General features: G+C 44.1%; 4 protein-coding genes across 13 annotated transcripts; 2 read left to right on the forward strand and 2 right to left on the reverse strand.

Moving 5' to 3' along the window:
- The first annotated feature begins 5,802 nt into the window (after window positions 1-5,802).
- Window positions 5,803-13,687, forward strand: GPX3 (glutathione peroxidase 3). The gene is made up of 5 exons (XM_079968331.1): window positions 5,803-6,015; window positions 10,439-10,592; window positions 11,530-11,647; window positions 12,071-12,170; window positions 13,055-13,687. The coding sequence occupies exons 1-5, from the start codon at window positions 5,929-5,931 to the stop codon at window positions 13,268-13,270; spliced, it is 675 nt and encodes a 224-aa protein (XP_079824457.1). The 5' UTR covers window positions 5,803-5,928; the 3' UTR covers window positions 13,271-13,687.
- A 2,785-nt stretch (window positions 13,688-16,472) lies between these two features.
- On the reverse strand, window positions 16,473-66,363 carry TNIP1 (TNFAIP3 interacting protein 1). Of its 5 annotated transcripts, none has more exons than XM_079968244.1 (18): window positions 66,223-66,363; window positions 46,290-46,460; window positions 44,925-45,047; window positions 42,690-42,778; window positions 40,927-40,998; window positions 34,009-34,200; window positions 31,650-31,744; window positions 29,003-29,093; window positions 28,354-28,443; window positions 26,958-27,023; window positions 26,066-26,197; window positions 25,295-25,423; window positions 24,980-25,108; window positions 24,536-24,661; window positions 23,376-23,456; window positions 20,740-20,937; window positions 20,174-20,264; window positions 16,473-19,364 (listed from the first exon to the last, which is right to left on the reverse strand). In XM_079968244.1, exons 2-18 carry the CDS (start codon window positions 46,420-46,422, stop codon window positions 19,321-19,323), a joined length of 1,881 nt encoding a protein of 626 aa, XP_079824370.1. In that variant the 5' UTR covers window positions 46,423-46,460; window positions 66,223-66,363; the 3' UTR covers window positions 16,473-19,320. The 5 variants fall into 5 exon arrangements, with proteins under 5 accessions (XP_079824370.1, XP_079824367.1, XP_079824368.1 ...); XM_079968241.1 differs by having other exon boundaries at window positions 33,994-34,200; XM_079968242.1 differs by having other exon boundaries at window positions 46,284-46,460.
- Window positions 66,364-80,687: 14,324 nt separating this feature from the next.
- ANXA6 (annexin A6) lies at window positions 80,688-115,768 on the reverse strand. Of its 2 annotated transcripts, XM_079968236.1 has the most exons (26): window positions 115,610-115,768; window positions 109,070-109,125; window positions 102,438-102,528; window positions 102,121-102,215; window positions 101,463-101,576; window positions 101,159-101,249; window positions 100,516-100,595; window positions 100,378-100,434; window positions 99,301-99,394; window positions 97,905-98,000; window positions 97,269-97,327; window positions 96,226-96,348; window positions 95,127-95,185; window positions 93,908-93,986; window positions 92,655-92,736; window positions 92,151-92,245; window positions 90,952-91,065; window positions 89,927-90,017; window positions 89,570-89,649; window positions 88,089-88,142; window positions 86,598-86,615; window positions 84,714-84,807; window positions 84,113-84,208; window positions 82,548-82,606; window positions 81,813-81,935; window positions 80,688-81,068 (listed from the first exon to the last, which is right to left on the reverse strand). In XM_079968236.1, the coding sequence occupies exons 2-26, from the start codon at window positions 109,085-109,087 to the stop codon at window positions 81,009-81,011; spliced, it is 2,022 nt and encodes a 673-aa protein (XP_079824362.1). In that variant the 5' UTR covers window positions 109,088-109,125; window positions 115,610-115,768; the 3' UTR covers window positions 80,688-81,008. The 2 variants fall into 2 exon arrangements, with proteins under 2 accessions (XP_079824362.1, XP_079824363.1); XM_079968237.1 differs by lacking the exon at window positions 86,598-86,615.
- Window positions 115,769-120,503: 4,735 nt separating this feature from the next.
- On the forward strand, window positions 120,504-139,406 carry LOC307210224 (cationic amino acid transporter 2-like). 5 transcript variants are annotated; one of them, XM_079965792.1, is made up of 12 exons: window positions 120,504-120,656; window positions 124,289-124,664; window positions 126,274-126,429; window positions 127,736-127,904; window positions 128,170-128,300; window positions 128,633-128,855; window positions 130,024-130,160; window positions 134,768-134,870; window positions 135,668-135,810; window positions 136,438-136,604; window positions 137,073-137,181; window positions 138,070-139,406. In XM_079965792.1, the coding sequence occupies exons 1-12, from the start codon at window positions 120,543-120,545 to the stop codon at window positions 138,195-138,197; spliced, it is 1,956 nt and encodes a 651-aa protein (XP_079821918.1). In that variant the 5' UTR covers window positions 120,504-120,542; the 3' UTR covers window positions 138,198-139,406. The 5 variants fall into 5 exon arrangements, with proteins under 5 accessions (XP_079821918.1, XP_079821922.1, XP_079821921.1 ...); XM_079965795.1 differs by lacking the exon at window positions 120,504-120,656 and adding an exon at window positions 122,209-122,710; XM_079965794.1 differs by lacking the exon at window positions 120,504-120,656 and adding an exon at window positions 122,209-122,441.
- The last annotated feature ends 1,361 nt before the right edge of the window (window positions 139,407-140,767 follow it).

Genomic DNA, 140,767 nt, shown 5'->3' on the forward strand with positions numbered 1-140,767 from the left:
ATGCCCTTTGAAACTGCCCTTGAGTCTGGGAGGAGCATCTCAGGCCTTTTCAAGAGGAGCAGAATCTGGGACAGAAAACAGGGACGAAGGGTTCACCCCACTTGGCAACATCCAAATCACCCTCTCTGCCTCTTTCCAGCACATGAAGTTGCCTTCTGTTCCTCTGCATTCAGCTTCCTGGGGTTTGGGAAGGAGGCATGAAGCTCTGACAGGATCCTGCAACCCTCCTGCCTCCTCCCCTAAGTCAGGAAGTGCTTGCCTGGCTTGGGAATGACTTCCCTTCTTCTCTTCCCATGCTTCATTTTGCATATCATAAATCCCTGCATATTTTACATAAACTAAACCATTCAGTATTCCATTATTCCATGATTACATCCATCAAAACTTATTTACACTGTTGAATTTATCTTAATGCTGCCAAGCTTTTCAAGTGTACACAATTTTTTCCAGGCTTCTCTAAACGTATGTTCTTCATTTTATTCTATAGGTTAAGTCTGCAAGCGGCGCATATTCTATCAACTTAAGTTGCCATTCTTCTTTAGTTGGGACCTCACTCGTTTTCCAGTTTTGGGCAAACGAAACACTGGCCGCAGTAGTGGCATACATAAATAACCTTTATTGACACCTGGGAATTTCCATCTGAATTATCCCCAACAAAAAGGCCTCTGTTGGTTTTTGTGTGTGTGTGGGGGAGTACTCTTAAACATTTTTTTCAATTCATTATGGATTATTTCCCAATACTCTTTTACCCTTTTACAGGTCCACCACATATGAAAAAACGTTCCCTCAACCTCCTGCACTTATCTGATTCAGTTTTAAACATCTTAGCAAGCCTACCTGGAGTTAATTACCATCTGTAAATCATTTTCAGGTAGTTCTCCTTCAAATAATAACATGCTGTAAATTTCATATAGCTTTTCCAAAGTTTCACCCCTGAGATTCAAATCTATATTATGCCCTATATCTATTGCCCTGTGTGCCATAGAAGCTTTGAGAAGCTCGTCTTTATTTCCCAATCTAATAACAGAATGTACATTTTAGATAAAAAAATTTCTTTGTTTTGTAGAAGTTAGTTCTTTTTCAAATTGAGAACTTTGGTCCAAAGAACAATTTTTCCTGTCTATTTTAAACATTGCATATAACTGATGATATTGAACCCAGTCCGTAACATGGCTCCTTACACTTTCCATTGATTTCAGTTTAGGTTCCCCCTCTGTAAAGTGCAGCAATTCCCTGTTAGTTGCCCACTGTCTATCCATATTGATTCTCTTAATTGTAATAGCCATAAAGGCGATAGCCATAAGGGTGTTTTCCTTTCCAGCAGATTTTTATATTTCTCCCCTGTTCTGTAATTTTTTTAACTTCATTGGCTCTCAGTTGACATTTTTCACGTTACCTGACTAGAAGAACTACTAAAATAAAATATATATCTTGAGAAGATGGTTTTCTCAAGAGAAAATTTTGATTTCAGTAGTTCATCTCTAGCATATGCTTATCTTTTTGTAATAGCCAAGGTGATTGCTTGAGAAACCTCAATTAAAAACTGAAATTCTTGAAATGAAGATGACTCAAAGACAAAGCAGGGAATGGGTGAAGTCTCATAAATAGGCAGGCTGTTTGACCTGAAAATCATTAATCAATTTGCTGAAAATATTTGGCAGGACTACAGTAGGATTAAACTATGAACCCTTTGAAAGGTACACTTTGTTCCTGAAATGCTCTCTGGTTCCACAGTGCCTGTGTAACTGATCTAGAAAACATCTGCGTAGAGAGCAGGGGAGGCTAACCCTTTCCTGCAAATGGGGCCTTGTCCTGACCACCTCAGTCTGCCCCCAGCAATCCCCATCTGCCTGACTTTTTATTTACAACCAGTCAGGGGGTGGTACGGCCACTCAGGTTCTTCCTCCTCCTCCTTAGTCTTAGTGTTACTTGCAAAGAACTCAGAGGGGGTGGGGGGTGGGGAGGATGAAGATAAATCTAGAATTAGGCCCCATTTGCCTAAATGAGTTTTGCATGTCTTCAAATTCATTGAGGCTCTGCACAACATGGTTATATTTCAGCATTGCTCACAGCATCTACAAGGTGGTTCTCTGCTAACATTGTGGACCTTATCAAAATTCTTGCTTCACTATTTGATCTGTGTATATGCTGTCATTTGAATCGCTGCTCAGAACTCCACCAAACTAAGGCAAGATTGCCTTCCTTGAAAAACACACCCTGAATAAAGTCTCTTGGTAGTTTTCACAAAAGGTGGAAAGAAATATATAATATGCCTGTTGAAAATTGGAATAAAAAGGATCACTGTGTCAATTTTCAACACCTGTTAACTAGCTGTGATCAGTGACAATCTGTAATGAATTAATCTGAAATTTTGGCATACAGTGGTACCTCGGGTTACATACGCTTCCGGTTACAGACTCTGCTAACCCAGAAATAGTACCTCGGGTTAAGAACTTTGCTTCAGGATGAGAACAGAAATCGTGCTCTGGTGGCGCGGCAGCAGCGGGAGGCCGTATTAACTAAAGTGGTGCTTCAGGTTAAGAACAGTCTCAGGTTAAGAATGGACTTACAGAACGAATTAAGTCCTTAACCCAAGGTACCACTGTATTTGGAAACTTGAAAAATTCTTATGGAGACCACACACACACCACCACTTGGCACACCATGGAACACATTCATACCCTCCAGCATCCAGATGAGGCAAATCAGGTTGCTAGTCTTTTTGGTCCCAAGCTCTTGAAAGAGCCAGCTGACTTGCACCAGAAACTGAGACCAAAAAACGGGCTCCTTTTTGTCCAGGTCTCTGGCACAAGCCAGCTGACTCAAGCCAGAATGCTGGACCAAAAAACAGGACATTCTGGGATCCAATCAGAACCCAGAATGGCTTCTGTAATTCTGGGATAATAATAATAATAATAATAATAATAATAATAATAATAATAATAATTTAATATTTATACCCCGCCCACTCTGGGCGGCTTCCATAAAAACCAAAAATACAGTAAAATATCACACGTTAAAAACTTCCCTGAACAGGGCTGCCTTAAGATGTCTTCTGAATGTCAGGTAGTTGTTTATCGTTTTGACATCTGCTGGAAGGGCGTTCCACAGTGCGGGGGCCACTACCGAGAAGGCCCTCTGCCTGGTTCCTGTCTCACTTAAACCAGGACGGTTGAGCGGTAAGTACATTTTGCAATTGTATGCAGGATTTAAGATGCACACATGACGTCCCAAGTTCACCAGCGCTACCAAAGTTGGCAAGCTCAGAATTGCCCCCTCTCTATTCAAGAGAACAAAGCATCCGATGTGGAACTGTGTATCTCCCTCTCAGTCACCAGACTACTATCACCAGTTTCTCCTTCCATTCTACTAAAAATGCACCACCACAATCCCTGGAAACACTTGAGAACATCTTAAGTCACGAGGAAAGGGGTCTGGAAAGAGGCACTCCTTTATGTATTTGGATGCCAATCTTGTGTTCAGGACTTTAAAGGTTAAGCCCCAACACAGCAAACTTATAACCTTTTGATATGCTATTCTCTTATCAAAAGCTACTGGTTGAGTTGCCCCACCAAATTACACTTTGCTGAAATCTAGTCCATCTGCTGTGTCCATTTACTCTGCGATCCACCTCTCTTCCACTGATCCACAGGCCAAGGCAGTGTCTGTTTTTTTCTGGCTAATAATATAGGGGGAAAAAACAAAAAACAAAGAAACACACCATACTGATCAGTGTTTTTTTTTCTTAAAAAAATGTTTAGGGGTACTCTCATTTTCCTACTCATTTTGAAATACTACCCCTCAATGAGGCCAAACTTAGATTCACAAAATGTTTAGGAGTATGCGTCCCCCTGTGTCTCCCCCCCAGAAAAAAAGCACTGATATTGATAATATGCCACCAAAGGTTAAGGTCTCGCTTTTCCTGTGCAGTGTGTGTGTGTGTGTGTGTGTGTGTGTGTGTGTGAGAGAGAGAGAGAGAGAGAGAGAGAGAGAAATAAATAAATAAATAGTAGGCTGCCATTTCTTCCCAAAAGCCTAGTAAATGCTAAGTAGGCTTTGAGAAGGAGCCCTCATGCCTCCTTCCTAATGTTGCTGCTGCTGTCACCCCAGGAGTTGCTTTCGCAGCCCCCATCTGCTGGCCAGCAGAAATTGGGGCACCCCAGGATCAAGACAGAAGCTGTGACTCTGAGAGCCAGAGTGGTGTAGTGGTTAAGAGCAGTGGACTCGTAATCTGGGGAACCGGGTTCGCGTCTCCGCTCCTCCACATGCAGCTGCTGGGTGACCTTGGGCCAGTCACACTTCTCTGAAGTCTCTCAGCCCCACTCACCCCACAGAGTGTTTGTTGTGGGGGAGGAACGGAAAGGAGAACGTTAGCCACTTTGAGACTCCTTAGGGGAGTGATAAAGCGGGATATCAAATCCAAATTCTTCTTCTTCTTCTTCTTCTTCTTCTTCTTCTTCTTTAGACATTATTCTGGGGTTGCCCCAGCCCTACCTATAGGGACTGCTAGAGGGTAAGCCATTCACATTGCTTAAGGCACAGGTTGCCTCAGTAGAACAGTGTACCTTCAACCAGCTTATGTTGGCCCAATGTTCTAATCCTATTAATTCTAATGTTCTAATTCTAATGTTCTAAAACATATTAATTATTTGAACAGGGATAACTTTGCTGCAGCAATCTGAGCTGGATTTTCAAGACTGGACTATTATGTCAAGCTTCAATTAGTGTGGAACCTGGCTGCCCAACTGGCTGACCGAGGTGAAAAGATCATATCGCACCAATTCTATTCCAGTAACATTGGCTGCCTACACGCTCCCGAGCCCAAGTACCTATACTCTCTGCTCAGTCTTTTAGACTGATGTGTCAGCTGTAGAGACTGCTTTCAATTCATAGAGTCATAGAAATGCAGAGTTGGAAGGGACCCTGAAGATCATCGAGTCCAGCCCCTTGCAATGCAGGAATATGCAGCTGACTCATACGGGGATTGAACCTGTAACCTTGGCGTTATCAGCACCAAGCTCTAACCAACTGAGCTTTACCAAGATTGCAAGGCCTTTTCCATCGTGTTCCAGTCCTACCTCAGGCTGCTTCTGGGCAAATGGGCACAACTGCCCTGTCTTTTTCCAAGAAATGTTGCTTTCACATCTCACACTTTTAAGTTCTTGTTTATTTAATATAGACATCCTCAGGCTTTTCTATTTGGTAACCTTTGCAAGGAGCTCACAGCGATCCACAAAATCTATTCATTCATCTTCATTCATACCATTTTGAATCAATCATATTGCAAATAGCAACATTAGGAAGAGAACAGTGTACAAAACCTTCAAAATCATTAGATGAATTGTGAGCAGGGAGGTCAGCCAGAATGAAATTAAATGCAGAAAAGAACACACAAAGATATTAACTGGCCTGTGCATACCTACTCATAAGTAAATTCTACTGAGTTCAAGGCTACTTCCAGATAAGTGAATATAGAATTTTAGCCTAAGAGCTTTATTTATGTGCATCCCAAATTATCCTGGGAGCTGCGGTTTGTGTGTCACAGAGCTACAATTCCCAGCAGATAACAGGGGACATGTTATATTCTTGAATCTTCTCTCTAGTCCAAATTCTGGTCACTGACATTCTCTCTAAGATGGATTTTATGTGAGCTCACCCCTAAGACAGCACATGGCACACCAATCTGTGAGGAATTCTTGAGTGCAGAGCCTACACGGTTAATATTTGCAGGAGCAGCCCACAAGTCCTTGCTGTTCCATGATTGGCCAGAAGCGTTCTGCTTCACCCTATTTATCGCAGCATTTTTGCTGGAAGGTGCTAACGTGTTTGAGTGGCGGAGACAGGGAGACACCTGCGGCAAGCAGTAGCCATCTGGGGGAGGCAAAGGGAGGGTGCTTACCCCCCCTTGTCCCCGTGGCTGCCACAACCATGAGGAGCAGACATAAGGACACGTGGATTTTGCCCTTGCTCTTAGCTGGCTTAATTCAGCCAAATCTGGGACAGGAACAACAGAAGGTAAGATATTGCAGTACCATTCAATGGGTGCTCAAACAGGAAGATAACCTGGGATCTGACAGCTCTTGTATTCTGGTTTGAAACCATGCAATATCAGACAGCAGGGTTTGGGGAGGACGAGCAACAGCTGCCTAGTGATTTATATAACATAATACTCTCTGCACAATCAAGCACCCCTTATGAATCTGCAGCCAGTGGGAACCAACCTGATCTGGCCTGCGTAGGGACCAGAGATTCCATACCACAAAATTATGAGCAGAATGGCAGGTCCCAGTTTATATTCATCTCCTCTCCCACAATGCCTTTGAAATTGTGTATCTAGATCAGGGTACCGTATGTATTTGAGCCTATATTGTTGTGGGCATTGTCAGAGGATAAAGGGAGTGCTTCTTTTAGCCGTGTAAACTCGCTGCTTCTTATCAAGTGGTGAAAGGAATGGAGCGCATTTTATGATCAGCCTGTCCCTGTGGTGTCCCCCATGTGAGCTGGCAGGCTCTGTCTTGCTAAGCTAGTTTCTGAACAGAAATTTCACGTTTTCCAGGATGATTATATCAGTATGATCTTGTGAATTTTGACCTGGATGCTGCTGGGCAAGCGCTTTACACGATAAGACACCTCCACGGAGGCTGACCCTCTCAGCAACTACTAGTTAGACGGCTATATCTGATGTCCAGTATCAGAGGCAGCATGCGTCTGAATGCCAGTTGCTGAGGGACATGAACAAGAGAGTGCTATGGAGGTTCACGTTCCGATTGTGGCATTCCCAAAGGCAGCAGGCTGCCCACCACAAAAACAGAATGCTCGACTAGATGGGCCAGAGGAGCATAAACCTAGGAGCCTGCCTTATACTTAGTTTGACCACGTAGCTCAATATTGTCTACTCTGACTGGCAGCAGATATCCAGAATTTCAGATGCGGTTGTGTGTGTGTATTCCCAACCCGGTCAGATGGATGGGGTACAAATAATAAAATTATTTTAAAAAATATTATTCTACCTGGAGATGCTAGGGATTGAACCAGAGACCTTCTTCATGGTACAGCAGGTGTCCTGCCACGGAGCCATGGTCCTTTGTCCAATCCAGCAGGGTCCTTCTTACATCCTTAGGTTCTTGCCAGGAATGCGATAAATACCCATTTGTCTTATTGTGAAACTCAGAAGATCAACCTCACAGGATAGCTGCGATGATAAATGATACTATGGTTGCAAAGGACCCAGTGCGAATCTCACCCCCCAGCTCCTAACTGATATCTGAATCCCTCCTAGGGCAGGAGGGGAACCCAGAGATATAGTGCTGCAGGTCAGGCGGATCCTCTGTAGCACGGAACTTTAATCTCGAGCAGGGAAAGGGGGAGATGTCTAAAGCACGGGAGATGGATGCGACTTGTGCACCAATGTCATCAGTCCAAAGGACAAGGTTAGGCAAGATAGGATAGGTCCCATGTGACTTGTTTACTCCCAGGGCTATCTGCACAGGCTGGTAGTGTGGCAGAGATGTGAGAGAAGCCTCAGTGACATCTTATTATGAATAAGAAAGCCACATATAATCTGCCTAAAAAAGGGAAGCACAATAGTCACTTTGTTGCTGCTCCATTTAAAGCGGTTTCTGCTCATACCTGCACTGATGCACAAGACCAGTTTGTGTGGGTCACAGAAAGATGGAGGGGCAAAACCAAGTGAAAATATTAAATCACCATTCCTAGTAGAGCACGAGACTCTTAATCTCAGGGTTGTGGGTTCAAGCCCTTTAAGCAAAATATTCCAGCATTGCAGGGGGTTGGACTAGATGACCCTCGGGGTCCCTTCCAACTCCACGATTGTATGTTTCCATTTCTCTCCAGAACAGCAGCTGTGAGGCGGGGTGGGGAGACTTTGGCCTCCAGATGTTGCTGGACTACATCTCCCATCAACCTCGGCCAGCGTGGCCAGTATCAAGGCCAATGGAAGTTGCAGTCCATCAGCAACTGCAGGGCCAATGGAAGTTGCAGTCCATCAGCAACTGCAGGGCCAAAGTTGCCTCATGCCTGCTGTACAAGATGCCCATTGGGGCACATGCCAGGCATACTTGCTAGGAGACAGGCTGCATTGGATTCCGGCAGAGCAAACACATTGGATGGTGCTGCAGAGGTACAAAGACGTCGTCACTTTTATTATGGGAAGGAAAGAGAAGGGCTTCCAAACCTGTTGCCCCCAGTCTCAAATACATCTAGCCTTAGTAGACTGTTCCTGTCCTGTTCCCATTACAGTGGTACCTCGGGTTAAGAACTTTATTCATTCTGGAGGTCTGTTCTTAACCTGAAACTGTTCTTAACCTGAAGCACCACTTTAGCTAATGGGGCCTCCTGCTGCTGCCGTGCTGCCGGAGCACAATTTCTGTTCTCATCCTGTAGCAAAGTTCTTAACCCGAGGTACTATTTCTGGGTTAGCGGAGTCTGTAACCTGAAGCGTATGTAACCTGAAGCGTATGTAACCCGAGGTACCACTGTACAGCAATCTACTGTGCTGACTGATGGGAGTTGCAATCCACAGCATTTGATGGAGAAACAGCTTGCCAAATGCTTACATATACCCCTGCCCTCTCAAGGCTATCTTTAAAAGCCAAGGAAATGACAGTGCTTCTCCAAGCTTTTCATTCCCGTGGTCTGTTTACAACGGTTGAAATGTTTGTCCATCTTTTGTGGGTTCGCTGGCCAGTGCTATTTTTACCCTTGTGCCTTCTACCGCTACTTAATAACTGGTCTCAGAAACTGACTCCTCTTGTTCTGTGCCTTCGCTTAGTATTTTTTGTGTGACGTGCCTTTGGTTTGTTTAGAGCCAAAAGATGTACTCAAGTGTTAATCCCTCTCCACAGTTAACATTCCCCTTCCTATCCCACGGCTGTAATCCGGGATTTGACTTGGAACAAAACTTCGAACGCAAACAAATCTGGGTTGGCCTGCAGTAAAGGGGACCCATCTCTGTCATCCAGCACCTGTCCCTGCAAACTGGAAAAGTAAAACAGCTTTAGCAGTGCTTGATCTGTGGCTTCTGACGCAAATAGATTTCCTCTCTCCTGCCGTGAACCAGAAGTTCAGAGCAAATGATGAAGTGTACCAATCAGAGCCTAGTAACCATGTGTTTCTAGGTGACCATCAAGAGCTAAGTGGGGGCAGTTCTTCAGTCACCAATTATAAACTGCTCTGCCATAGGACGTTGCTTTATATCAGTCCAGACCAGTATTGACTGGCAGGAGTGCCAGCTTGGGTGCCCAGAGCTGTGGCTGTCATACAGAGTACATGGCCCTGGCACTGAAATTTGTGGGTGCCTGGCCCCTTCATGGGAACTTTTGTGGGTGCTCGGGCACCCAGGGCCTCAGGAAGTTGGCAGGTATGACTGGCAGCACAGCTCTCGAGAGTTTCAGGCCAGGATTTTACCCAGCCCTACTCAGAGATGCCAGGAAGTGAGCCCAGGACCTGTAAAGCAGGTGTTCTACCACTAAACTTTAGCTCTTCCCTTCCTCACCACAGAGGATGGAATATATTTTCAGCATCCAGCACCAGAAGGGTGTGCCCACCCTACTGTATTTATTTCATCTTTCATTATACACTTCCTCTAAATACATTCATAGGTTTGTCAATACCTCTGCTTGGAAGATGCTCCTGTGCCTTTTTGCCAGCTCTGAAGAAGAAGGGAGTTCAGCAGGGATGGCTTCTCTTATCACTACATCAGACACACTGGGCATTTGCACCCGAGCCATGCACCCTGCCACCATGCATTCACTGAGCTTGGGAAGGGGCAGACACAGGCAAACTCTCCTCCATGCACAGGGGAAATCTGGGCCAGCCCTGATGTTCCCGAGTCCCTGCAGACAGAGGTGCTGTTGTCAGCCCTGCAGTATTTTGTATCGTAAAGCTGGAAGTCACTGAAGAGCTCACTGCCACCCATTTAGACTGTGTGGGATGACTGGTTCTCATACTACTCTAGAGGTAGGGAATTTTTGGCCACCTCAGCCTGCATTCTCTTCTGGGCAATTTGCCAAAGGTTACATGCCAGAGGAGAGCAGGACAAGAGCCAAAAGTGGGAGGAGCAACCAATATAATCTTTGCACAGTAGGCTGCGTTCTGCACATGCTCACACATCCCTCTCTAGCCAGGCAATCGAGAGTTGTTTTCAGAATTCTGGGGCACAGTTTAGCCAGGCAAGCAAGGCCAGTAAAGTCCCGAAGGCCTGTTAAAAAGACCTGCATGGAACATTTGGCCTGAGGTCCCCCTCCCCTGTTGTGGTCTGATCTCCTTCCATGGTATGGGCACCCAGGTACACTTGTGGAAATGTATATGAGCTGTCAAAGCAGCTCTTAGAAAAGCCCTGGTTCAGATCTGCATTCCAGAGTATCTTCTTTCACCTCCTTATCCTTCTTCAGGTAGAGTCTCTCTTGTTTCCCTCCAGGTGGACTGCTACAACACGAAAGCAGGAACAATCTATGACTATGGGGCTCTCACCATAAACGGTGATGAGTACATCCCTTTCCAGCAGTACTCGGGGAGGATGGTCCTCTTTGTCAATGTGGCCACCTACTGAGGACTCACAATGCAGTACCTTGGTAAGCTTCTTAGCTAGGAAGAGAAGCCTAGCTAGCAGCACCTGCCCTAGTGGTGGATACCTTCAATGGGAGGCACTAGACTTCCAACAATGTCAGAAGCTGAGAAAACCTGTCTCTTAAGCCCAGAAGCATGAAGACTAGCTAAGATTATTTGGTAGGGATGGAAATCATCTGTTCTGTGATACTTTCCTCTTTATTATTGTGTCACATGCAGCAGATGAGATCTGGCCTAAGCACAGGTTCCAAGACTCAACCCAGGCATATCTACACTTAGGCAGATTTGCCTTTCCCTTGGGAGATTCAGGACAGATAAATTACTCCTTCAGGCAGCGCATCGTTAATTTATGCAGTGATTGCCACCAACCTGGATGCTTTAAAAGAGGATCGGGCAAAGAGATGGATGAGGTGGCTATTAGTAGCTACTAGTCATGATGGCGGTGTTCTGTCTTGATGGTCAGCAGCGATACTGCCTTCTGAATACTAGCTGCCAGAGGCATCAGGAGGGGAGAGTGTTATTGTGCATTGGTTCTGCTTGCCCAGTTCTCACGGGCATCTGGTTGGCGACTGTGAGAACAGCATGGTGGACCAAATGGACCATTCTTGGAGGTTCATCTCCACAATGCAATGTTCAGAGATGCCACGCTGCCTCTTGTTGACTTCAGGATGGCTCCGTCACATAAGTATGATTTGAGCCAAGTGTTTTGTTGAGCTAAGTCCTGCAGGTGACTTCTAGAGGGATAGCCGATTGTATTCTTTTGGCACCATAAATGGTAACCATTTTTATTGTGGCATAAGCTTTCACCATCAGAAGTGTGATCCTCAAATGGCAGGTATGTGGGGTACAGGTTGTAGCTGAAATTGCAGTGGAGTGCAGGGACTGTGGCATTTCAATTAGAGTCTGAATTGGGATTTTGCTCTGTTGGTGATTATGTTGCAGAACTGAATGCACTACAGAATGAGCTGCGAAATCATGGACTGGTTGTCCTAGGTTTCCCATGCAATCAATTTGGAAAACAAGAACCTGGCACGAATGCAGAAATCCTTCCAGGACTGAGGTGAGTACACGACTTGATGGTTATGCCAGGTAACTCTACATTCCACAACAGGCTAATTTAGAAAGCCTCTTGTCTTTAATGCTTACAGTTGCTCACTATCTCCTTCTCCTGTGGCTCTACCATGTACCCCAGAGCAGACTCACATGCATGTATTGCTAATTTTCACTTCTCTTCTCCTTCTGGCGAGAAGGTGGGGGCAGGCAACAGACTCTTTAATCTCTAGGGAACTTACCTACACTTCTCTGGAAATAGTGATTGCTTGGGAGCAGGGAATGGAAAGGATATTTACGGCTGGGCAGCAGGGACTGTGCCTAATAGATTCTGAGCAGGGGCCAGGAGGCTGTCCTCTGAACAGAGTAGAAACTTTTCCTTGTTGCAGCCTCTCTGCGAAAGAGCTGGTTAAACTTGCTCCTTCTGTTCCAGATACGTCAGGCCTGGAGGAGGTTTTGTCCCAAATTTCCAGCTCTTTCAGAAAGGAGATGTGAATGGGGATAAAGAACAGAGAATCTACACCTTCTTGAAGGTTTGTATCGGCTCCTTTGAACCTCTACCACCTCTCATCCTGGCTCATGAAGATGTTAAGGGAAATAGCTTGGAGCTAAGGATTCCGCAAACAGAACTACGCTCCAATGATGCTCTCACTGAGAGACAGGGGGGCATTTCTAACCAATTGATTCCTTTCCCCTTGTGCCCCCATTAAATCTGCTCCAGCGGTTGACCACTGTGAGAACAAGGATGCTGAATTGCCTTTGGCCTGATTCAGCAGGGTTCTTATAATCAGGACTGGGGTCTCCTATAAAAGAGCTTAAGAGATGGAGCAGGGGTCCATAAGGGGAAATCAGTGAGACGTGCCTCCCTTTCTCTCCCTCTTCTGCCAGCGTGGGTCTCCAATGGACACAGGTCCCTCCCATAAATAGATCATGGCCCTCCCATTAATGGAAATGTAACTCGGGATCCAAGAAAGTAAGTTCTCTTTAAGCAAATGCCAGGGGTGAGGCTGCCAAGAAAATTATATGTTTTTAGATAGGCAAGCACCTATGTGGAACGTGGCAGAAAGAAAAAAGCAGCTGGGGAGGGGGAGAAATTTTAAGCAGAAAAGCAGCTGGTGAGGAGGGGTTAAGCACCTTCTTCCCTCCTGACTGGTATTCATTTAAGAACAAAACAGGTTGTTGCATCATTATTCACTTGCGGATAGGGCAGTTTGGCCCCTTTTTAGGCTCAAATGTCGCTGTCAGGAAGTACATTTCAGGCTCCTCTCTTCTTGTTCACAGTTGCCTACATCTCCCCTACACCACTAGAGCAATGACGAAAAGCTTGTTTTTATACTTCTTAAAGCACCTTCTCTCAAATGGCCTTCATTTCTAACAACAGAAAAGTAAATAATGCTTTTCTTTCTCTCTCTGGTAGAACTCCTGCCCGCCTCCTTTAGAAAGTTTTGGTGACCCCAAGAAACTTTTTTGGGAACCGCTGAAGGTCCACGATATCAAGTGGAACTTTGAGAAGTTTTTGGTTGGTCCGGACGGGAAGCCTGTGATGAGGTGGGCACACAGGACCAACATCGGCACTGTGAAGAGCGACATCCTGAAATACATGAGAGAGCAGCAGAACCTGTCAATGGGCTAGAGGTCATGTAGATGTAGAGAAATAAGATGGGAGGGGTGGGGAGACCTGTTGCTTTATCCAGAACCAGACATTTTATCCTCAAATCACAGAAAAAGAAACTGAACTTCCTTTGACCAAAACCAAAAGGTTAAGATATACTGTTAAATATGTACTAGTTTATTCAAAATCAGACTGCAACCCTTCCTTGACTGACCTGTTTTCCCAAACACACTTTGGAAGAGAAAGTGGGCCTCAGCTTTCCAGTCCCTCTCTAGGCTTCGCTCCCACCATGTTGTAAGTGGGATCTCTCCCTGCCATCACTCCAACTTTGAGCCCATCGTAGCACATTGGTAGCATTGCAGGGAGGTTGACGAAGAAGACCCTTGGGGTCCCTTCCCAACTCTACAATTCTGTGATCAAAGCTGAGTGCAGTGGTACCTTGGTTCTCTTTTTTTAAATAATAATTTTTATTGATTTTAACATATAAATGATAAAATGTACCACAAAACTTATCACTTATACCATCTTTTTTGACTTCCATCAGCACCTCTGATAATCCACCGTTTTTGTTCACTTCTTATATATTTCTTAACTTTATATTGCCTTTAAGTCTCTTAACAAATTATCCTTTCCCTTATTTATTTTTGTAATACTTCCAATAATACTCCTCACAGAACTTCTTGCAAACCTACAAACGTCGTCTGGTCTTCACAAATACTTTTCAAATAGTCCGTAAATTTACTCCAGTCTTCCGGTACCTTGGTTCTCAAACTTAATCTGTTCCGGAAGTCCATTCCAAAGGCGCGCTTTCCCATAGAAAGTAATGCATGATGGATTCATCTGTTCCAGACTTTTTAAAAACAACCCCTAAAACAGCAATTTAATGTGAATTTTACTATCTAACGAGACCACTGATACATAAAATGAAAGCAATAATCAATTAATATACTATAAAATAAGTAAGACAGTATTGTAGGTGATAAAAATTAAAATTATTATTATTTTTTACCTGCACTGATGCTAGTCATTGTTTGGATGGGGTGCTTTTATCCATTTCCGTAGTCACACAATCAATCAATCAATCAATCAATCAATCAATAGCTGAACTGGGTTCCACACAGTCACAAACCAAATTAACCAAAAAAGCCTCAAAACAAAAATGCAAAATAAATAGCAAACACAAAGCGCCAAACTTAATCCATTCCGGAAGTCTGTTTGACTTCCGAAATGTTCGAAAAGAAAGGCTCTGCTTCTGATTGGTGCAGGTGCCCTGGAAACAATAGCCGACAGACGCATCAGATGTTCAGCTTCCAAAAATTGTTCGAAAACCAGAACACTTACTTCCGGGTTTTCGGCATTTGAGAACCAAGGCATTTAAGAACCAAGGTATCACTGTATATTACAACACACAAAGTAGTCTTTTGTTTTTGATACTACGACATTAAAAGTATGGGATCTCTTTCCCCACTCTTTGTTAACATATTTATATGCAAATATATATTCAGCAGTCTTTAGCCATCAGGCTTTATAAGTCAAACCACACTCACTTCTATCTATAGAACTCAATTATGCCAATTTATGGTGGCATAAGCTTTCACACACTAGTGCTTCCACCAGGGCAGCCAACACGGTGCTCTCTAGTGCTTGTTGGGACTAAAACTTCCATCAGTCCCATCAGGCATGGCTAATGGTCAAGAATGATAGGAGTCATATCCCAACAAGATCTAGAAAACACCATATTGGTTGTCTCTGGTTCACATCACTATCAGGTCTCAGAGATCTTTATTTGCAACCCTTTGCTATAAGAACCCAACTCACACTGCTCCTGTTAGGGATGCTAACAGATGGGATCCACGTTTTGGACAGCTCTGGATAAGGCACAGCCCACCTCCCTGCCACAGCAAACTGAACTGACCCTCCCAGGCCGAGAGGTTATGTTGACTGAAGTTTCTCAAAGATGGCACCGCTTCCTCAGGGTGTGGATGACAAGAGAGAGGGATCTGGAGACAAGATGATGCATCAGTATGAAGGTTGGGTCTGAAAGCTCCCAAAGGGTGGACCTAGCCCAAGGCTGCGAAGGGACAGTGGAGCAGCTCTTCTAGTGCATTCGTGCTGCCCCACAACTCACCTTTGCAGAGATGCAGTCCTTCTGATCAGCCCCACGATCCTAGCCTCTTTTGCTTCCACACCCACCCTGTGTATGAAAAACTGCCTAATAATAATTAAAAAAACAGCAAGCACTCAATTCAACTTGTGAGAGACTCTCCTTTAAGCAAGGGTGCAGATCTGGTGGCAATACAAGATGTGTGTTCCTTGGAGAATTTGGATCCTCTAGCTAGGTTACAGTCTTAACAAAATGGGAGCTTGTCTATACTGCCATTAGCATTCTCACTAAGCCAAGACCCTCCACATCCATCCCAGGCAGCACAGACAGTGCTCAGGGATTATGGGAACTGTGGTTCAGCAGCATTTGGTGGGCCACAGGTTGGGCACCCCAATTTATAGGGTGCCTTTAGAGGGTACGAAAGCCATTCACATAATGATCCTTTATGACAACTCTAAGCTGAGTCAGTATTCTTCCCATATATAGAGAGATGCTTGCTTAAGGCAACCTAATGAGTTTGCTATTTAGGTGAAAATGGAACAGAAGGGGTTTCTGGCTAGAGCTCATCCTTTTTTGCTCTGTGTTATCATACTAAAAACTGCCCCTGTTAAAGAAAAGAAACCAGTTTTCCCACTACAAAACCGTGTGATAGCATTAGAATCTGACATCCTGAATCCATTCTGTATCCAGTTGCCCTGGTTCAGGCAATTTCCCCTTGGTGTTCACTTCATGCAAATATAGATTCAAAGAGAAGATAAAATACACAAGCACACAAGCACACAACACACACACAACTTGGATCTTCTCTTTCACTTTTTGCACTGTGGATCAGGGGTAGCTAACCAGTGGCTGAACTGCAACTCCCATCATCCCTGATCCCATAGCCCATATTGGTTGGTGCTAATGGGTCCAACATCCAGAGGACTACTGGCTCCCCATCTATGCTGTGCAGGGAATTATTTCATACAGATGATGAAGGGAAATACCCAACACCCTGACACTCATCCTCTTTTCATTTATGGCAAGCCAAAAGGCATCTAATAAATAGCACCGGATAGCACAAAGGCATAACACTCCAGGGACTGTAGAACTTCGACATAACACTCCAGGGACTGTAGATCACAGGAGGGGAAATCACACTTTATTAGGAATAGAATAAAATTAATATATATAATTAATATCATTTTGCCAAAACAAAATGTCTCTAACATTTATACAATAGGAAGATCGGCAAGCAAAAATACTAGGTGTTACTATTTAGAGTGATGTGTACAGTAAATTCTAATCAGGCTTTCCTTCACCTCTTTATTTCCTATGACAGAAAGAAAAGGGGGGTTACAAGTGCCCCTGCCATAGCATCTATGTTTGGGGTGGTATGCATTGATCTTGTAATGTAACATTTTGTAAATTGTTATTCTTTCCCTCTGTGAGGACAAGAAAAAAGGACCACCCTTTATGGTTACTTCCCAAGGAAAGAGTTTTCCCTGCAGAGTTTGAGGGCTGACTATTTGTAAACATCCAATTCTAGTTTCAAATGAGCCCAGGCATTAACCATTTGAGCAGAGGCATACTTAAATTCCCGGGCACCCTTGGCAAGGAGCTCTACTGGCACCTCTGAAGCCAGGAGATACCGTGGACCAGAAACTCAAAGGGTTTGCCTTTCACGCTCCACTATTGACTTCCTTTGTGGCCATCAGGGTCAAGTCCACTTTGCTCAGCCTCCCTACCACCACCTCCTCCACTGATCTCTCTGTTTGCCTACCTGCCCTTCTTCCACCCTCCACTAGCTTCCTCTTCTGCTTCCTTCCTTTTCGCTCCTCTTGCAACTCATGTCTTTCTTCTCTCCAAGCTCACACCGGGGGCCTGCCGAGGTGCCCAGAGTAGTCTGTGCACCCCGTCCAGCCACCCAAAGCAGTAGAGTGGTGGCCCAGGGAGTGCGCCGATGGGCAGAGAGCCTGAGTGGAGGGGCACAATTTTGGTGCCACCCTGGGCCTGCACCCTTGGCGAGAGCCAACCTGGCCAACCCCTGGAACACCTCTACATTGGAGTATTCCAGTTATTACAGCAGCATGTAACAAGCCATTTGTACCACCTCTTGCATAGCACACTTTGAAAGAAATCTTTATGACAATTAGGTTAGCTGGATCAGCATTTCAAAACAGCTTTTTTAAAGCAATCTGTGGCTGAAACAAGTGTAGGTTTTACAGAAATGTCAAAATAAAGGGCACCTTTGTTTCCTTAGGGATTATCATGCTGAGGAACAGTGAACAGTGGAAACCTTACTGACCAAAGTCTTTGCAGGTTTTACAGACTCTGATTCAGCCACTTTCTATATGCACTTATTTTCTTTTTCATCCTACCTATTCACCGTATGGTGCACCCTCATGATTAATTTGTCTCTTCAAAAGCAACAACCATCACTTCCCTGTATTTCATCTTTCACTCATTCACATTCTAAGGTCCCTCCCATCTTAAAATGAAGCCTCTCCACTTCCACAAGGATGCTGCTGCTTTGTTGGAGAAACCGGCCTCTGTGCGAGGAGGAGATTGGGGAAGAAACCGTATATCAAGTCAGTGTGCAGAATGCCTATAGAAAGCTGAGCCCCAATTGCATCCAAGCTGTTTCATTATACCATCAATGCTCTTTTAAGAGTAACACAGCTGACCACAACACATGCAATCGGTGGTCACACAGCTGTGATTCCTTCCGACTCATGTAAAACAGTGGTAACATCAGCAGTACCACTTATAGCAAAGTTTTTAAACTTTGATTTTATGCAACACATATTCCTCAAAAGCCTTTGCTGGTCACTATTGCCCTGCACCAGGAGTGCAACTCTTCTTCGTTTTTTTTACTAAACTACCACATTTACAGCACAACCTTATTCTGGAGTGAATCCCACTGGCCTCAAGTGGACTTACGCCAAGGAAAGTGGATTGCAGCCAAAGATTAGCTATTCTTGTTAACACATCCAGTCCATCAGGAATCATTTAAAAACTGCCTTGCTAGATCAGACTGGAAGTCCATCTAGTCCAGCAAGCTGTCTTCAAGAGTTGAGAGAGAGAAGCTGTGCAGCAACACCTGCTAGCCTGTTTGCAGACCACATTTACATTGCGTCTAATGGGTTCGATTTCATACTGTGGGATTGAAAAGAGACAGGAACAGAGTTTCAGGCTCAGGAAAACAATGCAGGAAGCTGCCGATACTAAGAGGAGGGTAAGTTAAGGTATATGTATAAACTGAGTATGTGGCGCAATACACAAACAAATACTAGTTTTAACCATGCTGAACAGCACAACTCAGTGGAAGTATAATGTTTCCTTGGGCTAAACCACTGGACTCGACATGCAAATTTTAAAAAATATATTCAGCATGGGAAAAGTATATTTTACTTCCTATACACTATACAGGGATTGGATTTCTCCTTCTCCCTACCCCCTTGCAAAAATTCAGTGTCTGTAACCTGTCCAGGCATTGGCCACAACAGCTGCTCTGCAAAAGTCATTTTGCACATAGAATGTTTCCGCTGCCACCAAATTCAGACGCCGTAAATGTAAAGCTGTCACATCACAGGGGGAATCAGCTAGATATAGGTTCTGTTGACACAGGGCTGCCGGTGTTTGCCACTGGAATCTGATAGTGGATCCATGGCAGTTGAATCCTTGAGGTCAGAAAGAGTTATTCATCCAAATGCTGAGTGAGTGAGAGGGAGACCCAGGTAGTTATTTCCAGTGGTTTTCCCCATAATACTGGGCCACTGTCACTCCTTGGCAGTATCTTCCATACGTCTTCAGAAATTCCTGCTAAAGCTGCTGTTAGCTCAAGCATCCAAGTGTACATGTATTCCATGTACACAGATAAATGTGAATAGTGTCCAGGAGCACAAGGAGGCTTTTATCTGTACATGCAGACTCACATGCGTATATCACAACTCCATTTTTTATGCTCTTGCACATGCCTACAGAGTTAGGCGGGCCTTTGGTTTTTAGGTAACCCAAGGCCTGTAGGGTCTGAAAGACAAAAACACACAAATATTACAAAAAGTGGCAGACAGGTCTTTGATCAACGATATACTATTATGTTCAGCTCACAGAGATTTGAGCTGAACTGAATCCACCATCCCAATCCTCACCAACAGCAACTGCTGAGAATTCCATAGCCAAATGCCCGGTGGATATTTAAAATCTGGCCGATGACATTTAGTATATTTCAGCCGTATCTGCACAACACACTAAACTGTGGTTTAGTGCAGGGGCCACCAGTTTTTGGCGGGTCATCAGCACAGTTACAAAATGTTGAGGGCTAGGTGAAGGGAGAGCTAGGGAGGCCCAAAGACACACACCTCTGGCTCCTTGAAACACTGAGGCGCAAGTTTTCCATGAACTTGAAGACCAGTTAGATCTCCGTGAATCGCATACATCAGAAACTCATGTGACCTTTCAGGCATGAAAAAGATTTGCACCTTCAAGCATCCCGCCTCCTTTCCTCCTATTTGTTCAGGGCCCGTTTGTGTGTTATGATAGTCAGGCTAAGGCAGCTTGAAACAGTACCCTCACAGCACACAGTGTGGCTGCCGTAGAGTGAACCTCCCCAGTTTTGTGTGGCAATTTGGCATGTCACCACAAAGCTACCAATGTCAGGTGCTGGTGATGGCATGAAGGCGTCCCATGCAATGGAAATGATCCACCATGTGGAGCAGCCAAAGGTTTCTGCACAGTTTTCCTAGCAGATAAGAAGACCCTTCGAGGAGAGGAAGGAAAGGCAGCATTCACAATAGCTCTCAGGAATTTCACCAAAGAAATTTGAACCCCTTCCTTACCCGATTCCTTGGGGAGTTGTTTCCCACCGTCTGGCGCTTGCGCGTTCTGATTTTGTGAAATAACACATGGTGGATACCAGGTATATTCTGGCTAAAGTGAGCAAGACATAAATAAACAAGCATAAACATGGCGCACAGCTAATGCATGCTTCAAAATGGAAACTTTGCTTCTCCATCTGAATGGCGCTACTGTGCAAGTAGGAGGCGGCACTGGCAATAGACTAAGCAGAACCGTTCATTCTGGGGTGAACATGCCCTGAGCTCCTTCGAGAGGAAGAACTTAATATGAATTCTATAACTAAAGAAAGAATCAGGTCATGCAACAAAATTTTAAGCCCAGATTCTGCTGGGCAAAGCCAACAATTTCAGATTTTGGAAATTAGGAGAAGCAGAGCTGCTCGTTCTGGGGATTTGCTTGCACCTGAAGTTTTGCACAGAATCTGGCACAATCCTGAGACTCTGATCTTCATTTATTGTTTAACGAGGCATGGCTTTATACTGATAGCCTCCAGTTCCCAGCTGCCTTTTTTCCACAGCCCTGATGCCTTCTGATTTAGTTAACTCACAGGAGGGAATCGGTGGTAGTTCTGAACCGGAGGACGCTCATTTGGCATTGCCGCTGGTGGGTAACGGATCTGCTGCCACTCCTCGTAACCATGATACATGTGGGGCTGGACTGGAGTGGGGCACTGGAACTGGTACATGGGGCAGACTGGGGCCACCGGTCCTGGCTGCGGCTCTGGATGAAGCCTGTCACCAGAATGCTGTAAGTGAGAAAGAAGGAGGCTGAAAATGATGTGAACACAGATAAGCCATACACAAGGCTAATGATTTACTGCTGGAATATCTGGGCACCTGGAGGCGGAGGCATTATTGTTTTGGTTATCCTGTACTTTTCATCCAGGGACATTTCATCCTGGGCTGACTGAAGGAACACCATGCCCCCTTCACAGTATTTTGATTTCACTGTTGCCAGGAGGAAAAAGTAAGAGTAGGCTGAGAAAAAGGAGTTACCTTTTAAATAAAAGCAGTGGGTAGTAAGAGAAAAATGACTCAGATCTAATCTGGACCTACATGCAGAAGCAGTTTTGATCTCCCTGGATAGGTAAACAGAAAGCCATCTATAGACAAATCTGACACTGTCAATTTAATGGGATATCATGCACTATAGTCTGTGGTCCAGAACCAGTCCTTACCAGCTGGGGTGGATTAAAGAGGTAGATCTCTCTCCCTCCCCTCCCCCCTCTGTGTGTGTGTGTGTGTGTGAGTGAGTGAGTGTGAGAGAGAGAGAGAGAGAGAGAGAGACCTATGACCCTAGTAAAATCATCAACCACAATGGCATTGGTAATTGGTTGCTTTCCCTGAAAGAAAAACACATCATTATGTAAAAAAAATAGGTAATGTCCAGTTTGGGGCTAGAAGTTTCACACCTTTCATCCAATTAGGGTTCAATTTGACTGGAAAACATCCACAATGCATAGAAATAATTTATAGGTGCGCCACAGCAAAGAGGATATCATAAGAAGAGGCCACTTGGCCATCTGGTCCAGCATCCTGCTTTCACAGTGGCCAACCCGATGCTTGTTGGAAACCCATAAGCAGGACCCCAACATAAGAGCGGTCTTCCCTCTGGCAGTTCCCAGAAACTGGTATTTATAAACATTACTGCTTCCAACCATAGAAGCAGAGCATAGCCATCGTGGCTAGTAGCCACTGAAAGCTTAATTCTCCATGAATTTGTCTAATCCTCTTTTTAGGTCATCCAAGTTGGTTATTCAGATTAACTTGGGACAGAATGGACTTGTGGGTGAACACATGCAAAAGTGACCCGATTCATTCATTGATCCCTAGTATGAACTGGCCCTAAGGAAGCTACCAAAAAATTATACAAGTGATTGGAATCTGAGCCACGTGTCAAAGCTGGGTCTCAGAAGAAGAAGAAGAAGAAGAAGAATTTATTATTTATACCCCGCCCACCCGGCTGAGTTTCCCCAGCCACTCTGAGCAGCTCCCAATCAAGTGTTAAAAACTATTCAGCATTAAATATTAAAAACTTCCCTAAGCAGGGCTGTCTTCAGATGGCTTTTAAAAATAGGATAGCTGCTTATTTCCTTGACATCTGATGGGAGGGTGTTCCACAGGGCGGGCACAACTACCGACAGGCCCTCTGTCTGGTACCCTGTAACCTCACTTCTCGCAATGAGGGAACTGCCAGAAGGCCCTCGGTGCTGGATCTCTGTGTCCGGGCTGAACAATGGGGGTGGAGATGCTCCTTCAGGTATACAGGACCGAGGCCGTTTAGGGCTTTAAAGGTCAGCATCAACACTTTGAATTGTGCTCGGAAATGTACTGGGAACCAATGCAGATCTCTCAGGACTGGTGTTATATGGTCCTGGTAGCCACTCCCAGTCACCAGTCTAGCTGCCGCATTCTGGATTAATTGCAGTTTCTGGGTCACCTTCAAAGATAGCCCCACGTAGAGCGCATTGCAGTAGTTCAAGCGGGAGATAACTAGAGCATGCACCACGCTGATGAGACAGTCTGTGGGCAGGTAGGGTCTCAGCTTGTGTACCAGATGGAGCTGGTAGACAGCCGCCTTGGACACAGAATTAACCTGAGCCTCCATGGACAGCTGTGAGTCCACTATGACTCCCAGGCTATGCACCTGATCCTTCAGGGGCATAGTTATCCCATTCAAGACCAGGGAGTCCCCCATACCCACCCGCCCCCTGTCCCCCCAAAACAGGACATCTGTCTTGTCAGGATTCAACCTCAATCTGTTAGCTGCCATCCATCTTCCAACCACCTCCAGGCACTCACACAGGACATTCACTGCCTTCACTGGCTCTGATTTAAAAGAAAGGTAGAGCTGGGTGACATCTGCATACTGATGAACACCCAGCCCAAACCACAATGATTTCTTCCAATGGCTTCATATAGATATTAAAAAGCATGGGGGGGAGGACAGAACCCTGAGGCACCCCACAAGTGAGAGCCCAGGGGTCTGAACAATCCCCCAACACCACTTTCTGGACACGGCCCAGGAGAAAGGAGTGGAACCACTGTATAACAGTGTCCCCAGCTCCCAGCCCCTCTGAACACTCCACCTAGCCCTCAGTTCAACTGGCTGTGACCTAAATTCGGTATTGCCTGAGCAGTCCTATTATCAGCAAAGTGCTTTTCCTAGCATGGCGTTCTGTACCTGTTTGTGCTGCTTGAGCAGCTTCTTGAACTTGTCCTTCTCTTCCTTCTCTTTACGATAGTCCTCTTTAAAAATCTGCATCTGGCAGGGAGAGAGAAGGCCACAGGTAAGCGAGGAGCTAAAGGCTTCCCTGTCAACTGCACGCTGGGAAGGAGGCGAGGCAAATCAAAGGAGACCATATACAAACATTCTGCTCAAATCTGCTAGAGCAGCTGAGCTCCATCCCAATCTAGGTGCCCTCGTGGAGCACAAAAGGCGGCACATAACACAGTTCTTTGGCTCTAGACCTCTGTGTGGATATAAGGAGAGGTTGCCCCAGCATACTCTTACAAAGTTCCAGTGAGGTCACATGACTGAAGGAAGTAAGAGGCCATACTAGATTTCAATGGACATGCTAGACAGCAAGAACCACTTCTGGCTGAGGGAGCAACTACCCAATCTTACTTGAACACACCTTGTCTTTGTTTACTGGCATGCCTCTTCCTCCTCTTCTTCCAAAACAAATGACACAATTATCTCTTTTCCCTTAAGGATAAAACAGGCAGCAGATGTGAGCAACCTGTGGAGCAGGGATGGAGAACCTGTGGCTCTCCATGACACCACTGGACTCCCATCAGCCCCTGCCAGCATGATCAGTGGGTAGGGATGACGGGTGCTGTGGCTCAGCAACACCTAGAGGGCCACAGGTTCCCCAGCCCTGCTATAGGAGTGAAGTGACTGAACTGTGGCTTGTGAACTGCATCCAGATTCTGAAGAACTTCCAGAAGGTGCCTTCGCTTTCTAAGTGAGATTTTGCCTCTTTGTTCTCCTGGCTACCCTTTGAGAGAAGGCGGACAGTCTTAGTGCAGCAATGCAGGATATAGCAAGGGATCCCCTGAAGATCATGGCTAGGCCTAGGAGAAGGCAACGGGAAGCAGGCTGATAAAGACAGGGGAGAGAGAGAAGTGGAAGTGCCTAAATTGGACACTGATGTGGGGGGAGGGAACATGGGAGATGAAACTAATGGTGGATAGAAAGGGTATGTAGTAGTCTTTTGGATTTTGGAAAGCACAGGGCAGCTGGATCAGTCAGCAGGCTGGGATTTCAGAGTGGCCTAATTGTCATCCCCTTCACTGCACAGCTTCCTTTTTGAAACCAGAATGTGCTTTCTGGGTTCCTACCTGGCTGTTGGTGAGCACCAACTGCTTCTGAAGCTTCTCCAGCTGCTGCTTCAGCTCCTCCTTCTCCTCATTCATTCTTTCTCTGTCGCTCCGCTCCCGCTGAAAGTCCTCCTCAAAAATCTTCACCTGGCAGGGAACAAGAAGCAGTGAAGTCCTTGGTTCACAGAGATACAATCCCAATGTATGGCAAGCGCCAAGTGTCCTAACGCTGATGTCAGGAAAAGGCAATGGGCACAACCGTGTTTTGAGCCCAACTTCAAAGACGTTAACAACAACAACAACACAACAACAACATTGTACCCTGCCCATCTGACTGCGTTGCCCCAGCCTGGGAGGCACAAGCTTAGGAGGCAAAAGGGACACTGTGTTTTCTGGAAATAACTTTTGTGCTCACAAATGGCATCAAACCAAGGGGAGTCCTAGCTTCATGGAAGCCTGCCATACCTGTTGCTTTAGGAGCTCATTCTGGGTCACCACCTCCTGATGCCGGACAGATGCTCCAGGTTCAATGGGGCTGTTGAAGGCCGAAGCGGAAGGAGCAGAGGCTTGAACATTCAGGGCCTCTTCTAAGGCCTGAGGGGGGTCAGGAACAGAGAGGACAGTTAAAATGGTCTTTTCTCCACAGCAGCTTAGCATCAGTAAACAATATGTTTGCAGATATTGTAAGAGATTTAAGGCTATCTTACTGTCCAGGAAAGCTCATAACCTGGGGTAGGAAAAACTGGCATGGCTACAGAGAAGCAGAAGTATATTACCCACCTTATTAAGCCGTAAAATCTCCTTCTCTTGGTACTCCCTTTGCCTGGTGACTGGAGCCAACTGATCCTGAAGGAATTTCACCCTCTGTTTTAGGTCTTTCACCTCACCGGCAAGTCTCTCCTTTTCTGCCTGAGAAAGACAAAGTCATAAAAGTCAAGACAGCCGTATACCTTAGGACCACAGATCCTCATTCTACCACCCTCCCTCCCTGCCTCAAAACCAGAAGTAGAAAAACTGGAAATGAAATGAATGAGAATGGGGAGAAGATTTTAAAAATAAATTTCAGTCTCCTGCCTTGCAGATTCCTTTACCTTCTTGAGAACATACTGTCACAGACCAGGTGTTGCTGTACTACAACTCCCATCAGCCCCAGAAAGCATGGTCAACGGCCAAGGGATTATGGGCGTTGTAGTTCAGCAACATCTGGAGGGCCAAAAATTCCCCACAGCTGCCACTGACTAATTGTCTATAACTGGGTAGCCTGCTGAAATCTCAACAAATGCAAGTGGCTATAGCTTTGCCATCATAATTCAAACTGCCTGTCCATCCCTCTAACCCATGTCCTATCCTCTCTGGTCAAATATACTATCTAGCTCATCTACCTTCACACTAGACAGGCTTGGTATCCCATGCTCAGTATCTTTGGTCTCATCTTTTATAACAGGGATGCAGAACTTGTGAGTGGGACTACAACTCCCATCATCCCTGACTATTGGCCACGGTGGATGCTGATGCATTTCCAGGGAGTGTCGGACCTCTTATCAGACTCACCTCCTCCTCTTCAATCTTGGATTTAGCCAGCAGGAGCTTACGGTCAAAATCCCTCTGCTTCTGCTCTCGTTCTGCCTCCAGCTCCCCCAGGGCTTTCTGGGAGTCGGCAAGCTTCTGTCGTAGATCTGTTATCTGCCAGGAGGGGAAGATGACATGAAACATGAAACAAACCACAGAACAGAGCTAGAAATACTGCAAACATTTAAAAATATGCAGTATCTCTTGTCTGACTCTATGAGAATACTATAGAGAAATGAGAATAAAAATGCTAATAAAATGGGACATCTCAGACAACACACACACACCCTAGAGGCATTGCCCTGGTATTCCAATGTTTTGAAGTCAAATTAAAAGAGATATTGAGAGGACAACCGGTTATGAATTTTTATTGGAATTAAAACCAGTTCAACTGGAAATGTATCATGAAAACATGCCCACTCAATAGGTAATGATCTCTGGTTTATTAACAGCTGCTCAGCTTGTTACAGCTAAAAATGGGAAAAGTTCTAGGATCACAACACATAAGGAATGGGTAAATAAAATCTGGCATATAGCACAAGCCAAGCTAACCGAAGTAATGAGATTAAGAGATGGCAGACAACAACAATCTGATTGTTCTGGCTGACTGTCAACCATATGTTGAGTTTGGTGCATTGATGCAGGCCAGTAAGATGGCAGACAAACATTTATCATAAAAAGCATTAAAGCCAGAGAGAAAATGTCAGTGCCATATAGAGACCCAGCTTTCCTTCTAGCAACATGCCTGTTTACATTCTTCCTCTCCAACAAGGCATATGAGAGAAACGCAACGTTCTCTGGGTGTCCTATTATGTGAAATAACTGTCACCTATAAAACTTGATTTGTGCAAGGCATTTGGTACCCTGCTATTACCTTCTGCTCGTACTGCTGCTTCATGGATCGGAAATGATGATCCCACTGCTTATTTACCTCCAGCAGCTAGAAGGAAAGGCACAGAGTGATCAAAGGACAGAATCTCAATTCCCTATTGATGTAGCCAAAGCTTTCTAGTCTGTCCAGCAACTCTCTTACAGGAATAGCCTCCTTCAGGCTCTGCATAGATTGCCAAACCTGATAGCACTCAAAGCTGGTTGACCTTGGGCTTCTCTTGAACAGCAGGAGCAGCTTTCCTGCAACAATAAATGCCTAGCAGCAGACCTGCTGCTGCTTATCGGAGGCAGGAGGAGTGGAGTGACAGTGGTAGATTTGGAGTTGAGCAGCAGCGGCACTGGACTGGCTCCACTGCTGCACCAATGCAGCCCCGACCTTGCCACCTCTTTTGGACACATGGCAGCGATGCTGCTGCCTGGATGCTACTGTTGCAGCTCCATCCCACCTGGCATCTCCAGTTAAAAAAGGTGATGCGATGTTAAAAGGGAAGATCTCAGCAGGAGACCCCAGAGAGCCATTGTCAGCAGACAATCCTGGGCTGAACAGAAAAAGGCACCTGACCCTGCTGCTAATGCAGGCTACCATTGTGGGATCACAGTTTAGACCACATGACAACATCATGGAGCAGCAGCTCACTCAATATGTCGAGGGTATGAATCAGATCTCGATGTTTCCAAGGAAAGGGGGGGGGGGCAGATGTCAGGTTCCTGGAGATATGGGAAGCACTGTCTAGTCCCAACAAGAATCAGCCTGACATTTAAGACCGTCTTCAGGCTATCCCTATCTTCTCAAGTGAGGCAAGTAACTGGTAACAGGGCCTTTTGGGTTGTGGCAGAATGTAGGAAGCCAGACCAATGGTTCACGGAGTTCAGTATAGTCTACACCAGACATAGGCAAACTCGGCCCTCCAGCTGTTTTGGGACTACAACTCCCATCATCCCTGACCACTGGTCCTGTTAGCTAGGGATGAGTTGTAGTCCCAAAACATCTGGAGGGCCAAGTTTGCCTATGCCTGGTCTACAATGACTGGTCCTCCATGCTTTCAGACAGGGGTCCCTCCTTGAACCCTGCAAGATGATCCACCTCTGTGGCTCTTCCCTGGTTCATTTCCCAGGCTTCCTTGATGCTCACCTCTCGGGGGTGAGGGGTGGGAATGAAAGCACTGCTCTTTGCTCTGACACTTTCAACGTGATCCGACACTGCCCTGCCTTGTGGTTTGTGGGTTCTCCGCTTGCCGGGGCAGTATTGTGACTCGTTACAGTTGTGAGTTGCCTCAGGAAACTGTGCATTTAAGGGGCAGGAGATGTAACACTTAAAATAATAAATGTGCTGAGCTCTCCTCTGGCCTTAGGTCACTTGGGGCAGGTGTCCTGCTTACCTCATTGCGTTGGTGCTCCAGGATCTTCACTTTCTTCTCACTTGACCCCAACATGCTTTTTCCTGTGGCTTTCTCCTCTGCAGCCCCCTTCTGAAATGATGGCACACAAAAAGATCATGAGAAGAGGCTAAGCCGATCATAGCAAGCAGCTCACAATTCAAGAGCTTCTCCTTCCCAAAGCCAGCATCCAAAGAACTGGACAGTAAGGCCTATTTTCTCCCACAACAACCACGATCCAATATACATTGGAAAGGCAAATAAGAGCAATCACTATTTAACAACCAGGGTGGTTTTACTGTCATGCTTAATGCATGCATGCATGCATGCATGTGGGGGTGGGGAGTGGGGGTGAGGAAGAGGCAGTTCTTAAGCCTTCAAGTGGCTGAAGCAGGAAGTCCAACGGCCACTCCACTCCAGTTCTGCACTCTTGAACAGTTACCCTCCAAGATCAGGCCCAGGGTAGCAGGCCAAGATGAACAGACTATCTGGTTTTAAAACATGGCTGGGGAATCTCCAGATGTGGTTGGACTCCAGTTCTCCTCATCCCCAAGCAAAATGCCAAGGGTCAGGGATGATGGCAGGTGCAGTCCAACAACTTCTGGAGGGCCTCAGGTTCTCCATCTCTGTTTCAAAGGGAAAAGCCTCCCACCTGTTGCTGTCCAGCACATTCTACGCCTTCTGCCTTGACTCCTTCTTTGCTGCCCATCATCACCATCTTCCTGAGCTCCAGATTCTCACACCTACATTGGGAAGGAATAATATTAGCAAGATGAGCACCAGAGAAGAGAAATCATTCTTCTGGCTGGAGCTGACCAAAGACATTTTGCCAGCTGAGGCATGGCAGAGCCCCTCTGCCCCATGGCGTGTGCCAGGGCTGCCACTTACTGTAAACGCCATGGTGAAGCTGCTCCCAAGTCTTGAAAAGGTTCGCCACAGTGCCCAGCCATGCAGCTGCCAGCAACTGAACCTCAAATGGCATGGGAGTGTCTGGCAAAAGGGCTCACTTGTTCTGGCACACTGGCGGGAGCATGTGCAGGGGGCTGCTTGCCTGGCTGCCCCTCTGCCACCTGAGACAAGTGGCTCAGTGTTACTTATGACAGGCCTGCCTTAAAAACTCTAGGTTCCTATCTTAAAGGGGCTGCAAAGGGAAGCAGGAGGAGACTTGGAAAAGGCTTTCTGAGTCTCCACCCACTTCCCTTTTAAACCTCTGAGATCAGAGCACAAGGCCAGGCCCACTTGTCAACCATGTGATGTCATAAGGATGGCATGTGATTGACAGGTGGGCAGCCCCAGCCACCTGCCCTGTTTGGCTTGCGAGGCAGATCCTGCTAAGGATGCCCTCCCTGGTTACATACCACCAGTTAAGGGTCTTTCAGTGCCAATGAGGATCTCATTACTCTAAATTAACATAACCTTTGAAGGAAAAAAAATGAGTCTCTTAGTTCACTTTTATGTTAACAATGGCAGTGTTCAAATCAATACAGCGTCTACATCCCCATGGAACCTGGTAAAGTTTCTTCTTTACTAAGATCTGCAAGTAAATTAAAAAGAGGACAATTGCCCCTGAAGTTTGAAATGCAAGACTTCTATGTTTGTTCTGAATTTTTGCTTGGTATGGTGGCTAGATTTTACAGGGAGGTTTTCCTGGCGTCAAAGTCTTTTACATTCTAAAGCTTGCGCCCCCTCAGCAACAGAATGTGACGCAGTACAAGACTTCAGGACAAGATTTCTTTCCTGAGGGCCAGCTCTGCTGTTATAGACCACAATGGAGAACAGCTCAGAGAGCGCATGGAAGTCACAATCAGGCAGGGCCTCTAGGGGGCAGCATCTCATCTAGGAAGACCAAGGGACAACTTTTTAAAAGGTCTTTTGACTGGAAATATCAAGAAGGTGAAAGCCCAGCTATTCAGAGAAGCTTGGGTCTTCCCCAGCCAAAGCAATCAGGACACCAGTGTCTGCTGTCTCTAGGGAACTGCTAGTTGGGTCTTAGAAGGCCAAAGGACTTCATGATCTTCAGGCTAGGGAAAGGTGTTTGCCTAAGCCCAGGGGTGTTCGAAGTGTGTGGAGGGGCAGGGGCATGCAAGCAAACCCTGCTGCATCCATGTTTCCAAGTCTACTTGCTCCTTTTAAACCTTCATGGCTTCAAGGAGGCTGCTATGCAGGTTCAACTGAAGGCACTTAGAGGCCTCTGTGCAAATAGAGAACCAGACTTTATCAGGAATCTGTCATGTAAATACTTCCAAGTACATTCCGTAAAATGCACTTCAGTCGGTTGCACTACATGGCAACTTGAGGATGGGGCTTGCTTAGACAAACACTTGCAGAGTGTTTTGGGGGATTACTTATTGGGGGGAAAGGGCAACACCAAGGTGGGCCAGCACTGGTATTAGGGTCTCTTTTCCAAGGTTCACCCTGTGCTACCCAATGCAAGGAAATTCCCCTTATCCTTCTCTGGGATTTCCCACCATTATTGTTACTTTTCAGGGAGTGGCTCCACTCCTTCTGTTCCTTACTGCAAGGTGGGCTGGACTCCCAGTGCTTGGAATGAACTATTCAGATTAACTAATTCACCAAATTATTTTTTTAAAAGATAAATCTGCGAATTACACCTGAAAGTAGTTCTGCGTCAACTGAACATGAATTAAATTTCCTTTGCAGTGAAATTTGGGAGATTTAAAAATCATTTTAATTATATATGTGTGTGCGCATGTGTTTCATTGCACATAACTCCGTAATTGTGGCCACTGCATTTGCCATTTTTACCTATCTGAAAAGTGATGCTGCTGTTTAAAGCTTAAAGATCAGATCAGAACTGTTGGGAAAAATAAAATGCTTGCATGTTCTGATGTTCTTGCAGTGTATTTTTTACTTTAGCAGGACAGCTTGCAAAATTCTGAAGGCTGAAAAATATATGCCAAGCACCATCACAAGCGAACTGTGAAATGAACTGGAATGGAATTAGTTGTTTTTTTTGCAAGGGATGAACTAGAATTAATTCCTTTTCTAAAATGAACTTTCTAAGCACCAGTGTTCTCTACCATAACTGCACTCATCTCTCAAATCCAAGTTTCTTCTGGGCTCTTTAATGCTTGCTCAGGGTGGCTGTACAGTGTGATGGGTCTTAAGAAATCTCCCTAGGAGCAGAGCAGGGCAAGGGGCGTGGCCTGGTTTCCACCAGCTTCAGGCTTCCAATATTAACTTCAGAGTCATCACACACAGACACACAATGAAAACGCCTAGATCACTGCTCTGCCCAGCATGACTGCATTCTCCTTTCCCACCTGACATGCCCTCACCTCAGCTTCTCTGAAACCTGGTTCCTTTGCTCTAGTTCCTTCTCCAACTTTGCCCTCAGCTCCTCATTCTCGTTCCGCAGCTCCTCACACAAGGCCTGTATAAAAGAAATGGGAGAGGGGTACGAGAAGCATCAGCAGTGGAAAGAGTTATATCATATTAGCCAAGGGCCATTTTCTTGGTCATAAACAGCTTCTGGAAATTGGCCACCTGCTCTTAGCTAGCTGTCGATGCTGAAATTTGAATTTCCTAGTCCCCAATCCCATGAACCCTTTTCTCAGATTTTGACAGGAATGCCAAAGCTATATTCCGCCCCGTCTTCCTTGCTATTTATATCCCACCTTTCCTTCAAGGAACTCAGGACAGAGACTGGGTCTCCCCCACCATTTTATCCTCACAACAACCCTGGGAGCCAGGTTAGGTTGAGAGATGGCCCCTGGTTCAAGCTCATCCAGTGAGGTTCATTTGCACTTACATAGCCTTGGCATGACACTGTAACTATTCTGGTTCTCTCTAATGTTAAGGAAAGATGGGAATAAGAAAGCAGGAATTATATCTGCCTATTAAAACTGCAGGGTAAAGTAAACAGGATATTATTCATGTGGACCTTGCATGACTTTTTTTTTGGGGGGGGACTAAAGTTACTACAGGTGTGGGGAGATGGATTGGGATCATGGGGGAGCAGGGGGCTTTAAACCTCTGCCCCATCACGGTTCTGATCAGAGGCAGCTCCTGTTGCCCTGCCCTCCACACCTGCTATTCGCAATGGGGTGAAAGTCGCAAACGGTAGGTGCAAAGAATATCAGCCACTTTAGTCAGGATTAGAGGCAGCCTGTATTTGCACCTCTTTGGGACTGACTGGGACAAAAGGGTTAAAGTCCTCCAGATCCCCATATGACAGCCCACCCCCCAGCATGCTGGTTATTCGTCATGGTGTTTTGCAAACTGTGCAATGCCAAATGACACGGAATAACATCCTGTTCAGTTTGGCCCACAGGACGCACTTCTGGGCATCACTGCCAGGGAATAAAAAGGAATAAATAATGCAATTCTCCTTCCTCTTGAGGACTTCCCTCATTTACTGAAACAAAGTATAAATCACCCTTTAAATGGTCAATTGCACAATGGCTTGCCCCAGGGAAAAGTCTTTTAGTGGTGAGTTTATGACCTGAAAGGTTGTGGGGGGTGTCTGATGCCTTACTAAGGGTGTGTCATATCCTCAAAGTTTCCCTTCCTAGTTGGAAAGGGAAGAAGAGATGACGGAAGAAAAACTAAAGCGAAGCTTCATTCAGAAATGCCAGTGTTTTCCCCATCGACAACATTGTGAACGGTGGTCAGGAACCTTTATGAGGCCAACAGTGTGCCAGAGCACGGGTGGCTTTAGAGAGTACTTGAAAGCAAAGCCTGGTGGCAACGTGACTGGAAACATACATATTCAACGGGGCTTAATTATTGCTATCAGTACAGTAGTGGTTAAAGGTGGAACTGTGATCTAGAAGTTCCCAGTTAAAGACTCAGCTTAGCTGCAAACACACTGCGATTTCCCAGGCGTGGTTCAACATCCATCACATGGGAGTGATAATACTGGCCACATGTTGTTGTTTTTAGAGGGGGGAGTGAGTGAAAAGGAAGGCAAAGGAATAGCCCTGGAAGGAGAAATTAAAATGTGATAAAATCACAGGGCCAAAACAGCTATGTGGCTTGTAATATTTCTTGGTTGGCCCAATAGCTGATCTTAGGTTCTTTCTTCTGCTTACTTGTATCCTGATCTCCTGTTTTGCTTTTATATGTTGGGGAAACCCAGCCAGACGGGCAGGGTATAAATAATAAAATTATTATTATTATTATTATTATTATTATTATTATTATTTATCTGCAATGTATGTTGAGCTTACTTGTACTGAGTTGCACCTTTGTTGTAATGGATGGGTGTCATGGGTGGAAGGCGTGGGCATGTCTGGTGCTTTGTATTGCACCAGGAGCCGTACACTGTATGGAACAGAATCATAGAATTGTAGAGTTGGAAGGGACCGCGTGGGTCATCTAGTCCAACCCCCTGCAATGCCGGAATCATAGCTAAAGAATCCCTGAGAGATGGCCATTCAACCTCTGCTTTAAAACCTCCAATGAAGGACAGTTCACCATCTTCCAAGGGAGTCAAACAGCTCTTACTGTCAGAAATAACAATTATTTTTGTGGGAGGAAAGTGTTGTGAGTAAGTGCATCACATTGCACATGTGTTTTGGCCACTCACTGGGATCAGGGGTGGGGTGGGGAGAGAGAAGAGAGGAAGCCAAGACAGTTGTTCATGAAAACCGAAAAGCAAAATGAACTATGCACATCTACCAGCAGCCTTCGAACCTGAAGGATGGATGTTCTCTGCTCGTTCTTGTGCACTTTGGAGGCCAGCCGGTTGAACTCCAGAGCCATGCGCCCCAGGTGGGCAAAGAGCTGCGTTTTGTCCGACTCCTCAGCAAAGAGACTCAGCGTGTTCTCCAAGCGCTGGAGGTGCAGCATCAGGTTGCCGTCCTCGTTCTGAAGTGGCTCAATGTCCTGCAAAAGACACAGAGGCGCAGAAACACTGTAATCTGGGAGGAGGGCAAATAAGGGCTAAGTTTAGGCAGGCTCAGAGAAGCAGCTTGCCACCTTTTCCTTCCTTCATCCGATGCCTAGAGTTGGCAACAATTTTGTCTCAGGATGAGTTACTCTGGACTTATTCAAAGACATATCAGTTACAAAGTAAGCACGCTGGATAGAGTCCCCATGATTGGGGGGCGGGCACGGTTTGCTTCTCCTGGACAAGGTATTTTCCCTCTGAAAATCTCACCCTGAAGCTGCACTTTGCCCCCATGCTTCAATGGCAGGGTGGGGGTGAACAAGATGGCATAGGAGGGAAGAGGGGGACTTCCCCTTCTCACAGTCCCACTCACCTGCCCTGGCAACCTTGACTGGTGTTTTTTTCTAAAACAAAAACATAGAAAGCTGCCTTTTACCAAGTCAGCCCCCTGGCTGTGGCTCTCCATGACTTCAGGCAGGAGTCTTTGTCAACCCTACTTGGGAGATGCCAGGAATGAACCTGGGACTTTTTGCATGGAAGCCAAATGCTTTGCCACTGAGCCACAGCCCTTCCCCAAACACTTCAGCTTCTCCAATCCCTTGGTCCTTTCGGTTGCCGTTGCCTGCAGCTCTTCCACTTAAATAATAATAATAAATTCCTCTCTCTTTTTTAAGGTGGGATTACCAGGAGTGTGAACAGTACAAAACTGCTCTCATTTTATGGTCTAAATGTTCTAAGCATAATTTAATGTCCAACTCCAATTCCTCAAAGGGAACCTAAGTTGGGCTGAAACACCAAAGCCAGTGTTTAGTCCTTGAGGCCCTGTATGAGAGATGATTCTAGAGAGATCCAGTGTCTTTAAGGGACTTGCCTTTGTCTGTGGTATTCTGCACTTCCAGAAGAACTCATTGCATTACCCATGCCCCTTTCACCTTTGCCCTGTTTCTATTATTGCTGAAAATTCCACCTGAATGCACCTTAGCTGTAAGCAGCAAATGGAGCCCGCCCTCCTATTAAGGCAAAGTAAAATTACCGCCTCAAGAGGCAGATGCTAAGAACAGAAGTGGATGACCCCCTGGCTGTTCTTCTCTTTGAAGGACAGAGCTGTGTGTCTCACATGGCCTGTCCCGCTCCACTTAATAGTTTAGTGCCTGCTACCCTCAGGCACAGAGTAAGACACTCCCTCATTGCTGGCACTGAAGAAAAATTCAATTGCTACTCCAGTTGTGTATGTGCCATTTTTCCTTCACCTCAGACTGCTAAATGTTTAAAGCTAACCTTGCCAGTAAAAAAAAAAAAGGATTGCCAGAACTAGTTTGCTTCCAAGCTTCTAATGACACCTAAAAGTAGTGCCTAAAAATAATCCCCTCTCAGTTTTTTCCAATTGCAACTCATTTAACTTCTAAAGGACTTTAAACCAATTTGGACCAAGTTCCTGACAGCCATTTTGGGAGCGCTGAAAAATTCCTTTGACACTTCAACACAGAAAACAGCCAGCATGTAATGTAGGAGAACTCCAGGGGTGCTTGAACTCTGCAGCAAAATCTACAGACTTAGGTTCCCCACCTCTGCCACGCACTTTAGGACAGGAGACTCTGGCATATCTTCTGGGCTTGATTTGTGGCTGGGCTCCCCAGCACTCAGTTTCAGAGTTCATTTTCCATACTAAATATACGAAGGACGGATGAATGAATGAATGAATGAATGATAGATAGATAGATAGAGTGTCTCTGATCATGTACTTGGTGTCTTTCCTTTACCACTGAGCAAGGCAGCATGTCTTTGGTCTGTATACTTGGAATTATGGCATGTGGCTTCCTGGGAAGACAGTGTGGTAGCTTACATAAGAATAGGCTGAATCAAGCCAATGGCCCATCTAGTCCAGCGTCCTGTTCTCACAGTAGCCAACCAGATGCCCGTGGGAAGGCTGAGCAAAAAAGTACTCTCCCCTCTTAAGGATTCCAGCAACTGGCATTCAGAAATGTTCTGTCTCCCACAAGGAGACTGGAAATGGAGACACTCCTAGGAACCAACTCATCAGACCTGCCTTATACCAAGTCAAATCATTGGTCCCTCACAGACCGACTGAGGATTTCAGGCAGGGTTCTCTTCCAGTCCTACCCAGAGATGCCAGGGGTTGAACCTTCTGCAGATGCTCTGGCCCTTCCACAAGCGCAGGCAAAAACTTGACAACCAATGAACAACAACAAAAAGCTGAGCACACCTCTTTACTCTCCAGCAAGTGCCTCTGAATAAGGATTCTATTCATTCCATTCTCTGTAATTTCCATATTGCTAATGAAGAAAAACACTCCTGCAACTTGGACCACCACTTCCACCTTAACTTTGCTCCCCCTTTCCCCACCTCTCTCACTCCTACCTCTTGCTGTTCAGTTCCAATTGGTTTCGATTCCAAAGTGCTGGCGGCACATGCGTCCCTCTGTCAGAAGCTCTACAACTGAAATGCACCCGCTTTATACGAGGCTCTGGGTTTATGGCACACCTGCCCTTCACAGGCAGCCGCAGAGCCACACCCTCCTCCCTGACGTGGCTGAGCCGGGCATAGTGGAGCATTAACCTGGTCTGGGTTGTTATGGCTGATTAGTTACTTGGTTGCCTTGGAGACGAAAGCCACCATTCACAGCCAAGCAATCCAGGTCAGGAAAGGGATGTCACCCTGCGTAGATGTAGCAAGCATGGCCAGATCAGGCTGCATGCCAGCTCAAAGAGTCACCTTGCAGGCAGCCCATCAGAAAGGAATCCTTGAAGGTAAAAGGCAGGGAAAGAGCAGCTTTCACCCAGGACTCATGAGCTGACTCATCCTCTCTGCCTCTCCGTGAACATGCCCCTATGAACTTGGTCCACAAAATGAAAAAGCCCAGTCTTGCAAGAGACTTTGTCCATCTCTGTTGCTGCTGACTCATAAGGGAAATACACACAGGAATCATAGTGTGTCTTTGGTGCCAGATCTTTATTGCCTCATCTGTTTCTAGTTCAATAGAAGTTACACCAAGGAAGACAACTGTACTCTGGGAAGGTTCCAACCAGTTCTCCCATAGCAGGGATGGGGAAAACCAGAGCCCTGCAGGTGTTGCTGGACTACAGCTCTCTGACTACACCATGGCCAGTCGTCCCTGCCCATTGGGTGTACTAGCAAAAGCCTTTTTCAAGAAGCAAAAGACCTTGCGCTATCTTACTCTGATGGCAACAGCTATCCCAAATATCTAGGAAAATGTTTCAGATGCTACTTGTAGTATCCTAGTTAATATTAAAGCTTCAGTCTCATTTGGGAGCAGCAGCAGTACTGTCAAACCTTGGTTGTTGAACATAATCTGTTCCAGAAGCCCGGTTTGACTTCCGAAACGTTCGACAACCGAGATGCAGCTTCCGATTGGCTGCAAGAGCTTCCTGCTCTCAAGCAAAAGCCGTGTCGAAAACCGGAGCATTTACTTCCGGGTTTTCGGTGTTTGGGAGCCAAAACGTTAAAAAACGGAGCCATTCAGGAACCGAGGTTTGACTGTAACAGAAGTTGCTTGTGAATCAATCTCCCAGACTGCTCAAGGTCTAGACGCTTTCCACTTAAGTTCTCTAAAGTTTCTATACTTCCCATCAATTGCTTCTACACCTCCCCATGAATTCATTTCAGTAATACCATATTGCACGACAAGCTTGATGCCATTTTTGCAGTCACAGTTTTTCCTGTTGTATGCACTCGTTTCTGCTTGTGCTTCCTGCTCACAAAACCTGTGATACCTTTTACCTTGGGGCAGTCAGATCCTGAGAACGTCCAATGGACATTCATAACACAATTTATGCTCAGATTAAGCATTATAGATTCAATGTAATAGCATCACAAGTGGCACAGAACTGCGCAGCCTAAGGCAGACAGTGCACCTTTTGGGGCATCACAAATTTTACTGGTTGTCAGAAGAATTCATAAAGCTTTGTGATGTACCAGAGTTCACCAGCTGCTGTTTCTGCGAGCAGCAAAGCATGGCAGAGAACCGCTCACAGCCGCCTAACCACACCAGCTTGGAGATGTGGCAGGAGCTGCATTGGCTGACACAATGCCAACTTATCTGGGGGAAAGACTCTTTAACCTACTGCAAACCCTGGGAAGCAGTTACTACAGGCAACTAACACCAAGCCAAGCTGTCGACATTACAACAACCACCCCCATTGTGTGTGCCTTAAATATGCACAGCTGTTTGCCCCACCTAGTTCCTCAAGCACTGATGCTGGGCCTGTTCCACACCTTCTCCAAATCTTTTTTTAAAGGACATATTTTTATGTAAGAGCTGTTTCTTTTAACCTTCTGTTTCTTGTGCCTCACCCATGCTGGCTCAAGAGCAACGCACGAAGGGACTTGTTCTGCGACAGCTTTAAAATAATTGAGTTAGGATTCCCCCTTCGCTCTGCGTAATAGCCCTAGGAAAGTCATGGGCAAGATCGAGGAGGCGGCACTTGGCTCGGGAACAGAAGTCACTGGCTAGGGAAAGAGGGTCTGATTCTTGCTAAGAAACAGCTATTTAAAAGTATTTATCTGGAGGAAGAGTCCCTTTTCTCCCTCATGGTTAGCACTGGTTTGGACAGGAATGTATACCTTGTTCTGCCACTGGCCAGATCCAATTTCAAGCTGTGGTGATGTGACAGGATGGGGGCAACTCACCACCACAAATGAACAAGGCAGATTGTTTGCGGGCTAATGTTTTAACAAAATATTTTCATGTATCTATTTATTTATTTATTTATTGAATTTATATACCGCTCTATACCCGGAGGTCTCAGAGTGGTTCACAGAAAAATAACCAAAATATAAAACCACAGTATATATAATCAAGATTTAAACACCCCCCCCAAAAAAACCCACATTTTAAAAGGGCATAGGATGTCAATTGAATCAACCAAAGTTTGGTTAAAAAGGAACGTTTTTGCCTGGCGCCTAAAGGTGTATAATGAAGGTGCCAGGCGAACTTCCCTGGGGAGAGCATTCCTATTTAAGAAGATAGGCTTGAGAAGCGAACAGATAGCCAAATCCAGAGATATCTGTCAGATCTCCAGAGCTCCTCACTTATGAAGGTGAAGTGAGAGCTCTCATTCACTGCATTAAAAGATTGTAAAACTTTCAGAGAGGCAGGGGTGCTATTTAAAGCAGGTACTAAAACCACCGACGACATTACACTGGTTCACGTGATCTAGAAGGATTCGCTAGATTGCTCCAGTCGGTTTCATTTCATCACTTGGGTTTTTCCCAGCCCCTTTCCTTAGAAGTGCTGTCTGGATATAAGCGGAGTTCTCTGCCATCCTGTTGGCTGGCTGCCCAGGCCTGTGAGCCTGCATATCTCACTGAGGAGAAGGAAGTAGCTGGCCACCACACAGCTTTGCATATGTGAGCAAGAAAGGGGGGGGGGAGAGAAGCCTCTTGACAGCAGCACTTTCAGATTACGCTTCTCACTTCTCAGTAGGAGAGTTCCCATCAGCTTGTTCTGGGAAAGAGGCCAAATGAAAAAACTGCGGCACGTGCCTGGTTTGTGTGGTTACAGCCTCTGTGAGTGGCAGCGCACCAGCGCAAGGAAATTCAGCTGGTGGCCCAAGTCAGGTCCTGAAACAATCACTTATTTAGGGGCAAACTACACATACTGCAGGATGCGAGTGGCGCTGTGGGTTAAGCCACAGAGCCTAGGGCTTGCCGATCAGAAGGTTGGCGGTTCGAATCCCTGCGATGGGGTGAGCTCCCGTTGCTCGGTCCCTGCTCCTGCCAACCTAGCAGTTCGAAAGCACGTCAAAGTGCAAGTAGATAAATTGGTACCACTCTGGCGGGAAGGTAAACGGCATTTCCGTGCACTGCTCTAGTTCGCCAGAAGCGGCTTGGTCATGCTGGCCACATGACCCGGAAGCTGTACGCCAGCTCCCTTGGCCAATAAAGTGAGATGAGCGCCGCAACCCCAGAGTCGTCCGCGACTGGACCTATGGTCAGGGGTCCCTTTACCTTTTTCACACATACTGCACTCAGTTGCAGAAGCAGCAACCTAGAACAGAAAGTTCTACAAAGAGGGAGCAGCTCTCTCTTTCTTTCCAGTGCCAATTTCCCCAGCACAATAACTTCCCAGCTGATTTTAGCTCTATGAAGAAGGAAAAAAGAGGGGTATGGATATAATCATACTGGGGCATAAGGAAACTAAGGGTTTTGTGAAAGGAAAAACGGTCCACAGCAAAAGGATTGAGCACCCCTTCTGCCCCACAAGATACGTGGCTACAAATTATAGCAACTCATTGCTGCTTCCAGTTCAAGACCACAACATGAGGAGGGGAAATATTCCAGTGACTGAGCACCCCTTGTCGTTTCTTCCTCAGCACATCTCTTTCTTTCTCCTGATGTTTTCTCCATGTGAAAAAAAGAAGACTGTGAGTGGCTCACAGCAGATACCTTTGTTGTTTCTTTTCTTTTGCTTAAATTACTCTGTGAAATGCAATATAAAATAGTTCAACGGCTCAATAAAACCTGCTGACTAGTTTAGCTTTCATCTTCTGGAGACCTCTATATTTCCCTGTCTCTGAGCTATCAAACCACACAAGGAGATTGTATGAAAAAAATACATCAGAACTGAACGCACACACACACAAAAAGGTAACAAACAAAGGAACTTCCAAGACAACACGACCCATAAAACATTTTTTCCCCTTTTGCGTCTCAATCTAAACAAGCTGTTTGGATTAACATACCGATTTCCCGGTGCTTCCCTGAGAAGACCTTTTATCTTCAGCTCCAACAATTTCAAACTCAGATGAAGATCCCTGTAGAGAAAACGAATGAATGTAGAGTTATATACCCCAAATTCCAATGGGCCCCTTACAGGAAAAAAACAGAGTAGGGATTAAATGAGTAATTTGGGTTTCCCCGCCGTCTACTGAATGTGTTTAAAAAACAAACAAACAAATATATGGTGTCCTGCTTACTTAGAAACAGGATAAAAAAGCAAAAAACCTGCAACAAAATATTGCCATAAATCCTCACCTCCCAGCATACTGATCTTCAAAAGGTGGTTTGCTGCATGATCCAAGATAAGTCGCAATAGGAAGAAACCACCACTATGCAAATGTGCAATAAAAGATTAAGAAATGGGTCCCCAAATGCATGTTTGGGTCAAAAGTGGGTCCTGGGTCTGATATGGTTGAATATACCTTTATATACACTGGTCCAAATATGCCTTCCTCCATGATAATATAGGCTGTCAAGGGTTCAAGCAGGTCTCTGCTTTTCTGTTAAGTCTTTCCCACCTAATCCTCAACTTTCCTGAGCTCCTGGAGGTCAATCTAGTCTTTGCTGGGCTCCTTTGCAGTTTTGTTTGCTTTTTTATTTTGTTTGTTTGTTTGTGGTTCTGCAAATCTCTGGGTTTCTCTGAGTGTGCCAATAACTCTCTAATGTTTCTCAGTGACCCTCTGTGGGCTCCAATTCTGTCAGCAAGAGGCAATGCGTTCAAAGTCAGAGGGGAGTGGGACTGCATCTTTCACTGGATGGAGCTGTTTCCAAATGTTGCTTATTTCTTTGATCTAAAAAGGTCGTGTGGGAAAGGAAGATAGCATCTTACACACCAAACTAGAGGCTTGGCGAGATCAAAATCAACCTAATAACTATTAGAAACCACAGCAATCTGTAACTGTCCATGATACAGAATGAAATAGGGCTACATGTTTTCTCAAATAATACAGTATTCAAAACTACAACAGTTTTATGGAGCTTGGCAGCAGAGGATTTGCTTCACATGCAAAAGATCCCGGGTTCAATCCCTGGTGTCTGCAGGAAGGGCTCAGAAAAGTTGTTTCCTGAAGCCCTGGAGAGCTGCTGGCATCAGTGTAGGCCATGGTGAACAAGATATGCCAACGACATAAGGCAGCTACCTCTCAGAAACAATCTAAGAGCCATCTCTTTGTAGTTAAGTGGCACTCAGCAAAGCCAGGCAGTTTGGGATCAGACACTGAACCATAGAATGGACTCTCCCCGCAGCCTCGCAAGACTTAAATAGATATAGCTTGGATCAGGAATAAAAGCACCAGCCTTGGATCTCAATGACTATCACAGGGCGGTTTAAAAGAGAGTGCCCTTTCAGCTCCAGTTCTTCAAAACAGAAAGCACCTCCCAAAGCAGTTGGGATGATCAACTTTACTGTAGAGCATGTTGCTCATTAAAAGTGTTATGCAGCATTCTTCTAGTTCAGAAGTTTCCTTCCAGTTACATGGACAGACTAAAAAAGCCAGAGTCCTCAAACCTGAGTAATTCATTGGAAGAAAAAGTCATTCTGATATCATTCCCCTCACTGCCTTTACAATGTGTTTAGCATTCTCGCAGCCTAGTTCTATACATACTCGGAAATACTTGCTGCTGAATTCATTGGGACTTACTCCTGTGTCTGCCTAGCAGGGCTTGCAGCTTTAATCATTATTATTATTTTTATGTAGCCTTGGCTATTTAAAGTCCGATTTCTTACACTGCTGGGTGGCTTCTGTGTGGGTTTTTCCATCCCCTTCTGATCTTCACCTGGAACCTCTGAGGAAGAGCAAAGATCTGGGATTCCTCCTGGGGGGGAAAAGAGAAAAGAAGCAAGTGAACATTTCTCACTGCAGAGATCCAACTCTGCCAACAGAAACAACAGCAGCAAAAGTACAAAGAAGAAAAGGGAAAGTTGGTGGGGAAAGGAGAAAACAGGTTGCTAGGCAGGAGAGAGATCTCCCATTCTGCATTAACAGGAAACAGGTTCAAGAGCAGGAGGGCTGGTAGCAGCTATTACCTGCCTAAAACAAATCCATTTTATAACCAATTTAAAAACACACACCAGAGAGTCTACAAGGAACAGTACTTGCCCCTTTCCATCTTGTTTTAAGTCCCCATGCACAAATTACACATACACTCCCCCCACATCAAGCCCCACCTTCCCCATGCAAGAACCAGTAGCTGGTCACTGGGGGCACAGAGGCTAAAATGTTTGGTGTGCGATGCAAATGTGTATAAGTGGCCTTTGATGAGTGTCAGCTGGAATTTCCCTCTTTCTTCCTGGGCTCAGCATACGGTAATACTGAAAGATCAAAAATCACCCCTCAGCTTTTCCATTTGAAGCCCATCTAGTTCTCAAGAGGGGTGGTAGGTGGGAGAACAGAACAGTCACTTTTTTTTAAGTGCACTGCATCAGCCTTTGCCAACCTGGCACACTGCAGATGTTTTGGAATAAAAGCTTCATTAGCTCCAGCCAGCAGCAGGATGATGAAGGTGAGAGTGTGCCATAGCAGAATGATATAGTGCATATCAGAATGACAGTCACCTTTTCTAAGGTTAAAGGAGGCTGCTCTCAGGGCTTTCACACTCAGAGCTATCAAACGTGTGATCCCAGGTACACTGCAAGACTCCCACTAAGTCCCAACCAGTCAGCTCCCTCTAAGTAGCACCCCCAATAATGGTCTAAACAAATAATTCAAGTAATTAACCATTGGTTGCTCTTTGGTATGAAAAATTCTCCCACCCAAGGCAGCTGACCTCGCCCTGAATTGGGGGTATGTGCGCAATGTGTGTGGCATGCACATATTTACACCCAGACTTTGCTAGTATCAGGTGGGACTCAATCGCAGACCAGTAAACCCAGGTGCAATTACAGTTGAAGGGGAGGTTTTGCACAACAAACCCACTCTCCCCCAGAAGATGGACCTCCCCACCAACAAACAGGAATGAATGCTCGATAAAATCAGTCACCTGGAAGCACTCATGATTTTTTTGAGACTCAAAAAGAAAACACACCAGGACAGGGGGATGTCTAGGAAGCTGGCTCAAACCAAGGCATATGTGTCTACCTAGCCCTGTACTGTCTATTCAGACTGGCAGTACAGAATGAGCTCCTGCCCCATCACCTGCCTGAAGACGGAAAGGATTATTCCTGGGACCTTCTGCATGCAAAAGTGTAGGCAGTGAGCTGCCCCCTAAAACCACACAGCCTTCAAAGAAGAAAAAAGTGTTTGAGGGCAGGGGTGTGGAAGGAAGAGTTTTGTTGCAGAAGCAAAAATGTATTCAAAACCTTTGGTTACTGGTCATTTGATTTCATGTTTTTGTCAGGGAGGGGAACAGCAGTGAACATGAGCAAAAAGCATGGCCAAAACTTCCCTCATGTTCCACCGTCTAAAGGCTGTTCGATTTATTTTTGCATATGCATAACCTGCCCAGAAAGTAGCATGCAACAAGACAGGACTGATTCAATCCAAGGAGGCTGGGCTGTAGCTAAAACCATGCGAACTGAGTTCTACCCACACAACGGAACCTCCCCTTCCTCTCCTCTTGCCAAGCATCCACAGAATCTGCTCTGGAGGTCCCACAACCTGCTTCAGCAGATTTTGATGGTGCACAGGGGGCTGCAGGGGAGAGGAGAGGTGCAAGTTCTACTGTGAAGTCTGTTGCATGAGCCAAACACCCCTAGGAACTAAAATGACACAGATTCAGGCTGCAGACCTGAAGACACAGGTTGGCTGCATAGATGGCCCAGTGATATCAGAATGTATATTTTTTTGAAAGGGCTTTTTACACTTAATGCAAGACAGCCGACACCAACACTGGAGGCTTATTACTCTTCCTTTCAACTTGCAATTCCCTTAAATGCAACGCACACACATGCAGTGAAAATCTAGGTCTGCCAAAGAACGTGTTACTGGGACATGCTAAACAGTTGGTCCTTTGATGCTCATACCTGCCATTTCCGCAAGTTTGTCAAGAGAGGAGGTGGACCTTAGCATTTCGTTGTCCTTCACTAGGTCCTCCACTTTCTGACGCAGCCTGGAGGCTTCTAACTGAGACTCCTCCAATAGATCCCCTGGCAAAACAACAAGGGCACGATTTAACACTCCTTTGTATTTGCAGGTTCTTTCTTTACAGCAGCACATTCAGCAGTTATCAGAACTAGCCAAACTCTAGCCATTCTAGCCTAACTCCACTGCATTTCAGTTCAAATGACTGCTTTATACACAGTACTCTTACTACACAGAGAAGATCTCTGTGCCATGGGGGGCAGGGGATGGAATTGTGAATGATGTATATAGCAGCCACACAAATTTTTGCATGGATTAGGGAGCAGGCACGAGCATGGAGATATTCCCAACTGTAGGAAAAAGTAGTCAGCTGAACTGCAATGTTTTGCCTTATCTACTTATTGGTGAGCAACTTAGCCACACACGTGCAAAGCTCAAATTTTATGCCAGTATTTTGGGCTTGCTAAGAAATGTATCGCTATCAAGATCTCATTTTAAAAGGCTTTGGAATAAAGAGCAATGAATGTTTAATATGCATTGGTGAAAGCTTTTGGAGGCACAAAGAATTCTCCTTTAGGCTAGGTAATATGAACTACCCCTTTAAAAAAACTAAAAACTTTAATAGAAGTAAAGAAATTCCTAATATATACCTCCAATTCAAAACCCTATCTACAGAGAGGTGTATCTGTGGAATGAAACGCTGCTGAGTTGGAACCCATTGACATATTCAGGACTGTTTCTCAGCCTCTGAAAACGATTATGTTCTCAGACGGCAAACAGTAAAAGATTCTTCATGTGATGCTACTATATCCGGGACCTGTGTACAATTTTCACACTTACGAAGTTCAGCATTACTGAAAAACCCTTAAGATCTTCCACTGGCTGTCACAATATTTTAAAAGGTCCATATCCCACACACAGCCCACGTGTGAGAAATGCCGGCAAGTCATCACCTGGGACGTCTCTTGAACAACGTGCAGACACGAGGCAAAGGCCTTTTGAGCAACAGCAATAACACAGAGAGCAGAGAGCACCCCCAGAAAGACTTTAGCATACAAGGGGCAGCAAGTCCAAATCACAGACTTGGCCTTTAGTGCTCACCACCAGTGAAACTAGTAGGCTATCCCCATTGGAAGCTCACGTGCTGCTACAACTATGCCTCTATGGTGCCACAGAGGTTTTAGAGGTTTCCTGCTAAGTACACAAGAAAGTGGCTTCTTTGAAGTTTGTTGCAGACCTGGGCATTCTGGAAACAGCAACAATGAGTAACTTTTGCTTTTCCGCTTCCATGTCATCCTCACCGTTACCTAGAGACTTAATTCCCTGCATCTTCTCCTTCAGCCGGGTATTTTCCTCCACCAGCCGTTCAAAGGCAGCAGATGCTCCCTTTTCCGTTCCCCCACCCGGGTCATAGATACGATAAGGCCCCTTTCCTTCCATGGGTGCAGCTTAATACTCCAGTTTCCTGGTAGCTGTGCCTGAAACAATGGAAGAGGAGGTTAGCATCCCCAGTGTAAATCCTTTAAGAACACTAGAACAACCAGAGGGATTTAACAGAAGGGAAAGATACCGGTAATAGTGTTCATCTGTTACTGGGACTTCAGGGGTTTTCCAGATAGGGTGGCCTTGGTCAGAGGCTACAGCTTCCATGACTGATATAACGCTCCCATTATTTTTAACCTTGGTTAAGGGTTTATGAGCAGGTGGTGCAAGTGTATATCCTCTTGCCTTCCTTTGCCCCAGTTCCCTTGCTCTTCCTGAACCCTGTCTGCACTGGCTTTAACCAATAATTAGTCCTAACTGAGACATCGATCTTAGCCAAGACTTGAAATACTGGGAGTGGTCTATATGCATAACATCACGGCAAAATATGAGCCTTATGATACTCTGCTGAGCACTGTTCTTTCATTATGCTTGTGTTTGTAGAGAAAGGACCGCCACCCTGATTGCCAGAGCAAATTTCTCCATTTCTGCAAAACAAAAGGTTTTTAAGCAGAGGTTGGATGGCCATCTCTCATGGATGCTTTAGCTAGGATTCCTGTATTGCAAGAGGTTGGACTAGATGACCCCTGGGGTCCTTTCCAACTCCGAGAGTCTGTGATTTTATGGAAACACCACAGCAAAAAGAAAAAGGAGAAAAAATTAAAAAGAGCTGGGATATACAATTTAATTAATATATTTCTATACCATCCTTAATAAAAACAGATTTCAGGGCATTGTACAACAAACCAGAGTAATAAAATTAAAACCAAATTAAAAAACCACTAACACTGTGCAGCCATAACATATTTTTTTAAGCAGCAGATAAAAAGGACAAAAGCAGGCTGAGTGTGTATACAAATTAAAATGCCTCAATAAATACAAATGTCTTAACCTAGCGCTGAAAAGATTGCAAAGTAGGTGCCAGGCATACATTTTAGGGGAAGGCATTCAAATACCTCTCATTCCTTATTACAGAGCACACTACCACTTGAAGATGAACTCCTGTTGAAGATCTCAACACAGGCAGGCAGGTAAGGGGGAAGAAGCACTCTTGCAAGTATTTGGGAATAATAATAATAATAATAATAATAATAATAATAACCAGTTAAAATTCTGGCAGCCAAATTCTGAACTAACTGAACTTCTGAGTAATCTTCAAGGGCAGCCCCAAGTATTACCAGACTATGGAACACTGTAACCAGACTATGCCTGTTGAGGAATGGCGCAGCTGGTAAAAAGATAGTCTGTGGCAGCAAAATCATCTGGACTGGTAGAGACAGAAGTGAATCTAAAAGCGCACCCAAACTGCAAACCTACTCTTTCCGGATGAATGCAGTCTCAGCCAAAACAGGTTGAACAGCATGGTCAATGATATCAAATTCTACCGAGAGAGCAGGAAGAACCAATAGGGTTGTGCTCCCCTGCCATTCTACTCACAGCCTATTCACCTGATTGTGGATAATCTATCTATACTCTCCAAAGGATGCATGCCTAAATGTGCTCTCTGATATACACTCAAATGACACTCCAGGTAAGACGGGGGTTTAGAACGACGACAATGTAACTGGTTTGCCCTAATCAGCATTGGCATGTAGCCAAATCTGATTCGCTTTGCGACGTCATCACATTCACTACCAGATCGCTGTTTGAATGGGATGCTGTAGTTAAGGAAGAATATAGGAGGCAGCAATCCATTACGAAACGCACACACATGTAAAATGAGATCCACCAGTAAGTCTGTGGGTGTCTTGCAGTAGATTTAAGGGTTTCTAGCTTTTCTAATGACAGAAACAACCAGCTAAAAGGCCTTTTATTTTCAAATTAGGTTGCTGATAAAGAATATTTGGGAGAAAACCAGGACTGGGGTTTTTGTGAGAGAGAATGTATAAACTTGGTTCTGGTACTGCATTACTAATGCCCAGTCTGAGTATGTGCTCAGAGGCACCCTGCTTACTGATTCTTGGTATATATGCCTGCCCACTTGATCCAGTATTTTACTCTGGTTCGTACACCTCAGTTTTCAAGCAAAAATGAACAAACAAACAAACAAACAAATGAATAGATCCACTCCATTAGCACAAGTTGACTAGGTTGGGGAGAAAAATGCCCAAAGTGATGGAACATTCAGATCTAATGCACAGAGTGTTCAACTCCCTTCACCTATGCACATCTCGTGCTGCAAAATTTAATCCTGCATCATTTAACGATGCTCATCACACACCAAACTAATGAGAGTTCAGCTAGGTTACTGCACTCTGGGTCAACAGAGAACAGAACTACGTCAGCGGGCATCATTAAAAAGTGCACACACATTCTTCTTGAATGATGCAGGAACAGCTCCGGGATATTTGGGTCCTGATACAAACCTTGCTTCAGTTCAAACCGTGTGAAAGAAAGTGTCATAAATAGATAACAGACCAGTGAAAGTGTCTGAAACTAGAACAGGCTTGCTGATGCTGAATAATATACATATCTATTAAATTATCAGTACGGGAACAGAAAGGAGGGGTAAGTACATTTAAATACTATTTCTTAAAACAAAAACACCATTCAAGGATCCACAAATACACTGACAAATGCACTATCATTTTAAGCTGATGAAGGCAGAATCAGGGAAAGGCAGCACCCTACTCCACATCCAAAAGTGCAGGGACTCCATCTGGTGCCACAGTGGTCACATCCACACAATACATTCAAAGCACTCCTGTGCCACTTCAAAAGTCACGGTTTCTCCTAAAGTATCCTGGGAACTATAGTTGAAGGGTGGTGGGAATTGTAGCACTGTGAGGGTCTCCTAACAATACTCAACACCTTTGTAGTTCCCAGGATTCTTTGGGGGGAGCCATGCAAGAATGCTCTAAATGTACAGTATGGATGCACTAAGTCACTAAGTCTTGCAGACTCTCAGTGCTTAGTGCATCAGGGATTATGATCCCTGAGGGTCAGTGGCATTTCTAGAGTTTGCTGGGTGATCATGCTCCTCCTTTACCCCTGGTTCAAGGTATGGATAGGGCTACCACCGGGAATTTTATCCTCCTTGAAATGCCCCATGGGTACTGAGACAAGTTAGACATGGCTGGAATGTGGGAATGTTCAGGGAAGCAGGAGAGGATATAATGTTTATTAATACCCTTCCTAACTTGTGCTAGCAAGTTTCTTTACTTAGCAGAGTTTCACACTCCTCCTTTAAACACACAGCGGGTAGTTGGTTGCAGGCTTGTGTAAGCCTCTCACTATTAGGTTCCTGGTAAGTTCCCTTATAGGGACGCAGGTGGCGCTGTGGGTAAAAGCCTCAGCGCCTAGGGCTTGCCGATCGAAAGGTCGGCGGTTCGAATCCCTGCGGCGGGGTGCGCTCCCGCTGCTCGGTCCCAGCGCCTGCCAACCTAGCAGTTCGAAAGCACCTCCGGGTGCAAGTAGATAAATAGGGACCGCTTACCAGCGGGAATTAAACGGCGTTTCTGTGTGCGGCTCTGGCTCTGGCCAGAGCAGCGATGTCACACTGGCCACGTGACCCGGAAGTGTCTCCGGACAGCGCTGGCCCCTGGCCTCTTAAGTGAGATGGGCGCACAACCCCAGAGTCTGTCAAGACTGGCCCGTACGGGCAGGGGTACCTTTACCTTTACCTTAAGTTCCCTTATATCCCTCTTAAAAGAATAAACTTGCCACAATCTTGTGTAAAGTATATAAAAGTAGTTTACTCACATTCTGTTCACAGTTGGAACCCTGAAGGCAGGCTTAGTTGCAAAGTATATACATGTGGAGCTATTCCATATGGGGATAATCCCAGTGTCCTTTGCTGGCTAGCTAAAAAGCTGCTCCAACGACAGAGGAAGTCAAAAGAGAGAGAGAGTACTGTGTGCCTTGACTTTTTGTTACCTGGACAGGTAAGGTCACGCCTACCTCTAGTCACATGCAAAGGAAGTATTCCCCAGCCAGGAGGAAACAGGAAGTTTTCAACTGGCTGGACCAAACATTCCCCTCCATGTCCACTCTAGGAAAACAAGGAATGTTGTACTTGACTGCTACTTACGTATCACATCCCACATGGAAAGCAATGCACACTCTTTTGTTGGCGTTTTTATGCAGAAGCTGGATGAGCACCTATCAAAGATGCTAGAACAACAGATAAGGACATCTGAAGTCCCTTCCATCGTTAAGATTCTGTGAAATCTCTTCTGCTAGGACAACTGTGATTCACTTCTCAATTTAGAATGCATAGCTTCTACACACCGCAGATGCCAAGGCATATTTTGAACTTTTGACAAGCCACTGATGGAAAAAAAATATTTTCCCTGTGCTGTTTTGACCCAATGAACAAAGAGCCTCCTGATTTTCAAATCAGAGGATAGAATTGCTGCAGTCCATGAATACAGAGCACAGCAGGTGAAGTAGAAATTAAAGCAACACGCAATGTGGAGGCAGGAAACAGTTCTCAATAGGAGTGTTACAAGCCTGCCACTGTCTTCATCAGTAACACATTCAAGGGTATGTAGATACAAGAACATAGTAAGAGCAGTGCTAGACCAGCTGCCTGTTCCCTATAGCAGCCAATGATTCCTCTGGGAAGCCTACCTGGGAGGAAATATGACAAGCAGCCATTGATGACCAAAAACTCCATGAACTTCTCTAATCTCCTTTTAAACCGTCCAAGTTGACAGCACAATAAATTAGTTCAAGAAAGATGCCTTCTCTCCTCCTAAAAGTGAGAAGGGCTTTTCCTGCAAATCAATGCTTCAAAGTTAGAGCTTTTTTTCTTTAGCTTCAGGGAAAGAATAAAAAGAGACTGCTGTGAGACCCAACAAAAACTCACAAAATAACGAACTTTATAGTGTGATTGACTACTGGGTTCTATACAGGACTTCGTCATTTAATTGCAAGGCTGCATTTCATTATTTAAAAGCATCATCACATTTCTGCTGATGGACTTGAGGTGAACTAGTATGCTTCATCTCTAGTCTCTAGATAAATGAGAATGGTAATAATCCCTCCCAAATGCAAATTGCTATCGTTTGCACTGGGAATGTCTGTATTGGCATAAAAACTGTATTGGCATAAAAACATAAATACTATCTCTGCAGGGACTTGTTACAAAGTGTCTTTAGAACAGTTAGTCAACTTGTTGAACTATTTCAAAGGTGTCAGCCTGTTGCGTCTCAGTATATATATAGGTTGCTTCTAGAAAGCTGACACAGTTAAATAAATTGGAAGACCGCCAAATCTCCTTCAGCTTTAGCTTTATGGGGTTTTTTGTTTGTTTCCTTACAATTCTATGTGCAGAAATGAAAATGCTTGCAGCATGTGTATCCTGATGAAGTATACTGTGTAAATATATATGTGTGTGTATATACTATCTTGAAAGATGAATACACATGGCACCATGGGTGAAATCCATTGGTGACCATCCACTCACAGATACTGCTGGCAGAAGAGATTCCCCTTTTCCTGTTTCACCCAATGTGGCTGGCAGCAGATTCAGAAGAAAGCAACATTCAGTACTTCCTCACATAACCCACAATCACCTTACAAAATTCATTCCCACAATATGGGGTGATGGACACCATCTGCCTCACGGGAGGGATGAGTTTCCAGTATTAACTTATGGCAACTTTATTATCGCAGTTTGATTTCACTCATAAGCCAGCTTGATTTGTATTTTTCAAAGTGAAATATAAACAATTAGAACCAATGAATAAACCGTGAGTTGCCTAGTCAACAAGAAAGAACAAACTACTGATCAGATGTGTGGGGGTGGAGGAGTCAGGAGTTAACTGCTCTGAGGGTTTTCACAGACCCATGACATTAAATTCAATGACGCAAGCATTTCCATATACATATAAAAGTACTATTTCCCCCCCCCATTCATGATCTGCATAAACCCCTCTGCCATACACTATAGTTCATTAGAACTCCAGTCACCCTGCCCCATATCAGCAATTTTGTGCATTCTGACTATGAAAATAATCAAATTACTCAGTTGTAATTGAGGTGCAGGCCATGAGTCCTGGATTCCAAAGAATTTTGGTGTTTGTTTGTTTTTTAAATAAAGTTTCCAGTCCTCCTGTTACACATACTAGCTCCAGTTCTGTAAGATATGTTTGCTTATTTAGGGCAGCAGAGGGAGGCTAATCAATGGCCTTCCAGGCCATCTTCCAGGCCACAATGACAACTATCATTACCCCTAGCCAGTGTGGCCAATGGTGGAATTTGGAATCAAAAATCTGGAGGACTGCAGGTCCACCTCTGACTTAAGCGATTTGTGCCCTGCTCTTCTTCTTGATTTTAACAATGTTTCCTACCACTTTAGCTCCTCCTGGAGGCTGCATTGGTAGAAAGCATTGCTAAAAACAAGAATAATGAAAACACAGAGCAGAACAAGCCTTGTTGAGAAAGAATCAGTTTACTCATCTTAACCCTTTGAAACACAACTATATTTAAATATCAGATCACCTCAAGGAACAATATTTGGACTTCCAAAAAACTTTTGATAAAAGCCCCTCATGATTTCACAGAAATGGGTAATGTGATATGCTTTCACAGGGATCATTCTGTGGTTAAAAAATAACTGGATAGGTCCCACACAGGACTTTGGATCTGGTGCTATCTAACTTTTTTGCAAGTTATCTGGAGTTGGGGTGAACAATGAAGTTGACTACAATTCAGTACTACAGTGGTACCTCGGGTTACATACGCTTCGGGTTACATATGCTTCAGGATACAGACTCAGCTAACCCAGAAATAGCGCTTCAGGTTAAGAACTGCTTCAGGATGAGAACAGAAATCATGCTCTGGCGGCACGGCAGCAGCAGGAGGCCCCATTAGCTAAAGTGGTGCTTCAGGTTGAGAACAGTTTCAGGTTAAGTACGGACCTCCGGAACAAATTAAGTACTTAACCTGAGGTACCACTGTACTGTTATTTAGTTATTTAGATGCAGGCAAATTCCTATTTACACACACTCTTTGAGTGTGCAACCTCACACATGCGTGGTGCCAGGAACCCAGAAGTGGATCCCAAAAACAGGGAGCACCCTGTAGAATCCTCCTGACATGCAAGGAGACCCTCCCTGGAGCCCTAAGAGAATGTGGCATGGCAGCAGCTGCTTCCCCGGACCTCAGCTGTGCAAGCCGTACTTCTGTGCGTGCTTCTTCCCCATACGTTAGCTGATTTGATACAAGCGACTCCCCATTTCACATGGTTTCACTGATGCATGCAGAGGTCTGAAACGTAACCCCCACATAAATGGGGAGTCAACTGTATTTAGTTATAAATGGGGAGTCAACTGTATTCCCTGACAGGACTCAAGGAACTCAACTTTGCCAATACCTCCAGAGGTGTGATTCAGCTAATCTGTTGTTCCTAACAGTGATGTCCCAGTCCACCAGTCCTCACTCAGAGGAAGGGGTCCTTTTAAACTGAGTGAGGTATCAGAGTGATTTGCCATCAATCAGGCAAAATGGCAGTAATGCAAGCTCTCTCCACAGCCAGCTCAGTCACAAAGCTTCACTCCAAGAAGGGGTCTCAAAGGTACCCCAAATTAGAGAAGGTGACAGCAGAGGGAGGAGGAGGAGGGAGGGAGGGAGGCAAAAGGAGAAGGGGGGAAGGTGGTAACAGCAGCAGCAGCTCCTCAGGCAGCACGCCAGTATTTCGGTCTCGCGTTCTCAATCACTATAGGTCTGTCTTCTTAGCACAAAACCATCCTTTTTATTCTTCAAAGGCAACCAACTTGCAGAAAATGCTTTGCCACACAACCTGTGTCAAAGAAACGACAGACAGATGGCACCCTCCAGCTGCAAGAAGGCGACAGAGCAGGCAACCGCTACTGCACAACAAAAGTCTGGAAGGCCTCATCTCTGGAGGTGTTTCCCAGTTTACACAACCTGCCTGTCAGGAATGCTGGGGATTTTCCAGCCAAGGGTTGAAACCTGGCATAATCCAGGACCAGAACAGCAATTAAATGCCTGATGGTTAAGAACATGGGGGGTTTTTTCTTCCCACAAAGGAAGGTTCTTAAAAAGCTAGGTGAGAAAACATTGTCATAAATGTTTTCCATCTGAGCATGGCTCTTTCAAGTAAGTTTCCATTTCTCATGATACTAACAGTTCTCCTGACACACCAAGAAAAAACTGAGTAACTCCTATTTACTTATGATCTGGGCACCCAGTTACAAAAGTGAGTTGCGTCCTGTCTCTAAACTCATGTGCGCACGAGTCCCAGTTCTTTCAATGAGAATTGTTTGCACGTGAAAACGCAGAGACACAACAATTGTTAAGCATTCTCCCTGCACTGTTCAAGGACATGTGACCCCCCCTCACCCTCTTATCTCATCCTCTATTATCTCATCCTTCCACTAAGTGGTAGGAAATACTTCAGAGGTAGTTTCTGTAGGGGCCTTTTTTATGACGAGGGCGTTTTTCATGCTATCAGCAGATTTACAAATACACAAGTACCTGGGGAGACAATACTCATATTTAGGGATGCCCCAATTTTCACAAAAGCGACATAATGTCCCTGGGAAACACCCCTCTCCTTGCTCAGACTTCTGTCTTTGTAGGCTACATTTCAATTCCAAATTCACTTTTTCAGTCATCAAGGACTCATTAACAAATTATATTTATCTATCAGCTGTGCAAAAGCCAGGACGGGGGACAGCATTTTCCCCACGCGATGGCCACAACAATATATTTAAGATCTCTTTCTTTCCCTCTATACAAAAACACAGACATGTCCCCCCCCATGCAAAAGCCGCAAGAATGCAAGATGATTTAAGGCAGTGCACAGGGGGTTGAATGACTCCAGGCTGCTGTTAAACGCCTTTGGTTTCCAAACTTCTCATTTGCCATGAATTAATGTAGGGAGTTTCCCCTGAAGGAAACCACCACGTCTTTTACAAGAAAGACTTCCAAGGGAATGTTTCAGAGGAATGGGGAGAACTGGAACAAGAGAAGAAAAATCCTTCTTCCAATACATTTCCCTTATGTTTGACCTTAGTTTGCACATGTATCACCATCGCCTCTGTGGTGGCCCAGAGCTTGATGGGGTGGGGAAAGAGGACACATGCGACCAGGAAGAGAACGACGAGGGTCTTTGGAAAAAGAGCAAAGATCTCTTCAAGCCAGGATCCCATAACTGGGGACATACCAGGCTGGGCACAGGAAACTGCCTTATACCAAGTCAGATATTGATCCACCAAGCTAGTATAGCAGTGGCTCTCCATGGTTTCAGGCAGGGCTCTCTCCCAGTCCTACTTCAAGGATTGAACATGGGACCAACTGCATGCAAAGCAGATGATCTACTACTGAGCTACAGCCCATCTAGTAAGGTAGCCCACCAGCTTTGCCACTTCCTTGTCAACGTTCCAGTTTTTACAGCCCTGGGCAACAGCAGGTTCGTTGAGCCTCCATAACATGGCTGGTCAGTTGCATTTGGCCTCGTGGGTCACAGGTAGTCCAGGTTTGACTGAAGCCCATGCAGTTTGCAGGAGGGCAAGCAGATATATGGTGGCCCCATCCTGCTGTCAACACTGGCCCATAGGGGTGGACAGGGGCATAGCGGGAGTAGTTTAGTCAAGTAGTTTCTACTTAACTAAAAATAGAAGGAGTCAGAAAATCCTAGCTACTCCCATGGGGATGGAGAATATAAAGATCTGGTCACAAAGGTTCCTCACTTCTGCATTGGGACTTGCGCCTCCACAACAGAACTTCCCCTCCCTCTCCTTTCTCTGCATATCCCCACAAATCTGCTCTGGAAGATTATGGGAACTCCCAGAACAAATATGAAGGGGAGAGATAGGAAGCTCCAATGCGCAAACAAATTCCTCAAACTAAAAGGGACATTATTGCTGGCTACAACCAATTTTAAGCAAAGCAAAAGATGAAGAACTCAAAAACAAGAAATCCCAGAGCACGCCAGACATAATTGCATTTTTGGAGCCTTGTCACAAATTTCACTTTTGTGCTCCACTCTCTTGGAGTGCACTCTCTTGTCACCACCACCCCCAACTCACACACAAATCTTATGCATAAATACAGACTGAGAAATTGCATGCAAGTATGTCAAGAAGTAGCTATTTTGGAAGTTAGCAAAATGTGTTTGGCATCCAGCTGCACAGATGCTCTGGCATGTATCTGGGGTGTGTGTGTTTTAAGCCTTGACCAACCACAGGAAGATTTACACTTCATTAAAAGAAGCGTAGCTTTCATAACTTGCCCAAAAATTCATCTCCCTGGAAGCAGTGCATTAAACACTCTACAGGCAATTTGGGCAACATATTGTAGAGGAATGCCAAGGGGTGGGGAACCTCTTATAAGAGAGGCTGGAAATGAAAAGCCTTTTCGATTCTCTGTTATGCTTGCTTTAGTCAGTAAGCCAGCGTGGTGTAATCGTTACAGTGTCAGATCAGGACCTGGGAGACCAGAGTTCAAATCCTCCCTGAGCCACGAAGCTCACAGGATGACCTTGGGCCAGTCACTGCCTCTCATCCTAAGCGTCTTCACTGGGTTGTTTTGAGCACAAAATGTGGAGGCAGAGAACTGCGAACAACATCTTGAGCTCCTTAGAGGAAAGGTAGGATATAAATGTAACAAAGAAAAGGAATAAATAAAAATACTTGCAGCTGGTGACCCTCCTGCAGTTCGAGAAGTTTTGCATGCTTCAGGAAATGGCAAGAATTAATGGCACAAGAAACACACTCCTCTCTTTGCCTCTCTGCATTTATCTCATTGGCATATGACATATTTTTTCGGCACTTTTAATCCATTGGGCACCCACTCTGAAAGCAGGTCAAGGTCAAAGCCTGACAATTCAGGCCCAGCTGACAATGAAGCAGAAAGCTTATCAAAGCAGTGAGACAGAGTCACTGGCTCACCAGGTGACACATGAGTACAGTGTCTATTTCTGGAGAATCGCTAGCAGATGACAGGAAGCTGATTGAGAAAAGTGGTGTGTGTAGGTCTCTGAACGTGCTGATCACACACTGCACAAGAACCCCCCCCCCCCCAGTAGCAAGGAACATTAATCTCTGCCAAATGTGAATGTATGTTGTAGCCAATTCTTGGGGGGGGGGAGGCAGAAGCAGTCCACATGGGGTTGACCCTGACAACAGTCCAGAATTGGTAACTGGTGCAGGGCCCTAGGCATTGCCTTGGGGTCTTCGCATACAATGTCAATTCTCAGACAATTGTTCTGACTGCTTATTGCCTTCTGGGCCCAATTTAGGGTGCTGTTGCTGGCTTTTGAGGCCCTAAAGGACCCAGGCCCAAAATACTGAAGGAACGCCTCCTCCCATACCAACCTACCTGAATTTTAAGATCTACAGAAGATATTCAGCTGGTGGTCTCCACACCTAATGAGAATAATAGTCTGGGGCCCCACAGGGAGGCTCTCTCTGTGGCAGCCTTACACCTCACCATGCCATTGCTTCTGTTTCAGTAGCAGAAGAAGAACAAAATTGCAGAGTTGGAAGGAACCCAAGGGTCATTTAGTACAACCTGCTGAATGCAGGAATCACAGCTAAAGAATCCCTGACAGATGGCCAGCCACCCTCTGTCTAAAGACCTCCAATGAAGGGGAGTCCATCACCTTTTGAGGTAGTCCATTCCACTGTCAAACAACCCTTTGCCCAGGTTTTTGAGGAGGGGTGAGGTGTACTGGGTGCCTATAAATTCTTGTCCCTGCTGGTTGCATAATTGGGAATTATGTATTTTGTTTTATTTATTTATTTTGAAGCTCATTGGTTGTTTTCAACATACATTCCATCAACTCAAGGACTTCGCTTTACACAGCGGAATGTTCTCCTTCTCTCTCTCCCATCCCCCCTTAAATCTGTTCTGAGTCCCCCCCCAACCTTCTACAGAGGATTTGGGGATGACAGAGGGGTAGACGGGGAAACTCCGCTTGTGCTAGTGGTAATCCTTGCACTCACACTTCATTTAGATGAACAGTGCCCTATAACCACATTAATACATATTATACGTATTATATTAAAATAATAAAGGAAAGAAAATCTAGTCAAGGAAATGGGCAGTATAATATAGCAAACAGAATAACCAATAAGAGTCCACAGCATCCCAGTCACAAGGACGGTCAATGGCATTCTAGGTATTTGGCCATCTGGGTGACTACATTTGAAGAAGAATGTAATTTATATCATTAATCTACCTTTCTGGAGACAGGATAAGCTATGACCATGACCACAATATTCACAGGAGCCAGATTAATTTGTTGAAGGCTAATAATAAGTCACATCAGAAGAGAAAACGGGGTTTCCCCTTTTTTTAAAAAAACACCTGTCTGCAGGTACAGTATCTTCTTTTCTCTATGCTGATTTGTGATGGAGTCAGCATTCACATGTCCATCCTGTTCACAAATGAAGTGGGTTTTTTTTTGGGGGGGGGGCTTCATTCTTAGTGGTTTCCATCCTAAATTAGCTATCCCAGAAAATCTTTGGAATATGAGAAGTGGACAGCAGAAACACCTTGAACACATGAGAAACTACTGCAGTCATTGCATTACTCACAGACCAACCAAGGAGTGAGAGGTTTTCAACAGGTTCCCAATGGACAGCACACACACATTGCTACAGCATGAGCTGGGCTTCTTAATGCTTTCCTGCCACCCAACCTTCTTGTTCTAGATTCCACTGTTGCTAAATCTGTCCTCCCACGAACTTTGTCTTTTCCAGCGTCAGTTGTATGCTGACATAGAATGGGCCAGTAAGTGATACTCATGCATATGCAACAGAGAGTATCTGGCTTTTGTAGACCAGAAGAACTTGTTCATGCTGTGCTAGAGAATGGAGAAAATCTCCATACAGAGAGTTCTACATTCCAATCACATTCCCTTTAAGTAGGGAAAGAAAGAAAAAAAGTTGCTTGCATACATCAGGGACTCTAGCACTCAATCCCCAATTGGCTATGCTGTCTGGCACCAACGTAAGATGGAGCCTAGCATCATTACACAGGATTGTTCCACTGGAAGTGAAGTGTTTACAGGCCCCAAGGCTGAAACAATTGTATCTGTTTTGGTAACGAACTGGATGTACAAGTATAATCTAGAAGAGCATTTCCCAACCTGCAGGTCATAAACCCTGCGCAAATGGGTCACATGCTTTATAAGCAAACCCAAAATAACTATGGCTTGTAGTATTTCACTGATACAATTAATGCCCCTTACAACTCTATTGCTTGGTTGGTATATCATAAGGCTGCTTTGACACCTGTAACAAAATGATGGAAAAGCTCAAAAAAGCACTTGGGAACCGCTGGCAGTGATGGCCCGCCACAAAGTGCTCACACAAGGAGGAGCCCTGAGTGATCACCACGGCCTTTGGAACCTGAGAACCAGAAGCGAGCTGTAACACTCCCTGCACAAGGATCCCATGGTGAGCCATCACTGAATCTACCGCCCAGTTAATTAACAGTTAAACCAAGGGTGAGCTGAAGTTTGTTACATCTAACACTGCTTGTGCAGCTGTATTAATTTTCATTTTTTTTTTAAACAATATCCTGCAAATAGGTGGTTGGCACTCTTACATTCCTATAAACAAAATAGTGATTAACGATAAATATTTTAACAAATTCCATGTTAAGTAAATTTTTGCTTGGATGTCTCAAGAACAGGCAAACTTACAGTTAAAATGAATGAAACTGTTGGCTGCCAGAGACCTAAGCTCCAAAATTCATCTGACAATAAGTTGATAGGTAAATCTGAACCCATGCATCACCAAGCTGAAAAGGCTGGGAAACGCTGGTGTAGAGAAGACTCAAGACTGAAATGTTAGAGCACAAATCCAAATAAATCCTGGTTGACAAACCAGTACTCCTCAGATGAAACACTGCATTTCAACTGGTATAAAGAAACTCTGGGCACAATCCATACAGAAATGCAACCCTATGCATGTTTACTCTGTTTAATGAGGCTTATTCCCAGATATGTGTGCACAGGTGTACAGCCTTAGTCAATTCATTCATATGTGAGTGTGAATGGATCAGTCAACCAAATCTTCATAAAATCTGCATCTGGTAACTAAACCTCTATATTTGGGGGGGGGGAGGTACACTTTTTATGCACCTGTGTGTACAAGATATGGACAAACATCTCCTCTGTGATGACACCTGCCATCTGTGGAATGGCAAGAAGATGCACAAAATACTATCTGGTAGAAAATCAAATCAATAGGTTTTCAGGAGAGGGACTTAAAGAATTGTACATCTTTGTACAGTTCTCTCTCTGTCTGTCTCTGTGTGTAATTTATATGGAGTGTTTTAGACTGCTATCCTACACCTACTTACCTGGAAACAAACCCTGTGGAACTCTGTGGAACTTACTCCTGAGTAGGCATATATAGGAAAACATTGCTTGCACTAGTACAAATTTTCTTTTCAGTTGCCATCAGCAATATTTTGTTGGAAAGGCAGGATATTAAAAATGCTTAATAAAATTAAGAATACGCTTTCTATGACAACATCTCAGCTGTGGAATGCACTCCCAAATAAGGCTTGCCTAGCATTGACCCTTATGTATTAAGTATTTTCATTTGCCCAGGTCTTATTACTATTTTCTTTCAGATTTTTAAAAATGTTAGTACCCTATTTGATTTAAATTCAAGATGTGTCGCTGCTGCTTTGAAGATTATTTTGTTTTCACACTTTATTCATCTGAAGACTTTCAAAGCAGCTTGCAATTAAAACTACTACAACAACAACCTTAAATGCAGGTCTACAATTTTTTTTGCAAGTCCGACAGGGTTGCAGTTTTCTGACATTCATACTTACACTTAGGTATAGAAAACAAAATCACAAGAGGGTCAGTGAAGGGAGTGCGGAAAGGATATGACACAGGATGAGGCTAAAAAGTGCATGAGGCTGGGTGTGTGTGTTAAAAATAATGGAAGATAGATCAACATTGCTCCGACTTATGCTGGCAAAGATCTAGTATGCTGATATTTGGATGCAACTGCAGCAGTTGGCAACATGCTTCCTTCCTCCCACAAGTCATGCCTTGCTCAACCTGAAAGAAGGCACACTGTACACTGACCTTTGCATTGAAAAACCCACATGCCTACGCACACAAGCATAGCAAAACTCCATGTGCTTCAGAGCATCAAATGTGGCCAGGACCTGTCAAATCTTTTTAGAATTAAACTTGCAACTCATCTCTGTTCCATCTGATAACAATAGATCATAAAAAACTGAAGTGATTCTTCTATTTACACACAGAGAGAGCAAAACGCAATTCAGAGAACAATTTTAATTTTACTAAAGAGATTGTAGTTAGAGAGAAACACATTCACAAACTTTCAATAGGAACTGCCGCTTCCCTTTGCTGCTGGGTTTGAAATTAGCAGGGCGCCAGGCACATTTTGCGCCTAAATATTCTCCATTTGGGAGCACCTCAAAAAGTCTAGATGCCATTTTTTGTGCCTGGCTGACACTCAAGGATTACTGAAATGTATGTGCTTTGAAGCCTCGGAGTATATGTTAAGGATAGACAATATGTAAAGGAGTTTAACAATAAAGAGTAGAGTGTTCTGAAAACTAAAGTTTGGTACCAATGTTTTTATTGCAAACATCAAATTAAACATGTATTAACAATTTCTGCTAAAATATGATATTAACAATGTGTCAACAATGTGTTATTTATGTGAATTGTGTATTAGTTCATGCTTATCAAAATAATAAATAAAAAGTGTTGCTACCCCCCCCCCATGGTGACTAGACATTCTGTTTTGGTGCCCACAACTCATGTCCCAAAAGACATTTGGCTCCTAGTTATTCTATCCCAGTTTCTAACACTGCCTTGTTTTAGAATTTTGTTTATCAGACATCCCTAATAGAACACAAAGTTCAGTAAAACGTCGCAGAGAGAGAAACAGATAATTGCATTAAGCACTTTCCCAAAGTTTAGGTCCCGATGCAATGGATTCTAAACCAGACTGCGGAAATTGTGGCTCTCCAGATGTTCCACAACTGCTCCAGATGTAATTCCACAAGTGATCTATGGGTTTGTTTGTTTTGAATGGTCTAGAAAAAAAAATATCCATTCACAATGCCCAGAATATGCAGTTATTTACAAAATGTGCTTCCTGCTGGAAGACCACTTCAGCAAATTTCTCACTGGAAAAGTTTAAGTGGAAATACCTTTAATCCATTTTGATGTATTTCTGTAGCAATTAGAAAATGAGAGTAGACACTATGGGGGCATCTAACTTTTTGAACATTTACAAATTCTGCTGGCCAAAATACATCAGCATGTATCAGCTATTGGAATTAGGGCAAATAGCTGGTGAGAATCATTTCTATCCTTAATTTATCCTTTATTTTTTCATTAGTCAACTAGCCAATATATAGTGAAAATTTTTAGAAGGGCATGCCTACTCTTTCTCAAGAGTAGGAAGGTATTGTTTGGAGCTAGGCATACGTTAACAACGCTCCTTTCCTTTTGATTCCTGTTTCATTTAAAGTTACTGACAATGAACCATGTGTCATTATTTGGGCTTGCAAGGTTGCAATCCAATTTCATGCGTGTTTATACAGACATAAGTCACACAGGAGCATTTACTCAAATAAGCATGCATAGACCTGCAGCTTTAGAGTCACTATCATGTACAAAGTGAAACCACTAAACCTTGGCTTCATTTTCCCCAACTGCAAAACATGGATAATACCTCCTTTCACTATTTTGAAAAAGAAAAGTAGCTGAAGAACACAAAAGTGATATAAAAAGCCAGAGTAGCGTGATAGCTATAGTGTTGGCTTCAATTCCCTGCTCTCCCAAGCAGCTCACTAGGTAGCCACTATCTTTCAGTCTAACCTACCTCGTAGAAGTGCTGAGAAGACGAGATTGTACAACACTCTGCATATCAGCCAGAGCTCCTGGGGAGTAGGGTAGGACAGAAATAAATATATATAGTTAAGGCTACAATCCTAATCACATTTATTTGGGAGTAAGCTCCACTGCAATCAGTGGAGGCTTACAGAACAGGATTGGGCCGTAGGTGTCATAACCCGGGACCTAAACATTTGAATCAGCACCTCCCCGTGCATTGAGGTCTTCAAAGGAGGTCCTTCCTTGTGTCCCCATCAGGTGTTATTAGTTATGTGGCCATGGTGACACACACACCCTTTGGAATGCCCCCCTAAGAGGTATGCTTGGCACAATACCTTTGAGCATTGAAAACATATCTGTTTGTTCAGGGTCTTGGTGTTTCTAAGTCGTAATACAGCTAGTCAACTCTATGAAGAACATATTTGGTTTATATGAGTAGTGCAACAGTGTAAAGGTAAAGGGACCCCTGACCATTAGTTCCAGTTGCGGACGACTCTGGGGTTGCGGCACTCATCTCGCTTTATTGGCCGAGGGAGCCGGGGTACAGCTTCCGGGTCATGTGGCCAGCATGACTAAGCTGCTTCTGGCGAACTAGAGCAGCGCACGGAAACGCCGTTTACCTTCCCGCCGGAGCGGTACCTATTTATCTACTTGCACTTTGACATGCTTTCAAACTGCTAGGTTGGTAGGAGCTGGGACCAAGCAATAGGAGCTCAGCCCATCGCGGGGATTCAAACCGCCGACCTTCTGATCGGCAAGCCCGAGGCTCTGTGATTTAACCCACAGCGCCACCCACATCCCATGTGTACTGTAGTCTTAATCATGTTTTCTTCGTGTTCATAGATTTCAATTCTACAATGGAAGGGATCCTGAGGATCATCTAGTCCAACCCCCTACAATGCAGGAATATGAAGCTGTCCCATGTGGGGATTGAACCTTCAACCATGGTTATCAGCAGTAGCATGCGGTCAATTGACTAGGGGGACTAGGTTAGTCCCTTAAATGTCCCGAGTAAATTAAAATATTAAAGCCTGTTACCTCATTCCCAAAGCCCAGGAAGCTTTTGCCCAGCTTGGGGGTGGTGGTGGATGTGATGGCCACGTGCACAAAGTCATCCTGCCCCCTCCATCGCCCTCGCAAGCTGGTGCCTCTGGCCCTGACGAAAAATGTCACTGCATGCCACTGGTTATCAGCACTATGCTCTAACCACATGAGCTATCCAGTGGTATTTTTTAATCTTATTTAAATGCAACAGGTCTTTGTTGCATAGCATTGTATTTCAGTGCTTATATTGATGTGCCTATGCCTTCATTAAGGACAGACTAAAAATGCGTTAATAACATAATGCATATGTTCAACCACGAGCAACACTCAGCAAATCAGTAAATAATTTTACTTATTTATGTGGAATCGCAGTCTGGAACAATCTTTAAACCCAAATGTGTTTTTCCCAGCACAACCCAAGGCATGACCACTCAGAAGTTAATCCAACTGAATTCAATGGTGCTTACCCCCACATAGAAGATTGTCACCTCATTAAAGCAAAAAATATGACCAGTGCCGGATTTGCATATAAGCTAAACAAGCTATAGCTTAGGGCCCCATGCTCTTGGCCCCCACCCCAAGAAATTTAAAGGGGAAAAAACTGGATGTACATTTCCTAAATATAAGATAAAAAACCAAATAAAATAAAACCTACATACAGCAACTGTGTTTTGTGTTGTGTAGGCTCCTATGATGTAACTAATGGGCTCCGCCTGCTAGCCTGCTCCCTAAAATATCACTGATTTGCTCATTTCTATATATAGGGTGCCTACATTCTGCTATTTATAATTATTAGTAGTTTGCATCATATACTTACACCTATTATTATTTAATGTCATGCCAAGTTTCTAGAGACTAGCTTATGAGTCTTTGTAAATTGTGTTTCTAAAGGAACTTTTTTTATTGCCCAATGCCAATGTGTTTGTGTGATTGTTTGTTATGAATAAAAAATCATTTGAAGTTAGAGCTTAATTATTTAACTATTAATATACTTCTTCTTAATTGTATTTCACTATTAACATACTACTTCTTAATTGTGTTTCAGTTCAACAATTACTTCAATAAAATGCATATTTTGTTACGTGCAAATGGCTTTAGATACCTATTAGGTCCATAAATTACCATATATAGCATATATTCAACACACAAAAAACAGCGACAATTTGTTGCTGACAAAGGACAGCTGGACATATAAAGGGCCCCATTAGGTTCAGTAGCTTAGGGCCCCATCAAACCTAAATCTGACCCCGGGTCTGACCTCCTTTAACAATCACTATTCTGTGAACATGACCTGAGCATTCTGTTACTGCCATTGTGGAGAGCCTGGAAAGAAAGAAACCCTTCAGCCAATTCAACAAAACAGGGGCAATGAACCCCTCAGCTAAAATCGCATTTGTTATCCAGCACTACGGAGCGTGTGACAGGTTCCCTGTCGATAACTCCAAAGGAAACACACACACGACACAGGTGCGTTTGTGAAACCTTCCCTTCAGCACGAGCCACTTGTGCCTGCGTCGTGTTGTGAACGTTGCAAACAACTCCTCTCACGGAACACAGAATCCACCAGGCATGGGAGAAACGGGGTCTCAACTTTTACAGAACTTCAACCCCTGACACCTCCCCGCTTTAGGGAGCGGGGTCTCCTTATTTCCATTTGCTTTTCCAGGACCAGAGTTCTGGGGCACAAGGAACCGTGGAAGAGGAGGCGCACCATTTGGCCGCCCCCCTCACAGGAAAACACCACAAGCCCGTTGCTAAGCATCCATCCCCTCCGACCTTAAGCGTAAAGCATCCCTTCTGTCCCCACAGGGACAAGGAAGAGGGGACCGTTTCTTTCCCCGTAGGAAAGGAGAAATGAGGCTGGCTTGGGGTAATGGGTGCCCCGATCCTACCTGCGGGAGATCCTGCGACGGGGACCCAATCAGCTCCCGGATCTAGTGGGCTCTGAGCCGCGGGCATCTCCCCTTTCCCCCCGCCCTCCCCCCTCGCGCTCCGCTTCCTCTCTCTCTCTCTCTCCTGAGGAAGGAAGCGTGAGTCAGAAGGACCGCCCACTCTGGAATTTCCCCGGCGTGTGATTGACAAGCCGAGCGGCTAATCAGCGAGCTGCTTCCTCCCAACCACCCCCGCGCGCACGGACGGCGTCTCGAAAAACCTCAAGAGAGTGAAGGGACCTGCCAGCCCAAGCAAGGAAGCGGCGGCGGGGCGAGGGGAAAGCCCGCGCGGGCGAGCTTAGCTGGCATCGCCGACAAGGGCAACTGCTAGGCAGGTCGCTTTCTAGCCTGATCCCGTAGGCTGCTGACTTAGGAGTGGAACGGGCTTTCTCTTATATTTGACTTTCTTCTGCAATGTTTTCTTCTGGATTTTTTTTTAAATTATTTTTGGATGTTTTAATGCAGGTTGTAAACTGCTTTGTGATTTTTTCCCCCTCCTTAAAAAAATAAAACGGTGCAGAAATAAGTAATAATAATTAATGAGCAAGCTGTGCAATTGCCTGTCCTTCCCCCAGGTGGTGTGCGGGGGATTCGATGAAAGCTCTCTATAAAATAGTCTGTTTCCTTTTTAAAAACAAAGCTTTACTTGGCCCAGTGAAAGAAGTCTCCATGAGATTTTTCTTCGATTTTTTAAGAGGAATTGCAGAGCAAGAGGGCTACCAGGCGTCTCCTCCTTTGGCAGTCACTTGTAGCCGAGTAAGCTGCTGTAAACACGGTTAAAAGTGAGTCCATAAGTGACTGTGGAGGCCAATTCTGGATCCACATGTCCTTCCACAGTGGGGACATAGGTTTCCAGGCGGGAGTTGATCACGGTGAGGGTTTGCCAAATGTGCCTTCCTCTTAGCACATTTCTCCCTTTCGTCCTGAGTTCACGCGTCTTCAAAGCCCATGACACCTTTGGTAAAGACTGTTCTCGCAGGCCAGTGTTTCCCAGTTGTCAGTGTTTATACTACACTAGTGGCTAAAAATGAAATCAAGTAAGCTTCCAGATTCCACAGGATCCCTCTTCCAAAATGAGCATGAAATAAAATGGGGGTGCCCTGGGGCGGGGGGTGAGCCTTGCTGCAAGGGTTTTTATCTAGGCCTATAACAGGTGTAATAAGCTGGTTTTCACAGGCTTGACAGGGCTGCCTTTCCATGCTGTCAGCTAAACAGTGTCCCAGACACACTTTATCTTTGGAGCAAGGTTTTCACTAGCCCCAATCCAAAAGCAGCATTGCAACCAGATGTAGCTGGGGCCTGGAGGTGGGGGGTAGATGATCTGCTGGCCATTGTCTCTCTTTTTTTAAAAAAACCAATACCTGCCTGTATGTGCCTGGCGGCAGAGAGAAGGGAGCTTCTGCACCTTTAAGAGTTGCATAGAAGAAGGAATTTTGGCAGTGCTGCTTTATCATGTGCTGCAGGGATTGGGAAAGTGGTGTCCAAAGAACTTTCCTCATTTGCACAACCTGTTGGAGGTGCAGGAGCCCTGCCCTCTGCATGGCATCTGGTCACCTGAGGAGCACCCAGCTTCTAAATTATATGCATGAATGAGAGAGAAGTCATGAAAAATGGTGGTGAGAAATGGGGCGTGGTTCTCATGTTGGGTTTTTGAAAAACAGTACTTGTATTAGAAAATCAACCTTAGAACTGTACAGCAAGCAGCTTTTTCTCATACACACATAAACAACCTGGTCAGTGGAAATAGCAGGAGGAAGAGGAGTCCATCCTCTTGGCCAAGAACTGCTGTCAGTTCTTCTCCACCATTTGGATCCTCTTTTCCTCTCAGAGCAGGAGATGTTGCTTATGTTCAGTGCTGGATTGATGCTGGTATGGGTAGGTTCCCTGCACAGTTCTTTTACCCTGCCCTCCTTCTTGCCAGAGTGCAGGACATAGCATTGCAATCTTAAAACGATATACAAATATCATAAAGCAGTAACAGAAATTCCAAACAGTAACAAACTGTAAAATACAGTTCAGAGGATAATAAATTATACTGAAAAGTGTAGGCAACTACTGCTGAGCTGAATATATTTTCTGTGAAAAGACAACCAAATCTCAGTCAGGAAGGACAGTGCTATAGGTGAGGGACACTACCAAGAAGCTTGATGTAGGATATTGAAAGACTACCTTCCACCAATGGCTGCATGAAGAGGGCAGATCTTAAAAGCATGGGCTGGAAGCTATGCAAGTAGATGCTCCTTCAAGCTCACGTTTGGGGAGCCTTCAACCCTGAGACATGAATTAATGAGTTCCTCTTGCACTTCTCAGAGCCAAGAGTATTTTCTAGACCCACCATTAAACTTCACCTCTTCCTTTTATTCCAAGCCCAGTGATTATCAAGATTCTCTTTTTATTCCCCATGCTTGTGCCATAAGAAAAGTATACAAAAAAAACCTCCTTCTCTTTAGCTGACCAGCTGGCCAGTTTGACATCACCAAGGCTGCTCAAATAAACATTGGTTTGTTCATAGAATCCCAGAATCACATAACTGTAGAGTCGGAAGGTACCCCGATGGTCACCTACAACATCCTACAATGCAGGAATCTCAACTAAAGCATCCATGAGAGACGGACACCCAACCTTCACTTTAAAACCTGAAATGAAGGACATTTCACCACCTTCCAGATAGTCTGTTCTATAAACATGGACTCTCATATGATGTGTTTCCTATACTAGGTCAGAGGCACAGAACCAACAGTATACGTTCTTCTAGCTCATGAGCTGGGAGTGGGGAGCCAGCAGGGAGTAGAGAGAGATTTCAGCTTCTTGTGATTAAATTCTGAGCTATATATCACAAGCTACGTAACCCCCTCCCAAACTCCCACAATGTCCAAAATAAGGAGTTAAAATGTCTTCTTTGACTACTCACTCAGATAAGTAAGGGGGGGGGTGTCCAAAAGATCCTTTCAGGGTGCTTTAATCGAATGTGAGGAAGAAGGCACGCCTAAGCTTACTTTTAGCTTAGGAGATGGGGAATTCCCCAGCGGAGGCCATAGACAGCTCTTCTTCGGTGGTTTTTGAAGAGGATCCAAAAGTAATTTAAAGGGCTCCCCTCTAGCCCAGAGGGGTATGCTGAAGTAGTCACCATTCAGTGAATAATTCACTGAGGAAAAATGTGATTCAGTTTTGGAAAGACTATTATTCCATGCCACATTCCTTAAAGGGCTACGTATTCTAACCACAAAGCTGTTTTATTGTTCCTGGGGAAAGTCTGCATGATTGATAGTAACCAGGTATTCCAAATCCTTTGGAATATAGAAATAACTACCATTTTAATTTTGTTAACATTACAATGTGACACGGGAGATCCATGACTGAGGGTGCATCCAGACTGCGAATATTTGAGGGGTGAGATTCAATCACATACCAGCAAATCCAGGTTTTTCAGTTACAGCTGATAGGGAGGTCTTACACACAAAAAAGCCCCACTTCCCCCAAAGACCAGACTTTTTGTGATAAGGAAAGTGATGGGAAAATACTCTAGACAGTGTGGGATAATGCCATCAAGCCTCCCAGTGGAGAAAATAGGGGAAGGATTTATGTCGTGGAAATGGCAGGAAGAGAAAGGATCAAACCCTTCCTCAGGGCCGCTAACCAAAAGCCTGTTGCTGCTTTAAAAAAGTTCAGAGATCCAGTCGCAGAAGAGTCCAAGCCACAATCATTTGAGGGCCTGAGGCTCCAGGGTTGCCACCTGACTTGTATTGTGCCGTCATTCCATGTGGCTGACAGATGGCAATTGGGAAAAATGGAAATTTGTGAAATGAAGGGTCATAAAAAATGGGTGCTAGGAAGGGTGGAAAAAGGAAGGGGGGAAATCCCATTTGTCCCCCACCCCTTTGCATCTCTGGTCTTAGAAGAGGCTTCTCATAATTAAATATTTTTTTCTGCTGTTACAGTCTTTGGCCTCTGTCAAATCACAGCAAATATAGTCTTTGTTTTCTGTGAGAAAAGTAGGGACATTGGCTTGGCATTCAACCTACATAGCCAGGACCTACCTTTTGTAGCCAGTGTCTGAAGATTAAGCTTAGGAGCAGTGCTGGTAGAGTGTAGACAGCAACCCAGGTATGTTCAGATCTCTTGGGGAAGCTTGACCCTCCACATGTGGTTGGACTGCAGCTCCCATCAGCCCCCCAGACAGCATGGCTAATAGGTCCAACAACAAGAGGTTCCACCCCTTTGCTTTACAGCACAAAGTCTGCTGGTGGATAGCACAGCAGTATTGCTTTATAGCTAGGGTGGCCATGTGTGTCAACCTTTACAGATGACACTGCTCTCTTTGAAAGGGCTATCAGGAAATCAGTCTTTGAAATCATTCTCTGTTTGAAGGGCTGGCCTACTGAAGTCTATTTTTAAAAAGCATATAAGAAGGGAGAGCAGGAGCCTTGAAGATGCTCATCAATGGTTAGCACCTGGACAGCAAATTGAAAAGGCAGATAGGCCGCTTTTCTATTTAAATTACGGAAATGATTTCTAAATGTGCAAGTGTACATATGAAGTAGCATGTACAGATTTGTGTCTATTTTTGTCCTCATTTTGGGGTATGTGTGCCTTCTTTGACAATGCAAAGCAGGCCACACTATATATGCACAATCCAGAGTAAACTTATTTCCAGCAGTGAACATATTCTTGCAGAGGTATTTCTGTGTGCATGTCATTCTCCCCACATTTGCACGTATGCCACGTTGCTACAGATGCTTCCAGCCTCTGAGAAATTATTAGCTGGACAGATTTACCCACAAATGCCTGTCTTCTTTTTCTTCTTTTCTTTTTTAAAAATTTGTTTATTTGGTTTTTCAGATTAAGTCTCTTGGACTTTTCTTCTCCCCTTTGTGCATCCTCCCACATCTTTCATAATAATCCAAATCTTTTATCTCTCCATTGTATCCAAAATTCACCATTAAACTACAAGTGGTATTCTAATCCTACTAACGATTTTAACTGTTTACAATGGTCTTTAAGATGTTATAAATTTCCCCCATTCCTTATTAAAATTTTGGTCTTCCTGATTTCTGATTCTTCCAGTCATTTTAGCCATTTCAGCACAATCCATCAACTTGATCTGTCATTCTTCTCTGGTAGGGACTTTATCTTCTTTCCATCTCTGGGCCAGTAACATCTGTGTAACTGTGGTCTTTTCTGCTCTCTTGGGATTTTGGCACCTAGAATTCCCAAAAGGAAAGTTTCAGGTTTTTTAGAAAATGTTATTTTAAACATTTATTTCAACTTCTTATATATCATTTCCCAACATTCTTTTACTGCCTTACATTTCCACCACATATGATAAAAGGTGCCTTCTCATGTCTTCTTTTTCAGCTTTCTCTCCTAGATTAAGAAAGGTCAGACAGGAACATAAATAGCACAAGGGAGACCTAAAGGTGGTTTTAGTGTCATATAGAAAAATGTCCTTAGGCCCGACCTTACTTACATATGCCTTTACCAGGGCAATGGTCTATACAGGGCAATGTTTACAGGACACCACTCACAACACCCAGCCCTTTTACCAATCCATTCTGTGGTGTGTAAATATATTGTCAGGACAAACAGCATATGCAGAAGCCATGGTGTATCCCTGTGTGGCAGGGGTGCAACCATGAAGGAAGTGGCACCCACTCTGCTTTAGCCCAGCAGTACCCGCCCCCCCCCCCCAATGCTGAGAACTACAATTCAGCCCCATCATGGTCAGGGATGATGTAGATTTACAGCATATGGAGGGCCTACACTGGCTACCCACACCTTAATTTTTCCAGTTCTGACTATGCATTCAGACATGGGCATTATTGCATTAGCTTTCCTGGTTATAATGCTACCACTTCTGTCCTGGTTGCTAACATTCCTTCTACTCCGCATTATGGAATTGTGGCTTTTTGATGAATATGGTGCCTTGTCCTGCTAAACTTCATTTGCCACCAACAGCACAGCAGCAGATGCCATTGGACATGTCTCCTCCTCTCCAGGGCTTCTTACAAGGAACTGGAGACTGTGCCTGTGTGCACTCATTTCATTCCTCTCCTGCTCCTGGGAATTAGGGGGAGGGGACTTTGTTGCGACAGGAGGCGGAGACACCTGAAATATACTCAGAGTCGAGAGTGGATTTCATGCTCTTTATTCAGCTCATAGTGGTGAGGAGGAATGAAAGTTCCCCCACAGTATCTGCTTTATATACATTATTTACACAATGGGCTGCACGTGATTGGCTACTTCTGGAATTCTCCTGTGGGCCAATCAGGTTGTGGATTCACTTCCATCTGGAGCTGGATTGGGTGGCTCCTGCAGACCAATCATACTGCTGCATTGTTCTAGGACCAATCAGACTGATGCATTCTGAATCCTATTGTTCTAGGACCAATCAGACTGCTGCATTTTGGATCCTATTGTTCTAGGACCAATCAGACTGCTGCATTTTGGATCCTATTCAACTCAGTACATAACAACACCCATGCCTCTTTACTAGCCTGGCTCATCTCTGCCTCTTGGTCTCCCCCCTCCCACTCTTCTGCTTCAGCTTCCCTGCCTCTGGTTCTGGACTTCTCTCTGTCATAGACTTTCCTTAACTCACTGAGCCCTGTTACCCCTTCAGCTTCTGACACCTCCTCTTCCCAGTCTTCCCTCTTTCATTGTTGTTCCATCACCACTCCTTGGACTCTGAACTTTCTTTTGTGGTTCCCCAGCTGCTTCCACCCACCACTCCTCTGTGTCCAACCAGTTCATGACAGCTGTGGTATACAGCCCCCAATTTTATCACATGGCATGATCCATGGAAACTGGGGCAATTACAGAGCAAAACTCCAGGCAAACAGTTATTTTTCTTTTCTTTTCTGGAAGCAATTATGAGCACTAAACTTCCACTAGATTCCCAGAAGTGGCTTTTACATTGCGGGAAAGATCACATAAAACACAAAATTATTGGATAAGGAAACAATTGGGAAATGGAATAAAGTGCAGTCTGAATGCAGCCTTGCAACTTCTCTATGGTGCCAGAGGCAGATTGGAAACACCAGTTGTTGGACACACACACACACACACCACAGCAGGCCAGATTGGGTGAATGCTCGGATGTAACCAGCACAGAGCTCTCAGTTGTCTGGTCTGTCAGAATTAACCGAGACCTGTTCCTGGTAGGTTAGAAGAAAGCACTGAGGCATGTGTCTAGCTCTGTCTCTGAAAGCAGTGGGGGAAAGCTACATTGTTTGACCTTTGCATTGGCTCCTATTTCTCAATGTCAGACAGTGTTGTGCCTAACAGCTCTGAGGTAAAAGGAGCAGGCAGGAAGAACAGGGCAATGTGTGCAGTTCAGGTGAATGAATGTCAAGACGCTGCCACATTCCACTTACCTATCAAGGTGGCGCATACTTCTGAAACATAAAATGGCACAATGCTTTCTGGGTGACCTAGGGCTGCTCATTGTCTCCTAGCCTAACCTGAATCACAGGATCGTTGTTGTAAGGATAAAATGGAGACAGGGAGAATCATATCTGCCCCCTTGGGTTTCTTGAAGGAAAAGGCAGGATAGAAATGTAATGATGAATTAAATAAAACGCAAAATATCAGATTAAAATATATGATTGTAAGAGGAAAAATTTACTCTCTTCAAAATGGTGCAGTTCATTACAAATATAGGTTTTCATCCTCAGTTGCCTCATGTGAAGGAGGAAGGATGCAGGTTCCTGATGTATTCCAAAGTACTTTATTTCAAACCTATGTCTTTGCTTACAATTGCCATTTTCTTCTGAGTTTTGTCCATTCCTACTTTACTCAAACTTTTATAACCACCACTTTCCCCCTCTCAGTGTTTCTCCCTTCTCAATCTCATGCCATGGCCACTGCTGTTGTATAACCTGCCTTCGCATTTGCTCCCCAATCCTGCCCTGACTTCATGCAACTCCAGGATTGTGATGTGGCACTAGAAATCCTCCAATGGGGCTTGCGTGATGACATTCTTACATTTTTATTATATGTAGGGAGAAATTCACAACTCAAAAGGTGGCACAAATTTGCCATAATGCTATCACCACCACCATGGAATGAAGCATTAACATCCTTCGTAATCAGTTTGATTTTGGAAAGAAAAGCTGTCTTCTGCACAACAGGATGGATGTTAGGTAACTCAAAAGGGGCTGAACCCACAAAGTCAAGAAGAAAGCTGTTTGCACTGCCTGCCAGTTCACATCAGGAGTGGGTTTTGTTTACCCCTTCAGTTTGCTCTGTTTGGTTGCTCTGGTCTGAAAGAAAGCAGTGAAACAAAATGATGACGCCTTCTGAGCCTAGGGAGGAAGTTTTGGTCAAGAGAAGGGGATTTCCAGAACACAGAGATATGCAAATCATGTACTTGGGTTAACCTGAGTGCATTCTGAACAGGCCCAATACAACTGTTTCTTGTGAGCTTATAGAAGGTGGTCTAGTGGCCCAGGGGAATGAAAAGAGTACCACTGAGGTAGGAGAAAGCAGTATTAGAAGTCCAAGGAAGGAGAAGAATGGGGAAATCAGAACCTAAAGCACTAACGGCAACATCACTACCAGACCCACTTGAGAGGAACCATCTATGCAAAAGCTTATGGCTACCACAGATGAACCATTCCATTTGGGCATTTCTGCAGGAAACCTTACTCATGTTTTCTGGAGAAACATAGGCCTTGAGAAAATTCATCAGCTCCCAAACACTCAATACTTGCACAGTCAGGCATAGTGGCTTATGTTGCCATCATGACATCGTGGGGACATAGCTGGGTGGCAGAAAATGGTCCCCATTTCAACCACTGACATTTCCAGGTAAAAGTGTTTCAGACAGCAGAACCGGACAAGGCATCTATCTGCCAAATATCTCATGGAATTATTGCCAACTGGAGCAGATAGGAATAGCCTGATTCAGTATAAGCCAGCTCTCTATTGCAATGTATCATGCTGTTTTGTTTTTTGTTTTTTTTAAATTGCACAGGTTTAGTTACTGATTAGAACACCCTATGCTCAACTTAAGGAAGGGGTATGGAACTTAATGGATGGGGGTCAGATTTGGCCCACCATGACTTCCCCCAGCCATGCCTTCTGTCCCCAGGCCCCATCCCTCACTGGCTTTGCATTTCAACTTATTTTACTGTATTTATTAGGACAGGATGTGGGGAGGTTCTGCACCCCTGATTTAGGGCCTATTAAAATGTTTATCAATCTGCAAGGTATAGGCCTGAAAGGCTTGCAGATGATGACCCACAAGCAGTGCATGGCAAGCCAATTGAGCATGCCTGTTTTGTGTGCAAAATGGGTGAAAGATTCCTGCATTGCAGAGGTTTGAACTAGATGATCCTTGTGGTCTCTTCCAGCTCAACTATTCTATGACTCTATGGGTGTTTCCTGATGCACCTAGGAATCTTGGGATGTGGTTCATGACATGACAGAATTCAAATTAACCAGAAAAGAAGGTTTGGGCCTACACAGATCTTCTTCTTCTTTTAAAAAAGTGTGTTCTGAACTTCTTAAATTAATCCATGTAACAAAAAGTCTATTGGCTTGGGTATTGCACCACCCTGTAGATAAATTAAAAGTCATTTTTAGCATCCAAAGTAAATTTTCTGAAGGATTTTTTATAATTTTTATTTGTACCTTAGGGTGTGAATCTCATGCTTCTTTGGAGGAATCACAATATTTTAAATGTAGGGTGTGCATGCAGCATCCATTATTAGAGGGGCCAGGTAAAAGGAATGGAGAAAAACATTGAATAGCTGTACAGGAGAGGGAATTTCAGCCAGTGCTGTTTGTCCTGGGAGAGACACCAGATGAAGTTCCCATTTCTTCTACACAAGCATTAAAGGCACAGGAGCTCTATCTTCTCCCCCACGCCGTCTAAATACTTACAGTGGTACCTCGGGTTAAGTGCTTAATTCATTCCGGAGGTCCATACTTAACCTGAAACTGTTCTTAACCTGAAGCACCACTTTTGCCTCCCGCTGCTGCCACACGATTTCTGTTCTCATCCTGAAGCAAAGTTCTTAACCTGAAGCACTATTTCTGGGTTAGTGGAGTCTGTAACCTGAAGTGTATGTAACCTGAATTGTATGTAACCCGAGGTACCACTGTATTAGCTAGAACATGCTGCCTCCTGACAATCTCTTTCTTTCTAATCGAATTTAACTCGCTAATATGGCTCAGCTCGCACACCTTCAGCATCTGGCTTATTTATTACCTAATGCTTGGTATCATCAAAGCATGAAAGATGAAACCCTCTGGGCTGAGCAGGTATATTCAGTGGCTGGAATGCATTTGCCAGGGTGAGCAGGTTCATACATAGTAAAACCCTACAGGCAAGATATGTGTCTTGAACACCTTAAAAATAGCATTTGAACACCCCCCTCCCACCCCCGGCATGACTAGGTGACAACTCTTGTAGTAAGATTCCAAAACAATGCATGTTACCCAGCAGCTCTTTGCTATGTTTCGGCTCCTGTGGAAAGATGACGTTATCTTGTGAGGATTATATGTTTTGTTTGCTCTCATCAAATAAGAAGATGCTAAGATAACTCCCAAGGTTTTCTCATCAGAGCTGATATTTACAGAATCTGTAGCTTGATACAGATGATGGCAGAACTCGAGACAGGTGAGGAGGAAGAGAAACCAGAAGGCGTGACTAGCATATACTTAAAAGGATATGCCGTATCCTGCAACCTTGGAGGTGCTTTTGCAACACCCAAGTTCCAAGAGTCTCACTGGCTTACTTATGTTCCAGGCCCAGTGCTTTTTTCCTGGGGGGACTCATACCCCTAAACATTTTGTGAATCTAAGTTTGGCCTCATTGAGGGGCAGTATTTCAGTATGAGTAGGAAAATGAGAGTACCCCTAAACATTTTTTTAGGGGGGTGGGGGCAAGCACTGGTTCCAGCTATTTCTTCCTCTGGTAAATAAGTTTCCAATCTCAGCAAGCTTGGCCTATGGGTGGCGGGGGTGGAGTTGTTGTCCAACACCATATGGAGGGTGGCAGCTTCCCCATTCCTGCCCCATAGCAAACATTCCTTCTAGAGTCTGCTAGTGGCAAAACTGATGTGAAATATTGTTGCCCGCTGACTCCGGGAGGATATGCTCCAGACATCTGGATGCAGCATGAAGAGAAGAATTATAGTTGGTGGAGGTTTTCTGTTTTGTTTTAAATGTTGCAACACACAAACAATAATTTAGCATTTCCTGGAAGTTTTATCTGGGCTGCCCAATTTGAAATGAGGACATGCAACGCAGCTGGATGTGACTGTGAACCTGTAACCTTTAGCAATGGTGGTTTTTCCTGTGGGAACTATTTAGGGTATTGTTTTTCTCATGACTTCAGTTTTCCCTTGCCTTCCTTAAAATGCATTATTTGCTGTCCTCATTTCTCCTAAACACTAACACATTATTTCCTGTTGTGTCGCTTCAACACAGCACAGCCCTTAGCAGAGGTAGGAGCTGGGGAAAAGAAGGAAAGAGGAACTGGCACCTCACTATAGCGGAACATTGATATTTTCTTCAGGGCAGGGCCCTTTGAATGTTAAAATGTGGATTGTCAGCTCTGCCTTTCTTGCACACACAACCCTTTCCAAAACATTCCTTAGGAGCAACATGTTTTCACCACACCTCAATTCATATTTGATAGGGCTGGGGGTGGGGATAGAAAAAAAATATTGCTCCATTTCTAACTCAGAGACGGCCAGCTAGCAGCCTACAGCTCAGACGTGGTCCCCAAAGCAGTTATATATGCAGCTGTTAGGTGGTCCTTCCCAGTATGTTGTAAGAAATTAGTTTCCATATTTAAACATCTTTGGATTCAAACGTGCTGCGACTGAGTGAGTGGGAGAGGCCTTTATTCCTCATGGATCACTGTGGGGCCCCTTTGTTGCAGGAAACGGTCCATTTTGAGAACGGATTTGAAAAGTTTATTTAATAAATGTATACCCCTCTTCCCGAGAAATATTCTGCACAAAATAAATTCTGTCGTAACTGTAATGGTTATAAGGGGTTGCTCGTGTGTAAGTTGCCGCCACTCTTGGCTAGGTAGCCTGGTTAAACCTGTTCTGGCTGGACAGCCCTTCACTTCGTGGCTGTTCAGTCGCTAGCAGAATCCGTCAGTGGGCGTTTCTTGAACTTCTTCCAGCAAAGAAGTTCTTTGACGCCAAGTCTACGCCTACTTTCCCTGCGCGGAAGTCTTCTGCGCAGGGTGGGTGTGGGTAGCGGAGGACCCGTGCTCTCCCCGCTGGTCTCCAGCAAAGAGTCCTGGAGCCCCCTCGCCGATTCTCCCATCTGCCCCCCTTTATCCCTGGTGTTACGCTGATTTCCTTCCCCAGCCGATGAGCTCCCTCTCTCCCTGCTGGGCCCCTCTCCAGCATCGCTTGAGAGCCTTGCCTCCACCTCTGGCTCCGATGTCAGTTCCCTGACAGTAACTAAAATTTTTACAATTTTTTTTTAAAAATAAAAATCATTGCATAGATTAATCTAATTAATAAGGCAACAGAGCAACCTGAAAACCCAGGCACTGAAAGGAGGTAGTCTTAAAAGTCCTCTTCAACTTTGCCAGGGATGGAGACTGCACCTCCAAAGCAACAGGGCCACTGCTGAGAAAGCCATGGGCAGATCACAATTTGGGGAAGTCATGAGCAACAACTCCTATTGTCACTTTTGACGTCAACGACAACTGCTTCCAATGAGAGCGAAGGGTCCGGCAGCAGATCCATGTGAAATAATATAGAAAGGACCCAATTATATAGGTGAGGGGCTTAGAGGTGGTCACATTTTAGCAACAACATAGGCATGTGGGTGAGGAACGCAGACCCTTTCCCCATCGTTATCTTCCCTCTATAGCCCCTCGCTGTTATTTCTCTCCTACGCAAGACCCTTCTCATATCGGAGCTTAGCTGAGGGAGAAAAGCTGTGTGAGGAACAGACAACTGGAACAAACCTTTTATTCAACAGCATGATACGATCAAGATGGATGTATCAAAATGACTGAACATTTTTAACTCCTCACAAATTCAGCACCATGTATCTCTTAATTTAGGTGCGTCAAACTTGGGCTAGGGAGACCCAGGTTCAAATCTCCACACTGCCATGGAGCTAAGTTGTTGACTGTGAGCCAGTCATGATCTTTCAGCGTAACCCACCTCAAAGAGTTGCTGTGAGGATAAAATGGGGAAGGGAGTGGTGTTTGGGAGGATAGTGATGTATGGTCCCCTCTCTGGACCATCTTAGTCTAGGAAGCTGAGGAAGAAGTGAGCGAGAGCAGCATCTTGGCCCATGCTTCAAGCCCCCTTAGGTCAGTGAGAAGCCTGTGATCCCCCCGTTGTTCTTGCAAGCAGATTTAGAGGCCTTCACAAACAAAAATCTTCCACATTGGGCCTTCACATGGTCATAAGGAACTTTTCTAAAGCCTTGAGCCCAAATGAAAACCGGAAATTGATAAGGATGAGCTGAATATATTATTATGCCTGCAGCTTGGGGAAAATCCTCATGTGCAAGAACAAATATTTCAAGCTTATGGTTTCTGGTGGAAACTCAGGTCATGTTGTGAGTGATTCTACAGCTGGGCCTCAGGCCAGAACAAATAAAATAATCAGCAAGCCACTTACAAGCCTCTTTGTTGACTATTCCTAGCTTTGGAAAGCTCCTATACATTTGCTGTTTTATTGAGTAACTTGAATATCATGCCTATCTTGTTACTAAATGAGAGCCCTGCCAGCTACTTGCTTGAGTGAACTGAACTCACACAAGCAAAGTATGTTTACTGGTGCTTAGAACGGCCTCATTAAAAGCAACCATTTAAATGTGGGTATGTAAAATATACAGTTCTTATTTATGACGACAATTCTGTGAGGGTCTGTCACTATTATTCCCCGGCCCTACCTGACACACAGAATCTAACTGGAGAGGCACTAAAAATAACAATAATAATCGTCTTCTTAATTCTCACAAAGTTGCTGATGAATTTTCATGAGGACTTTTGTAATTTTTTTAAAAAAGTGACGTGGAAATGTGGAGAAAGAATGAAAAAACGAGAAACTGAAACATACCAACTGGCTCACTGCAAGCTGATGGGGGCGGAGCTCTTCTTTTCTCCAGGCTTAGGAGACAAGTCAGGTCTCACCTCTGTCACACTAAGCTCTGAAGACTCAAAAGCAGAGAAGAGCCATATTGCATTCAAGTTTCTCTGAAGTCCAGTGTAAGGAAACTAGACCCCAAATATTCATTTTGTGTTGTGTCAGGCAGCTGCCTAACTCAAGAGAGGGTCACCACTTGTGACTACACAGTTGTGAACTGCTACATAGGAACTATGTGAGTGAGATCTTTTTGCATGCCCAGCACCTTACTGAGAATCAGTGTCTCTTGTTTACATGTTCTCTTCTTACAACAGAAGAGGGAAAAAGCAGACCAGAGCCTTCCGGTGGCCAGCAACGTGTAACATTTTATTTCTTTGGTTTAAAATACCTACAACAGTGCTACTTCATTGGACTTGTGTACATTACTTAGTTTTGCACCAGTTTAGACAACTCCCCCACCCACTGGACTGAGCAATCCCCGTGGTCTTTGCAGTGTTAAGCTCTTCTGCAATATCTTCCCCCCCTCCCAGCCAATGTGAATCTTCTCAGTGGATCCAAAATATCCCCTGATGCTTCTAAAAGCAACAGTGATATATCTAGGCTACACATATGCGAGTGACGCCAGCACAGACATGAGGACGAGCTTCCACAAGAGTCACCTGCTGGTTACTTTTCTTCCCCACAAATGGCTAGCAAGGCTTTGCGGTAATCTCCAGAGGTGTCCTTCTGCAAAAAGAAAGGAAGACAAAATGAAAACCAGAAATGCCTACAAGTGATCAGCCTCACTGGTAAATCAGAGGATATAGAAACTTAAAAATGATCTTTTTAAGGCAATTCCAACATGTGTCTTTTGATGTATCTACACTGCCGCCTTTAAATGGATTTAACTATCATTACTTTGTGCTGGAGAAGCCTCAAACTACTAGGACTCTTTAGCATAAGCCGTAACTATTACGATAGCATAAAATGATATCATTTCTTAATGTGGATATTTCCTATAGCATCTCCTTAATGTCGTTTGCTGGTGAGTTATTCTTCAAAGAAACCTGAAGGGCCGCTTTTGAAGGTTACAGTTCATTCTCTGTCTAGGAAAAAGCCCAGGTAATTTTGAAAATGTACAAGCACATTGATCAGGCACCTGCTACTCATAGCAGCTGTCTGATTAGATGCTATCGTGGTAAAGCACATATGCCCATACGCGTCAAATTTTAGTCTACGGTTGTTCTTACAGGAAGACACATCTCTATGGAGGAAATTCTAATGGTGTGAAGCAGTCTTACTATGACTGCACATTCTTTTTGCCACCTATGCTTGGGTGGAACATTCACCTGGTATGAACAGGCTGCTGTGAGTACAACCAGTCGAAGATGTACATGAAACAAATCATAAAGGTCAGCACAGCTCACTGCACACAAACATGAGGTTCTGGTTCTGGTTTTTGTGCTGGCAAAAACCAGAACCTCTCATTACCTCGATCATGTGATAGAGAGATTTGTCATAAATATCCCAAAATTCACGCCGGATGTTGAGCAGATCAATTTCACTCCTTGAGACAATAATCCTGATAAGAGTTCGGTCGTCTGTGCCAGCACCCTTGGGAGATCAAAAAACCAGTAAGAATTTATTTATTTTTTTAAAGAGAGAGCAAGGGCAGGAAGTGTGGGGACTTTCCCGCACACTGCTATCAGCAAAATATTTTGAAAAGGTGGCAACAAGCTCTATCAACCAGAGGTAGAGTGCTTTTGTTTACAGTGATACTTGGCAGATGGTAGAATGGGAGCTTCATGCTCTGTTCTGCTAATGAACATCAGCATTGAGAGATGAGCTGGTGCTGGGCACATACCAATGCCGCCTCAGGTTGTTGCTGCTACGCCACTCAACCTCTTTAGAGCAAAGCTCTATATTTGAAATGGGAGAACGATGCAAGCCTTTAGCACTGTGACTCTCATTGCTGCATCTGTTTCACTGACAAATTCTCCAAATTGACTCCCTTCGAACAAGCAACAAACTATTTGCTGAAGGGGCCTCCTGATTGTTTCAGTGAATCACAAGCAGGAATTAGCCATCTCAAATGCAGGTCCATTCAGGAAACCACCCCAACTCCTACTTTGCAATCAGATGATTATTATTGTAATTAAAAAGCTTCTGATCTAGCCTTCCCTTTCCTGGTGAGAGTCAAAACAGCAAAGGGAATGTAGTTTTTACCTTCATGGATTTGTACAGCTTGTCGGCAAAGAAAGCTTGCTTGTTCTTGACACTCCGCACTTGAAAGAAAGAGCAGTGCAACATGAAAACATTGTACAGGGAGCCCCATCTCAATCAACCCCCACACCCATGTTTTTAAAGAGCTACGGTGTCTCAGGTTGCTTTTTTGGTTTGTGTGTAGAAAGAAAGGAGTGGAGAGGAAAAGACAGCTCTTGGAAAGCAACCCCCCCCCCAATTACTGTATTGAATGTCCAAATTTGGTTGACAGGGTGGGAGAAATGGTTCATGTTTGCTGTCTGGGTCAATCACAGATGGATGTAGGTTTCTAGAGCCCAGGTTTGCAAGCAGAGGGCTCTAAATGTATAGTGTGGTTGCCTCATCTCCATTAAAGAAAAAAACCATAGATGTTTTTTGAAAAACTGCACGATTCTGGTGTTTGCAGTAGGAGGAAAGCCATATGGATGGTTGGGTAGCCACTTCCTGCTCTGTGAGGGAATTGCAAAATTTAAGTGTGCAAGGATGTTGCAAAATGTTTTAACTATGCAGCAAGGGGCAATGCATCCAGCAGGTGTTGCTTCTCTCATGACTGTTCTCCAGGCTTCTTGTCTATCCAGCATCCTTCTCTGGACACCACTGGAGGGGATCTCTGGGTCTGCAGTGAATTCAACAGGCCCACTAACACGCTACAAGATGACTAGAGAAGCAGCCACTGAAGAAGCCACATTCGAGCTCAGTGGTGGCAAAGCTCGCAGCGGGTGGCGGCCATTTCCTGTTAGTCTTGGTGAAGGTACATTTTTAAAAGTCTGTTCAGGAGAACAAGATTGCAGGCAGGTCAGCCAGCCTGAGGGAATCAACATACTGCAACCAAGCAGAAAGTTGCTGATAAAGAGAGATAGTGCTTGAAGCCTCTAAGACCTATATGACATACTGCTGAGCCATGCCAAAGGTTACGGTGTCAGTGAGATCCTATTCACTGATTCTATCTAACAGCCAAGTCTCAGCCAAAGGTGTTTGAAATCTGCACAGCAATCTCCAAGAGCAAGTTTCTAGCTCTCAAAGCTGTACAAAAAAAGGCTGGAAACATGCATACAAATGTTGGTAAAGGTGCATAGTGTGCCAACATAAGATTTCAGCTGGTTAGGAGGCATACCACATACCACTCCTTCCTCAGCAGGCCAATAGCTAAGTCCCCACTGGATACATAGCAAGTCACCCATATAGCCTCTCTTAGACATTAATACCATTCACTGGAATAGCTGAATTCTGTGAAATTCTTTATTTTTATTATTTTTATTTATTAAATTTGTATACTGCCTATACCCATAGATCTCAGGGCAAAAATTACAATTACCAGCCCACACATTTTTTTTGCAAGTGGAATACAACAGGAAATTTAACTAAGGCCAGCTTGCTTCATCTCAGGAATATTATAAAAATTTGGTTGACTGTTGAGGTGGACTAGTTGCAAGAGCAAGTTCAGCAGGGCAAGGTTTGCTGAAGTCCACACTCAATGTGCAAGGAAAGCACAAGCCTCTTTTTTTTACGCCCGTGCAAGAGACACTCACCAATGGCTAAAAAGACGTCGCGCACATCTCCAGACATCCGCTTGTTGATGGCATGTGCCACATCATGGTTCGTCATCTTAACGAACTCCTGGAAGACTACAAGGATTGAAGGTAGAGAATAAGAAATCAGAACCCTCTATGGCTTTGGAATGACCTAAAAGCTAAGCTAGGGAACTAGCCAACTGTCCTCAGTGAGCAATGGGACTGGCAACAGCAGTGTCATAAAACTGCTATGCCTTTAGTCCACTTCTACAGTGTGTTAGGCAAGGTCAAGTATGTCCAAGGGCAATTAGGTGCTGCCACAGGGAAGTATCAAATATCAAGATGTTCTACAGAAAAGTACAGTTAGTGAAACAAACCTCCTAACCCTGAATTCCATCAGAGGAGCAGGTGTTCTTGAGCTAAAGGAGAATTTCTTTCTTTCTTTTTTGTAGCACAACAATTGCATCAGCAACCTCTTTCCTTCAAAGCCCCTGAGGAGGTAATAGTTGCCCTTTTCCAAACTACAATAACACGGCCTGAGAAAGGTCAGGTCAATGAGTCTGCATCTAGGCACGGGCTCCACAACATTCAACAAACACACCACTCCCTCCCTGTTTACCTCTCCGGAGCTGGGGGTAGCTCTGCGTACACAAGATGGTCATGAAGCGTGTCTCCAGAGATGTCGAATCATCACCGGAAACATCGGACAATTTCTGCGAAACCAAAGAAGATTGAAGGGATGGGGAAGAACAGCAAAGGATAAAGGCTAGTGAAATATTTTCCTTTTGATTCCTGAGAGCCTATATACTAGTGCATTCCTGTAAGAAGGTTGCTATGTATTCCTCCATTAATATGGCAGCAAAGATTGTGAAAGCAGCTCAGCAAAAGCTTCTGTGACTATTATGAGAAGGCTGGCAACAAGTAGAAGTCTGCCCAAGTAGGATTCTCTCTCCAAGTGTACTAAACATATTGCCATTTGAGCTGATCCAGTGAGAGATCACCATCAGGCTCAAAAAGGTTCCATGTGACTATGACTGAGAGACACTCCCTAATCATTAGGGCTCTGACAGGCCTCTCCATTTGGCCTGCAAGGCTGTTTTGGTTAAGCCACATATTGGTCCTACACAAGGAGGAATATAGGACATCAAGTGTGGGGCAGGTAACAAGATGCAGGTGGGCTAAAAGGGGGACTGCAGTTGATCGGAATACCTGAAAAGTCCCATGCAGGGCACTTTGCAAGCCTTGACAATCCACTTTTTGTGGGAGGTTTGCAGAGCAATGTGCCTTTGCCCACATGCGGCAATGATGTCAGGTGACTGACTTGTCAAACTTGGCCTGTGGTGGTGAGGGAGATGTGGCAAGCCAGACAGATCCAGTTCCCCACTCCTGGCCTAATGGGTCTATAACAGAAGACACCCCTCACCCTCGAGAAGCTTATGAACACCTCAAGGCTATATGTAACTCTAACATCTTTTCCTACCCCTAAACGGACAACTCAGCTGGTTTTTTAAAATTTTGCCACAACAGGTAAAAAAGGAGGTCATATTTTACATCGTCACCTGTGGGACATTAACACACAGAAATAGCAACCATTTCTTCCCAAACACCAAAAAAGGTTGCGTGAAACTGCCCTTTGACAATAAATACATGCAACAATGCAATGACAATTCATCTTCCCATGTGCTTCATATGTAGTGAGAAATGTACAGCACAACTAATGGCACTCTTATGTTTTGGAACACTTAGCAGGTCACTAACAATTTCCCCAATTGCTTTTAATTGTCCTCCCTGTGCAGTTAATTACCTAGTTATTATGCAAACTTTTGACATTCTCTGCTCCTCTCTGGGTACTTTGAGAAGCATACCCCCTCCCTTGCCTTCCCAGTTTTGCAGGCGAGAAGTCATGCCTAAATAAGCCAACAGTAGATTTTTTATAATTTATCCTCCCCCACTACTGTAAGGGAATGTTTTCAGGTTATCTTTGGTTGGAGAGCCAGATGAATACAGGCAGTAGGGCAGGCCCAACAGCCAGTGAGATATGGGCTAAGATGGGTTTGGCAAACCTCTGAGTGGCCATGTGCCCAACTCTAAGCAAAAGACATTCCTCCCTTTGAAGGGTTGTCAAAGGACAGTTTGCTGTTTTAAGAGCTGACCAACATACGCCTACTTTAAAAGGTAAAGAGCCCAAAAAAGGAAAGCAGGAGGAGCCTTGAAGCTGTTAGCTGCTGGACAGCAATGTGAGTCTGCACAAAGCTCACCTGGCCACAGTCTTCCCACTATGGCAAGATGTATTGCACTTCTATTTAAATCTTCAGCAATTTTGCATCTATATGTACATATAAATTACCAAATGCACATTTTGTGCGAAGTCAAGTCCTCATTTTTGACAGTGCACAAGTGGTCACTCTAAAAAACCTTCCTGTGGTTTGGAAGGCACTGTTGTGTGAGTCCACCCCATGAGTCCTGAATAAAGTATCAAACAACAAAAATGGCAGGCACTCACCAGGGTTTCAGCAACAACCTGACAACAGAGAGAAAGAGGGAGAGAGAGAGGAAGGCAACAGGGTCAGAGATAGGCCTGTGCAGCACTTTCTTAGGATTTCATAGATTAAAAACAGGTCATTCTAATCTCTCAAGCCAAGATCTTCAGGCTCCCGAAAAGTGGCAGCAGATTCATTTCTCAGACCATGTGCAGCCCTTCAGATATTTCTATGTGTCCAATTAAACGCCTAAACGAAAAATATATCCCTTTGTTCAGAAAAAGTATATCTGCCAATGCTCAGATGTGGAAGAGGGTCAAAAAGAGAATGGAAAAGGAAAGGGAAACATATCTGCAAAGGACCTTTGGCCTGGGGTAAAGAATGTTCTAATCACATACACATGCACACATACGCCCAGTTTCGCAAGACTTCAAGAACACAAGGTCTGTGCCCCAAGGAGCTTCCAGAGAGAGGAGACAAGCCAAAGATGGACCAAGAATTGTGGGGAAAGAGAACATTCAGCACTGGAGCAGAAATTAGAAATCTAAGGCAAAGGGGACAGGAAGATGAGAGGGGCTTGGGTTTTGTATATGGCAGGAAATAATAATAGTTCTGGTTGATGGGGTGGGGGGTGGGGTGGGGAGGAAAGCGACATGCCAAAATAATTCTGCTTGCAGTTTCAGTATGCTGATGTGACATCTATGTAAGAATCAGATGCTGTGAAGGGGGAGGTGGGTGGTGTTGTGTGGTCTTGCTAACAATCACAATTTAGGTGTATTCTGAATGTCCCATTATGCATCCTCACCCTGCTCAGCACTAATTGGCACACGTTTAGTTTTGCCATGACCTGCCTAAAATACAGCATTTTAGCCACCAGCCTCTGTATCTCTCTCTTTCTCCTGCCTAAGTAGACTCAGAAGCAACAAAGCACAGTTGGTTTAAAAACATGCACAAGCATGCAAAAGTATCAGCACTCCCCCACATGGCAACAATGCTAACTGCATCGTTCCACATAAATCAGAACTTAGCTGGGGGCACATAAACAAACTATGTGCATATAAAATGGATTACCTAATTACTTTCCATTTTTAATACAGATGTCCTTATTATGGATTACAAAACTACAGTCATGGTGTGCAACAATACCACTAAACTCCCCAAACAGAAACCACCTCTTTACTGTATATTAATTGAAAATATCTGGATGGTACAACTCTTTATTCTAGGACTTGCAACACTGTCATTAATATGATGGCATTTAAAAACACCGGAAAACACCGGAAAACTATTTTGGGGTGGGGAGTCTATGGTATCTTATTTCCAATGTATCTGGAATCACAGAAACCACATGATTTAGCATGGAGTGCGGCAGTTTGAGCAGAGGCAAAGATCAGGGAGTATCATTTCATCATTTTCAATTCCCAGCCTTGCGGGGGAAAGGCAGAAATAAATAAATGCCTTTGCACGTGTGGTTTTATTTCAAGAATATATATTTTAAAGTCTGCATTTCTCACCTGGGCATCCGCCTGAGCTTTAGCAAGGTCCTCTCCTCCTTCATCGCGGGCCCCCTGTGTCCAAACATTGAAAGTAGTGAATAAAGGTGCAAAAAGCGTCTGTAAAAATGACTAGAAGCAAGTCTGACACCAGCAGGCAGCATCCTCAGTCAACTGGGGCTCCTGAGGATGCTCTGACTGGATGCTGTAACAATTGGGCCACAATGCACAGGAGCAGTGTTATGTCGCTCTGTGCCTTATGGACAACCACAATGGCATCTAGCTGATGCTGACAGAGCTGCTATCACTATCACCGCTGCTGCTGCCACCATCCATCTCTAGTATGCTCCATCCACCTACCACTCTTGTCCTGTGGAAATAACTAACGGCAGGAGGAAGATGGGTGCTGCCTACCATTCAAAACGTGTCTCACGGAGCGGACACAGGCATGATGCTTTAATTCTAGACACAAGGCGACCGCAACATCATGGCTAGCGATTTGCAAAATGTGATATTACAGTGGGACATTGGCTAGCGATTTGCAAAATGTGATATTACAGTGGGGCAGCAAAAAAAAACAAAAAAAACCCCTAGCTTTACAAAAAGGAGGTGGTGGTCTGCAACAGTGCAGAGACAGGCAGAAAAACATAAACCAGCCTTCAAATTCCAAGTAGGTTGCCAGGTTTTTCATTCAGTCGGGTCTCCTGTAACTTTTAACGCATGCAGAACAGGCAGAAATCATCACAGGTTTCCCTATCATAGTGTTGGAAGGGGCCCCCATTGCCACCTGGTCAACTGTCCCCCCCCGTACCACTAATAAAGCATCCCTGACAGCTTACGTATTCAAAAATATGTAACAAAGGAGAGTTCGCCACCTTTCAAGGCAGCCTGAGCAGCTCATACAGTCAGAATTGCTGTTTCAGACCACCACCACCCCTTGTAATTTGAACCCAATGGTTCAGATCCTGTCCTCTGTAGTAACAGAAAACAATTCACTAATAATAATAATAATAATAATAATAATAATAGATTTATACCCCACCCATCTGGCTGGGTTTTCCCAGCCTCTCTGGGCGGCTTCCAACAAAATATTAAAATACAATGGTCTGTTAAACATTAAAAGCTTCCTTAAACAGGGCTGCATTCAGATGTCTTCTAAAAGTCTGGTAGTTGTTTTTCTCTTTGACATCTGGTGGGAGGGCATTCCACAGGGCGGGTGCCACTACCGAGAAGGCCCTCTGCCTGGTTCCCTGTAACTTGGCTTCTGGCAGTCCCTCGCTGCTGGACCTCAAGTGTCCGGATAGAATGATGGGGGTGGAGACGCTCCTTTACTCCATCAAAGAAGCAACTACCTGGCTGTCATATTGCCCCTTAATCATCTCTTCTCCAGGCTAAGCACAGCCAACTCCTTCAACCACTTCTATCCACCTTTGTGTCAGGAAACAGCTCAGTGGTTTCTACTTGTCCTGCTATTTGGGAGGCATGCGGGAGAGAGTCCTTACCAGAGCCAGAGAGATGAGGATCCTTTTGAAATGCCCCGAAGTGTCAGAACTCAGTGCATCTTCCAAAGACTTACTGTAGGCTGAAAAAAGAGTAGAGGAAGGCATCATGAGGATTGGTTTTGTGCATTTTGTCTTTCCTAATTGTGATCATTGCATTCTCACATATTGGCATACGGATGCACAAAGGCCTCATCTTCATGGGAAACATGGGGGCAAATATCTCTCTCTCTCTCTCTCTCTGTCACACACACACACACACACACACAGAGAGAGAGAGAGAGAGAGAGAGAGAGAGAGAGAGTGTTTATAAGTCCACCAATTCCTTAAAGAAGGGACCGTGTTCTCAGAGAACTTTACCGTCTTTATACGCTGTGTTAATTGCTTGGATCTCCTGGTTGTTCCGAGTGGCCAAAATTTCAATGAGAACACTTTCATCAGTTCCAGCCCCCTGAAAGGATTATAAAGATACATGACAGTTGTTAGAATATATTTCAGAGTATCTACAAGCAGGCCACCTATTTTATTTTATTTTATTTTATTTTATTTTATTTTATTTTATTTTATTTTATTTTATTTTATTTTATTTTACAGGGGGGGGGAGCACTGTCTAGAAGTGGCTACATTTCTGGATGCGAGGCATCTCACTGCTGGGGAATACCAGCCCTTGAGCTCACAGGGACCTCCAGAAACCCCCTGCAACTCCTCAGTAAAAGGAGAAGTGGTTCACGGCTTAGTCAGCTAGAACTGGAATCAGGAACAGCAGGTTATGCTAGGCCAGATGAAATATCCCTAACAGTCTCACAAGGGCTGAAGAATCTCCTTGAGGGAAAAGCAGAGTAGGGGGTTCCCTACCTCCCTTTCTCCTCATGGAGACCTAAATCCTGGAACTAGCTTTTTTGTGGGAGGTGGGTGGGGGTGGATTCCATACTGTTTGATAAGGATGAGTACCAAAAGGGAATTCCCAGTTTTAGTTTTAGTTTTAGTTTCTAAAGACGGCATGGGGAACCGGCCTCGTTCTCTTCCTACAAACCAGGGCTATGTGACTCTGAGCCTCTATGGTTTGTAGCCCCCAGGGCAACAAGTGGACTTCCAGTTTCCCCCTGTCAAACAAGCCTGCTTGTTCTGGATCTATACTGTAGACACACTTGGGGCAGTTTCAACTTGGCCTGCTCCTTACGCATCATTATGTCCTTTGAATACCAAAGCAAGGGAAAAGTTTCCTTTTCATCTCACTGACGCTTAAAAAGTATCAGTTAGGTGAGTTTCCATTCACAGAGCCTAAATCAGAAAGGGGAGCCTTCCATGCACCCAGGGCCTGCTGTTATATAACGTTAAGCAATGAAGTCACATTTGGGTATATCTATCTTACAAAGCTACAATACCTCCATAGCTTTCTTCAGTTGCTTAGCATCATACTGCGCTGGTGTCATCATTAGTCCAAGAATAACCTTCGCCAAGGGCCCCGATATTTCAGACTTCAGGTCAGCTATCAGGTCCTGTCATGGGAAACACAGATCTGAAACCCTGAAGGACTGCTGCCCATCAGGCAGGCAATACTGAGCTAAATGGATCAGTAGTTTTGATTTAACATTCACCCATGACAATGGGAAAGGAGAATGGGTTTATCCCCTCTCTCCCTGCATTGTTTTCCTAAGCTAATAATCTAAATTATCCTACACAGACATATAATTCTATGCTTTGCTCTACACAGGGCAAAGAGAAGGTTCAGAGGGATTTTCACTGGGAAAACAGCAAAGGCTGTAAAGGATAAAAACCCTCCACCCTCTCCAAGTACTTTGGCCTTGATCCACAATCCCATAAACACACATACAGTTATTCTATCCATTGCTTTTTCTTTTTTAAACAAGAAAACATTGGAATTCAGTTCCTGGATTTTCTACCATCTTGTCTAGTTACAAGTAATTAAAACAGTCAGCTGCTTGGGGTGGGGCTTTTGTCTTAAAAGTGGAATATAAGCAAGCAACAGAAAGATGATGGGTGATATTGAACTTTTAGTCAGAGCAGACCTGCTGAAATTAACATGAGCATGTTAGGTCCATTAATTCCAATGAGTTTACTCTGCGTAAAACTTAGCTAAATACCACTCAATCCATTTTTGTGATGTGCTTTAATTTGCTGGAAGAAGGGTGGTTCAGAAATAAAATAACGGGTGAGATTCACCTAACGAAGCCTATTAATGGAAACCTTCTGAAAGGACTTCTGCTTGTGCAATGGGCTTTCCCTCCTCTCTTTGCCCCACATGCCCCCCTCAGTTGATTCTATGGTGGGTTAGCAAAACCCCTAGAACAGCACAAGGGTGAAGAGAGGGGAATCATTTCATCTGGCAAGCCAATATGCATGTGTAGATACAATGATTAGGAGAGTTGAATTTCTTCCATAGATTATAATAATAATAATGCCAAATTCCTGCTTTTAAAAAGGGATTTATTTATTTTTTAATGACACATCTATGGACATTGGAGGAGACAGCAGCAGATGAAAGGTAAGTACAAATAAATGGTGGTGGTGGAAAGACATACTTGGAAGAACAATAGAAAAATAGAGATAAAGCTCTAATTACCCGGCCATAATGAGACTTGTATGCTTGTATGATTTCTTGCCTCTGGGTGTTACTCCGCTGTGTGACAACCTCAATGATAGCATCTTCATCAGTGCCTGAAACCCAACATAAATAAACTATGAGTCATCCAGTTTTTGACAACTCATGAGACTTGACTGTTCAGAAATAGTAATTATACTTGACTCCCACATTTTATCTTGGGGAGCTACCAACTGACACAGTTCCACCGATACCAATCAAGGGGAGGGAAACTGTTCAAATGAGCATACGCCAAGTTGAGATCTTGCTATTCATTCACTGGCAATACCCAGTGTTTAAAAAAGTGTCTAAAACACATTTAAAAAGTGTTTCAGGTAGGACAGCTCTCAGTGAAGAAATCTGGACTTTTAAGACCCTCTGAATTTCCCCCCATCCTGCAAGCCTATATATTTTGCACAGGATACAGGAGACTAATTTTCCTCACAGTGCATGAATGGCAAAACTCCTTTGCAAAGCCTGACATACCAAAACCTTTCATGGCTTTCCTTAGTACTTTTGCATCACCATCAGCATTGAAATCTGCAGCTGGATAAATGGTTCCTTTCAGCTACAGAAAAACAGAAACAGAAGTTTTGATTAAAACCATGCCTACTGAAGGAAAAGGGGGAACCAGCAGAAAGTTAAGGGCAAAGCAGCTATCAAGGATAGAGCAAGCTGGGAAGTTAACAATCCTCTTGTTTATTAAAAGAAAAATAGCCAAGCCGGGGGGAAAGCGTCGAAGTAATGGCAAAAAAGAATTTCGTAAAAAGGGCTATTGCTTTCCAGAGAAAGAAGGTGTAAAAAATAATAAAAAAGAAAAGAGACAGCATCTAGACACTTTTCATCCCCATGCATTTTCCAAAGTTAGGGGGTGGGAGAGGATATCCTCATTCAGGTCCCCGTTTCCTAGTAGGACAGCCTGGTGGCTTTTCTATGAACTGAGAACATGGTTCCCTCTTTCACATGCAGGGGAAGTAAGGTGAGTTCATACAGTCTGTTCCAGTTATGGCAATTGCCACAGGTTATCACTACCTCTTGAGTTGCTTCCTGGCATTAAGCAACTATATACCATGAGGGGAAAATAATCTGCAATGGCTACAGGGTTAGTTAATAAAGTGATATCTGTAACTATCACATGAAACATGTGATGTGCGAATTCACCCTTTGAAAGAGATTAGTGGGTAATTCAGTATCTTGAATACTCCATAAAAAAATAGAGTCTGCTTATAGCCAGATGTTGTTAAGAGGCATAGTGGATTGATTCCTTCAAGTTCAGCTCCATTAGCTTAAGGTAGTTGCAAGGATGCATAAGGGATGTTTCTACTACCTTTCAGCATTGTACTTGCAGTCCTGAGACTGCACTGATGCAAGGTCAGGGTAATGCTACAGTGGGCACCTAACACAAAGCAACCTCATCAGGCTGTCCCCCCTCCCTTTAATCATACCAGTATATTAGTAGAGAGCTATTTCATGCTAGTATGTATTGGGAAGCAACCAGAATCTCAAGGGAGTCAATTCATGGACATTCACAAGACCAGGAGTAAGGAGGAAAGTTGCCATGAAGCTGTATCTGTTAAAAATGCATGTTTTAAGGAGGTGTTTGGTTATAGGGGCAGTGCACTGAACAGGAAGGTTAACCAAGAGGCCTAGCAGAAAGGTGTCAGCAGCACGCAGAGTGAAGCAGCTGTGGTTTTGAGCCAGCAAAGGGCAGGCAGAAAAGGGGAGGAGCAGGTTCTGACCTCTATTTTGGCCCTTGCACTAAGCTCCCACATCTGATACGCCACCTGTGCAGCTTCAGGGAAGAACTCACCTGCAGCACTGAAAAGGGAGGGGATAGGACACAAGGTCTATGAACTTCATAGAGACACATGAACATACTATGTAGGCCTTGATTTAGTCAGCTGGTGCCATTCTCACCCACTCACCCCACTGGGACGGAAGAAAAGGTGTGGTTACACTTCTTCTTTGCATTTTAAATGGAATACCCTGGCAATACCCAATTGCGTTCATTGCCATATCCCTATGCAGGATGGTACCAGCTTTATTGTGGTGCTGGGCCACTAGTGTGGGAACATCAGGAAGAACTTTCGGATAGTAAGAGCTGTTGACAGTGGCACAGACTCCCAAGAGAGGGGGTGGACTCTCCTTCCTCAAAGGTTTTTAGGCAGAGGTTGGATGGCCACCTGGCTTATGCGATTTAGTTGAGATTCCTGCATTGCAGGGGTTGGACTAGATGACCCCCGAGGTCCCTTCCAACTCTACAATTCCATGATTTTATGGATGGAGGAGGGGCACATTTAACAATGACCATCAGTACACTTTGACCAGGAAGAAAAGGAAAGAATGATCCTCAGGGATGCGAAAGTTGCCCATCCCAGATACAGACTCACACAGGCTTACTAAAATGAGACTGAAAAACCCTTGGGGGCCCTGCTGTATGACAAACTTAGTGTAGGATGAAAAGGTTCCTTCCTATCCCAGTTTGAAAATATGCCTTTCAACACTGTCAGAAGGTCACTGTCAAATAAATATATACACCTTCTCTCCCTAAGTTTTTTCTTAAAGAACTTTACTTGTATTCAAAGAAATCTGCATGGTGCATTGACAGAAGTCTGGTTTTCACCTTTTAAAAATGCTTCCAGCTAAGAAAGGCATGTTTCCCCCCAGAAATTAAAGATGAAATTATTCCAGTGTCCTATACATTTTTTAACTAATACATGAGTAGTATTTTCAAAAACAGAACCTGAGCATTTTGCCAATGGAAAATTTCCCACTGTCTTTGCAGGTCTGTAGTAAACATAAAGTTTAGCAGCATGACAAACTAGGGTGGATTTCCAAGACTATTGTTTTAACTCATCAGGGGCTGGTACCCCACTCAGACAGTAAAACAGCTACTGACTAGCCTTGTTAAGAGAAATAAAAGTCACAGAGCAATGTTTAACTAGTAGTAGAGCTTACTCATCATCTCCCCCACACAGCTTCAGAAGCGCTTTTTTGTATTCACCAGATGTGTCACTCTGCAAAGGCAATAAAAGATGGTCGGTTTGAAATGCACATACACACAAGCACTCAAAGCATCAACTGTTATGGACAAACCATCCACAAGACAAAAAATTCCCAGTTAAGGTGGCCTAAAGTGTTTGGTAATTCTCCCATACCCACAGCACAGAGCATGAGATTCAAAACTGCAGCTTAAAACAGAGGGTTATGGGAACTCTTTGTTCTGTCCCCAGAAGCAAATACGTTACAACATGCAGAGCAAAGGCCAACTAGATGCCTGTGGGAAGCCTGGAAACAGGACCCAAGTTTTCTTCCATTTCAGTGTTTCTTGAATTAGAATTTTGTTTAGAAAATGAAAGAAAAACTCCAAATCCTTTAGTCACATGAGGTGGATTCTTATAGAAAAGGGCAAATGAATGCCAAAAACACCAAATAGGCTCCTCAGAAAGTAAAGGTTAGCTCAAGCAACTCTCTAAGTTGGGCAGGAGGCAGTTCTTCATCTACTGGCAGATTGCTGAGTGATTTGCAGTAGATTGGCAAGTGTTTCTCACTCCCAAAATTTGTTAACAACCCCCAATTTTTTTAAGGTCTACTGAAATGAAGCTTGGGGGAAAACTAGGAATGATTTTTTGTGTGAATGATTACAAGGTCAGCCCTAGTACAGAAAACAAATTCCTGGCTTGATCATGTACTTACATTGAGGCACCCTGCTCCTGAATTTTATTTTATTTACTATTACATTTATATCCCACCTTTTCTCCAGGGAGTTCTTGCCCTTTTCTCAGAGTTTTCATTCCACCCTCCCTTCTATTTCTACACCTGACTCCACTGGTGGGTCTCAAGATTCCAGTGAAAAAACCACAAAGCAGATCCCACAATTCTGAAGTCTGTCCCTACATGCTCTAAGGCTATCCAAGCCTTTCTATGGTGATTATCTTTCCAAAGCATAATGTGAGGTATGAGAGATGGAGCAAGGAAATTCCGTTATGGAGCAGAAGGAAGGATTTCCCCCTCCCCTCATTTCTCCATTGTAGACCAGCTGCAAACCGGTATTTACCTCAATCATGTGATGCAGTGACTTCTCGTATTTAGTCCGGAATATCTCCCGGATGTCCAACATGTCAATCTCACTGCGTGACACCATGATCCGAATCAACGTGTTGTCCCTCGTTCCTAAGCCCTGAAACAGATCAACAAGGGTCACACAAAATATCCCAAAGTAGAGGTGGGTGGAAATCAGGGTTTGCTTAAAAACATTAATGAACGCAAGCACTGTTCCACATCTTTTGCTTATATGTCTGATGTACATTGCCCTGGGCTCTTTTTTGAGGAATGTGATCCAATGAATGAATGAATGAATGAATGTGCTTTGAACAAAGCCCAAATGCGGAGGCCTAAGCACTTTGAAGGTACTTGGACCTCTTTTGGGTCAAGCTGCATCTTCCCTGAAGTGGAGCTGTCATACAGTTCTAGACCCTTTGGACTTTGATGGCTGCCCTTTGACAGCCTGAGAACAATCCCTGGTAATGCTGACAATGAAGGTGGGTATCAGAACAGCTGTTGCTCCAATGGCACATAGTGGGGAGTGAGCTTTCTCTCTCCCAGCCATTTTGCAGGAAGTGGGTTGATTCTACCCCCTATGCCTCTATAAGGGTTTTACACAGAGTACTAAGAAAGCCTGTATCACCAAAAAGTGTTCCCCACTATCAAGGACACTGGAGATGAAAAGCTAATTCTAGAAATGCTGTATGTTTGTAGTGAAAGCTCTCTGAAATCCATATTACTCAAATATCATTAGAGTAATAGGGAAATTGGGGGGGGGGACTACTGTCAATGGACAGTTATCTCCAGAAGCTAAATGCAAGTTAGATAGGTGGGAATTTAAGCCAGGACCAAAGTGGCAGAGAAAGGACTAAGCCCTTGCCCTCCATAGTCTCAATACTGACAAGCTGTTTTTAGAACAAAAACAACAAGACCAGTTAAATGTAGTAATATATTTAGCACAACATCTATAACATGTACAGTGCAACATGTAGATGATCACAAAGCATTCAAGAGGGGGAGAAATCCACTGTCCAAGGCTCCTGGAATGCCTCTCACCTTCATGGCTTTGAAGAGCCTGTCTGCAAAATACTCTGCTGTACTCCGGATATTCTTCACTGTGGAAAGAAGAATCAGGAGAGAGTGTTAACTAGAGGCTCATGCTCCCTGCCTGTTGCCTAGCAAAATGCAATCGCTTCCTTATCCCTTCAAAACCTGGGCTGAGACACAAAAGTAAAAATGCTTTGGAATATTCAGAGAACACAAATGAGACCTGTAAGAAAATTATGCTGTATGGATTGCTCCTGTTCCAGGTTCCAGCGAGTCAGCCAGACCCTCCTACTGGAAACTCCATTCCATCCCTACCTCTAGTTCTCTGTTCTGCTCCCCAACACTCTTTACCATTCCATGCTGACAAGATCAGTTCTGCCTCTCATCCTTCCAGAACACCTTAGATACTGAAAAGTCCCATCCCTTAAATCAAGTCATGTGCCTAAACCAAAGCTGAAGTTCAGAGCTAAAGAAAACTTAGGAGTCTGCCTTTTGTAAAAGCACACCCAACATCAACTGGGTTAGCAAAGACCTTGACATCTTTAATTTTGAATTGACCCACAGGTTTAGGCTGAAAGGGTGTGACCTTCGGAGTCACTTCTAGTCTGCCACACTACTTCAAATAACAAGATCGGACCCACTTACCTACAGCTAGCATCAGTTTTTCAAAGTCTCCAGACAGCTCTCCCCGGATGCTCACTTCAATGGGCTTGCCAGAGATCTTCAGATACTCATCAAAGACTGAAAAGGAAGCACAGGAGAGGGATAGTCTCTCACACACCGACCTCTGGTTCACTGCTGTGCCCAAAGAAGGCTGCACTCTAGGTCAATCAACAGTCAATGCCACTGAACTGCCATGCCTTGAAAACATTTACAAGTATTCCTATGACAATAGTTTTCAAATTAAACTATGGATTTGTTTGAATGTGGCATCTAAACAACAATGGCTGCATTTTCAGGAAATAATAATCCAAGAACCTTGGCTCCCACAGACATCTGGTTGGCCACTGCAAGAACAAATTGTTGGACTGACCCAGCAGGGCTTGTCTTTGGGTGGCTTACTAAACCATACTGTGCTGGTGCATGCAGCCTAGTTGCTCCCTCGCTTATCCCATTTGTGTAAGCAGGGAAACAAGTCAGGAAGGGGATAGCTTAGCTATCAGTATGTCAGAATTTAAGATTATGGTTTGTTGTCAGCTTAAAGTTGCATCTGAAGCGGGAGTTGTGGTTTGTTGCCCTTTAACATGTTTCCCCCCCAACAAGCCAGGATCAACAGCCAGCCTTAAAACGAGGTTTGTTATTTGTTTACAAATCCTGGTTTGTTAGGCAGAAACAAGCCACAAACTCAGGTTCAGATGTAACTCTTAAGCTCTTTTCCTGATTTGTTTACCCACTTGCATAAAGAGGGAACTGACTGCACGAGCACATTATGGCTCATTAAGTCAAGGTACCTGTCATTGTTACCTGCAAAGATGGTCACATTTAGGGGTCGCCTTATTGAGTTTTCTGCTCAGCACTGAACTTCTCCCCTAATCAAATAATTCATCCAACAGCAAAAAGTGTTCTTAGGAGCCAAGGTAGCATTATAACCAAATTGCAAAGAACAACTCTGGCAGAACCCCTATAAGGCCTCATCAGTTATATAATTCAGCCACTAGAGGGCAAGTTTATGGACTCCTGTCCATCGTAACTAAGGGCTCATCCAGACTTGCCCTTGTCCTGCCATCCCCCAACCTGGGGAAAACCACTCTCAATCAGAGCAAATGTCAATCAGGTTTTCTCCGGATTGATGTCTGTGCCAGTTTATCACTAAAGAATGGGTTTTCCCAGGGAAAGTGGAGGGGCAAGGGCAAAACTGCTCAGACTCATGCCTAGAAAGTGTGAGACAAGCGGAAAACCACTTGGACCTGGACACGGGACAAGCAAAAGTGTGGCTGGGTCTTAACTGGTATGCACTCTGCGAAGACATGTGATGATTGGCTAAAAAGAAGTGTAAGATGTGGTTTGTAACCTAGTATTTGAATGCAGTGCTCAAGCTCACCCAGCCGAAGATGTTGCTTGCTTCGGCTTCCAAGAATGTAAATGAATTCGGCTTCATCTGTGCCCCATTTTGCTTCCCCAGCGTCCAACAGATTCTTTTAGAAAGCACAAACACACACAAACACAACAGCAGCAGCTTAAAAACAGGGATCAACATGAAGAGGCAAGTATAAAAAAGTCCAGTTAACTTTGAAACTCTACAGGAATTTGTCTTAGAATAATGATGCATGCAACTCAAGAGGAAACTATTGGTGAATTCTCAAAAACAGTAAGCAAAATCTATCAGACTTATGTAGTCAGCAAACCAAGTAATAATAGGACATCATCACTGGGTCTTACTTTCAACTAGATGCATTAGGACATACTGGGAAGCTATTCAGTATTTAACAAAACAAAAATCAAATTGTATTATTTACTACTAAAGACTTGAGAAATATGTTTAGCAGGAGATTTGCAATCTTAGTTCTGATCACATAACTTACAATACTTACAAGGAAACCACCACTCTGTGGTTCAAGTTGCTGGGGATATTTATCTTTTATATAAAAGTACCATAAACACCAGTAATTTCTAAACAGGAGCTTTCATAATACCTACATCCCAACAAGTATGTGCAGAAGTCTTACAAAGTATTTGAAAGCAGAGCTGACTGCTTTCGGTGGTTCAACAGTATGATTTCAATAGATGCAGTATTTTAGAACCAGAGACTCTACTTTGGATTCATAAACAAGACATCAATCCAGGAAATGATGAGTTCTCCAATTGGCTCAGAAAAGCATGAAATCCTTGACTGCAGATACCAGATAGGTGGAGAAAATACACTGTTCAGATCTGAACCTCTCATGCTAGGAGATGTCATCCCAGGGGTGTCTGTTTTTAGGTCTATATAACTGATGCATTGGGTGTGTGCATGCAGAGAGAACTCATATCAAAACCTGCAAGAATCACCTGGGCAAAATATTGGCTAGATTTTCAAGTATACCTATTTCCCCTAAATCTAGATTTGTACCAAGATGAAGCAAAGTTCATTCTTTGGATCATCATTAATTGGGCAAGGTATCATATAAATTGCACCAACCTGGGCATCTTGCTGCACTAAGTCTTCACTTACAACATCATCTTCTTCTCGGGTGCCCTGTAGAAAGGACATGGAATTGAACCCATTAGTACTGCAAAACATTTGAAGGGACAATACTGAGTGCAGGGGCCAACATACCTGAAGGAGGACGACAAGCATCTTCTTGAAGTGTCCTGAGGTGTCTGCTACAACATCTTCCTCCAGGTCCCTCTCATATGCTATGGGAATGTTTAAAAGAGAGAGAGATGAGTTATCAAAACCCATGGCAGAAAGGCATTCATTAGCAGTAGGACTAGAGGGAAAAAAGGGGGTCAAAAAATACGGGTCTGGAGAAGTGGGATATATTGAGGAGAATAAAGCAAAGCAATGGAAGTTGGATGCAGGGTTGAAATGAGACTCCTATGTTCATGTGGCTGGGAGTTTGAGCACTTACATTTTTTAACTCTATTGGAATTTTTAAAAGAAAATTATCCTAAGTTGTAAGGAGACTTAGGGCAGAAGAGATAAGCAGGTAAGCAGCCCAAAGCAGGACTTGCCCAAAGCAGGAAAGTGTTTATAAAAGGTATAAATCCTTATAAACAAAGATGGAGGAAAGGAAGAGACTCATTTTATTTTATGTGCCAATTATATGATACATTCACAATCCTATGCATGCTTGCTCAGAAGCAAGTCCCACTGTGTTCAATAGTTTACTCTCTGCTTCATCACAGGTACCTTTAATATTAGCTGGAGTCTGCTGAAAATCCAGGGAAGTGTCACAGCCCCTGCCCTCTATACTCACCATCCTTGTAGGCCTCCACTAGAGCACGTATCTGCTGATTGGTCCTAGAAGCCAGGATCTCAATGAGGCACTTCTCATCAGTCCCAATACCCTGAGAGTAAGGAAAACAAGTCAGCCGTATGAAATGCAGCACGCTGCAACCCAAGAAAATGAAATAACCCAAATAACCATCTCTGCAGATCAGTATGAGCTGAATGTACTTGCCACTGGAAAAATGATATCAAAAGGCACAGTGAAAAGAAGGCCACTGCTGTCATGTGTCCCCAAAGCAATGGCAAAACCCTAACCCTCACTCCTCCTTTACCTTGAGAGCATCTTTTATTTCTTTGGCATCAAAGTATTCCAAGGGCCTCATTAGGCCCACAATCAGCCGTTCAAATTTCCCAGTGAGTTCATACTTCAGGTCTGCAATCAGGTCCTAATAAAATGGCAGAAAAGACAGAGGAGGAAAAGAGAGAAAACGAGATTGCTTCCTGGGTTCACTTTGTTAGAAGATGTCTCATTGGTCAGAATGCCCCCCTTGTCTAACAAGAAATTTCAAGGTTCAGAGTTCAAGGTTATTGTCAGAGCCAGGTCTACTTATTTTGCTAGATTAACACCCTTGTGGACAGAGCGGCAACAGGAAACTATGGCTTGTAGCCAACCAAGTTGTACTCAGAGAAGACCCACTGAAACTAATGGACCTAAGTTAGTTAAGTCCATCAATTTCAATGGTTCTGCTCCAACTATAACCGACATTGTCCTCATGTACACAGGGTTGTAGCCAATGATATATTTTAGGCTGCTTCCTTTGAACTGCCCCATGCTGTGTCCAATTTTAGAATCTATGGATCACATCTGAAAGGTTTCCACTAACCGTGTTCCCCAAAAGTTAAAGAGATTTTTCATTAATCTCCCCAGCCGAGATGAAACTTGCATGTGATACTTGCTTGCAAAACAGAACAATCCCTTCTCAAACTTACCTTGCCATAAAGAGCCTTGTATGCCTGGCAGATTTCATGTCTTTGCTTATTGCTTCTGGATGTTATTAGTTCAAGTATGGCTTCCTTGTCACTGCCTGCGGAAGACAAAGAGGATGAGTCATGCCTAAAACAGTAAAGCAATACAGGTCCTATTAGAAACTATTATATATTTATTTATACCCTGACTTCCCCCCGACGCAACTCCAGATAAAAATAGGGACCACAGAAAATATAGGAAAAATGAAGCCAAAATCCTGTTAACGTCACAGTAATTTAAAATTCAAATGCGCAGAAGACAACTGTTGAAGGACACATACCAAATCCCTTCATAGCATTATAGAGGGCCTCAGCATCCTGGTTGGCATCAAAATCTGGATAATCCTTCACTGAACCCCTGTATCTCCCAGCCTAGAAACAAAGAGAAAAAGACAATGAGGCTGTTACCAATTAGGCGGCCCGATAAGGAAACAATATGCTATGTGCAGAATGTATACAATGATGGCACGTGGGAGGGCATGTCCAGCAGCTGCTCCACACTTGTGGAGTTCTTCCCCCTGAAGGATTTCACCACAGCCCAGAACAGAACAATACAGACTCCGAAGCAGCCATGTTTCAAGTTGCATCAGAGCACAGGTCAGCCAAGGTGGCTTAGCTGGCGTGAGCCAACAGATATTCTTTAAGCTGCCAAGGCCAGACCTAGGTAGGCATTTTGGAACTACGGTGTTTGCCTCCATACTTTTGGAAATCTGGGAACCAAAATGTATGGCAAGACTACATCTGGTAACACCTGTCAGGGTTAACCTTTGCAAAGTAGATTTGATGTTGAGGCAGAGGTATTTAGACTGTTCAACGCATAAATGAAACCACAATGGAAGTCAGTGGCAGAGCACTGCCCTTGAGCCTTTGATGTTCCATCGCAAGGACTGAAAGGAAGGATGTCGGAAGCTCAAGGCCAAACAAGCCTTCCCTATCTCTGATCATGGTGCTCAGGTTGTTTCAGGAGAAGACTATCACCTCCCACAGTCAGAAAGTTGTGCATCATCTTTCAACGTACCCCACTAGACAAAGACTCCTTCCTAAAAACTATTTGGGCTGCATGCAATACAGTTACTTTCCTTTTCACATGTGGTGCTATGGCCAGTGTTTGGCCTCATATATGTATGGAATCATATGGGGAAGCCCGTAAAAAAAGGTTTATGGACCTAGCACTGGTTTCCATGGCTGCAACTGCCACATCCATGGGAATTCCCATGCTCCTTCGTGAGTCATAGGTTCAGAGCTTCTCATGCGGGGAAGAAAATAATGGTGGAAAATGGGCCCCTAGATTTTGAAGAAAGCTTAAGAGATCTGAATATCCTAACTGCACAGGCAATTCTGGAAATCAGTTTCTCCTTATCCCTTCCCCCACACCGATGAGTCAGTCTGGCTTCCTGACAGATGGCCAGGACCCTTGAAGTTATTAATAGAGGCGCTGCTCTGCCCAGAATTCTGCTCTTCTATTCATATTGCCCACTTGGTCTCACAATGACAGTTCCCTACTTGCACATCCACCCCTCTAGAAGTATCAATGCACAAGGAGCTGAGGCACTGCTGCCCATCCCACACTAATCTCTCTGGAAGAACCTTCTGAAATATCTGTCCTGAGATTCCAGGACTTATGACATATCACTTCACAATTATTCCCCTTTCTGGAGAGGGTTGGGAGAATGCTCTCATGTAACAAGATGTGAGAATGATAGATGTTATCTTCCCAGCATCTCCCACACACATACCCAACTGGTTGTTCAGAGGGAACAACCTTTGCAAACTCTATTTACATCTAGCTCAGGGATTCAAAGACTTTCCATCCCCCAGACCCACTAGAAACAGCTGGAAATTACTGAGGACCCCCAGTGACAAAATGGCGGCAGACGGGGGCAGTATGGGATAATCCATGGACAATTACCAACATCAGTTTCTACTGATAGCTAATCCATCTTTGGAAATGGCCAGATTTATTTGCCAGAGGGTTTTCCTTCCAGCAAGGAGTTGCACAGCTCAGCTTTCCTCAAGCAAAGTAAAAGACATTTGCTGTGAGGATATTGTGACTCACCCTTCTCATTTAGGCAGATTTTGCTGATCCGGAAGTGTTAAGTTAAGAAGGCTTCCCAGCTCCACATCACTTTACAAGTATTTTTACTCATTTCCGGTGGGTTTAATCTCCCATTCTCCTTTCACACTGAACTGGTGCCTTATTTTCCCTGCAACCACCACTTTCCTTCACCCTATATACTCACTTCCTCCTATAGGAGTGTCCCTTGCTTATCTACTTCCTTTCTATTCCCAGTTTATTATTTAACCACCACCTTTTCCCTCACCTTAATTTCCTTTAATACCCCCCTGACTCTTTGCCCTCATCCCCCCTGTAACCTCTCTGGTCCTGAACACCACTGAAATGAGTTGCTGGTGCTGGCATGGCAGGAAAGTGAGGAGGCACTGGGCAAGAAGTGGTTCTGGTAGGTCCTGGCTCACTGCTTGAAGAACACAGACCTAGAGGGTTTCAATCATGTAGGGATCACCAGGAAATGCAAAAGGAAAAGGAAAACCCACCCTCGAGTTTTTCCAGAGTCACATGTGCCATGCGATATGTCCCTGAACAAATCCGTAAATAACTGCCTTGCCCTCAAACTGGGAATTGGAAATCTTGTCCCCAGGGTCCAAGTGCAACACACAGCCTTATTATGTTACGCTAGCTCTATGAACTGTACCAGATCTCTGGACTGGCTGTACAAAAAGTGAAGGTCACGTTGATACATCCCAGCATTACTTCCGCAAAAATCACTTGCATGTAGGGAAACCACATAAACCTATGATAAGTGGATCACACTTCCTCCAACAGAGCCCAGAGCCTGTTACAAAGCATAACAGCTGAACTGCATCAATAAATAAAAACCAATACGAAGCTAAAATACTGCCCTTTCGAACTGAAAAGATCTGGGTAAACAGAAATGTCTTCAACAATAAAGGGGACAGGTGCAACTCCAAGGGGAGACGGTTGGGACTAAGACCTGGGAGAGCAGGGTTCAAACCCCCACTCAGTTATGAAACTCATTTGGTGACCTTGGGCCAGTCACCATCTCTTAGCCTAACCTACCTCACAGGGTTGTTGTGAGAATGAAATGGAGAGGAGAACCACATGTACACCACCTAGAGATCCTTGGGAGATAAAGCTGGTATATAAATGTAATAAATAAATTTATACAAAGAAGGCCTTTTCTGCTCCTGCTCAGGGTTGAGATGGGATAAGACACATTTTCCCAGCTGCTAGGAAAGCACAACATGCCTAATAGTCCAGCTTTAAGAAAAGGCATGTGACAACAAATGTGTAACAGCACATTTGTTGCACTCGAAATTGATTGGGAAACCATCTGGAATAAACAGATTCTCAGGAAACAGAATCTGCATGACCTAAGCAGCAGCTTCCAAGTTTTATAGTTTTGGCGTTCCATTTTCATGCATTTTTAGAAACGGATAAGACTCCCCAAAGTGCATCTGTGCTTGTCACAAGATCAACACAGATTCCCGTAACTTGAGTACAGAATGTCCTCTTTGTGCCATCCGTATGTTGGGTTTTTTTTTTAAAAAAAAACATCACCTGCCGCAGAAAAGAGACTGTGTTAAGTTCTTAGGCACTATTATTCTACTGCTGACAGATGCCCCATCTTTTTTGTCCACAAAGTTAGGCCTTTTGTTTAGCTTTCAGCTGTGCTTTAACAAATTTCATTCCATCGTTTCATTATTCAACAGAATTACAAAAAATAAACAAAACCACAAAACCCAAACCCTACACATTATAACATTATGTTCTAATACCAGCTTGGTATGGGGAGCAAAAAAAGAAAAAATACCTCCAGCTACAAGTTTGAGATATTGGAATAAAAGTTAGTATGCATCTTTGGGAGTTCCATTACTTATTTTCATGTTTCAGCAGCAACATGCCCCAATAACTGATTTTCAAGGATATAAACTGTATTACTATGCAGCATCTCCCTTGCCATGCACTCAGATCTCAGAATGAAAACTAGCATGTTCATTTATGAAACTTAATCAACCCTCATATTCATATACAGGGGCGGAGGGAGAAGATGGTACTACTGACAAAAGCAGCTTAAGCAAGGCCTCTTGAACGTTATGTTTTGGTTGTAAGTTACTTAACAAAAGAACACCAGACAAACAAATTAGTAGATGCTAGTGGTTCAGGGTGCATCTACCAACTGAGTTCCACAGTCCATAGTTCCCCTTTGTCCTTGCTGATCCATATCATTGAGGAAGTGGTGGGCAAGCACTGACTGCACAATCTGCATGGCTGTCCACATATGGAGCCAATGCCCACTATTCCATCAACTTTAAGCATTTCCTGTTTCTGAAATTGCCATAGATCTTTAAAGGGTCTTTAACTTTCAGCCTGCAAATGTCTTTTTGTTTCCATCTTTGGAAAGAGCGTTAGGCAACAACAACAATAACAACAACAACAACAAAAACCATGCATGACAAGAATTGCCCCCTGGAAGGTGTGCCAAAAGCAGCAGCTGTGTGAGGCTTCCATTGGCACCTGCTCTGGGGGATAGACTCCCTGAAATATTTATCAGGGCCCCAGAGCTATTCAAAGTGCATCAGAGCAAAGTTGGGGGGATGCCCACTGTGTGCTGTCAGAATAATTTTCTGAGTGTGGGGAGTTTCTCCTGCATGGCAGCTTCTGGGTTCTAAACATATGAAGTGCCAGGGTGCTTTTTTTGCAGTTTGTCACCCTGTGTGTCAATTAACTAACATAGCAGAAACAGGGCCATCTATAGAATGAAGCAACATGGTATTTTTTATTAATTTAAAAAATGCCATCAAGAAACATATGACAATGGGCCAGAGATGGAAATGCACAGGAACCCATTGTTGCAGAGTACCAGAAAGGATTTTGAAGGTCCATTCAATTATCTCAGACTACACTTGCACCTGACTAAGCTTAGGCTGCAGTTTTTTCCAGAGAGATAAACGAAGATTCACTGCTAGTGGTGTATACACTAATATCACTTCCATCTCTAGAAAGTAGGTTTATGCAAGGTTTTGCTGTTTCTAAAACCTACAGCTCACAGCCCCTTTTTAAAGCATGAGCCAGCCTTTGACTACCTGATGCTCTCCAGCTGCTTTGGACTACAACTACCACCAGCCCAGTGACCCAATCTAGTAGGCTTAGGCTCTATTGCCCTTTAGATGATGGGTGGTACAGCTGAAGCCTTCTTTCCCTTGCCAATACCAGGTTCAGCCCAAGGCATGCTTTCCAAGTGCAGAATCCATATAGTGTCCTCACTCACCCTGCCCAGCTCACTGATGTCCTTTCACTGCCAACTGGTAAGCTACATATTGCTGCTGGTGTAGCTCAGTTAAATACATTTAATAAACTGTAATAATCCATCACATTAAGAGACATTCAAACCTCAACTGTTCCACATGTACAAATGGTACAAAGCACTTGTTCTTCTATTTCCCCCCAGAAGGCATGCCACTAGGGTGATGCAACGTAGAATGAACTGTCTCATAACACATTAAACCATTGGAGTCTTTCAAATTATGCCCACACGAAAAGAAGAGAAATTCACAAGTGCTGGCATCCTTTTTATGGTGAGAGTGTTCATTTAGACTCAGAACCAAAGCATGTGTGAAAAAGAGCCTGGCCACATCATCCAGCAATACCCACTGGCCCATCTACCCTGACCAATATCCTCTGCTTGACAAAAAAAATTATTAAGTACAGTACCAAGAGAAAGTCAGTTAAGTAGTATTACATTTAGACTGATTTCACACACAGATGTCTGGCACTTACTGATTTCACAACTCAGGAGATCTTTAAATGTCATCCTAGTCATGCAGGTGCCAGCTTTCTGGAAGCAGCATCCTTGTTGCTTGCATAATATTTAAGTGACCCAATCATGTGCAACCCAGTCAGGTCATTGGCAGCCTCACTCCTGTGTCCAAATTTGTTTAATCATTACTCCAGCAGCCACCCAGGCAAAAGCAGCTCCCACACATCTCAGGCAATGTTTCAAGGAAGATTTCACTTCAGATTTATTTAACGTGGCAACCCCCTCTCTTTTTTCAACTTTTTAAATTTTGGACTGATTCTGTTCACAATGCTGAAGCTTCCCAGCTCCTTATTTGAAACAGCACTTGTAACGAGTAGCCCAATTAATGAACTCCCTCGCTGCTCCTCCTTTTGCAGCCCTACTGCCTCTCTCAGCTGCCCCCACAGCAAACCCCTAAACACAGCAAACACCTAAAGTGGTGCACTCAGAACAAGGCCTCAACTCAGCCCCTCAGTTAAGATGCCCTTGAGGCCAAATATCCCCTAACACAGGCTTCCTCAACCTCAGCCCTCCAGATGTTTTGAGACTACAGTTCCCACCATCCCTGACCACTGGTCCTGCTAGCTAGGGATCATGGGAGTTGTAGGCCACAAACATCTGGAGGGCCCTAACACATCTGCTATGGAAGCCTCTAGAAATCTGAACTACAACTACTTTTATTGACTGAACGAACAGCGCTCCTCTCTTCCCCCCTATTCTGCTTCATTTTCTATTCCCCCCAGCTCACTCATCCTACTATGCACTGTAGAGATTTCATTTTTGGAGTTTAGTATACATCTGCTTTTTGTTTAGCTCCAACGCTGGCTGCAGGAGGAAAGAATGTAAACTGTGCTCAAGATCGTATTCTCCGAAACAAACCACAGCTGCAAGGGGAAAGATTTGTTCCTTCACTCCTGATATCAAAAGCCTGAATGACCTTCCCTCATTAGCATGGTGTTGCAAGATTAGAAACAAGAGATGCCCACCTAGGTTATCACACCAAGGCAAAATTGTCAGTATGGTGGTTGTCACCAACCTGAAGTATCTTAATTGAGCAGGAACTGAAAATGCCTTACCTTTCCGCTGCTTGACATGACTTCTGGATCAGTGTTAACAGAAGAGGTGGTGGATGCTACATAACAGAAGAAAAGGAGATATATTAACCATGTGGATGCCAAAAAAAAAAAAATCCTTTAATTTTATTACCCCGATGGACCTAAACTTCAGCATACTCCACAAAGAAAACACAAGAAGCTGCTTGGTCCACCCATCTCCAACTATACTGAGAGCAGGTCTCTAAGAATACATTTCTGCCTCCCAGTATTAACAATAAACCACGATGAACAAAACTGTGGTACAAAATAAGTATTCTAACTGCTCTATAATACAATGAATATATATAATAATAATAATAATAATAATAATAATAATAATAATAAATTTTATTTATATCCCGCCCTCCCCAGCCGAAGCCGGGCTCAGGGCGGCTAACAATAATCAAACAATCAAACAATCAAACAATCACACATTCTAAAAGTATTTCATTATAAAAATTAATAGAAATCAAATTAATGGCAACCGATTAAGCAAAATTCTGTGCAGGTTGCCAGAGGAGGGCGTCAGGCTGTGCCCTGACCAAAGGCCTGGTAGAACAACTCTGTCTTGCAGGCCCTGCGGAAAGATATATATATAATTTAACACAAAACGACAGTACATCTTCTAGGAAAAGTCTAAACTCACTTAAATGTGCTTTCACTTAAATGTGCCATACTGAAGATATCAGGGGTGGAACCTGGGGCTTCTGCATGCAAAAGGTGTGCTCCAACACTGAACCATCCTCAGGGGATGCTCCTATGTAAAATTCACCCTTTTTGGGAGGGAGATATATTGAACTTTATGGTACATCAGAAACTGGCCCCTACAGCACCACCCACCAGTTTTCCTGCAAGATCATTCTTGGGCTGGGCTTGGTGAACATCACAGCTCTCAGCCACGACTTTGACGGCGGAGGGAGGGAGGAAGGCCCACATTAAAAGATTGTGAGCGCAGTCCAGATCGCCAATGAGTGGAGGCATTCCAGCTAGTAAAAATGTACGCGAGCTCCTTGCAGACATCTCATCTCTGCACTGCGGTCTGTCTACTAGGCTGAGTTCCAGTAAGAAAGTAACCCTTTAGTGTTCGGGAAGCATGCTACAGAGTACATAAAGCAAGACAAAGGAGCCAAGGGCTGCTTTGGGCATTATGTTTTAATATGTGCTTTCGAAATATTCCTTACAAACACATAATTTGGGCATGCAGTAAGATATGCACACACCACAGCATAAATCAGGGGTCAGGAAATTTTTCGGCAGGGGTCCAGTCCACTGTCTCTCAGACCTTGGGGGGTAGGACTATATTTTGAATTAAAAAAATGAACAAATTCCTATGCCCTACAAATAACCCAAGATGCATATTAAATAAAAGGACACAATCTACTCATGTAAAAACATGCTGATTCCTGGACCGTCCGCGGGCTGGATTTAGAAGGTAATTGGGCTGGATCCGGCCCCCGGACCTTAGTTTGCCTACCCATGGCGTAAATCGTACAAGTACATAACAAGGACACCTGCCATTATATATGGGCTCTGAGTGGTGACACCAAGCTTTGTTTCTCCATGTCCTCAGAAGGAGTTTGCTGCATGGGGCAGAGCCACTGCACTCGTTTCCCATCTGCTTACAAGGAAGGAGAGGGGTCGGCTGGTGGTGGGACTGGTATGGTGCAAAGACCGGCTGGTCACAGCAGTAACCGCCTGATTAGATTAATGCAGTGGGCTCTCCATGAAGCTGCCCAAGAAGATGGCACAGCAGTAGCAGCTAGTGCAGAATGTGGCAGCTACCAGTAATTTCATATAGAACCCCTGTATCCATACATTCCTGATGTGCTGGGGGTGGGGAGTTTGTTTCCCATCTGCATCCCATCGCCACATAAATTGGAGACATGGGAAAGAGCCAAGTGACACATCTGATACAGAATGGCCCTCCCTTGAAGGCCCAGATAACACTAACATTGGGTATATTTTGCACCAAATTAAAATCAGAGTGAGGACAATACAACCTGCCTTCTCTTTGCTGCTCCATCACACAGCTGGAGGGGAAGGGGCCGGGGAAAGGGAATAGTGCCAAGCAAGAGTGTGGTCTCTGATTACAGCAAGTTGAACAAATCCTTTGCCTTGTTCACAGGCCCATGAAGGACTATGAAAAGGTAACCTGCCTCTTTGCAGCTTTGGAAACACAGCTGCAAAGCCAGGGATGCTGTTTCACCTTATTCCTAGTTGAAGGCTACATACATAGAGATTTGTACATGATCAGTGGTACTAACACTTCATCATTTATCCTCGCAGACCCTACAAAAGCTGGTATATATTGAACAAAAATCGGTGTGAAAGGGAACACATTGGGGATGCTGATGGTTCTGAGGCTAGATACGAGGTGGGGAAGCTTTTCAACCTGAGGGAACAAATGGATGCAACCCTCACTTTTTATCGTAGGTTACATCCCAGCAGCAATGCAGAAAGGCAGAGGCTTCTACACAAGCACACATACCACACTGCCTTGCTTCAGGCAGGCAAGAGGCACTGTGTCACAGTTCAAGGACACATTGCAGCCACACAAAAGTACTCAAAGAGGATGTGGCCTGGGGAGGGGCCCAGGGGAGACGAACAGAAAGCAACCAAGACAAGATCATGAACAGCAGCAACTGACACACACATCCATGGCTAAGGAGAAGGGCCTGTGGGAGGGGCATATCCATGCAATACTTTAGCCTGGATCAACAGCCATTCTGCACCTCAGTGTTTCTAAGAGCCAAGAGGACACAGTCCTGTTGCTCTTAGTAGAATCTTAGAACGCTGTGGTTATGACAGTAATGCTTATTTGGCAAAATTTATACACTGATGGATTGCTTTTTTTAAAAAAAAAAATCTTAACATTGTGGTGTGCATGGAGCCTGCCTCATTTCCTGTCCCAGTACCCAAGGAGCTCACATCCGGTGTATGCAAAATTTTGGGTGCACCGTGTATAAAGTCTCCAGATTGAAAGTTTGCTTTCACCCTGCCATGAAAATGAGATTTCCCCCCTCCATCCTGGGGCCAAGGGAGTGGGGGGAGATTACATACATTCAGACAAAAATGCACAGAATAATGACAGGAGTGAAGGGTGGCAAGCATAATAACTCTACTTCATTTGACTCTGGAAAGAACAAGTGATGGGTACACAGTTCTTAGCCCAGACATTTTGTACCGACTCAAAATAAGAAGGGCACACCAGTACCAACCCCCCAAGTTTGTGCAGTGCTAGGTTTTCAAAGAACTGCAAGGTTTTCCCCCATCTCTGATGATGGTGTCATTTTGTCTCTATCACAATAGCTTTTAAAGAACAAACAGACAAAGGCATTTACAACCAGCAGACTTCAGTTGCCTAAAAGCAAACAGACACTATTGAATGAAAAAGTGGTGAAAGAGAGTACAACAAGCAGCAAATGCTTAGTTCTGCAACACATCTAAGGGTGGTCAGTAAGAAGAAATTCAATTTGTGCAAAAATGGGGCCTATATGCCATCCCTGAAAACTGCTCTTCAAGCCTAGCATCTCAGCCTTATTGCATGTGCATGATAAAATGTTCCAGTTAGCAGAAGCACTACAGCATTCTGTAGTAGATGAAGCTTCTGGACCAGCTGTAAGGGCAACTACAGGAAGAGAGAATTACAGTAACCTAATATTAAGGTTACCAATGGATGGATCCCTCTGCCCAGGAATGGTCATCACTGGCAAACCAACTGAATCTGGTAAAAGGTTAGGGAAGGCCTTTATTTTGTAGGAGCCTAAAAGAAAAACATTTTGAAAACACCCCATGACAAATGATTTACTAGAGCGAATGAATGAGATTGCAATGCATCCATGTCTCTGAATGGAAAACAGAATGAACAAATAGCCTGTTAACATTTTGAGAACTGTTAGAATCTCTTGAGGAAGCTTCAAGGTAGCCTGTTCTCTTCTTTAGTGGCTTCCTAAAAACTGACTTGCCTTCTCCACTCTTGAAAGAGTATGCCTGGTGGCTTAGACATAAAGGCAGCTTGCTCACGCGTCTTAACCTTTCCTCACAACAGCTAGAAATCTGCATTTTCAGGTATATATTTTCCTGCTCCATGAATCCAAAACAGCATGAGCTGAGGGCTATTTTTAAACACTGTAGGCAGTATGCTGTGAAGGCAGTTATTAAGCACTAACACTCACACTGTAGCCTGCATCAGAAACATTTCATTCCCAATTTAAACAAATGGCCTATAGCAGAATCCAAAAACATCTATTCAGAAGAAAGCCTCACTGAGTTCAATGGGGTTTATTCCCACATAGGAGCATAGAACAGCAGCCTAAAAGTCATTCCAGAAACAATATGGCACAGGCAAGCCCCACCCAGTCCGAAGGAAATAAGGGCTTTTACAAGGCTGGGTAGATCTCATAGCTGCAACACACATCTTACATGTGTCAAGGGCCTTCCTTTAAGACCCCAGTTGCCAACATAATAGAAATACTTAGGTTCTCAAAAACAGCACAATCCCATACAGGTTTATGTAGAAGTAAGATCCACAGGAGGGCTTACTCCATTGTGCAATTGCCTTCAGGGTTGAAGAAGACTTAAAATCAATACACGAAACAGACTAAAAGCAAAATATTTTAAATGCTACAGTTTGTGCTCACATGATTTTGGAGAAACGACTCGTGACTATTTAAGCCTTAGCTCTCCAATCCTATTTTTGTTCAGGATAATACATACGTTCTATTAAAATTAGATCAGAAGTCACAAAAATGGTCACTGCCCACACCTAAAAAAGAAAAAGTCCCAATCATTTCTATGCGCTTGGACCCTGCTTGTCCTGAATCATAAGGACATGATTTTCAAATGTAACTAAACAGAGCATCGAAATAGCAGTCTTCTAGCCTCCTGCAACTTCTCATCAAGACAGAAATCATATATAAAACTTTACTCATATTTTATGAATTAAGGAAAGCAGAAATACCTCCCTCCCCACAGGAAAATCGGTAACAGTTTAAACTTTAAACATATGCCTAACATTTTATGCCAACATGTGTTTTGGGGGGAGTGGGTTACTTTGGAAAAAAGATTCTTACATTATTGATTTGCTACCATTTTCACTCTCAGGGTCCATAGTGCCAACATTCCTAATAGCATTTCGCCTTACAAATATGGATTAGCGTTATGAATACAGCTTTGGCGTGGTGCTCAACTTCTTCTGCTCCTACGCTGCATCTACTGGTGTGCAAAGACTGTAGACAGACAGACATGGGCGTAGCCAGGGAGGCAGGGGGTATCTGCCCCTCTAAATCCATCAAAATCAATACAAATCAATACAAATCTGAGAGCCCCCACAAAGCCTGCCCCCCCCCAATCCTGGCTACGCCCATGCAGACAGACAAGACAGACAAAACCACCACTGCAGCTCAATCCAAGACTAGTATTTGGGGCAGTGCTAGAAACTGAGATAGAAAAGCTAGGAGCGAAAAGGCACTAGGTTTTCAGTTGCCACAACGATATATCTCCACGATTGCAAAGCAAATGAAGACAAGATGGGGAATTTAGCTAAAAATGGAACCAGCGTTGTGCACAAAAGACAAGTCCTTTCAGAACGAAGACGCCATCGAGTGCCAAAGCAGCCTAAAGAGATGGGGCTGCAGTTTCACCCCAGCAAAAGTAGAAACTGAACCTCTTTGACTCAAATAGATCAGGCAGTTTGCCCAAACTGGATCTGCCCGGGCCACACCCACCGGCTTCTACAAAGAGCCAAGTCATTGAAAACTCAAGGCAAGTTTCCTAGCTAGTGAGGAGCTTGTATTATGCGGCTCCTGAGGGCTTGCATTGCAAAGCAGAAAGCCATACTTCTTAAGAGAGAGAAAGTCTGGCTTTCAACGGGCAACGAAAGTGAGTGAAGAGATACCAAGGAAAGATAAAAGACTGTTTATGTATGCAACAACAGCGGCAAGAATTCTTTTAGCCCCAAAATGGAAAGAACAAGAAGTAGCAACGAAAGAAGAGTAGCAGTTGAAAATGATGGACTTTGCAGAGCTAGCGAAGTTGACGGGAAAAATCCGAAACCAGCAGGATCAAAAGGACTGATGTGAATTTATACGATATTTGAAAGATTATTGTCAAGCAATTAACATCCCTAGCAGGGCTGACTGAAGACTTGTCGTGAGAAATATTCTCCCTTTTTATATCCATTTAAACTTTGAGGTATTTTGTAATGAGTGCAACTAGAATTGGAAAACGTAGACAATGCAATGATATAAAGGTTAATTTTGAAAGCCACGAGGCGGGAGGGAAGGAGGTCCATGAGCGGTAAAGTGAATCATAATGATGTGTTTGTATATTATTAAATGGAAAACTAATAAAAATTATATACAACAAATAAACGGGGAACGAAACGCAGCACCACACCATTCTGACGGGATCTTGGAAGGATGCGAATGTATTCCTTCCATCTCCCCCACCTCACCTCACCCCGCTCCCCTTTCCCAGCAAGCTAGGGCTGCCCCCGTTTCTTGCCCCCCGTTTTTAACTTACTTCACGGGCACCAGGAGGCCTCTTCTGCTAGAGCCGTTAGGAAGAAGCGCCTCCGTCGGTGCGCAGCCAGGCCGCGGGGCACTCGAGACGCCGGAGGAAAGGCTGACCTCGAAGCGCCGCAGCTGTTTCCTTCCCCTCGCCTCGGCTCCGCTCGAGTAGCGACGTCACGCGCTCCGGAGCCGCCCAGTCCCGGGCTGAGTCCCTCCCGCCCTGGCCGCCTCCTCAGGTGGGCGACGGAGCGACCCCCGCTGCAGAGGAGGACCTTGGCTGACGCAGGCGCCGCAGGGAGGGGGGAAGGGGGGACTCCCCAAATGGGGCGTCGTTTCAGCTTGCATCTCTCTCCTGCCAGACGGTAGCGGTTGGATCACCTTGGCTTGGGTATTAGCAAAGGGAGGCAGAAGGGAGTTACTTAAGGCTCAGGTTTATGCGCATTTACGTGGGAATATATTCTGGCGCACGCTCAGATTTACTCCTGAGTAAACGTGCATAGGATGCGGTTGAGCTGCTGCTGCTGCTGCTTTGGCGATCACTCGTAGCCGAGTAAGATTGTCTTCCATGAACACGGTTTTAACAAAATAAAAAACTTCCTTCCAGTAGCACCTTAGATACCAACTAAATTTGTTATTGGTATGAGCTTTCGTGTGCATGCACACTGTGGAGGCCAGTTCTGGATCCACATGTCCTTCCACAGTGGGGACATTGGTTTCTGGGCGGGAGTTGATCACGGTGTGGATTTGCCAAGCCTGCCTTCCGCTTAGCACGTTTCTCCCTTTACAATGGTACCTTGGGTTAAGAACTTAATTCGTTCCGAAAGTCCGTTCTTAGCCTGAAACTGTTCTTAACCTGAAGCACCACTTTAGCTAATGGGGCCTCCTGCTGCTGCCGCGCCGCAGGAGCACAATTTCTGTTCTCATCCTGAAGCAAAGTTCTTAACCCGAGGTACTATTTCTGGGTTAGCGGAGTCTGTAACCTGAAGCGTCTGTAACCCCAAGGTACCACTGTATTTGGCCCTTAGGCAGAGGCAAGGAGCTGTATCAGTGCCCCCTGTCCCCAACTCCTTGACAGCTCAATCACCACTTCACACTCTGGGCGATCTTCCCAGAGCCTAAGCGGCACAATTCCCCCCTCCTGCCCCCCCCACATGCTGTGCCGCTGCGCCCCCAGGTGAGTGTATAAGGGTGCATCCTAAAACATCATAGTTGTGCACCTAAAAAAGTCACATGTTAAGTCATCCTAAATCCCATTTCATTGTTTTTAGTGGGATATGCAACCTGATCCTATGCTTGTCCTCCCTTGCCCAGCAAGTCGTGTTTTGTTCACTAGGGAAGTTGAAACCATAATGCTGTTTTAGTCGTGGGATTAGTAACTTTTGCTGTCAAAAGTTGAGCTAGACCTACACAAAGAGCAACCTTAGGAACGCTCACCATTTAAATGCATTCAGTAATTGTAATTGGGACTGGCATCGGCACCTGGCAGCCTTGGGCAGCTGGGTCTAGTCCCCATTTTAATTTCCACAGTGTTTCCAGTGCAGCGTCTCTCTGGTGCCTAGGAGGTGGCCAGACTTGGCTGCCTAGTGCTCCCACTGCTTTTCTAGCATGATAATAGCAGAGGTGGAAGCAGATCCTAGGAACAAAGAAAGGAGCAGAAGAAGAACACAAGGAGTCGTGTGGCTCACATCCAGAACCGCTGCCATGAAACATAACCATCAGGCCATATATGGCAAAAATAGAGATTGACTTTTTCTTTTCTTTTTTATCCCACTTGGAACAGCTTCTTGTTCTTGCTCGGTGAGATATGATCTCTCAGCAGTTTTCTTAAGCAGCTTTCCCTGAAAAAAGAAGTGTTACAAAGCATAATATATATATTAAAGTCTCATATAGCATATGCTTCTCCTCTGTTTTCTGAACACTGGGATCTGCAAACTTCAAGGCCCTTTTCAGTGTGAAAGGCAGCCATTTCATGCTCATAGCCTACTAACTGGGAAAAGCTCCCCCTGTGCTTTTCAGGGTGGCTTTTGTTAAACCAGTTGAACATGAGTGCTGGAGCGGGTGATAACCCTATTCATCACGACGAGTGGCTTAGTCCAAGCACCGAACCCTGGAACAGGAAACTCAAGCAGATCTCTGTCAAGATGACATATTGCAGGCACCACTTGCCTTCGCTTCACTTTGCATAGCAGCTGCAACACAAGCTGTTGCCAGAGACACCCAGGCATGCTCACTAGCCCCCAAACAGCTGCCCAGACTTGCTACAATGGAGTCCAGAGACACGATTCCCTTACCATCACTCTAGACATTTCCAAAAAGTCAAAAAGGCCTGACTGTATCAGTATTCTTTTATACACTATTTTTGCCAGTGCAGTTTGGCAACAGGGTCCAGGAGTCACGCAGCCTGATCTTATGTATGACTACTCGGTGAATAAGCACCAATGGATTCCAGGGGATTCAGATGTGATCATTCCCAAGTAAATAGTAATGTAGCCTTCTTGACCAAGGTTCAAATGTTCCAGAATTCACCTTGAATTGCCTTTCTAGTTATTCTAACAGAACAACATGAAAGGCTTTCATATAACGGTGATATTGTTTATGGGATCAAAGCAGACAGCACAAGACAGTTTATTATTATTTATTATATTTACATGGTGGTTGTTGTTGTTTTACACTGAAGTGTCTTAAAGTGACTTACATAACAAGCAATGAAATAAAAAAAAAATGTGCATGCATTTTCGGACTCTCTCCAGGACTGCAGCTTTCAGAAAGCCTCAAAGTGCTTTTTCAATGAAAACTACAAATGAACCCTTTCTGTAGATTATTAGGTAAGGCAAGTCTGCAACCTGCTGGTCGAGGCAGGAAGAGCAAATGACCCATACTTCCCAGTCAATACAGTGGTACCTTGGTTCTCGAACTTAGTCCATTCGACTCCCAAAACCGTTCAAAAACCAAGGCACGGCTTCCGATTGGATGCAGGAGCTTCCTGCACTCAATCGGAAGCTGCGGAAGCCGCGTCGGACGTTCGGCTTCCGAAAAACATTTGCAAACCAGAATACTCACTTCCAGGTTTCCATCATTTGGGAGCCAATTTGTTCGACAACTAAGCTGTTCAGGAACCAAGGTACCACTGTATCTGTTTGGGAGACTGTAATGCTTCTTTATACATGTCATTTCTTTTTGCCTTTGGGGACCATTTTCTGCAACCATTTTTATCATGGTTACCTGTTTCTAACGACTGATGTCATCTCACCCCAAATTAAAACTTTGCATGCATTTACACTGATAAAGAAATCATCACTTGTAAAATAAGCAAAGCATTGTCTCCCCCTTTTGCGAGGCCAACACGTTGGTTAACTGTGATGCAGTTTCACAAGGCGTTCCACGGTTTCTTTTTGCTTGCAAGTTACACCCTTTCATTGGCTGGGGTGATACTCATATTTGTTGACATAATCTGCTGTGTGATGGGGGGAATTGTGTGAGATGAATGTGCAAGACAATCAGTGCTTTGTGAATAACTGCACACGTTTTCAGACTGCCCTCTAGAAAGCAAAACAAAATATTGGCCTCAAAGCTGTGCCTTATTAACAGCATTCTACCACAGCTTGGCCACCAAACATAACATGCTGAAAGTCGGAACAACTGTTATGCTACAGCAATTACAGCTCTACTCCCAAACAAACACCTTTCAGTTTAAAATAGTATACTTTAGAGTTTGATTCGAGAACCTTGGGGGCCTGATGAAAGACCAATCAAAGCTACAATCCTAAAATGTATTAGTGAGGAGCCCCATTGAACACCTCTGAACCTTCAGCCACATACTGCCCTTCGTATGGGGGATGCACACATTGTACAATCAGATGGGAAGACAGTCATCAGGTGTATCCAGTCATGTGATGAGACATGTTTGCTCATTCTACATGGGTAGGTGCCGGCAGGCGTCATTATCTGGTATATATTTCCAAGGCAGGCAGCCTTTCATTTTGTGGAAAGCAAAATGGGAAACTTCAAAGTAACTGCAACAAAAATAACATGTGGTTCCTCATCCTTAGAAATGTATCCTGATCAATATAGAAAGCCTACCAAGATATATCCAAAACCTACCAAGTGGGCAAAGGCCACTATTTTGAAATACAGTGGTACCTCGGGTTAAGTACTTAATTCGTTCCGGAGGTCCATACTTAACCTGAAACTGTTCTTAACCTGAAGCACCACTTTAGCTAATGGGGCCTCCTGCTGCTGCCGCGCCGCTGGAGCCCGATTTCTGTTCTTATCCTGAAGCAAAGTTCTTAACCTGAAGCACTATTTCTAGGTTAGCGGAGTGTGTAACCTGAAGCGTATGTAACCTGAAGCATATGTAACCCAAGGTACCACTGTACCAGAATTGTTGTTGTTACTCTGAGTGAAATGAACTTTGAAGTGCCAGATAAGGGTGTTTAAAAACAAGAACAACAACAACATCGAACTGATACAAAAAAGATTAGGAAAATAAGAAACTGGAAAAATAAAAATGGCAGATTCGCCCATCCCTACCCCAATGCCCTTTTCTCCTTTTTAAAATTTACTTGATCCTATTTTGCTTAATGCCTCAACTCCACTCCTTGCACATATGCTGCCAAATGCTTCCATTCACATTCTCAAAGGCCTCACACTCTATTTGCCAAGGGGAGCTGAGGTGGAGAGAAAAGAAGATGGAGAGAGGACAAATTTGTTCAAAAGGGATGGGAGCCCCTATGTCCCGCCAGCCAGGGCAATCCTCAAATGTCAATTAAAGCTTTCCAACAGAGCACTGAGCTGCTTTGAATTTGCATGCAGCCACAGGAGTGATTTGGAAACTGTTGGGGATGGGGTGGAAATCTGCATAGGTTCCCCATGACCAAAGTGGGGAGAGGAGGGCAGAGGTGGGTGGTCGGAGAGAAAGAAGGTTGGGCTACACATCTTATGAAATGCATTCAAATGAGGCAGAAACAAACCTACACAGTGACTCTGGATTTGCCTCCCTCCCTGCATTTCTGACTCTCAGCATGGAGCTGGTGCAAGTGTCTGGAAAAAGAGCAAAAGTAAGTAGATTAGTTTACAAACTGAGGCCGGGGTGGGGGCCAAGAGGCAAGTCATGCTTTTGCAATTCAATTTTGCCCTGCAAAAGTGCAAAAAGTGTGCAAAAGCACAATTTTCAAAAGTGTGACAAATGTGAGGAGAAAAAAAACTGAACATAGGAATTGGGAAAAGGGCTGGAGTAGGACAGAGGTGTCCTCCAAGAGAGAAGAATGATTCATTGAGAGCTAAAACAAGCAACAGTGAGTACTGAAGAAGCACGTTTTGAAAAGGGAAATCCTGATAAGGGTAAGTGAATGATATTGTAAATTAATGACCTGAGTGTAAGTGCATGATTTTGTTGATTTAAAAGCAACACCTGGTTGGTGCTGTGTTATAATCTATGGTGAAAATGCTTTCTTGTCATTTTAGTTTCACATACTAAGAGAAGTTTGTGCATTGCCTTACAGATTTGCCAGTTACACCTGTTAGCTGAATAATAATGCACAACAAAATTGGGATGGGGTGGGGCTAAAGAAAGGAATTCATGAACGGAAAATGATAGTAAACTGCAAGGGCCAGCTACGAAATGATTTTAGGCAGTTTCCAAATTAAGCTGGAATCCCAGAAGGGTTAGGATGCAGTGCACAGCCAGCCCATGGGGCAATAGCCAATGGACATTGCATGGACAGCCAGACTTAATATCTGACAGAGGAGGCAGGAAGAACAACATAGAGACATGAGCTGCCCTAATCAAACTAATGGAGTATGCTGAAATGGCCAAATTAACTGGGAAACTTAGAAATCAAGACCATAACAAATATAAAGAAGAATGGAAAATGTTTATTGCTTATGTACAAAAGCATTGTAAGGAAGTTAATACACTAGCAGGATTTTTAAAACACTTTTAAGATTATGGAGAATATTTAAATTTGGAGATAATAAAAGATAAAGATGTTATTGACATGCATAAATTAAGACAATACAAAGGAACCAGGGGAGGGAGTAGAGCAGGCTTCCTCAACCTCAGCCCTCCAGATGTTTTGAGACTACAGTTCCCATCATTCCTGACCACTGGTCCTGTTAGCTAGGGATCATGGGAGTTGTAGGCCAAAAACATCTGGAGGGTCGAGGGTGAGGAAGCCTGGAGGAGAGGGAAGTCGAGGGATTTGAGTAATTCCAAAACATGGATTTCATACTATGTGAATACAGTTGTTTGAAGTTTATTTTATTTTATGTTTTTATTTTTACTTTAATGTGATGGTTTTGTTTAATTGTGAAAATTAATAAAAATATGTATAAAAATAAGAAGAAGAAAGACATGAGCTGCCTTACAGTTTATATTCTTTTTATTTAAAATTGTACACCACAGCAATATGTTTAAGGAACAGTGTTAGAGAAATAATTTTTACCAAGAGACATCCAGTGTCATACAAATGGACTTCCCTCGGCTCTCCTCCCTCTGCAATCAGCTTTGAAACAACCATGTTCAGAATTCTGCAAGCTGGAGAACTTTCCCTCACAGATGCATTACAATGCGGAACAGTCTGAAGTTCACTGTTAGAATGTTATGTCCCAGGAGGCAAATGTGTGTTCTGGGGACATTTCTTCCCAGACTTTTCTCTGTGGGTGCTCTGTAACTGTGGATTACCTTCCATTTGAGGATTCATTGGCCTCTGTCCTCCCACCTATTCACCTTTCTTTCTAGGCTGGCCACCAGTTATGTTATCTAACTCAAAACTCACGTCTGTTCTGAGTCTCTGACACATTAGGTAGAATCTGTGGTGTGTAATATATGAAGGAATGATATGGTCAGCACCATGTCTCATCTCATTTGATTTCTCCACTTCAGTGGATCCAGTCCCCAGTTATGTGCCAGCTCTTCTGTTAGAGTACGCCAACCACCTCAGGCAACACATGCTGAGGGACAGTGACTGACGCTCCTTAGGTGTTCCTCTTGGTCATCCTCTTGCATTGGAAGACAAATGTTGGCCTGTCCCAAACTCTCAGAACTAGCCATTACAGAAATAAAATTCAGTAATGAAAGAAGGCAGCCCAATTGGCTTCTGTGTATGGAATGGTGAGGGTGCCATCTTGTCCTTCATCTTGGGCAGAAAAATGTTTTGAATTGGCTCTGGAGCAGCCATGATCGTATAGTGGTTAGTGCTCTGCATTGTGGATTGGCCCTGGAGCCTGCCCATATACCAAACCAGCAATTTTCAAGAGTAATGAATTGTCCTGCCAATTTGCAACAAAAAACGAATTTCCTTAGCTCCTTAACTCTCTGCTAATTGCCTTCATTTGCCTGTCTCCTCCCTTCCACCTCATATATGGGTGGGAAATAGCCTTTAGCTAGTGTGATTATAATTTATCTAGGAGGACTTAGGTGTTATTTTTCAGGTGCAAGGTAATAATACTGGCTCCAAATTGAAAAGTACCCATTTATGTCGGTAGTGGTGGTGATGCAGATCCAAAGATGGGTAGAGGGTTCTCAGCATGGATGAACTGGAGTGTAGTAGTCATTGTGTTTCTAAGATGTGTGAAGCAACAGCTCAAGATTCCACTGGGTCACCCAGCAACTTTAATTCAGTGGCAGTCAATGTGGTATCCTCCAAATTTTGTTGGGCTACACCTCCCATCAGCCCTAGATGGTATGACCAATGCCGTGGACGGTGCAAGCTGAGTCCAACATCTGGAGGGCGCAGGATCAGTTGCCCCTACTCTAAACCCTAAGGAATATGCAAGCCATGTGAACAACTAACCTTTTCATATGACTGCAAATAATTTCATAGTGAATTGCTTTGTTGTCAGCCTCCAGACTCACGGAAAGGCTATAAGCAGCAGATTATCAGATTTGCAGAGGAACAGCCTCTTGGATCCAAAGTTGCAGAGAGGTCCTAGAAGTAACATGTAGAAGAAAGGAATGTAGCACATTTTTCACAGCCAATGTGAAATGATATTAAGGTGGCAAGTGCTGTGGGAAGAGCTTTAGTCTGAAAGCCATAGCCAAGGATATCCAAAAGCTGAAATATGTTTAGATTGTACTTAAGAAAACTTAATTCCCAGGAAGTTTGTCCCATTGGACTCTGAACTGTATGAAGGATTACCTACAGAGTACTACTGTTTTAGGGATGTAGAGCTGAATGCAGAGAGGATAAATCTGCTCTAGTTTTGTGGGTTCAGAGTAATTTTTTCCTCCTCCTTTCCTTTCCACCACAAGGAAAGTCATGTTTCAGTCTAAGTGCACAGGGAATCAATCATTCAATGCCTGTATAGATCATGAATCAAAACCATTTTGCTATTGCAGACTATGGGTGACTGGTTGGTCCTTGAACTAGTTGCATGTTAGTTAATATCATTGGGGGAAAGTCACCCTGCGATGGTCTGAACTGAACCCCTGATGATAATGCCGTTTAATCATGATAGTGCCGTTTCTCTGAAGAAAGAGTTTCAGCCATTGGAGAGTGTTGCATTTTAAGACCGTGAAGAATATGCTTGCTGGAGGGATATTTTGCTTGCTATTTCATTCTCATGGACCTCAAAGGTCATCCAGTCCAAACCTCAGCCGAGGCAGATTGTCAGGAAGGTTTGCTGATGTTGTTACTGTTTTTATAGTCGCACCAGTGTTTATGATCTCTCTGGATTCTTTCTTTTTCAGATGTCAGTCTCGGATTCTGTTCTCTCCTTCTATCAAATGGTCTCCCGTAGAAAAAGAATAACAGCCGGTGCCTGTAGAGAATCGAATTTGCGTCGCTGCCTTTCCACCTCGGACTTAGTGGCTCTGGGTGTGGGCAGTACGTTGGGTGCAGGGGTGTATCTCTTGGCAGGGGAAGTAGCCAAGACCAGCGCGGGCCCCAGTATCATCATTTCCTTTCTGATTGCTGCTCTGGTGTCCATCCTGGCAGGACTGTGTTACGCTGAGTTTGGAGCCCGGGTGCCTTTAACCGGATCAGCTTATCTCTACAGCTACATAACAGTTGGAGAGCTGTGGGCATTCGTCACCGGTTGGAATCTCTTGCTCTCCTATATAATTGGTATAAACAAGTTTTGGGCTTCTGTGTTTTGACATCTACCATGTGGTTTCATTGATAAGCCAAAGAGATGGGCCTAAGAAATAATAACTAGGCAGGCAGAACTTTTTTTTAAAAAAAGTTGATGTGAGTTGAATTTGTAGCTCAGAGCATGCAAAAGGTTCCAGGTTCAGACTCTGGTATTTCCAGTAGGACTGTGAAAGGTCCCATTTTTAATCCCTGGAGCACTGTTGACAGTCGGAGAAGGGTCTAAGGCAGCTTCATGTGAATGGTTCCGACAACCACATCCACGCATGCCCATTTCATCATTGGAAAACTTGCATGGCATTCAACTAAGTTTTTCTGTTAGTGCAAGGATTAGTGCTAGGGCAAGGGGATGTGTGCCCCCACACTATCCCCAGATCTTCTCTGGAGGCTTGGGAGAATCTGCAGAACAAATTCAGGGGAGAGAACAAGGGAACGTTCTGCTGCAGAAGGAGAAATCCTTGCACTGATGGACTGTTCACCTAAGCACAATGTTGAATTCAACCCCTAGACTACACACAGTGTGGATGGAAACAAATGCTGTATCTCCTGTCAAGAAATGATCCCCTATTTCTTTTGGGCCTCAGTGTATTTAGTCTGCGGTTTTCCAGCGATGTGATGGGCACGAGAACTTCCACTACCAATCGTTGGCAGCCAGTCATTTATTCATTTGAAATAATGATTAGTACAAAACCATGAGGAATCCATATGTGAATACAAAATGTCAGTAGAGCAGAATAGGTCAGTATATACTTATTTAACATGACCACCCTCCAATTTGATACAGTGACAGGACATATCTCGTGCAGAGGGTTTTTTTTTACTGCAAATAATGTGGTCATTTAAGACACATATTTATCTGGCACATTTTGTACCCAGCCCTGATCCAATGAAGATCAGTAGAGAAATGTTTTGAATGATAAAATAAAATCCTATCAATGTCTGATAACTAAAAGTTGCTGCTCATTTGACTTCCATGGGAATCTTATATGATAGGAGAGCTTGCACTGCAAGTTCAAATCACGGTGGGTGCATCATTCCCAATTTGCAAAAAAGTGGGTTGAGTGATAGCACACTTAAGCTTTTTATTTTGTGCTTGTTATTTGGCATAACATAGGTGATGTGTCGTCTGGACTGTCAAAAATGCAGTGTTCCCTATAAAAGCAGGATGAGCATAAAAACTGCCCCCCCCCACCAATAAACTGAGATGAAAAGACAGAATGAGGAAAAAGAATTATGCAGCCAAGGGGTGAAATGGGCGAGCATGGAGGCAAGAAGAAAGACATGCTCTTTGTAGTGTCATATATAATGTATGTGCTGCCCACACAGCAGTTTAAGGCTGACATACTTCCTTTGAAAGAGAGTGCTAAAAGGGCACAGCTTCATAGTACACAATGGACATCTTATACCTGAGAATGCTGCTGTTTCGCATGGACCATCAGAGGTCCATAAGCCTTGAAAAGCTGATACTTTATACCTGCGTACACAGAACAGTACATAGGGCCCTGCAATATCCCTCATTTTTAAGGTTTGATGTACTGTACCCATATTTGGCAGTGTTATCTTTAAATTGGCTGATTCTCTACAGGTACCTCCAGTGTAGCCAGAGCATGGAGTGCTACTTTTGATGAGCTCCTGGGCAAACGGATCGGCACCTTTTTCAGCACCCATATGGCCATGACCTCTCCAGGACTAGCTGAATACCCTGATATCTTTGCTGTTTGCCTCATTGTCCTATTGACAGGTATGTTTGTACTGATTTTTTTAAAAAAACTATTGTAAGGATCCTTGAAACCCACCCTGCACCAATTTTATTGGAGATTGCCCATTAAATTTTATACATGCAAGGAGTTTTTCCCTTTCCACCATGGACTTAATGCAATGCTGACAAATTGGTTTTGAATAATGCTAGCATCTCAGTATAGTTTCCAAACCCTGTAATTGTCACCCACAGTAGGGTCGGGGGAGAAATTAACTTTGGTTTGCATTTAGCTTACCTAATTCACATTTTCAGAAACAATAAGCCCAATTCTGAAACAGTACCCAATTTGCACTTTCTGAAGCCATTCATGAGCACAGCAATCCTTTGAAATTCACACTTATTCAAATTTTGCAGTGCAGTTTTCAGCCAAGTAATGTGAATAACAAAGTGTGTATATAAATGCATACGCATGAATGGCAATAACATCCAAGATGCATTATATATGGGAAATTTGCCTTGCAAAAAGGTAAAATTGCATATAAAAATGTTTATAGTACGAAAAATTCTCACAGAAATGCTTATTAATTTTCCTGAGAATTTCTTCTTAAAAGACATATGCAAACTTGCGGGAATGTGGCAATCTGAATTTAAGATTGGAAAAATGAGAAATGGAGAGAAATCAAAACTGGCCTATTCACCCATCCCTACCGACAGGTCTTTTGCATTTACTCTGTTACTGTCTTTCTTGTTTTTGCTGGACTTGCCACTTGTTCTTTAACAGTTCTCCGTGGTTTGAAGCTAGGGTCTTTCTCAGCCTTACCTGAGCTTGCCAAGAATTGAACATGGGACCTTCTTCATGCAAAATCCAGTAGTAAAGGACTAGAGGACATGCTTTGTGGAGCCAGTGTGGTGTAGTGGTTAAGAGCGGTAGACTCGTAATCTGGTGAACCGGGTTTGCATCTCCGCTCCTCCACATGCAGCTGCTTGGTGACCTTGGGCTAGTCACACTTCTCTGAAGTCTCTCAGCCTCACTCACCTCACAGAGTGTTTGTTGTGGGGGAGGAAGGGAAAGGAGAATGTTAGCCACTTTGAGACTCCTTCAGGTAGTGATAAACCGGGATATCAAATCCAAAACTCTTCTCTTCTTCTTCTTTCCATGCAGAAGGTCCAATATTCAATTCTTGGCAAGTTCAGGTAAGGCTGGGAAACACCCCTGCTCTCAGATTTTCCATATGGTACCAGCAATTGCTCATATCTACTGTTCTTTGCAAAGGACACTGCCTCAGGCCTCCATCCATAATAGTTGTGAGGCCCAAGCAATGAGACATTGTATCCGTTGACTCCTTAGGTCTTCTCTCAGTTGGGGTAAAAGAATCCACCACAGTGAATAAAGTCTTCACAGCTGTCAATGTGCTCGTCCTTCTATTCATTATAATCAGTGGATTCATCAAAGGGGACCTGAAGAATTGGAAGATGAGCAAAAATGATCTGTTAATGACTGCTACCCTCAGATTTAGGTAAGAGAATGGCTACACAAGCTCTTGGGCTACAGTAAACACAGGCCACGCAGGTTACATTTCTACAGAGAAGGATACAAATTATTCAAATATCTATTTGCTGTCCTTTCATGAAATCCCCAAACAGCTACCTGACTTTGCCTAATGGTAGGATGGATCCATGCCCACCTACCATTTTCCTGCCTCCTTTGCTGTACTTGTCTACCAACTATATCCAATCAGATCCTTCTGACATTGACTTCCTTTATGTCACCTTCCTTGACAGGAACCAATCCGGCAATGGAACTTGGGACTTTGGGGCTGGAGGGTTCATGCCCTATGGCTTCAGTGGGACCTTAGCTGGAGCTGCTACCTGCTTCTATGCTTTCATTGGGTTTGACTGCATTGCAACTACAGGTAAGCAAGAAAGAAGACAATTACAAAATGTCCATGATTGATAACCGCATCCAACACCTAATAAAGAAAGGAGAAAATATCTATTCACCTCACAAGGGAGCCAGTTGTTATTAAAGCTCTCCTGTGTCCAATTCCCCTCCTAAGAGGAGTGGAATGTGTTGTGACTTAGGCGTTGCTGTTGTTGGAACAGAAACCCATAGGCAATCCTTTTGGAATAACCAAAGCACCACGTAAATCTTTGCTTAATCTCTACAGTGACAGGTTAACCATACTCATGTGAGACAATGTGTGGATTTTAGAATGGTGTGACTTCTTGTGTTTATGTTTACCAGGGGAAGAAGTAAAGAACCCCACAAAAGCCATCCCAGTGGGGATTGTTCTCTCTCTGCTCATCTGCTTCTTAGCCTATTCCGGTGTTTCAGCTGCCTTGACCCTGATGATGCCTTACCACCTTTTGGACACCATGAGCCCTCTGCCAGTGGCTTTTGAATACAATGGATGGAGCATGGCCAAATATGCTGTGGCTGTGGGGTCTCTCTGTGCTCTGACCACCAGGTAAGGACAGGATGTGCAATTTTCCCCATGCTTGCATTTTAAGGATATAAGAAGAGCATTGCTGGATCAGACCAAGGGTCCATCTAGCCCAGTAGTCTGTTTCCAGCAGAAGCCAGAGAGATGCTTCCAGGAAGCTCATATACAGAGCATAGAAGCAACACCCCTCTTCCCCACTGTTTGCTCCCCAATTAGTGATATTTAGAGGTTCTGTTTATCTAACATGATACTAATTGACCTTGATAGACTGGTGCTCTATGAAGTCATCTAATTCACTTCCAGGGCTGTCACTGTATCCTGCAGCAGTAAGTTTTATAAATTAATGGTACCTTTTGTACCTTTTGGATCAATGTAATTAGCTGACCCCACACTCTAGTATTATAAGGGAAAAACACAGTACCGGTAATCTTCCCTCTCTCATTTTCTCTCTCTATATAATTCATAGTTTCATAAAACTCTACTATCATGTCTGCCCTTGGATCCTCTTTCTACAAAGCTCTGGTCCTCTGGGTCATAAAGATTTCCGTTTTATGATGATGATAATCATAACATCTCTTCGTGTATCAGGCATGTTTTGTGCACCAGCTACCAAGGTGCAAACGTGATTTCACTCATGAGCAGAGATGGAGCTTTGGGGTACAATGAACTCCTAAGGCATTGCTTTGACCTCAAGATCTACAGATCTACACCACTCTGATAATAGCAATTAATAGTTTTAAGACTCATTTCGACTGAAGCAATAGGAAATCCTGGAAATTTTTGTTCTCCATTTATATATATATATATATATATATATATATATATATATATATATATATATAAAATTTATTAAGGTTTTCAAAAAATAATACAATATGAAATAAAAAAGAAAAAAACAACAAAAATACAAAAATACAAAAATAATTAAAAACAAATAGAATTTTCATTACTTATTTTCTTTTAACTTATTTTCCAGACCTCCTCATACCTCCCTTTCTTGTATTCCAATTCATATTGTTAGTTCAGCAAATCCTCATCTGGAAATGTGTTCTCTATGCTTGATAAAGGTCTGCTTTATTGTGTGTAATGCAAGGTCTCTTGTACATCTTGTTGTACAAGAGTCGGGTAAAGAAAAGGAAGAAGAGGCTATGATCTTGAGAATTTTCTTCACTTTCTCTGCCTTCTTGTGTAGCTTGCTAGGTTCTATGTTCCCGATGCCACGGATTTTATTTGCTATGGCCAGGGATGGACTCCTCTTCCAATCTTTGGCCAAAGTGAGCAGCCGACAGAGCCCAGTGATTGCAACTCTGGTGTCTGGAGCTGTTGCAGGTATGCATGGAAAAAGGCTCTAACATTGACTAGACCTCAGAATGAACCTGCCAGTAGACAATGGACTAAGAATCCTACTTTGGACTTGATCTAGTTTAAATATGAAATAAGGAACCTAAGAAGACCCCTGCTGGGTCATATTTGGGTGCACACATAGTCCAAAGCAAGTATGGTCAACATTGTGTCCTCCAGATGTTGTTGGACTCCAATTCCCATCAGCACCATTCACTGTGGTCAATTGTCAGGGATGATGGGATTTGGAGTCAATAAACATCTGGAAGGCACCATGTTGGTTTTCCCTGCTTGAAAGCAATACTAGTTGCTTTAAAAAAAAATGTCTAAAAACGGGACATTAGGCTAGCATTTCAACACAGAGCAGGTCAGCCTGTGGGACTGAATGTTAGACTGCAAGAGTTCCTTGACCTTCCCCATGCCAGAATCAGGTGGATTCCAAGGTGTATCTCCATATGCTTGTAAAATGCAAGCTTTTCATTAGTGACTAGGGCTTGTTTCCCTGCTTGCTTTGCTCACCAGCATTATCTATTCCCACAACCCCACAACCCTCCCACCTCAACCCCTTCCTCCTCCCTTCACACTTGGCCAACTTCTCCTGCTGCTTTACCTAAACAACTCCCATCCACCCCAGGCATAATTCCTCACCTCTCCTTGATCACATCTCCATCCTCTGGGTCCCTCTTCCTCACCTTGCCTTGGCTGCCTCCTGCTCACCTGCCTGCATCACCATCCTCTTGTTCCTTCCTTCTCTCCTTGCCCTGCATCTCTGTCCTCTGGATCCCTCCTCCTCTCTTCTCCTTTCTTGCTCCATCTGCCTGCCTGATGGTCTGGCAGCTCATCACACTGAAGTTCACAGTGCCACTTGTCTGTGACTTCCTTATAATTTTATATATTAGAGAGAAACAGAAAGAGACTCCAGCCAATACTCTAACACCTTCTCCTCATGAAGAATAAATCCATCGAGCCATTTTTGTGGTTCCTTTCTAATATTGTCTTGGATTAAATAAGGACAAGGTAAAGCAATCATTTAAATGATCCATGTTATAACCTCATATCTCAGTTTCAAGGAGATTGCACTGGAGTGCCACACTGAGCACATGAGAGACCACTTAGGTGTACCTTCCACATTTAGCTTGATGAAATGCTATAGCTGACAAAAAAAGTCACTATGGATGGATTTCTTTTCTTTTTCTCTTTTTTTCTAAACAAGATTATGTAAATTGCCTGTCTGTCAGGATGCTGCCAGCGGCTCCCAGCTGGTTGCCCAGGAAGTAGAAAGACAAGGGAAAGTTTCTTACTGTCCTTTTTTATTCAGTATTTACAGAGAGAGGCTATAGAACCCAGCCTCTTGGATAATGGTGATGTCCCGAGTAAATCTCCACCCCCCGTCTCTCCCACTTCCTCATTCGTCACTTCTACGGGTGCTGCTGCATGCCCTTTGTCTTTTGAATTTGCAGTGTCCCAAGCAGAGCGGAATGATGAGGAGTGCGTGCCACATACTCTATATTACTTTATTTACACTTCAAAGCTGGTAGATTACAGAAAAACATCTTGCCTCTGCCGGAGCAGAGAAAGCATCCTCTCTCCTCTAAAGCACGGAGAGAACAGAGCGAAAAACAGGAAACCAGTGTACGTCACATCCAGTCTCCTTTCCCGTGGGAAAACCCAACAGCACAGACTGTGGAATGTAAACATTGTCTTGTGACAAGCATTTCGCTGCACAGTGAAGAGAGCAGAAACCAACATCCTCCCCCTTTCTGTGAACATCACTGGGCAGCGTGTTCGTACAATATCAGTACAAACCCAACTTCTGCACATAGGTACAGTGTTGATCCCTTGATACAATCTTGGACAATACATCAGCAGGAATTTCATTACCTGGCATATAGGACACCGTTACGAGTCCCTTCTGAATACTTTCCCTAGCATGTTGCAACTTCAATTGCAAGTGCTTCGTGCTTTGCTTACAACCTTCAGAATTCAGCAAAGCCAAACATGCTTTGTTGTCCTGGTAAACCTGGATTGGACATTTGACAGGAATTTTAATGTCTTTGCACAATTGTAACAACCATTCACAATCTTTGAGTGAATAAGACAGTGCATTCAGTTCAGCTTCACAAGTACTTAAGCTAACTGTTGTTTGCTTCTTGCATGACCAATCAAATAGACCCTGATTGTACATATAGCAAACTCCAGACGTACTTTTCCTGTCTGTAGTGTCACTTCCAAAACAATTCCTTTCTCAGTCAGAAAAGCTTCAAACTGCTGAGAAGTGAATTCCCCCCCACGATCAGTGAAAAGAATTTTTATCTTTTTACCATGCACATTTTCCAACCAAGCACAGAATTCCTTGAACAAGCCTCTGATTTCTGCTTGAGATTGTACACATAAATATACCTGGAAAATGCATCAATGAGAACCATGAAGTACTTGTTTCTACCCAAAGAGGGCGCTAGTGGTCCAACCAAATCAGCATGAACAATTTGGTATGGTTCTGTAGCTTGCCTACTAGACACCTTACCTTTCGCAGCCATTTTCACCTTGTTTGCTGCGCATGCCTTGCACTTCATGTGGTACCTGCAGGGTTTAATAGTCATACCTTCAACCAAGGCAGGCATTTTAGATACTGCCTCAAAATTCAAATGACCAAATTTTCGATGAAAATCGTGAATACATTCTGCATGCAAACTTTTGTTAGAACCTGCAATGCAACAAGTTTCATCCTGCACATCATCATCAAAATACAAAACATACAAACGATCAACATATTCAGCATGCAATACATAATCATTTTTCTTTGTGATGATGCACCTTTTGTTCTTAAAGGAAACGTCAATTTTCCGCTCATCCAGCTGTCCAACGCTGAGCAGATTATGTTTGGCATCTGGTACGTAAAGCATATCTTTTATCGATAAGTCCAAACTGTGAAGAACAACAGTTCCGTAGCCTTTACTGGGGATTGTGTGGTCATCCGCCTGGTGAATTGCACCTTTCTGCGGTGTAAAAGACACGAACAGTCGCTTATCGTTGCACATGTGGTGCGTTGCAGCCGAATCAACAACGAAGAAAGATCTAGACGTCTTCTGGACCTTTGCAACCTTTGGAGCAAAGCGTGAGACCATTGCCTTGTGCTGCGTTGTCCTGGACACCGGACCTTTGCCTTTGCTTTGGCCTTTTCCACGCAATGAGCTTTCGCTGCGGTGCTCTGTCTTGGCCCTGGGATATTTGCATTCCCTCTTCATATGGCCTAGACGTCCACACGAGTAGCATTTCACTGCCTTCAAAGCTTTGGTGCCATCTGGTGGTTCCACTGCACTCTGGGATGACGTCTGTGAAGACTCCCCCTTACCCATGCAGCTATCACCCTGGCGGTCTGCTTCATTCTGACTCACGGCAGTATCACAGGCTACTCTGAGCTGAGCATTTGGCTGATTGGCAATCTGAGTGCCACAAGCATCAGCCAGCCTTCTGCAGCTAGCCATCATGACTCTAGCATTAGCCTTCTGCATCATCTCTGCTGCTTTAAATCAAGCTGCTTTATACAAGCTGCGTCTCTGCTGCTTCAAGCCTCATTCCAAAGGCACTTTTAAAAGGTACTTTCGGTTTCCCCCAAGCCTAGGAGCTTGTGCCTTTGAGCCTTTGCCTGTGCCCGGCAAACGGCTCTAAAAGTTCAAAGTCCAGCCATAAAGCCATTAATTAGGAGCTGGCAGGCTGCCCGGAGCATGAGCACATACCTCATCAATCAACTTGACGGCAGATACCGTCCGATCCGTCCCTCTGCATTCCGATCCTTTTGCCGGCATTCAGATGACTGCGTCTTTCTTCTGGGCCCATAACCATTTATATTGAATTTGCAGTGTCCCAAGCACAGCGGAATGATGAGGAGTATGTGCCACATACTCTATATTACTTTATTTACACTTCAAAGCTGGTAGATTACAGAAAAACATCTTGCCTCTCTCCTCTAAAGCACGGAGAGAACAGAGCGAAAAACAGGAAACCAGTGTACGTCACATCCAGTCTCCTTTCCCGTGGGAAAACCCAACAGCACAGACTGTGGAATGTAAACATTGTCTTGTGACAAGCATTTCGCTGCACAGTGAAGAGAGCAGAAACCAACAGGTGATGTCCCAAGTAAATCTCCATCCCCCGTCTCTCCCACTTCCTCATTCGTCACTTCTACGGGTGCTGCTACATGCCCTTTGTCTTTGAGCTCGTTGCTCTCCTACTTTTAAGGCTCGCCGGGTTCTGGGAGAGGGAGGGGCTGGGATGTTTTCTAATGACACCGTGCCAGCCAGCTGCTGTTCCGATTGTGCCTCCTCCTCCTCCTCCTCCTCTCCCATTATTTCCCAACTTTCCCCCTCATCTGTCTCTGAGCTATGACATCCCAGAAACCACTGTTGTAAATCTATACCGTCTTCCTCTTCTTCCTCGTTGAAAGGAGGTCCCCAGACCTGTACTCTCCTTGACGGGAGGGAAGCTTGCTGGGAAAGGGTTTCTGCAGGAGACCATATCTTCATCTACAAGGCTACAAGAATTAGCAGAAAATATTTGGTGGTGTTTTCTACAGGCCCTCTTCCTTCTTCTCACAGGTTTAATGGCTTTCCTTTTTGATCTGAGGGCCTTGATTGATATGATGTCCATTGGGACATTGCTGGCCTACACACTAGTAGCTGTCTGTGTTCTTCTCCTCAGGTAATGAGTTGTCCGTTATTTATTTCTCTCTGATGCAGATATGGAGTGCTCATCATGACAACATCCCATGTAATATAAATGTCATTCCAGAGAAGTAGCTTCATTGGTCTGTTTTACTTTTTTAAAAAAAATCCTCCACCTATTGTAGGATAAATAAAACACCTTCTGGAGCTGGCTTATGGAGAAAATGGAAACAGGGCGGTCTTTATTCCAGATTAGTTAATCTAGAATACATGTCTGTGACTCTTTCCATTATCAACACTGTCTGCACTCACCACTGGCATGAGAACTCCAACAGGCTACCCCTGATGAAATGCAGGGGAAATCAAAATTGGCTGGGTAGAATTTCAAACCATGCTAGACTAGCTTCTATTTTACACATTTTAAACAGCCATACTGACAGTGATGCAATTATTTAGCAGCTGTTTAGTCTGCTTTGTAGCAATTATCTCCTTGAAACTAGTAAGATATCAGTGGGAACAGCTTTTGGATTTCTTAACCCCACACACAAGTAAATGATAAAAGAACAATTCATCATAAAAGTAATTATTCAATCGCAAGGCACAGTCTGCAAGGCCTCCTTGGGCATTTCTTTGTTCAGAATCTTGTTGCATGTGAGTGAATGCCATCTTTACCTTCTCTGAGGCTTTCTTTGAGCTGGACATTCTTGGAAAGCTTGCACTGCCCAGACCACTTCTACCGTCAGCCAGGGATGCTGCAGATTCCACTGACAAAGCTATCTGGACACAAGGCAGATACTAACTGATGTGTTCATTGATGTTTAACTTGCTTTGCAGGTACCAACCTGATCCCAGCTCCCTTGGCCCACCAGAAAAGAAAGGTCCAAGCAGAATACCTTGGGTGGACCTCCTCATCCATCCTCAGATGATCCCGAACCAGAGCTCCTCCACACTAGTGTCCCATTCTGTGCTTGTCATTGGTGAGTACTGGAGCATCAGTTGGAGGGGGGAATGCAGTTTGCATTTACAGGCAAACTTGCCTGATTCAGGCTTTGGGAAATGATACCCGGCCGCTGTAAAAATTTGCACTTCTTTGAATTTTGCACTGTATACAAGTTATGCAGTGACCAAGCAATGTATACATCAGTGCATTAGGTAATAGAAAATATAAATATCAGGAAAATGCGCTTTGTAAAAAATGTGTATATGAGGCAACTTTGCATTTAAAAAGGTACTATTAGAAGAAAATTCTCACTGAAAAATGCAGGTGAACTTTCATGAGGGTGTAACGAAAGAAATCACAAACTGATGTGGAAATTGAACTTCAGATTGGAAAAATAAGAAATGAGGTCTTTAAGTTAAGGGAGAAGGGTGAAACCAAGCAAGGAGCTGTTAACTATATAGAATCGCCCTGCTTAGTTATTACAGGCCTCACTTGAAACAAGCACAAATAACTGGTTCATAACATTATCCGGTCAACTGAGCCTTGCCTTTATGATTAGTTCTCTTCCAGTGCACTTGTTGTGGTGCATGGGGTGGTCTTTTGTTCCAGGAAGATGCCCCCTGCTTCCTCACAGCATGGTTTTCAGAGTCCATTTTCTCTCCAGCTGTCCTAGTCTGCATCACGTGTGTGCTGAGCACAGCAGGACTGCCATGTTTGTTATCTGGAGGTGCCTGGTGTGTCATCTGCCTTGTTCTCCTCTTCCTGGGGATTCTAGTGGTGTCCCTAATCATCTGGAGGCAGCCACACAGCCAGAAGACAGCAGACTTCACGGTAAGGAAGAGACTTCTAATTGACACTGCCTAGCAAGCCTCATGACTATGTTTGACGTGTTGTGAATGTTCACGGGAAGCATGCATCTACCTGGGAGTAACTCAACACATAGGATTGCACTATAAGGGTACGTAGAGAAATTCCTCTCAACAGGGGGTTTTCTGTGTGGGGTGAGATCCACTTCTTACCACCTTTGCTTCTGACCTGAGGGCTGTTTATCTGCTCCTCATTGTCGTCCTCTTCCAAATGCAGCCTGTGTATTGTGTGTGTGTGTGTGTGTGTGCGTGTGCGTGCACGCCAGCTTGACAATATCCTCCTTAAATTGTGGCAAATTGGGCACAGCACTCCAGGTGTGGGAGTACTTTTCTCCCTGCATGCTCTCTCAGAGTTACCAAGGGCCATAACAGGGAATAATATTCTTTTTCTAACGTTCATGTCTAATCTCAAATTATCTCTGCACTCGTTTAGGTTCCCTGTCAGCCATTCTTGCCCATCCTCAGTGTCCTGGTCAATAGCTACCTAATGGTCCAACTCAGCAGTGACACCTGGCTTCGGTACATGGTGTGGATGGCTATTGGTAAGCCTTTAAGAAATGTGCCACAATTCAGGGAACTTCAGGAAATAATAATGATTTGGAAAGTAAGTGTCATCTGAATTTATTATAAGGCAGTGCTACCTAGCTCTTATCAGGACTAATACAAGATGGGCATCAGGTTTGGCAGTGCCCTGGCCACCCCGGTGGGTGTGTTTGGACCCCCTGGTCTTCCTTCTTTTGCCAGAATTAGGCAGCACAGCAGCAAAGATGCTGGTCTAGCTGCTGAACCAACAATTGCATTTTCTAATATTTTGCTCCTTCTCATGGAATTGGTTCATGCATACCTGGTGGTTACTTGATGACTGCAGTATCAGCACTGTAGCACACCTGAGGTGGAGCCAGGCAGCAGGGTATGTAAATTAAATAAAACTGATGTGTTTAAATGGTCCACCATTGATCTAATTCTAGAGACAGAGCTTTCACATCACACTGCATTGCCTCAAATACAGTGCTTTTCAACAGAGACAGTTCAGATGTTCAACAAGGCAAGTCAGTCAGCAAGCGCCGAGTAACTAAGAGAAATCAAATTAAATTCATGTATGTGTGAATGAGTTGGTGAAGGAATTTGTGCCTAGAATATGACAGGTACAGAAGAGCATTTCATCTATAGGCTAAATCAGGGGTAGCCAACAGGGTGCCTTCCAGACTTTGTAGACTACAACTCCCATAATCCCCTGGCATTGCCCATGCTGGTGGGGCTGATGGGAGTTGTAGTCCAAAACATCCGTAGGGCACCAAGTTGGCTAACCTGAGCTAAATGTCCTGATGTGATTTCAAATGAAGGAGGCTTTCTCTAATACGGATATATTTGTGAGGGGGAGGGTCCATCTGGGGCATTGTTGGTTCACCTTGTCCTCTTATGTGCTGTAGGCTTCCTAATTTACTTTGGCTACGGGATCCACCACAGTGCAGAGAGATCCAGCCACCAAGATTCATCCCCAGAGAAGACAAAGCAGACAACAAGTGACATGGATCCAGCTGTCACCTGGGAAAAATAGCTCTGTGGTGTGGAGCAACTCTCTTCCCTGGTGAAAGGACTTCATAAGAATGGGATTTCACCCTTCCCTTAACTATCTCTAGATGTGTCTATTTGTAGCACTCCAACCTGGTGCTCTCCAGATGTTTTGGGCAACAACTCCCATCAGCTCTGGCCAGCGCAGCTAAACTTGCTGGGATTGATGGGAATTGTAGTCCAAAACACCTGGAAGGTATGAGGTTGAGGAAGGCTACTCTTGAGCGATACAAATAATTGGATACTCACAGTTAAGTAATGCATGCAATTCATATCCATTGGCTGAGCTGGTGTAGCATTGTGGCTGAGTTCACCAAGCTAAGTTACTGGATGCATGGAACAAGGTTTGCTGGTGCAACGGGACCTTTCCCTACCCCCTAAATCTGCTCTGCAGAGTTTGGGGAAGCCACGGAACAGGTTTAGCATGGACCAGGGGGAGAAGTCCCATTGCACAAGTAGATCTTGTTCTGTACCCCCATTTAGCATGGTTTCGTTAGACAAGCTACAGTTCCCACAGCTTTGCTCCTCGCCTCCCCAAATCTGCAATGTGGGGATAATGGCAATAACAGTGGCACATCTGGTTGTGCAGGCTTCTAAGCCATTCGGGAAGTCTCCCTGCTGCCCAGTTGGCATTGGCCTTCCAAGGTATGGAGAGTAGCTGAGCTGGCAGCAGAGACACCACTGATGGGCCACATCCCGTCACTCCCTCATGTGATTCTAATCACATGGGGGAAGCTGAATATCCAAAGGGAACTCCATCTAGAGCTCAGCACCAAATACACACACTTCATAAAGGCAATCAAATGGATGGCAGACCCGGCCTATATTTGGCAACGGGTGTTTCCTAGGGCTACCACTTTCCAGTGAGGCTGAGCAAAAACCTGGCTGGACATACTGTACCTGAAAAAGAGAAGGACCTCCTCTTCCTCATGTTCCAGAGAGGGCAAAGCTGGGCACTGTAGTTTATTCCAAGCTTATGCACAACAGACCTCTGTCTTCTACTGCTCATCCAGTTTTGCTTGCTGAAATTTGAAATGCGCTTTATCCCGCAGAAGTGTCTGTAATTGTCCATTCCTTGGGGTTTGGGAGCAAACAATGCTAAAGTTGTGACAAACTTTGTTTAGACCATCTGTTACAAATTCCCCATTTTCACTCATCTAAAACTAATAAAAAGGAACTTTTATTGTTGTTATCATTTATTATCTTACTATTAATTGATAAAAGTCGCAGCTTATTGATTGAATCATGCATGCGCATGAGCTACTTTGCTCAAAAGCAGGTTGCTGCACGTGCTTTAGTATCACAGGTTTCCCTGAAGTTACTCGCAGAATGGTGGTGTAACATTCCATTATTTACTTCAGTCTGTTGCTTGTGATGTGCCAAAAAACTTTTCCTGTATTTTTTTGTAACCATTGCCCCATCAATTAATGAGCAAATATATTGCTACCATTTAACCCTCTGTTCTATTCATGCTCATTACCATTACAAATACTGACTTTGGGTGCGTTCAGGTGTCATTCTAATGGTTTGTTTTAGACCAGGCATGGCCAAACTTGGCCCGCCAGCTGTTTGGGGACTACAACTCCCATCATCCCTAGCTAACAGAACCAGTGGTCAGGGATGATGGGAATTGTAGTCTCCAAACATATATATCTATATCTATACACATAAAGTTTATAAACAGTGAAGGGTACAAATCAGTTTTTTAATGGGGGGGGGGGGATCTGAAGGTTCTTTTTTTGATCTGGTCAAGTGGAAATCCAGATAAGAAACAGGGGCGGGATTCACCTCATTGAGTCCCGTCAGAGTAAGCCCTCCTTCACTTGCTAAAAAAGGAATTTCCCTTGCCTCCACCTGTACCCTTCTGTACCCCAGAGGTGGTCAGGGGTGTGAGGGAAGGAGAGGGAGGATCGTTCCATCTGGCCAGCTGCAATGCTTGCAACAACAAGTTGTTCACCATAGTGTGACGTTTAATTTCACCTTAGATACTTATGTCCCAGACTCCCAGTTGTATAGTCACAGCAATATACTGGTAAGCTGTGTGTGTGTGTGTGTGCCAGCGTAACTCCAATTTAAGCAGAGTTTAAGACAGATTTACCAGTTATATGTGCACAATATGTCCAGTATATCAAAAGATCTGCCATAAGACATTCACTTTAAAGATGCTGTAAAGCATTCATATTTTAATTTCTTTGTTACATTTGTAGACTGTCCTTTCTTCAAGGATCTCATCTTAGTATTCAGAGGATCTGATGAATATCTGCAGCTTTACAGCATCTCTGGAGCTGTACTGGGAGGAGGAGGGTGGGAGAATTTTGGTTCAATTCCTATCTGGTCCAGGGTTCCTAAAACAATACGTATCCTAAAATGCAGCTATATATTAGTGAAAGTAACATAGAAGAAATGCATCGAATTAGGGGAAATTGCTTGGGGGAATAGTATATTGGGCAAAATATACAAAAATGTGTCTCACTATGAGAAATTCAAACTGAAACTCTGAGAAATTTCTGTAAGGACTTTTAAAAATAAACAAATCTCATAATGATGTGGAAATGT

Source organism: Podarcis cretensis, assembly GCF_951804945.1.
Source record: "Podarcis cretensis genome assembly, chromosome: 2".
Taxonomy (NCBI): domain Eukaryota; kingdom Metazoa; phylum Chordata; class Lepidosauria; order Squamata; family Lacertidae; genus Podarcis; species Podarcis cretensis.

Excerpts from the sequence above, each read along its gene's own strand:
- ANXA6 (XM_079968236.1), bottom strand. Across the intron at positions 82,607-84,112 it reads CGACGTCTTTTTAGCCATTG|TGCGGAGTGTCAAGAACAAG; the intron begins GTGAGTGTCTCT and ends CTTTCTTTCAAG. Across the intron at positions 81,069-81,812 it reads CTCTCTATCACATGATCGAG|AAGGACACCTCTGGAGATTA; the intron begins GTAATGAGAGGT and ends TTCTTTTTGCAG.
- LOC307210224 (XM_079965792.1), top strand. The coding sequence starts at position 120,543 with ATGCATTCAAATGAGGCAGAAACAAACCTACACAGTGACTCTGGATTT. Across the intron at positions 120,657-124,288 it reads TGTCTGGAAAAAGAGCAAAA|ATGTCAGTCTCGGATTCTGT; the intron begins GTAAGTAGATTA and ends TTTCTTTTTCAG. Across the intron at positions 134,871-135,667 it reads GTCTGTGTTCTTCTCCTCAG|GTACCAACCTGATCCCAGCT; the intron begins GTAATGAGTTGT and ends CTTGCTTTGCAG.
- TNIP1 (XM_079968240.1), bottom strand. The coding sequence starts at position 46,422 with ATGGAAGGAAAGGGGCCTTATCGTATCTATGACCCGGGTGGGGGAACG. Across the intron at positions 31,745-33,993 it reads TTCAGGTTCGAAGGCTGCTG|GCCTTGTGTGAGGAGCTGCG; the intron begins GTAGATGTGCAT and ends TCTTTTATACAG. Across the intron at positions 28,444-29,002 it reads AATGTGCTGGACAGCAACAG|AAGGGGGCTGCAGAGGAGAA; the intron begins GTGGGAGGCTTT and ends CCATCATTTCAG.